General features: G+C 42.1%; 2 protein-coding genes across 2 annotated transcripts; one reads left to right on the top strand and one right to left on the bottom strand.

Moving 5' to 3' along the window:
* Window positions 1–664: 664 nt before the first annotated feature.
* Window positions 665–44,346, bottom strand: RRP15 (ribosomal RNA processing 15 homolog). Its single transcript, XM_050950268.1, has 5 exons — window positions 44,257–44,346; window positions 31,882–32,156; window positions 29,624–29,721; window positions 28,488–28,689; window positions 665–1,350 (listed from the first exon to the last, which is right to left on the bottom strand). Exons 1-5 carry the CDS (start codon window positions 44,318–44,320, stop codon window positions 1,201–1,203), a joined length of 789 nt encoding a protein of 262 aa, XP_050806225.1. The 5' UTR covers window positions 44,321–44,346; the 3' UTR covers window positions 665–1,200.
* On the top strand, window positions 7,547–10,617 carry LOC127050384 (signal peptidase complex subunit 1-like). The gene is given in 3 exon segments (XM_050952262.1): window positions 7,547–7,863; window positions 7,866–8,000; window positions 10,556–10,617. Coding segments are annotated over 3 exon segments (408 nt in total). The 5' UTR covers window positions 7,547–7,652.
* Window positions 44,347–121,896: the final 77,550 nt, after the last annotated feature.

Below are 121,896 nucleotides of genomic sequence, written 5' to 3'. Positions count from 1 at the left end.
ATATCAATGAATTATGCTTAAAACCCTATTATAAGTATTATCATCTTCATTTTACAATTGGGGAACTGAGGTACTGACCTACACAAGATCTCACAGCAAGCCTATGGATGGGCGGAGAGAGTATTCAGTCCCCTGGTTCTTACTTTTCTTCCTTATCCACAAAACTATCCCTTCTTTGCATGTATATGTACTGTACCCATTGTACCTTCAGGACTGGATTACCAATGGGGTAAACTGGTTAGGTCCTATGATGAACTCCAGCTGAGAATCTGCCCCTCATACTAAAAGCAATTCAGAGCAGTGACTATTCCTTGACACAATTCAACACCATGCAGACCGCACTTTATAAAACCATTAATTAATCAAGCTGTACAGCTGTCACATCAATTATGCCATGGACCTCGCAGGTGAGGTTCCTTTCTGAATGTGGAACATTCAAATCTCAACATTGCCCCCCCCCAAGTTTTATTTATTGTAAAAAAATAAAATAAAAAGTGAGAGCTCCTTTCCTCTCCCACCAGTCTCGTACTGAGATTAACTTAAGACTTGCAAAAAAATAAAGGGAAAATATAAAGAGATGACATCAGTCATAAGGCTCGGTTTCTTTTTTTAAATTAAGTTTCTATGACTGTTTCCCATGAAATCAATGCTCAGAGACCAGTACTATGACACTAGTGGTTAGCTTTCTTTATTATCTACAAAATCTTTCTTGGCCAAAGGACTGCAGACTCTACAAGAGACCAGTAACTTAACAAGGAGATGGAATTTTTATGTTTATTGTAAGTCATTTCTTTTACAAATTGCTGACACCTTTTCAAGGTGCAACCTAGCTTTGGAAATTCAGGCACAACAATACGTCAATAGCCATGACCAATGTATTCACTTTTAATGACCTTGGCAAAACATATATCTTTCATTGGGCAGGTGCCACTATTTTGACTGTACAAGATGTTTTGGAAATATGTTGAAAATTATACATGTTTTGGAAAATATTTCAGGATTTCAGTATAGAGAGTGAAGTTTTGGTAAATAAAAGTTCGAAGTGAATGAGGAAAGAAGCCACACCCAAACCTAAGGATGTCTTTGCTTTCCTTAAAATAGGCATCACTACAATCCCCAAAAGCTGTGCATTCACAGAATGTAGAGCTTTTTATTCAAGTAAACTAACATTTTATCTTGAATGTTCTTTTATTTCCTCCATCAGTCACTTTCACTATCCTGCCTTAGTCCATCTTGTCCAGTGAAGCTTTCCCTGTCACTCTCTTTATCCCAGTCTTTCATAGATGCTCCCATCATGAAATCGTCACGGAGTATGTTCCATGCTGGCTCTTCATCAGGTTTCACTTCACCCTGATTACGATAAAACAAAAACCAAAAAGGTGAATGAGGAAATCAGACAGTCTGAAGGATTCCGATCCTCCACAATACCTGCTCCCACTCCCCAAACCCACGTTTACAATGTATGCAAAGACACAGACAAACTGAGGGCTGACTTCATTTGCTTTCAATGCAAACAAGCATGCAAGTAAAAAACTTGACAGCAATAAAAGAAATATGGAAACAAAACAATTATTTTTCATGGACTAAACAGAGTCAACCCTGGGCATGGCTTCCTTTAGTAAAATCATCTTTGGCAATCAAAATGGGCTTATGATATCATTTATTAACCCCCAGGTGCTGTTTCATTAGAACATTTTTGGCACATTTCTGCAATACAAATATGGATTTAATAAAAGCTTTGTAAAAAACAAATTTAACATTTAACATATTTTGTGATTTGTGAACCAAATCCCCTTTATGTGGGTTATTACTGCCTCACTACCTGGGCCTGCATATGGTACAAAGATGCTTCCAAAAGAAATGGAAATTTGATCTATGGTCAGCAAGCCAACAGCACCTTGATTCCAAATTTGCTTCTGCATGAAAATGGTTTAACTGAGGCAATATTTAAAGGCTCAGGGGTTAATAAAAAGAAGGGTGACAAGGAGTTTTGGTTAGCTTATTTAATGTATTGGGAGGCAGCAGATCTCCAAAGATTATGTGGTAAAACACAGATGGTACAACAGCACCACCCTGTGGAAATAATTTAAGCAACACAGTTTATACAAATTTGTACCTATATCCTATTATTGAAGATAATCTCTCAAAACTGTTCCATGTACTAGAGTGGGAGTTTAGTGATCTAAGCCTCTGGTGTGAAATATTTCAAGGAACATGATGGCTCAATATCTGCTTGGAGTGACATGCAGTTTACCACTGAAGGGTTACTGAGATGAGATTGTACAGACAAACATAAAAAGTAGGGGTTTTCCCTGCTGTCCCTGGCTAAAAATATCTTCTCCCCTTGCACTGCTATCACTGACTAGTAAACAGTCACCCCCTCAGCGCTTGCACGTCCATGGTGCTGTAGGGTGTGTACAGAGCGTACACATAACATTGTGGTAACGTGCTTTGGGATACGGCAATATTAATACTATCTTCTTAAACGAATCTTGTCACAAGGAATTAACTGAAATGAGAATACTATGAGATATTGATGGTTGTTGCTCAGCCTACTGCACATAGTCAGTCTCTTCAAATTTATGCACGCTTTTCCCTTGTTTCAGTGCATTTCTAGATGAACACAATATGCATATGCCTACTTTCATGTGATCTCAGGGAGAGAGCAAATGGAGATTATAAGGATTTAGTGCCCTGGGAAAAAGAGACTGGAGAACTCAGGTCAGTTAGTAAAGAGCAAACGTATAAAAAGACTAGCAAGAAAGCATTTCTGCATAATGAATACAAGTTATGGGAACACAAATCTGTCCCAGAAAGAGCGAGATCTTTAAGCTAATGGATGTCAAAAACCAGAAGCATTCGTCTAGAATTACAACTTGTCCTGCACTTGGATTAAAGAGATATCTCATAAGACTGGTTATTTTATTATTTCACACCCATCTCAAAACAGTTTCCGAAAGCCCAATCCAGAAAAAAAGTCCCCTCTGCAGCTGCTGCTTGGATGCCTTATGGCCTTTACTACTTCTTCCACAATTTCCTATTCCAAGGAGTAGTTCTCCCATCTCTAGCCACCATAGAATCAGCAACATCCTCTTCTCTGATTCCACCTACTCTTATGGCAACTGGCCTCCAGAGAAGTTGATTAACGCCACAGAGGGCTTGGCTACACACAGAAGTTGCACTACAGTAACTACATTGCAGTATGGAATTGGTAACACCTGCTTCCCCCACAGCATGGACTCAGTTATCAGTATAAATTATTCCCATATGGGAAGGGGAATAGGCCCCTTTATCCCAGCATAACTTGGGATTGTACTAGGTATAACTAGATCAGTAAAAGAAACACCCCTCCTGAACAGTTATACTAGTACAAAAAGTGTGTGCAGATCAGACCTGACCGCCACCTACTGCAGTGTTTGTCTATATTAGACTTTTTCACCTTGTCTTAATGATTTCCAATTAACTCAAAGCAGTTAACACATTGGTAAAGGCTAATTTGGATATTTCACAAATGTCTGTTGCAGGATACAAACATCAATGAACTCTGGGTAATAAAAGTCTCAAGTAGCCATACCAAGAGTTTCTTTTGTCTGCATGCAGGGTGGGCTCCTCTACGGCTGCTTGCAGAAGAGCTCTGCCCAGAAGACAGAGTGGTGTTCGCTTTGGCCGATAGCCAGAATGCACAAGAACAGTTTAAAAAGAAAATTGTTGCAGAGATAATTTGGGGCTTGACTGGGCCCCAGCTGTTTTATATCTCATCATCTACCCTGTCAGGGAAGAGAGGCTAAAATGATAAAAGAAACCACTCACAAAACCTTCTTTGCTAAACCCTTTTAATAACCACCACAGTCTGGATATAGCACTGAAGTAAAACTCTAAATACTCAACCGAAAAAAATCCAGCTTGTTTTTCCAATAAGCTGCTTTTGCTAAAGAAAAATGCAACAGAAAACGATTACTACATTTTAATCCACATGGTGCATTTAAAAACATAAAGGACAAGAGGCAGCAGCAGTGAGTTCTAGGGGATTAGAGTAAACGGCTAGGCAGGAGAAAAGCCTGCATTCAAATCCAGTATCATCTGACCTTCAGCAAGCCAGTGGGCCTCCTTTTGGCTCAGCCAACTGAACGGCAACACCTGGGTGAAAACAGGACTTCAACAAAAACCAGATGCTGAACTTCAGTATAGCTACCATCTCTTGTGTAAATGAATTACTTTTAAAGTTTGATTAGAGACTTGCGCAAGCATTAACTAAAGAGTTAGAAAGCGGCAGCAGGTCTCAATCTGGAAGATGAACATTTACTTTCAGGTGGTTTATCAATTTTAAATATATTACCACTCGGAGAAAACCCATGTTCATCCCACTTAATGGTGGGGCACTTCTATCGCAGGAAGGAAAAAGCGAAGGGGTTAATGAAGACTGAAGAAAATACAAGACTGACCTATTTGCTGTTGTAATATCAAACAAACAAAATTAAGTCCTAGGAAAATGTGCAGTAAATCTGCATATAATTAGCAGTTAGTTCAAGTTTAATTTCATCACATGCTTTATCTACACAAGAACGTTCATGTCTTAGGGTTTTTAATACCATAATCTAGTTTCATCGAAGTAAAAACAAACTGATTCTTGGCACTTGCCAAGTAAACCAGCTTTCATTCCACATGATTGCTTTGAGCTTTCTCTCAGCTGTTCGTCCACATCTTCCAGATTTTACTACGGTATTGAAGTTCCTTCTGAACATCCCCAAATGAAAACAAAACACTGTGTGTAAACATTAACGTGTAGTGCTACACAAAAGGACTGTTTTGGACAGGCAAGGGCTTCACATCTGTAGAGCAAACTGTTCTTCGAACAGGTTATGACATTCAAGAGACTAGAACAATGTGTATATATACAGTAATACATTTGAAGAATCGCTGTTTCCTAGTGATGTTCAAGTTATTTTGTTTTACTCCACAGTTCCAACAGGGGCCCATTTTTCACTTTAAAAGATGGAAGAGGCTGGAGAACATGTCATATATGGCTTCTTATATTTGCACCAATAATATTCAGAAGTATTGCATGAATTAATTGATAAAGGCAATCTAATCCACAGCATCTCTTGGACACTTGCTTGCTTGCACAACACGAGAACATTATAAAAGATATCAGACATGTAAACAAGATAAATGTTCACACTGGCTTGAAGCGTTGAGAATACATCTGGGCAGCCAACACCACACTGGACACAAGCTAAGTCAGCAGTTCTTAGTGCAGTGGGATGACCTCTATCTCACCAGAGCACCCAGACTAACCCTATTCTCTTCCCAAAACCAGATATGTTTCTGTACCAGGACAGCAGCTGCACTTATGGTCAACTGAAAAACACTAAAAGACAGCCAACCCCCTCCACATCTTTCCTAGAGCTTCCTATCCATGAGCACACTACTAGTGTGGATCCAACCAAACTGGTCTGGCATGGGTACACTTTGCGGAGAAGATGCTCCACCTATGCTAGGCTAAGTCCGAGGGAATGCCCACACAAACCTCCACAACAGCAGCTGAGTCACTGTAGCACTTCAGTGTAGACGCTACCTAGGCCAACAGGAAGGGTTATCCCATCAGCGAAGTTAATCCACCGCCCCGAGAGGCAGTAGCTAGGTTGATGGAAGAATTCTTCTGTCGACCCAGCACTGTTAACACATGGGATTAGGGCAGCACGTCTCTCAGGGGTGTGGATTTTTCACACTGGAGGGACACAGCTATGCTGACGTAAGTTCCCAGCATGGACCAGCCGTGAGTGCCGATCACCTGAGCTCAGACTCACCCACAGTGAGCTGAATCTTGCCAGCCAAGTCTTGAAAAATGAGTAAAGTCAGGGTCCAAAAGACTAGGAGGACATAATCATTAATGGATGTCACTCCATACAGCACAACACAGCAATATGGCCTTGGCATCTAATTTTTGGGTGTCGTGGGGCCAGTGCAGTAACAAGCTCCGTGCAGCCTCCATGCTACCACAACAGAGATCTGTATATTTGTGATGAAGTAATTCTGGAATTTAGAACTGAGCATTCCTCTGCTTTTAGCCATTGTTTTTACTGCTTGTACCAATACATGTTATGTAACTCGCTCTTGGCAAACACAATTAGAATAACTAGTGTGCCAGAAACTACGTTTAAGTGAACGAGGAAAGCACAGTCATTCAACTGATACAGTATTTTTAAAGGCAAAAGAAAGGAAATATTCTAAATCTTGTAGGATGAGACAACATCAGCAAAAGTACAGTTCTTGGTGGGAGCGAACTCCCGCAGTGAGAACCCATGACAGAGTAAGAATATTGGTTCTACTCCCTGCTCTTCCACTAACTCATATAGAAACTTTTGGTAAGTCACTTAACTTCTATCTGCCTCAGTGTCCCCATCTACAAATACAATAACCTATCTCACATGGAAGTTGTGAGGCTGTGTGTGTACAGCAGGGGTGGGCAACCAGCAGCCTACGGGGGGTGTGGAGGTTTGGGGCTTCCCCCCACGGTGGGGTGAGCTGGCACTCCTGGCTCCAGCCCCATCGTGTGTGTGTGTGTGTGTGTGTGTGTGTGTGTGTGTGTGTGTGTGTGTGTGTGTGTGAGTGAGAGAGTGAGAGAGAGAGAGAGAGCGCGCAGAGGCTCGGGGCTTCGCGTGTGCGGGGTTGGAGCCACGAGTGCCAGAAGCCCCAAGCTCTCCTCCTCCCCCTACAGCCCGGCAGGTGAGTTGAACATGTGTAGCCCGCCATTTATTTTTTCGGTGGGTCAGTGGCCCCTGACACAAAAAAGGTTCCCCACCTCTGATGTAAAGTACATTGATACCCTTCTCTGGAAGTGTAGAACATTAACAAGCATTTTGCAAGCCTGGGAATTATAAACAACATACTGGTTTTCCCTTGCCTTCACTTTATAATCAAAGATGAACTACCAGACACTGCATTGACATCACTCTCATGTTACCTTTCACCTACAGTAAGTGTTTATTTGTACCTGTCAAGGAAGGAATTTCTAATATAAACATTTTTAAGCAATAGCTTTACATCTAGAGAATTTTCTTTTTTTTTTACATTTTTGTCTTAAAGCGTAATTAATTCAAACTACATCTCCAATTGCACCCATTAAGCTCAAGACAGCAGTCTGAAAGTTTGAAACATAGGCGACACTGACTGCCATGAAAGAACTGTGAAATGTAATTGACAAAAGTCATTTGATACGTTTGACATTTCTGAATCCACTACTGGAATTAGCTGTCTGACCATAGTTTGTGTTGTCTGGGGTCCTGGTAGAATAGGAGTGCTGGAGAGAAGCTTGCAAAATAATTTTTTACCCGGCCAGCTCAGCGCCTATCTTTCAGACTTGGACCCGCTACTCGGCTGCCACTGGTGGAGTGTCAACACGAGCTAGCCAGTCCGGCAGGGAGGCTGCCGCCCACGAGACCTCGCCTCCCTCCTCCTCCAAGGCCGGTGCCACTGAGGCCTCCACCTCCCAGGCCGGGCCTGGCTTTGGCTCTCAGGACACTCCTGAAGTTTCCCTTTTGGAGGCTGGGAGCATCTCTGAGGCCTGCACTTCTCAGGGCGGGGCGGGCAATTCCAAGGAGAGCAGCGAGAGCGGGGAAGCAGCCGACGAGGTGAATTCCATTGCTAGCACCATGCTGGATGTATTCGGTTCCATCCCCACCCAGATGGACTACAAGGGTCAAAAACTAGCAGAACAGATTTTTCGAGGGATCATTCTTGTTTCTGCAGTAATTGGTTTTATCTATGGCTACATCGCTGAACAGTTTGATTGGGCTGTCTATATAGTTATGGCTGGGTTTGCTTTATCATGCCTGCTAACACTCCCTCCATGGCCTATGTACCGCTGCAATGGCTCCCTGTCCAAGAGTCGGGAACAGAAGACAAGAAGCCATCAGAGAGAGGACTGAAAAGCCATACTCAAAAGTTGAAGAATATGAACCCTCATAATGTGAACACTGGAGAATTTAGCTTCATTAAAGGTTTCTATGATGATAAAAAAAACTTAAAAAAAAATAATTAATAACTAGCATTTATTATTTAAATAGTATTTAGTTGTGGCAAAGCTTTCCTGGTTAATTGGTATTTGCATACACACTCCACAGTAACCACCACCACGACTGGCACCCTCTTGGCAGTGTAAGACAGGCAAAATTTTGAATGGCGAAGGAGATTGGAACTTCTCTTTTCCGCCCTAAAAGTAACTGCTCCTGGACAGGAACGAGGGACATCAACAGTTCAGTGTGGGAACGTCTGCACTGACACTACCTGTGTCATGTTGCTTAATACATACAAAGAAAGCCCTATGTTTTAGGAAAATTAAGGATGCAAAGTCAAGCACTCTAAAGTTAGGCAATGCCAGTACTATGGTTGTCTATGCCAGTGCTTCTCAAAGTTGGGCCGCCGATTGTTCAGGGAAAGCCCCTGGCAGTCTTACCTGCCGCATCCGCAGGTCCAGCCGATCACAGCTCCCACTGGCCACGGTTCGCCGCTCCAGGCCAATGGGGGCTGCAGGAAGAGGCGTGGGCTGAGGGATGCTCTGGCCGCCCTTCCTGCAGCCCCCATTGGCCTGGAGCAGCGACCAGTGGGAGCCACGATCGGCCAAACCTGAGGACGCGGCAGGTAAACAAACTGGCCCGGACTGCCAGGGGCTTTCCCTGAACAAGCAGCGGATCAGCTTTGAGAAGCACTGGTCTATGCAATCTTAACCTGTACCAACGCACCACAGTCTTATGCAACATCACATAGAAAGTATGTGGTAGAATCAGAAATCATGTTGCCTTTACCACTGAAGAACACTGTTCTTTTCTTACAACCCTCTGCCTCATTCACTGTCCAGATTGTACACTGAATGAAGCAGGTATCCCACTGGAACAAGTAATGATCATGTAATTCAAGACTATCGTAATGCATATGCACAAACTGGTCAAAGTGAGGTTTCAGAGGCAACTTTTAATTCTGGTGTTTCCTAATTTCTGAGTGTTTGACTCTGCAGCTACAACATTCCTTTAAACACAGATTTGTTTTTGGTTATTTTAAGGTTTTAACCCCCCCCTACACAAAACAAACAAACAAAACAAACAGAAAACTGAGGAAATTCCCTTATATGGAACCCCTTTCTGGGTCAATCATTAGCAGAGTTGAAGCCCAGGACCTTTAAATTACAGTAAAAAAAATCCTTCCACTTCAGCTAAAGGAGTGCCTGAAGCAGCAGTAGAGCATTAACCTCTGTATTGATCAGTCACTTGAGGGGAACACGACATATTTTGCTAGATAGCAGGAGAACGTTGGAAATTATAAATACTGGGATCCACTCCTGGCTCTAGTGAATGGGTCTAGCAGTTAACAACAGCCCACCTAAGCATATAAATCCAGGCCAGCTGTTTTGAAAAGCCATGTGTGGACGAGTAGATAAGCCTTGGGTAGCTATAGTGGAGATCATATTCTATTATACACTCTGTTCAAAGTGACCTTGTGTGGCATCTCAGTTACCCCATCTGTAAAATGCGAGGAATTAGAACTACCTGACTTTCAAGATAGCGATCTGAGACTTTGCTCAACACGAAGAGATGTAAGTACATGGAATTATGAACACCAAAAAGTAGAAGATCTGAGAGTACGGCCTGGTCTACACTAGAAAATTAGGGCAGCGTAACAACATTGCTTGGGGTGTGAAAAATCCACACCCCTGAATGGCGTAGCTAAGTCAGCTTACATCCCTGTATAGACAGCACTAGGTGGAGGGTAGAATTCTTCCATCCACCTAGCTACCGCCTCTCCGAGAGGTGGATTACCTCTGCTGACAAAAGAATCCCTCTCGTAGGCATAAGTAGTGTCTATAACAAAGTGCTGCTGCTGTAGCATTTTAAGTATAGACAAGCCCTAGAATTTGTCTCTTCTTGACTCCTGGCACAGCACTCCTTCCCTTAAGCAAAAAGGGCTGGCTGATGCTGCCGTTTCTGTGTAGAAGTCAAACTCTGAGGTAGGCGAGTATGTCCCATGTGGATAGAATGTTCAGTGATTTTAGCAGCCAACTCGAATAAGCTCTACTGAACAAGGGCAAATGGTGATTTTCAGGTGCTTGTAACTTGGGATAAATCGGGGGGATTTCTAAGAAAATAAAAGGCACTTCTGACTCTGACAACAATTTCCCTGCTAAATTTCAAGTTCCTGCTCCCAACGTCAAAAGTGCAAAAGCTCTTCAAAGACACAGTTGGAAACATTTTTTTTAACATTGCCAGAACTATCTACTCTTTCTAACTTTATTCTCTGGAATATCTAAGATTTTTCACTGAAGCTTTAAAAAAATTCTCCTGAGGCAGAGAACATGTAAGGAAAATTGCAGCCCAAACAATTAAAAATTGGTAATATAAGAAGCGATTGAAAACAGAGGCTTATAATGGAAAAATATTAGTGTTGATACCAACTTCATCTATAATAGAGCATCATAAATATGCATGATCTGGAACAGACACAGAAGTAAGATCCTTGTTCTGAAGACTTTATAAACTATGTTTTATGTTATTCTGTCCGTTAGCATCTTGGACTCTCAATCTGGCAACTTTCACAAACACTCCCTTCATACAAAAATTGTCGTAACAGGGTAAATTACATTCTCTGAACAACACACTCCATATTAATTTGGTTTAGGAAAGTATTTTAAAGTGAAAGCTTGTAGAACATGCCAATTGTACAACAGGTGCCTGTTCTGCTCCAGGGTAATTTCACAAACACTTACTCCTAATGATAAGCATGTCATTCAACACACATTCACATTTACCCTGGACTTCAAGTTAGAGTGACTAAATTGAAATACAACTGAATATTTGAGATAGATCTATGCTGTTGACTTTAGGAGCAATACACAATCTCATTTATTTACAGCTCTACCCAGGCTGTGTAGGCTAAAATCTACAAGGCCATTTCCAGTTAACAACCATTACAATCAATTGTTTACAGCATATGGATTCCAGATGTTAATATTCAAACTTTTACATGGGTAAAACATTGGAGTTACTGCAGAGGGGAAACTTGGGCTCAACAAACATTGATTTGCATTTTGGGCACAACTGGAAGAGCATTCCACAGTTCAGCAACCTGAGTGAGTAATTCCCCTATCCCTACAACCTTTTCTTGGGTTTATTGTGAAGGTGGATGCGTAAATGAGAAGGAATGCTTGGGTTGGCATGCACAGAGCTTTGCATACATGCTAACCTAATAAAGCCCAGAACTGAATTATATAAATTCTGAAAATAAACATTCACCTGGGCTTTAGTGAAAAAAAGAAATCAACAGCAACCTCATTCTCTAAAATCATTACTTAACACTTGACTGTAAAGAGATGTAACAGAAGTCATTTATATTTTAAGCTATTTACGTGGAAAAAAAAAAGAGAGCTTTGTTTAGTCCTAGTAAAAGAAACACAATGAGTTTCAAGAGCATTTGTACCACAAGATGTAAAAGACATTAAAAGAAAAAAATAGAGTTAGGAGGGGCCTGTTTTTTGGCTTGAAATTTTGGTGCTTTGCAGAGTTTGGGGCATTCCATTTCTGATAGCAGCCATCTGGGAATTCTTTCCATTGCAAGAAGAATTTTACCACATGCTGCTACAAGACAACATACAGACATGTTGGCAAAGAGATTCACATATACCTGTTGAAAGTAGTGGGAAAGATATGGGAGTATTATAACTAGGAGCTGCCCAGGAAAAAACATAAATTTGGGTTCTGGATTATACTATGCACAATATACAAGTGTTTTGGAAAGCATATGACTTTTAAAAGGAACATAATCAACATGAAATCTAATCAGTTATAAAAAGAAAGCATTCAAAGCAGTTTCAGGTAATAAACCTTTGAAAATTCATGATTTTACAGTCACTTTTCCTATTTTAAACATGGTTTTCTCCCCTGTATTACCGTTTAAAACCCCCACACAAACTTGCTGTAATGAGGAAGGGAAGTACTAAGAAAAGAGAGAGGGGGAGCAGATATTGTGAAACTGACTATATACAAAGTTAGTAAAATATATGATAAACAAATTTGACAGGTGCTGTTCTTTCAATCTCTTTCAGTTATAGTCATTTTAGGTGCTACATGGAACAATACTGGACAAAAAGAATTAAGAAGTGTTCTTGAAGCTGATACACCTTTAAATTATAATTTTAGGTTGAATATTCTTGTCATTCTCATTTCTTCCATGACAAACCACTTTACTTACAAACACAATAGCCCACAGGATATTTGAAAGTTGCCTAGCAAAATGTAATCAGGCTCTTTTTATATTAATCTCATGTACCCAATGCAGAAACACCTGAAAACAAGCCTGATTTAGTGAAATGCAATGTGATATTTTATAGGTATATAAGAAGCATTACAGGTATAAGAGGTATCACAGATCCTATTTTCTGTTAATATTTTAAATTAATGCTCTGTGAGATAGAGTAACATACTCATGAAATTACTGTGTACTCAAGTGTCATGGGATCAAATGATACCGGATTATAGTGACAGTTAAAATCAGGCCAGAATTAGAGTTCAAGGATGAGCACTGAACCCAAACTTTATACAGCATCCCCCATGTGACCTCCCAATGCACAGATTGCTGCATAAAAATAGATCTAGGGGTGGGGAAATGCAGAGTAAAAAGGGGTCCTGGTCCATGACTGGAGCTTCCAGATGCTACCATATACAAATAATACGTATTATTGCTTTTAAAATTAAATCTTATCTACATAAACATTCTAGAGTCAGATTAGAATTTTGTCATATGTTTTGTCAAACGTGCAATTCAAGCAGCATCGGATTGGTTTGGGTGCCAACAAATTTCTGGAAACTACATGGTACGGGCTTTGTATGAAAAAGGAAGTCAGCCAGGAACACAGTCAAAAAGAGCATTATCCAGATCCAACTGAGAGTAAACACACAAGCTGCAGAGTTTCAGACAATTTGAGGGTGATGAATTTAACCAGTGGAAATTAAAATAATCTAAAATTTAAAAAAAAACAAAAACAAACCTAAGTTAAAGTTAATGGGTAGAGACTATTAGAGCATATCATGCAGGGTTTCTCAAACTGGGGTCACAGCTTGTGTAGGGAAAGCCCCTGGCGGGCCAGGCCGGTTTGTCTACCTGCCCCATCGGCAGGTCCAGCCAATCACGGCTCCCATTGGCCGCGGATCGCTGCCCCCATTGGCCCGGAGCAGCAATCTGCAGCCAGTGGGAGCCGTGATCAGCCAGACCTGCAGACAGGGCACGTAAACAAACCGTCTCAGCCCACCAGGGGCTTTCCCTACACAAGCAGCGACCCCAACTTGAGAAACCCTGATATAGTAGTTTCCATTCCCTATGGAGATGACAAATTAATAACTTTAATCATCAAAACATTACATCTAAGATATTCACCGCTTGAAATGGTGGCTGTTGGAAATCGAGGATCTACTCCCAAAGTGAGAATACTGCACAGATTGAAGGCCTCGTCCAACTACCAGTGAAGTCCACATGAGTTTTTCCACTGATTTCAACAGGAGCGAGATCAGGAGCTGACCAAGCATATCTGTTCTGCAGTGAAAACTCTGAACGGTCAGACAGATATTTGTAAAAACAGACAAAAAATACCTTTCATATCCAATGGAGCTCAAACTGTAAGGCAAGCAATCTGTCTCGCAGAGGAACTGAAAATTTGATTGAAATTCATAACTCTGATAACACAAGTTAGTTGTTAAATTTGAATAGCTACAGCTTTAATGATCATAGCTCAGTTAGGTTAGAAATAGTCCAATCATCATTTAGAAATTAGATCTCTTTTAAAAATGCAGTTCTCATAGTACATTTTTTCCTCAAAAGTGAATTAATGTTAAGTCTGAAGAGTTTTACTATAAATACGAATGTTTAATGCTGGGGAGGGGGGGGAACCCCAAAGAAACACTAAAACCTCTCTGCAAATGATAATCAAATACCAACTGCCATTCTTACCAAGGCTGATCAATAAACACAAAAGAGTCAATCCCAGACACACTTGCTAAATAGATGAAGACTAAAGCAATGATAGTTCCTTTGGCATTTCAGGTAACGAAGTGATCTGACACTGCAATCAAATGGGTCCAGGCCTGGAAAAGGTCCTCCTTTCCGATCACCGGTCCAGGGCAAATGCTTAAGTTTATGGATCCTGAAATGAGAATACTGGTCTACCAAAGTTATAAAATATTGGAATTCCAAGAGTGAAGATCACCCAATTTTTGTTAGTGAATAACTTGGAAACTTCTTGATAGCTGTGCAAATCTTTACCACCCAAAACCCCATCTGGACCCTCCTCCTACACATAGCTTTGGCAGGATGTGTTGAAGGTCTACAAATTGAGGCCTTTTTGGACTATCACTGTAGTTCCTTCTCCCAACAAAGCTTGTCCATCTATTTCCGTCCTATGCTGCCACTATCATCATAAAAGCAGTCTGTGCCTCCACCTTCAGGAGTTACAAATGCTAAGTTAAGTGGAAAATATGGGACTTTTTCAGATGATGCACAGTACTCATTTTAGCTCTTACAATTCTCAAGATGGCAACCACTAAAATCAGTTTGGAATGGAAATGTAGAAAAAATGAGAGATTATCAATATCATGAATTTTTCAAGGTTCACAATTCAAAAACAAACCAGATTTCTAAATAATTAAGTATGTCTAACCCTGGTCTTTTGTGAGATAATGGGCCTTAAAACTGGCATTAAGCAGAGGTGCAATTTTTGCAATGGTCCAGCATCTAACACAGCAAGCCTTAGACCAATGTAATTTTTAATCCTAGGCACATAGCTAATAAAGACAAGTGTCTGGCTAGTGCAGGACTTTGATTTGTTTAAAAGGAATGCAGTTAATTTGAAATTTAGTCAGTTTTTAGAAACAAGTTACGAAGTTTCAGGCATTACCCTTTGTTCCCGAATCCCCCACTTATCTATCAGAGAATATACCCCCTACTTATTCTACCCATAAACACAGTATGGGAGTGCCGCACATATCTTCAGTATATTTATCCTCAGAACACACGTGTGAAGTAGGAATTATCCATTATTATCCCCGTTTTACGAAGAGGGAACAGAGGCACAGTGAGACTATGTGACTTACTCAAGGTCACACAGGAAGTCTAGAGCAGAACAAGGAATTTAACCCTGTACTTCTGAGTTCCAGGCTATCACCCCAGGCAGTGGACCATCTTCCCTCTCTTTTGTTGCCACCAATTGTTCCACTCTTCCAACCCATTCTCATGGGTTTATACTTTTTTTTTGGGGGGGGGGGGTGGATTCTTTCTTGTGTGGGTCTTTTACCCCACAAAGAGGGGAAAGCCAACTGGCTATTAAGGGGGAAATAAAATTGACTATACACAGAAAAGTGTCACATGCTCAGACAAACTGGAAAAGGGTTAATTGCTCTCTAATCTTTCAGTTAAAAACATCTTTGGTGTTTTCTGCAACCACAGCTTTCATGCATCTGACGAAGTGGGTATTCATCCATGAAAGCTCATGCTCCAAAACATCTGTTAGTCTATAAGGTGCCACAGGATTCTTTGCTGCTTTTACAGATCCAGACTAACACGGCTACCCCTCTGATATCTGTAACCACAGCTGTTTTTAAAAAGATCTCAATTATGTGATTTCTTTTTTAAATCGCCAGAGTCCTTTCAGAAACCATCATTAAAAATTCGTCAAATTCTTTGATGAAAGAAAAAGTTTAGCTCAGTCTTCTAACTGTTCTTCCAGTTCATACGGCAGAGCTCTTCCATTTACCCACATAAATAAACAAAAAGTAGGTGCACAGAGAAGTCATACTTACAAAAGAGCATATATGTATTATGGTAAATAGAAATCAGAACACATCACACCGAAAAAAACTAAGTAATATAGAGCTGATGAAATTGCTCCCCAAGATAATCTGTGAAAGACAGCACTCAGATGGGGTAAACCAAACTAGTTCAGATAAAAGACCTACACCAAATCTTCAGTTATTTCCAGAACAAAATCTTTCTATAAAAGGTTCTGAAGTGTTTATATATATTCCTCTATACAAACATTGTCCTGCCAATAACTGCTATGAACAAAGACAGAAACTTCTCAAGGAAAGTCTGCTTTTGGGAAACTTTCAGATCAATATTGCATAAGTGAATCCTTCGTGCAAGCAGCCCAGCTTTTGTTTTTTAATGGAAACAAAATCCACACTCCAAACTTTTCGAGATTTGCTTTTCGCTAGAGTTTTGGGCAATATGTTGAACTTCCTTGGCTTTAAACTGATTCAGTAATAAAAGCATATAAGCAGTGATCAGAAAAACTTAATTACCAATTAGAGTTTAGCCAATGGTCAGAAGATCATTCAATGCAATCAAAGAGAAGGCACTATTTGACAGTTTAGAAAGTCTGCAAACAAACATAACTGAAAGAATTGGAATTTAGAGACAGTCAAACGTCCTAAAAAGGACCTGGAGAACTAACGGTGAACTCAGTGATTTATTCACAAAGGAACAAATTTCTGCTACCCCATATAGCAAATAAGGAACATTGGGGGAAAAAAAAAAAAGGGTCCAAATTAAAAGGACAAGCTTCAACTAAGCCAATCATGACACCATGAGCTATTAAAGCCACAGCCAAAACAACCAGACATCCAATTTGAGTTCTTCAAGACATATTTCCCATTAAAATAGCTTTGGAGATCATAGTTTGAGAGTTCAGTAAAGCAGTCTTAATAGGATTAGACATTTTGGATGTCTATGGATTGTGCATTTACAGAAGATCAAAAGAAGATGTATACCGCAAATTGTTCAATGTACCCCCTCCCTGTGACTGTTTTAGACACAATTTCATTGAAAACCAGCTTGGCAGCAACATCTGGGAAAATAAAGTAACACTGGAGCCCCCCTTTGCATTACTAATGAACGTAATTCTCAAATACTTTATTTTTATATTATGGGGGGGAGCTGATAGCACTTCCTGTAGTTAAAGTTGCCCAACATTACTTATTATAAGACTATGTTTTCAGTTGCTTATAACTTTGTCAAACAAACCCTTTGGGCTGAAATGTTCTATGCTAGGTGTCTCCCCAAAAAATCCAATTTGAAGCAAAGTTTCAGTTAAAACAGTTCTGCTATTATCAAGGGTGAGATTAGAGAAAAATGTTGTTTTGCCCATGATGAAAAAAATTCTTACAACCACCTTGCTAAGAAGCTCAGACTCCCTCCTGCTTTGGAGCAGGGACTTGTAATTTGCCAGGGGGTCACCCTGATGCCAGAGATTTGCCTTTTGATGTTCTCATGAAGATTCATTCTAATTTAGCCAAGTTATAAACCTCTGGGGAAAAAAATCTCAGTTTGCACATGCTATGTAGAGTTAAACTTGTTAAAGTTTGGCAGATAAAAATTCCAAATAGTCGGTCTTCACAGACCATGCTCTGATCCCTCACAGCTCTCACATGAGATCAGACTGCACAGGTACCACCCCCACAAGGCAACTAATTAAGCATGCTCAATCCCATGCAGGACCTTCCCTCCAATTCCTTCTCCCAGAAGCCTGGGTCAATCTGGTGTTAGGAATCAGAACTGAGAGCAAGGACACTCTCATACTCTCAGTGCTCCCCCTGTTGGTGCCCAGGCAGCACAGAGAGGAAGAAATAGCTTGAATGTAATGCAGAGGGGAGGGAGGAGCAGGAGCCAGGAAGGGGAAAAAGACAGCAGAAAGGGGGTGGGGACAGTGGCAGAACTGTTTGTAACCAGCAGAACACATTCTCCTCCAGAATCTGGAACTGAACTCAGGATGCTGAGTCTCAACATTCCTTTGTTGTCTAGCAAATAGTCATAAAACTAAGTTTGTCTCTCCCCCGTCTAGTGGCTGGTTCACACAGAAGAATACAGCCTTCTACTGCTGCCAATTACTCCATTTGCTCAAGCACCAGACAACCGTACTATCGATGTAAATAGCCTAATCTTGCCAATAACCCAAGGTGGAGATCATGGTCTGACATGACAGAATTTCGTTTTTTTCCAGTTTGCTTAAAGTTTTTTTATGAAACTGCACACAAAGAAAACCTACCTTAAAAGATCAAGCATTCAGAAGTTCAGAAATGCCAGAATTAAGGTTGCACAGGCACACAACCTGAATTCAGCCCCATTGTGTCTACGCATTATAATACAGTATTTAATTCTATGATCACATTCCATTGTAACAAAAACCTAGACTAAAAATATAAGTGAACTTCAAACATGATCCAGCAGGTGGGCTAGCAATAATAAAAGATATGTACAACTAGAGAAATTGATACAAATAAAAGGATTTATACAATAACCTAAACTAAAATTCATATGGAAAAATTCTCACATACTGACACTGGGACCATCACTATGGACTAGGATGCTGAGAGAGATTTTCACTTTACTGCAGGAGTTTGCCAAACCACATTACTCCAGGTTTGCTGCAGCTGTTAGCATGGTCAATTGGGCTAAAGGGGACTGTTCACTGCCTCGACAAGTTGCATACTCTGTAACTTTACTTGAATATTAAACACTCTAAAATATAGGTGCATTCCTCCAAAAAAGCAATGGTTTACTACGTTACAGTATTGGACTTCACTGTGGTATTTCCTACCTGAAGTATAAGAAATAGTGTCAATACCACACTAAAGCCAAACACTCAATGTGTTAACTCCTGCTATTTTTTCAGTGGCATCCACTGTACACTGTTATCTCCTCTCAAAATACTAGTCTTTTGCAATAAATTCTTGCTGCTGTCATTCCTGACATTACGTTGCAGAAAATCCAGCCAAATTATTTGTTCCCAACTAATTCCTATCACTTTGGATTTATATTTAAAGTGTTTTCTGTAACAGCAGCGTACGACATGTTGACAGTTACGGTATGCTCACGACGCATACTGCCAGAAAACTGCCAGTGGCTGCAGCACTGAAAACAAATGCCAGTACGAACATCCGCAGCAGTGATCTAGCACCGTACTCTACTCTGCAATATTTTTGCCTTCTTGTTGCAACAAGCAACTGCTTTTTAAAGGTCAAAACAGGTTGCAAGCGACCCCAGTTTGTTAGCAGAGTTCTAGGCCTTCATCAACACGCATAAGAATGGCTATACTAGGTCAAACCAAAGGTCCATTTAGCCCAGTATCCTGTCTTCTGACAGTGGCCAATGCCATGTGCCCCGAGGTAATGAACACAACAGGTAATCCAACAAGTGATCCATCCCATTGCCCATTCCCAGCTTCTGGCAAACAGGCTAGGGACACCATACCTGCCCATCCTGGATGATAGCCATTGATAGACCTATCCTCCATGAATTTATCTCATTCTTTTTTGAACCCTGTTATGATCCTCCTGATCCTACTTGACCCACAAAGCCCTAGAGATTCTTGCGACTTCAACAAGTTGTCTGGATGTGGAGCTTATTTTCATATCAGCAAAGAATCCTGTGGCACCTTATAGACTATTAGTCTATATAGACTATAAGTCACTATAGACTTATAGACTGTTAGTCTATAAGGTGCCACAGGATTCTTTGCTGCTTTTACAGATCCAGACTAACATGGCTACCCCTCTGATATTTTCATATCTGTACCCTCAGGACCCTGAACAAGGCAATGTGACTTGACAAAGCCCATAAAAGGTATGTAACAAAACAAAAACAACCAAAAAATATCCCCAAACCAAAATAAAGAACCGAAACAAAATTTTTTGCACCTATTTAAAAAATATTTGACTTTTCACCTGAAAAATGTTTTTCTATTGTGTCACATGGTTTTGTTGTCCTCAAACCTGATTAGAAAAACAAACAACCCAAAATATTGCATCTATTTGTGACCCTGCATCTGATGTAGTCATGGTAACAGAGTTAAACTAACATTCTCAGAAGCAAAAGAAAATACTAATGGCAAGCTATTGCTCAGAACTGCCACATTTATGGATTAAAACTTTTCAAAAACCGGGACTCGGCAAAACAAACAAAAACAAAGCTTGTGCTTTTTAGACTCCCCAGCCAATCTGCTCCTGCAATCATCTGCACTTGTGATTTGCTTACTAAATACCAGGAGCATTCATAAAACGAACCTCAGTTTCAAAAAAGTAAGAGAGAAGAAGAAACCTTGGTAGCAAAGCTCTTCCATCTCTTGGAGCTCACGATACAACTCCAGACCAAGGTCTCAGAATTACACTTAGGGCCAAAAGGTGGCTGAAAATAGCACCTTCGTTTTTCAATTTTTTGTATACCATTGCAAATTTACTCTGTTTAGAGGCCAAAGGGGTTTTTCTAGTTGTCACCTGGGAAAGTCAATTTGGTCTAAGAATCAAATTATGCTTTTTACTTTAAGTGCAGGGGACTGGACTAGAAGACCTCTTGAAGTCCTTTCCTGTCCTACAGTTCTATGATTCGATGTTAAGGAAAACTTTCTAATTATAAGGATAGTTAAGCTCTGGAATAGGCTTCCAAGGGACATTGTCGTAGAATCCCCATCATTGGAGACTTTAATAAAAGGTTGGACAAACCTTTGGTCTAAGGTTAACTTGGTCCTACCTCAGCACAGGGACTGGACTTGATGGCCTCTCATTTCTGTGATTCTTTGCATTTGTACTATTCACAGTAAGATTGTCTTAAGTGGTAAGAGGTATCTCAGTGGTATGTAATTAACATGGGAGTTGTTTAGAAATATACTTTGTAAAAAGCTTAGTCTGTATTTGTCAGCCTTATTTTGAGTTAATCAGTGGTCTCCTGAGTGTGATCTTGGAAGTCTCAGCTGCTTGCTTTAACCAACAAAACTATACTTTGACTGTAGTTTTTATTGCAGAGCTGTTGCAATAGTGAAGTGTAAGCAGGACTCTCTTCTGCCCTGTTTATAGTGAACTAATCTATGTTCAATGAAGCTTCTAGAATAACAATTCGTGACTATACAAATCAGGCAGGACTGAAGTATTATCTCCATCCCTGACAGGACGCGGGCGTATTTAGAAGGCCCCGCGAGCACCACTGCATTGTGGTCCCCTGGAATAGATACTCCTGATAGAGACTGCAAACATAAGAGCGGCTCACTGTGTCAGACCAATAGTCCATCTAGCTCAGTGGCCAATGCCAGGTGCTTCAGAGGGAATGAACAGAACAGGTAATCATCAAGTGATCCATCCCCTGTCACCCATTCCCAGCCTCCGGCAAACAGAGGTTAGAGACACCATCCCTGCCCATCCTGCCAGTGACACTAGCAGATGAGGGCTCCTGATGCAGATGTGAGTGACGGAGGGTGCACAACGGATCCGGGGGGCGGAGGAGGGGAGGGGGGGCAGAGGTAGGGAAATGGATAACAAAACACACCTCCTGGGTTCACCCCTCAGGAAGTGAAGGTGACAGGCACTGTGGTGGCAGTAAAGGAGGAGGGGAGGGAGTGGGAGCAGCACCATCAAAGGCAACGCTGCCAGTGGGTCGCCCCACCTCATCAGGCATGGGGCTGATAGGGGGCCATTCCCTGGGCCTGGGCACCTGTGAAGGGCTATATAAACCCCACACTGGCATAGAAGGAGTTAAACTGCAGCTTTAGTCTGGACTGGCTCAGCCCCTCCACACCTGCAAACCATGCCAGAACTGGAGCAGGAGTTAACAGGAGAGACCTACTCTACTCAGAGAGGGGCCACCCCGGGAAGGGAACAGTCTGTGGAGCATCTCCAGCCCCAAAGCGAGGGCTGGCAGCATTTGGGGCTCTGGCTTTCACTGAAGGAGGGTGGGGATCCTCGGAACTCAAAGGGGGAGCAGGCTGAAACTTGCGCTGGAGACCCAGTAAACTCTGAAGGGCACTGAGAGTCTCCCAGGACCCCCAGAAGTAAAGAGGGGCCCATATCCTCCCCACACACACATCTCAGTTAGAACAAATGGATATTGGCCATCAGTAAGTTTTGGCCTGAAATCAGGCGAAGGTTTCCAACCATCAGAGTGAAGTTTTGGAACAGCTTCCCAAGGGAAGCAATGGGGGCAAAAAACCAAACTGGCTTCAAGACTGAGCTCGACACCTTTATGGAGGGATTGGTATGATGGGGCTGCCTACAATGGCATGTACTCGACCTGCAACTGCTACCAGCAAATATCTCCAAAGGCTGGTGATGGGACACTAGATGGAGAGGGCTCTGAGTTACTACAGAGAATTATTTCTCAGGTGTCTGACTGCTTGGTCTTGCCCACATGCTCAGGGTCTAATTGATTGCCATATTTGGGAATGGGAAGGAATTTTACCCAGACTCAGATTGGCAGAGACCTTGCAGGGTTTTTTGCCTTCCTCTGCAGCATGAGGCACGGCCTGGGTCATTTGCAGGTTTAAACTAGTGTAAATGGTGGATTTTTTTTGTAATCTGAAGTCTTCAAATAATGATCAACTTCATTAACTCAGCCAGAGCTTAGGGATCTATTACAGGAGTGGGTGAGTGAGGTTCTGTGGCCTGCGATGTGCAGGTCAGACTAGATGATCATGATGGTCCCTTCTGGCCTTAAAGTCTGTGAGTCTGTGAAGTGTTTGTCTAACCCTGCTCTTAAAACTCTCCAGTGATGGAGATAGCACAACCTCTCTAGGCAATTTATTCCAGTGCTTAACTACCCAGACGTTTAGGAAATCTTTCCTAATGCCCAACCTAAAATGCCTTGCTGCAATTTAAGCCCATTACTTTTTGTCCTATCCTCAGAGGTTAAGGAGAACAATTTTTCACCCTCCTCTTTGAAACAACCTTTTATGTACTTGAAAATTATGTCCCGTCCCCTCCTCCTCTCCACCCTCCCCCCACACACACTCCGGTCTTCTCTTCTCCAGAAAGAACAACTCCAGGTTTTTTCAATCTTTCCTCATAGGTCACGTTTTCTAGACCTGTAATCATTTGTGTTGCTCTTCCCTGGACTTTTGTCCAAATCTTTCCTGAAACGTGGTGCCCAGAACTGGACACAATACTCCAGCTGAGGCCTAATCAGTGCATAGCAGAGCAGAAAAATTATTTCTTGTGTCTTGCTTACAATACTACTGTTAATATATCCCAGAAGGATGTCTGCTTTTTTGTAGCGTTACATTGTTGACTCATATTTAGCTTGTGGTCCACTATGACCCCCAAGATCCCTTCCTGCAGTACTCCTTCCTAGGCAGTCATTTCTCATTTTGTATGTGTGCAATTGATTGTTCCTTCCTAAGTGGAATACTTTGCATTTGTTCTTACTGAATTTCATCCTATTTACGTCAGACCATTTCTCCAGTTTGTCCAGATCATTTTGAATTTTAATCCTATCCTTCAAAGCACCTGCAACCCCTCAGGGCTTGGCATCGTCCGCAATTTTTGTAAGCAAACTCTCTATGCCATTATCTAAATAATGGATGAAGATTTTGAACAACACTGGCCCCAGAACTGATCCCTGCGGGACCCCACTCATTATGCCCTTCCAGTATGACTGTGAACCACTGCTAACTACTCTCTGGGAACTGTTTTCCAACCAGTTATATCTTATTGTAGCTCTAGCTAGGTTGTATTTCCCTAGTTTGTGCATAAAGTCATGTGAGACAGTATGAAAAACCTTACTAAAGTCAATATATACCACATCTATCACTTCCCTCTATCCACAAGGCTTGTTACCCTATCAAAGAAAGCTACTAGGTTGGTTTGACATGATTTGTTCTTGACAAATCCATGCCAACTGTAACTTATCACTTTATTATCTTCTAGGTGTTTGCAAATTGATTAAATTATTTTCTCCATTATTTTCCAGGTACTGAAGTTAAACTGACTGGTCTGTAATTCCCCAGGTTGTCCTTATTTCCCTTTTTATAGATTGGCTCTATATTTGCCCTTTTCCAGTCCTCTGGACTTTATTCAGTTTTCCATGACTTTTTGAAGATAATCACGAATGGCTCAGATATTTCCTCAATCAGCTCCTTGAGTATTCTAGAATGTATTTCATCAGGCCCTGGTGATTTGAAGACAACTAACTTGTGTAAGTAATTTTTAACTTGTTCTTTCCCTATTTTAGCCTCTGATCCTATCTCATTTTCACCAGCATTCATTAAGTTAGATGTCCAATTGCTATTAAATCTTTTGGTGAAAACTAAAACAAAAGTTATTTATCACTTCTGCCATATACACATTTTCCGTTATTGTTTTCCCCCCTCATTGAGTAACAGCCTACCCAGTCCTTGATCTTCCTCTTGCTTTTAATGTATTTATAGAATGTTTACTTGTTAACCTTTATGTTTCAACTAACCTAAATTTCCCTTGCCGCAGACTAAGCCCATTACTTCTTGTCCTACCTTCAGTGGACATACAATTGACCACCTGGAGTACAATTGATCACCATTCTCTTTAGAACACCCCTAACCATATTTTAAGACATATCAGCTCTCCACACAGTCTTCTTTTCTCAAGACTAAACATACTACGGTTTTTTTAAAAGCTTTCCTCATAGGTCAGGTTTTCTAAGGGTATGTCTACACTGGCAAGTTTCTGCACCACAAGTTATACCACTTTTATTAAAATGCTTGAATTAAACCGCTGTGCTCCTTGTGACACTGGATAGCATCCACATTAGCAGCTCTTGCACCACAAAGACAGCAGTGCATTGTGGCAGCTATCTCACCGTGCTACTGGCCACAGGGTGCTTTGGGAAGGGTTTGCAATGCCTCATGGGGCAGGCACAGCGTCACATGATGACCACATCCTGAAATGTATCCTCAAAACGTAAGCACTAAAAAGTCTTTGGCAGACCAAGCACGTTTCTTACATTTTAGCTAAAGGTCCTTGGAAAGCAAGACAAAGTTTCCTAAGAAAGAACTATGCTGATTCAGTATCCCATGACCATCACCTCCCGATCACTACATCTAATCTGGGCCAGACTTCTAATAATCAAAGTTATCACATTTGTGGTCTGAGTGCCTCTGGACATGGATCTGCAGCTCAGAGGACCTGTGGGTTGTTTTATGACAGACACTTGTTCATTATCTAAATCGACTCCCTTGAGGTCAATCTCAGAGGTCAAGGACTCAATAGACATGTAAGACAAGTTACTTTTCCCACCCTAGAGGCTGTCCTTCCAATTTATGGTCGAGGCATATCTGGAGAGCAGTGCATGCTTCCTTGCACTGCCACTATACATGCTGTATCCCTTCTGTGGATTCATGGAGGATTTCTGTTCCCAGAGCTGGCAATATGGCACTTTTCACAGGCCCTATTTATTTTTATTTTTTTTAAAAAGATTGTAGATACGGTAGAGTATGTTATTGTTTTGGTGGGGTCAGGAGGGAAGGAAGGGGGGCGGAAGAGAAAGAGAAGCAATGCACTGCACAGAAAGCTGTTCTAGTAGGACTTAAAAGCAAAACACATCTCACTGTAAAACAAATGCTCAAAAAACTGGAGTACTTTTAAACGACTACACTCTACTCCCACATAGAAAGGCTTTCAGATAAGGTGGTGGATCTTGCCCAGAAACAAGCATTGTGCATAGTACCTTGGGAAAAATAAGGAAAAATATTCCACAAACTAGCTGGCTCAGCCAGGATTAAGAAATACCTTGATAAACAGTTAATGATATGAAAGGCAAAGGCCTTGGCTTCAATTCAGAAACATAATTACTCCCATCTGGGCACACACAACCTGCAAAAGGGCTACAGTTTTAAATTATATGAGCAAATATTTAACAGAAGCCCATGTATTCTCCTTTTGTAGCTATATAGGGGGAAAAAAGAAACACTGAAAAGATTTTAGGCTCATGGATATAAAGCAGGTATACAAGACCATATACAACAAATACAGTTCTAGGAAAGGGTACAAGTAATGCCTCCTTTAAGTAAGATACCTAGTTGTAAGGGTAAAGAAGGAACACCACAAACCCTATTAGAAGGATGCCTATGCTACTGAAATAAATCCCAATTCCACAGGTGGACTTCTATGTGTCTCAAAAATGTCAGCATATGCACATCCGTACACAGATGCGTTAATAAGCAAATCACAGCAAAAATCAAATATTAACAATCTCTGAAAGTTCCCATCATTGCCTCTCCAAAGAGCAGCAACCAGGATATTGGAGGGGAGGAGAAAAATTAGCATCCCCTCAAGACGTGGCAGTTTGTGAGCGCATGGTTCGCTGCATTTGCAACTTACAGCAGATACACTCCTGAGCATAGCCTGCCTATCTGCATAGCAAAAGTATTAGTTTAAGAAAGGTTCACTTTCACGGGGAGATTTTGTTCTGCTATATTCTTCTTGCTGACTGGTTGTTTTACGTGGGTGGTGTGGTCATGGTGGTTAATTGTTATGAACTGTATTCTACTTGATGCAGAATGCCCATAGCGTGGGATTGGCATCTTTCAGATTGTTTGTTGAAATAAACACATTCACATTTCTTAAAAAGTAAAGACCATACGCTCCAATGCTGAAACATACAGCAGCTTGCTACCAAAACCTGCCTACAGACCTTTCACACAAGCTAAAAATCTCCTGCTCTTTCCAATATACAACTCAAAATCCCTCAAAAGATCCACAAACTCCAAACAGCAAGGTATGATGTGAGAAAAGATATAAGTCCTGTTCAGTGGCAGAAATGTTTGTGTCATACTAAGGAGAAAACCTAGGTTTAGATACCTGTCTCAGTCTCTCTCACCAAGGTTCGAGCTGGGAGTGTCCATAACTAGTGAGCTATGAGAGAGCTAAGTTGGCAAGAGAAAACAAGCCTTGATTAAGAGCAGCTTGAAAAAAGTTCCAGACTTCGTTCAGTCCTGGCTGTAGGACCGTGGTGACAAAAGGAAATGATGGGAAGAGAAGAACTGGGATATCTACAGAGACGATATTGCTGTTATAAAAAGGCAAATTTGGTCCCAAATTCAAGCTGCACAACCCCCAGATTTCATGCCCCACCTCAGGAAGTCCTGGACTTGGTAAATTTGTTCAGATGGGGAAAATGGCGACATAAGATCTAAAGCTAGAAAAAAGACAAACCACCATTCAGCATCCAAAGAATTATATCTGATTTTCCAAAGCACCAGAAAACGAACACACCCATGGTGACTCCTCCAGAATCAGTCATTCTAGTATATATAAGGACACAAAGAGGTACTTGAAACCTACATTTTGTGACTCCGTCACTAGAAGAAAACTGCCGCTCCACAATTTGATAAGACATTAAAAAAAAAAAATAGTTCCCCATCTATTGGCCCAATCTCAGCCTGCCCTATTTTTGCAGGTAATGTACAATCTCCTTCGACCACAGAGTTATAAATATTGTCAGACCCTTAGCCACAGCAGCACTAGTGGGCATTGCTGTTATACCAGCTTTTTTTTTTTTTTTTTTGCTACTTGAAATCAAGCAAGCTACACAGATTAAGAAAATTAAAGTGTCAGCATCAAATTAACTTGCTCTAATTACCCAAAGAGTTTTAAAAATACTTTCTTACTACACTTGAGTGAAATTTTTAAGTGCTTTTCATGCCATGGAGTGTTTCAACATGCTGCCTAAATGCACACAAACAAAAAACATATGACAAACTGTTGTCTCTCAACTGATTAAAGTATTTCTTCCTGGCACACAAAAGCACTTAGTTAGTTTGTGCGGATCTGAGCCAAGAGAAGTATTCCACCCACTACCAAGCATAAAGTTCAAACACAAGCACAAATATGCTTAAAAATGGGGCAGCTTCTGAAATTTCAGAGAGCAAGAGAAAAGTCTGAGCAACTTGTTATTAAACCCTAGATACTTGAAGGGTTCACAGGATTAGTCCAAGGGTTGGCAGATCCAAAAAATCTGTGTCACTCCAGTATCTGTTTGTAATGACCATGTGATTTTGTTTGATAACTCTTGGAAAGAGAAATGCATAATGTCCTAACCAACTCTGCAACCTGGATAGCGTGCACACAATTAAGTGAACAAAACCCCCCACATCTGATCTTTATTAAAGTCTCTAAATACCCTTATTATTGCCTGCCAATATAGTAATATATCACCCTCACACCTGTGTCAAAACGTTTCAATTTCAGGTTCGATAATTACTTCAGAGCAAGAGAGCACAAAGAGACTACCTGTGTGAATGCATAAGTTGAACAGGTCAGTGCCACATGTTATCACAGGAAAGTCCCTGCCATTTACTACTGTATTTGAGACTTCAAATCAAGTTACAAGCTATTCCAGTCCTATAGTTTCTATTACGATCTCTGATTATATACCAAGTATGAGTTCAATTTTTACATATCACTAAAGCAAAATGTACTCACTGTGATCAATGGATTACCAAAAAGTCTACCTTGAGCTTCACAGAATGGACTAAAGATTAGGATGGAGGGGAGATGGGTCTAGCGAGGCTCATTTTCTGCCTAACTAGTCCACACACAAAAATCAGACTCTGAGAACCACTGTGCTAAAGGGCAGAAGTATTTACACACCATCAAATAAAACCAGAACAAACAATTACACTAAGAGAACCCCTCGTGTAAATTCAGCAAGACCATGCCTACCTGTTTGCTTTTCAGGGTCTTCCCAGAAGTACTTTGTTCTCTTTTAGCTCCTTCACTCTCTCTGAGCATATTGATGAAGTCTTTCTTCGTAACAGATGACATCAGTTTAGCACGCTTCCTATTGGAATTCCCTGCTTCTTTCACTTTCTCATCAATGTTCTTTTGGTGTTTCCGGACAGCGTTAAATAATTGCACAACACCCCTAGGGTTAAAGAGAAAGAAAATATTGCATTTTGCATCAGGTTGTCATTACAGAAACACACACCAAAAAACATTGTGCTGGTGCAAATGCTAAAAAGACCATTAGCTACTGTTCTCAAAAACAGTGACTTAACGCTCTCGCACAGCTAAAGAGTAAGTAATCATAATGCACCTCAGACTTCCAGCATTCAACTCTTTCTTCACACCTGCTGCTATGAACCAGATAGACATCTACCGCTATAGGACCCAATTCAGCAAGGTACTTAAGCACATAAACAGTCCCAGAGAAATCAATGGGGCTACGCACATGCATAACTGAACTAGAGCAAGAGTTCTTAACAGGTTATTCAGCAGCCACATCAAGTTGCTGAAGGATGGTACAAAGTGCTGGAGTCAACCACAGGACAATGCTCCTTCCCCCCCAAAATCTGTCGCATGCCACTCGCACATATCAAGATGGAAAGGGGAAGGAGCATCAGAGTGACCCCAGCAAAATAAAAGTAAATATAGAGAGAACACCAGCAATGCGTTATGCCAAAGACACGTGGTACCGCACTAGGGTAACACGAAATAGTAATCTGATCACAAGAACAATGAATTTGGTGAACTCTTCATAGAGAGAAAAAAAAAAAAAAAGGAAGTGGTAGATGTGATTGATCTATATATTTTTAAGTACAGAATTAACAAAACGAAGAGCTCAGGCACAGCACTCATGCTGGGCAAACACTTATGTTATATTCTGTCTAAATTCTTATGTTCTTATAAGACTTCTGAAATCTTTTGTTGAACTAAATACTGTACAAGGCAAACCTGGGTATAAATCACTTGGCTCCCACTAGTCACTTCTTAAGAGTTCAATTTGATTGGAAACAGATTACCCACACATGCTTTTATATCTATTTAAAAAAATGAAACGGACAAAAACACTTTCTTACCTCGTGGCAATTCTCTGAAAATTTCTTTCCGTTTCTCTGTCTTTGGCAACATCTGGCTTCACTCTGCACATCATTTCCCACTCCCGCTTTTTATCAAGCTGGGGTATAAATATTGTTATGTGAAAAAACATTAGGCATTTTAAAATGTAACACACTTTGATAGGATATTCTGTAAGACGACAAAAATGATAAACCATTTGGACTCAGTTTGGATGAGGGTAAGGGGAACTTCTAAATATTACTTTTATGGGGCTGGACAACAGGTCCTGGGGTAAGTTTGCCACAGTCACACAAGGATGCCAAGATTCTCAAAACAGCCTCTTGTCCACACAGGAGGTAAAAAAGCCCTTGAGACTCCCTCTGCAGAAAATCTTCTGGGTGACCCGGAAGGATTAACGGAGCCTGGGAGGAAACTCAGCCCACCCCTTTTCAGCAAGAGAGTGGCCAACTAGGAGAAAATGATTCAAAAAGGAATCCTTCTCCCTCTCCCTTACCCCCAAAAATCATATTCTTCATCACACAGTGTAGGACCAGCACAGCAGTCAGAAACTTTAAGTTAAATATTCAGGGCCTGCCAATAAAGGTGTGTCACATTTTGGGCCTACACTACTTGATGTTCTCCACTGAACAGACTATCATACAATTCACTATATTTTGTAATGAGCAATGACACAGCAAAAAAAAAGCTATAAAGGAAAGAATTTGGACCAAAGAGGGAGAACATTGTTTCCACTGAAAAAGAGCTGAGATATAAAACAAAGCTCACTGTTTTAAAATCCAACCCAACCATATTTTCTGCCATCATCATCAGCCACAGTAAATAGTGCTTTTATTTCCACTATGATAGTGGAAAGTTGTATTCCCCACCTCTGTTTCAGGGACAAGTTAGCAGCATTTTTTTTAAAGCAATTTAACAGTGTTCTAGTCATAGGGATCTTACATTAAGTCTGCATCATACAAAAACTCTTTCATGAAATTACAGAGTCCTTATCTTTATCATTCCAGGCAGACTACTATGAATTCATGAGTTTATGACCATGCTCTGGCCTTTGATCAAAGGAATTACGCTATTCTAGCTTCCATCAGCATGGAATTAATAAAAGGCAAACTGTTTTCAAGTTTATCCAGGGGTGAACAAATCAGTTTACAGCCTCACAGCCCACCACTAATTTGTGGTACCCAACATAAAACCAGGTATTCAGCAAGAACAGTAACTGATTAGATTCCTTACTGTAATGCTCTGTATTCAAAAAGTGGGCTGCAGCCACCACAGTATGTCCCAGCTAACCAAACCGCTGACTGGGTCATCCCATTAAAACAGTACTGTTAGGCCAAGGCATCTAAAGTGTTTCTATTCTGTACTTTTAATACCAAGGTACATCAATTTTCTGTTTTTATCACAATTCTTCATAGGAAAAGCAGCTAATCTACTTAATTAGCTACACAATTTTGTTTTATTCACCTGACAATTTCAAAACTGCATACAACCTGGGACGTTTAAAATGACCATAGGCAGAACATGAGAAAAAAATAGTCATTGGGAAAGAAACTGAACTGGCAGCATGATCCACTAGACCAGATAATCAAGCTCCACTCCAATTTACACCCAGAAGTTAAGTCACAGCACAATGTAGCCCAAGGCAACTTTTTTGTGTCTAGCTTCTATAATACTAAGACATTGGAACTTTACAAACGGAAATAAACGTAACACTCCAAAACACACCTATACCATACATTGAAAATAGTCTTAAGAAAAGTGAACCAGTAGATGCTTTTCACCCCCACAACAACACATACTTAATCCAAAATGAGAGCAAACTCCAATCACAATACTCCCATTGCCAAACACCAGACCTTATTGTGACCCAAAAGCCTGTATGGATAAAGAGACAGGCCTTCAGCATGTCCTGAAGGCCAGCAGATTCAGGCTATTTCAGATCAAAGAGTGAATGCATCCCAAAGGTGAGGCAGGGCCATAACCAGGGCAGGGTAAGTCGGACAGTCACCAGAGCACATAGCTACCAGGGTGGAAAAATGGGGCGAAGAAATGAAGGGGGGAAAAACAGTAGGGGATGCAAATATGCTTGCTCACCCTGGGTGCAAAAATGCCCATGTTATGGCTCTGAATTGAGGAGTCCGCATGGAGAACACTCTACCAGCAGCTTCCATCTCTACCAGGGTGCTCCAGCTCAGGAACACCCACTAAGTGTTGGTGTGGCAGTATTGCACAGGGATATCACAGACTGTCTCTTTCTCACCTGCCTCTTTTTCTCTAGCTTCTCTTGTTTTTCTTTCTCTCTTTCCTTCTCCAGCTCTTTACTTTTAACCAATATGGCGGATTTACTTTTGGGAATCTTTTTGTTAAGCACTTTGGCCATGGCCTCCGCCCAACCCGCACTTGGACCAGCCTGGGATTCTGCTTCATTTTCATCCATGTTGCCGCGGGCCATCACCTCACCCTCATCGTCACCGTCTATCACTTCACCCGCTGAAGAGAAACTGTCTTCTGGGAGCTCTGAACTCCACTCAGAACCTGAAGAAAGAGGGAAGATGTCAGATTCCCTGCTTCTGAATACCCGACCATTAAGAGAATTCCTCTCAAGCTGAAATGTTACAAGAGTTCAGGACCATGCACCATTTCCTGTTACAACTAATTCCTCAAGATGTCCAATGGGGCATACATCATTATAATGAATTTATTACAAAGTACATTGTGTAAGCATTTGCTCCTCTGAGTGATGATTTAAGAAGTTAGGTGGGAGGGAAGAGAAGAGAGCCACAATAATTTATTATGGGATTAATGAACATTTTGATGATTAAAAGCGGCAAATTTCTGAGAAAAAGCTTTTCTGGTAAAATATTAAAACCGCAACACTGACATCTAGTGTTTAAATAAATATAACCAGGCAGATTAGTTTAATGGTTGTGTGACATTTACCCACAAATACACAAAGCTAATTCAGATTAGTGTGCAAGTCAAATTAAAGTAAAAGATCCCCAAAGCACAATTTCCTAGGCAGATAGAAAGTATCCAAAACTGGGATCCAAAACACTTGCTCAAAAACTTTCCTAGAACACTGAGCTCCTATGTCACAAAGAGATGCTCAGGACTCCCGTGAGACTTACGGGGAAACACCTACACTCTACCCCGATATAACGCGACATGCTATAATGTGGGTTCGCACACAACGCACTGCTCCGAACAGCGTGTTAAGGGTGCTGGGCCAGGCCGGGACCGAGGGGTTCGATAAGGGGCAGAAGGTTTCGGGGGCAGTCAGGGGCTCCTCCGCCAGGGTCTAGGGGGGCAAGAGCTGTGGGAGGGCACTTTTGGGGACCCCACAGTCCCAGAGTGGCCCAGGGGATTCGCCGGGGGCCAGGAGCATCCCCGCTCTGCTTCCCTCGCCCTGGCCCCAGCCATGTCGCTCAGGGGAGGGGGCTTGGGGAAAGGGATCTCCCCCGCACTCACCAGCAGCGGCAGAAGCAGAGCAGCCCAGCCTCAGCCCGCTCCACTCCACCAGCTCCTAGCTGCAGTGCTTCGCTTCCCGCCACAGGTGAGTACAGGGGGCGTCCCTTCCCCAACCTACCCGCACTCACTGGTGGCAGAAAGCAGAGCGCCGCGGCTGGGAGGTGGCAGGGTGGAGCAGCCTGGGGCCGCAGCGCTCCGCTTCCTGCCATCGGTGAGTGCAGAGGATGTCCTTTCCCTAACCTTCCCACACTCACCGGTGGCGGGAAGCGGAGCAGCCCAGCCTCAGCCAGCTCCGCTCCGCCAGCCATGGTGCTCTGCTTCCCGCTGCAGGTGAGTGCAGGACCTTTCCCCAGCCGCCCCCCAGCGACACAGCTGGGGCCAGGACAAGGAAAGCGGAGCGGGATGGGGCCACGTCACTCCGCTTCCCGCCGCAGGTGAGTGCGGGGGGGAGGGCATCCTTTCCCCAACCTCTCCACACTCACCGACAGCAGGAAGTGAAGTGCCATGGCTGGGAGCTGGCAGGGTGGAGCAGACTGGGATTGGGCTGCTCTGCTTCCCGCCGCTGCCCGTGAGTGCCTGTCAGGGGGTGGGGAGATAGATAGGGGTCAGAGCAGACAAGGGACAGGGGGTTTGGGTAGAGGGTGGGATCCTGGGGGTGATTAGGGATGGGGGTCTCTGGAGGGGGCGGTCAGGGAACAAGGAATGGGGCGGGATGGGGGGGAAAGCAAGATTGATATAACGCAGTCTTGCCTATAACGCGGTGAGATTTTTTGTCTCCCAAGGACCGCGTTATATCGAGGTAGAGGTGTACTTCTTTTTTTTTCTTTTTTTTACCAAAGTAACACTGGATTTTGAAAACAAACAGCAGGAGTATGTGAGAAAAGGGGAAAGAAAGAAAGAGCCAGCAGCCCCCACATACATCCCTCAACCATCCAAGCAAACTGATGAAGCCTGCTTTGAGGGCATCATGTGGGGCAGCAGCTCTAATGCTACCTCTTGGGCTGCCCTTAATGGGTTTCAGTTCTCCCCAGATGCAATCAGATTTGAAGCTTGACCTGGGAACAAGGAGAGATCTTTCATTGCATAGCTAACCCACCCCTTCACCTTTTGCACTGACTCTGGTAACAGCTGCTTCAAGTGCTCTAATTCTCATATCATGCTTGACCCCTCAGAAAAAGGACTGCTTTGTGGTTAATGAACTGGTCAGGAAGTCTTGAACTAATTCCTCTCTGACAAACGTTCTGTGTGACCATGGGCAAGCCACTTAGGACCAGATACTTGTTACCCTTACTCATGTTGGACAGCAACTCAATAAAGTTAATGGGACTATTTGAGAAATAAAGCACAAACTAGTAGGAGTAAAGGTCTCTCTCCGTGCCTCAGTTCTCCATCTGTACAACTAATACAATACTTCACTATTGTACAGGGGCATTGTTTCATAGATTTATAGAGTTTAAGGCCAGAAGGAACAATTAGATCATTTAGTCTGACCTCCTGTATATCACAGGCAATTGAATTTCATCCATTTAACTCTGTACTGAGCCCGATAACTTGTGTTTGGTTAAAGCATAACTTGCAGAGAATCATCCAGTCTTGATTAAAAGATATCAAGCTATTGAGAATAAGCCACTTCCCTGGGTAGCTTGTTCCAGTAGTTAATCATCCTAAAGGTTAAAAATTGTGCCTTCTTTCCAGTTTGAATTTGCCTGGCTTCAGCGGCCAGTGCTCGGTTCTTGTTATGCCTTTCCCTGCTAGATTAAAGAACTCTTTACCTTCATGTGGAAATACTGGGCCCTACTTACACAAATTAAGCCACTTCTCAAAATTCCTTCTGAAAAACTGAACAGACTGTGCTCTTTAAATCTCTCACTATAAGGTGTTTTCTCCAGCCCTAGAGTCATTTTTGTGGCTCTTTTCTGCAGCCTATCCAATTTTACAACATCCTCTATAAATGCAGACACCAGAACTGGACACACTATCCCAGCACTGGTCTCACCAATTTCCCCACTCCTCCTCACTACTCACATCTATGCACCTAAGGATCACATTGACCCTTCTTCCCCCACAGTATCGCACTAGGAGCTCATGTTCAGTGGCTTGCCCACTATTACTCCTAAATCCCCTTCTGAGTCACTGTTTTATAGCTTACCGTCCCTCATTCTGTACATATGGCCTGGAAACTCTGTTGCTGTATCTACGACCTTCAACTGGCTGGATTACTTCAATGGGACCAGCTTACAAGTGATCCAGAACATTCTGTATGACTGCCCTCTCCTGATCACTATCTACCAATCTTTGTGTCATCCACAAATTTTATATTTACTTCCAGATCATTGATGAAATTCTTGAATGGCATCAAGCCTAGAACCAGCCCCTGCAGAACCCCACTAGAAACACCTGGGACTTTAACAGCACGCCAATATTAGCTGGCACACTGTTGTGGCACATAATAAATAACATGACCTTTTCAGTATATCACTGGAAAACCAGTAACTCACTGATCATTAATATTCTTGCAAGATGTATGTACAGTAAAACCCAGAAAGGACTTTATAGAGATGTGCTGCAAATATGTTCTTAAAATGTACTTGGTAAGCGGTGCCTAAGCCACGCCTGTTCCACACCAAGGAACGTGTGTCTCACGTAAATTAAGCAAGCTGTGACCAAAGACCCAAAATAAAAAAAAAAAAAAATAAAGGCACATTTATGCAACGTAAACAGAGGCATCAGGAGAGCAAGTAGGGAGAGATGACTAATAAACGATCTTGCAGGGAATGGAGACTGTGCTCCGATGAAGCATTTGTGCCTCTTGAAGCAAGGTCAGTGAACTCTGGAAAGATCCAAGAAGGGGAAAAATCCTTTTGGCATTCATCTCTTGAGGGACTAAAGAGGCCAGAGCTCCTGAAATCACAGAATGTTGTGTCCTTCAACCAATGGGTTGAAGACTCTGGGATCTCAGGATAAGTGAGACACCTGCTTAGGCAAAAATTATTTGCTGAAATTAAGCTTTAGAAACAAACAAAAATACACTTCTAAAACTAATCTTCTCTCTCCTTACTCCTTATACCTGTTATCATTTAAACCCATGACTTTTACAATAAACCAATTTGCTGATTTGATTAAAATAGAGTATTTGTTAACCCCAGTTAACATAAGCCGCTGGGTAGTGTCTCTTTAAGGAAACAGAAAACCTAATAACGTCTTTAAATGGGCAGGAATAGGGCTGGACACTAAACAGCATACAGTTTGGGGGAAATCTGGGATTGGGAGAGTGTTGGGGTCACTGAAAAAAAAAGGAGCCTGGCAGTAAAAGCCAGCGTGGATATGGCTATACAGCAAAGAGAAACCCGGGGCTGACCCATGCCAGCTGACTTGAGCTCGTGAGGCTTGGGTTGTGAGGCTGTTTCATTGCTGTGTAGACTTCCGGGCTTGGGCTTGAGCCCAAGCTCTGGACCCCTCCTACCCTGCAGGGTCCTAGAGCCTGGCACGGGCCAGCTGCAGGTTTTCTTTGCTGCATAGACATACACTTTGTATGCTGGCTCTTGGTGTCAGGGCTGTGAGCCACAGCAGGACAGCATTTAAGGTACCCAGAGTTGCAGGGCAGGCAGCGACATAACCCCTTACCAGTCTGAGTTGAACCCCAAAGCATCACAACACCCCAATTCAAGAAGATGCCCTATCACCGACTTCTTTGAGATCTGAGTTAGCAAGATCTCAATGCATTTAACATGTGCATTATTGATACTGCACAGCGTTGGGTTTTTTTTAACCAGAATACGATGCAGTATTAAATCAAACACCTTACAAAATCTGAGTATATTACATCTACACAATTACCTTTATCAGCCAAACTTGTCATCTCCTCAAAGAATGAAATCAGGTGTGTTTCACAAGATCTATTTTCCATAAAATCATGTTGCCTGGCATTAATTATATTCCCATACTATAATTCTTATCCCCCGAGTCTCAAATCAGCGATTCCATTATTTTGCCTGGAACTGATGCCAGGCTAACTGGCCTATAATTACCAAGGTCTTCCTTCTTGCCCTTTTTGAATACAGGCACAAATTAGCACTCTTCTGTCTTCTGGAATTTCCCTGGTATTCCAAGATTTACTAAATATTAATGCCAACGGGCCAGACATCCCCCCAGCCAGCTCTTTTAGGACTCTTGGGTACAAGTTCTCCAGGCTTGCTGATTTTAAAAAAAAGTTTAACGTCATCCCTGGTTAGAGGTTACTAATGAAATGGAAAGTCCTTAGGATAGGAGTACGTCATCTTGCTTCTATCCAAATAAAAAACCGAAATGTTTACTAAACACTTCTGTCTTCTCTTCATTATTAATAATTTTATCATCTCCATCTATTAATGGGCCTTTACTATTACTATGATTTCTTTTGTTCCTAGTATATTTTAAAACCCGCATTGTCCTTAGCCCTGACAGCCATGGATCTTCCCCTGCTGTCTTTAGCTTCCCTGACAAGTTTTGTCATTTCATAACTTCTCATTAATATTGACTGCTATCAATATTTCCTTTTTTTTCCATTTGTAATTAAACAGCTTTTTTTATTTTTGATTGCAGCACAAGATGAGCTTTTAGCCAAAGCTGTCCCCTTTCTTGATACATAAAAATGCTTCTTAAAGAACATCCAATTTTCATTCACATTTTTCTGTCTAAATTTTTCCTCCCAGTCAATTTCACTCATAATTTTCCTCACCTTTGGAAAGCTACCCTTTTTGAAGCAACAAATATATTTTTTGTTCATTCAGATGGTCTTCTGCTTCCCTTTATTGGATATAATCAGGACATGATAATTGGGATCTAAGTAACCACCAACTTTCAGTCCAGTGATTTATTCCCTACAGTGAGATCCAAAGTAGAGTCACTTCATGTTGGGTGCACTACCTTTTGTCTATAATTTTAAGAAACTCTAATGATATTTTACTGCTGGCTTCATGAGACCTCCAGCAGATGTCTTCCAGATGGAAGACACCTCCCGCCCACCACCACCACAATTTTTCTTCCACACATTACAGACAGATGCTACGGCAAGGAGAACCAAAGAAAAGCCTATTCATAAAACTGTGCCCAACATGCATTTTCCCTTCACCTTCGTCCTCCCTTCCCTAATCTCATCTCCTCTTTCACCCTCCATTTCCCCAACCTACAATCCCCACCACCACACCATGTCCCCAACTATACGATTCTCAAAATATTTCATTTGGACAGCAATAAAAGGGGTCATGCCTGAGGGAGAAAACACAGTCAGAACCAAGGCTCACAAAGCTTGCAAATGGAATTTTTGTACATGCACTTTTCAAGAAAGCAAATCCTTAACACATATTTAGTTAACTGTACAGAATACCCAGCTTAAGGAGGGAGGGGGAAAGATTTTGAAGAACTGAACTATTTCATCCCAGAGTCAGAATCAGCCCATCCCACTCCCAAAGGGTAATTTCTTATTTGCACAGGGCCAAGTGGTTACTGAATTTTATAAGCCCAGCAAATTGGTAAGTTAAGTTCTTTGTCCAAGATCACTCGGCAAAGCAAGATGGAGCCATGAACAGAACCTAAAAGACTTGAGCCCCGGGCTCTTAATTTAAGCAAAACCAAGTAACCCAGACGAAACTGCAGTACCATTGCACATACTGGATAAACTCCTCTTGGAGTAAGGTCACTGTGCAAGGTACTATGCAACACAAGTAAGGATATCATGATCTGGCCCTGTTATGCTTATATGAACACTGTTGTGAACAGTCAGCATTTGGATCGAATAAAACTGCAATGTTCTCAGAAGTATATTTATTTAAGCCACAAAATTCCATTAGTGTTCTGTGTCCATGTCGTGATGCTGTATGCCCCATATGACCCATCATGAGAGTAGGAAGGAGAACTTCATGAGTGCTGATCCTGGAGTCAGCGCAATGATAAAATGGAAGACATATTCTGCATCATCCCATCTTATTTAATAATTTCTAAAAGCTGCACTATCCTTATACTACCAAGACATCTTCACGCACCCTGCTTCCGTGAGTCACCCGCAGGCTTCTGGACATGTGAGAATGGGTAATCACACAGCTGTTGTCTATTGCCTACTAACACAATGAATTTGCCAATTATTCAGCAATCCACTCTAGACCTCATCTATACCACAAAGCTGGACCAGTTTAATGTATGAGTTATTTAAACCAATGTGGTCCAATCAGTGCAAATCCCAGTGTTGAGATTTATTTTGGTTTAAGAGTGCTCACACAGCCTTTTGAACTGGCTCAACAAAATCAGTTTTAAAATCACACCTTTAATTAAACCAGTGCAACTTTCTCACATAAAGAAGATCTTCAAGCAATAGGACAGCTCTGAATTTGCCCTTCTAAAGGACCTTTAGTCTGAGGATCTCTTTATTAGCATTAGCTAAACTAGGTTCGTATTATTCCTAGCTTACAGATAGGGAAATTGAGACAGATGTAAACCTATTTAACACAGGTCAGAGTGAGTCAGCACTGTCATGAGCAAAACTCAGGAGTCCTACACACCACCTTCATGTTGCTAACTCTTGAAACGTCATCACAAATCTGGTGAGATCTGATGTAAAGTTCTAGCTCCTGGATTCATGTGATTATGTGAGAATTTCAGCTTTGATTATAAAAAATCTTCTGGCCTTCCTGGTATTGAAGAAAAGCTTCAAGACATAATAGAAGTGTACCTTAAAGGCTCAGAATCCAGAAGACAAACAAAATGAACCCAAAATGAATTACTTTTAAAACTCAAGATTTTTTGTCTGTGGGGCTGGCAACAGTGCTTTATAGACTTTAAAAAGCACTAGTTTCAGAAGAGCCAAATCAAAGCAGAGCCTAACTGATTGTGAAGTCAGGAAAAAATAAAAACAACAATGGATCTACCCTTGCAGCTTCCAATTTGTAATTTAATTTACAGCTATCTAGAGTCAACTCCAAACACTACACATTGCTTAGATTAGTTTGAGAACAAAGTTTTATCTTCAGACAAATACCAGTTCCACCGCAAGAGACACATATAAAGCACCACTGAACTAGGGTCTGACTCAGCATTTGGAATGGTAAAGAGCTATGACTTAGTGCAGGGTTTCCCAAACTGTGGTCCATGTAGATGAGCTTGATGTTCTATCATTCACTTCAAAACAATTTTTGAAGGTGGTTGTACACGAACCAATAAAGTTTGGAAACTGCTGATGTAGTGACATTTTCCTTTGCTTCCAATCATAAAGTTACAGTCTTGGGGCTGGTCTACACTATGGGGGACAGGAGAGCGCCAGGATCGATCTAAGTTACGCAACTTCAGCTACACGAATAACATAGCTGAAGTCGATGTACTTAGATCTACTTACCGCGGCATCTTCACCGTGGTGTGTCGACAACAGACGCTTTCCTGTCAGTTCCCCTTGCGCTTTTTGTGAGGTGGAGTACTGGAGGCAACGCTAGAGCAATCAGCAGTCAATTTATCACATCTATATTAGGCATGATAAATCGACCCCTGCTGGATCGATCGCTGCCCAAAAAGCCCTTAGTCTATACTTAAAAGTTTTACAGGCAGAGCTGTATCATTCAGAGATGTGGAAAAAAACCCACCACCCCGACCAACATAGCTATGCCAACAAAACCCCCAGCGTAGAAGCAGCAATGCCAGCGGATGAGTGCTTCTGTCAACATAGCTAATGAATTTCAGGGAGGTGGTGTTCCTACACTGACAGAAATCTACACAAGCAGGCTATGCCAACACAGGCTCCATAGCACAGGCATAACCAAAGACTTTACTACAGAAATTGTAAACTGCCAAAGGGAACGGTAGAGCTAAAAATCACATGTGGTACCATAAAAGTTCAAGTGACCTTTCTTCTTTAGATAATTTAGAGACATTCCCATTGCCCACAGTAGTAACTAGAGAGGCTAGTCCTACTTACCAGTTTTGCATACTAAACAAATTTTTTCAACCAAGCATATTAATTGTGTGCATCTTGAAACATCTCTTAAAAATGCAGGATAAAGCATAGGTAGCTCAGACTAAATTGAAGTGGAGTGCTTAGTTTTAGCAATTTAATTCTGTTGAGAGAGGTTTTTAGGGCTCTATCTTGAACTACAAGAACTCTAACCTGGCATAATTTCAAAACCATGGTAGTAATACTGTAACCACATATGCACAGACTTTAAATAAGAATCAAACTCTCTCAGGATCTAGTTTTGCCTCTCTTAAAATACCTCTCTCTGTCTGAAACAAACAAGACCACCCTGGAGCAGGGTTCTGACGTGGCTACCTTGACATCTACAGGACACATTATCTTGCGACATATTGATTGAACAGAAGACTATTTTTCATTGGAAGAAAACTTTTTTTCCTTGCCCTTATTTTTAATAGAAAAATTAATCAGGTAAATTAGTATTTGAATGCTGCCAACAACATGTTAGGGGATGAAGATAATCACTAGAGGATTAAATGTACATCACTAAGGCATATTAGCAAACTGGTGTTGAGTTAATCTATATTGGCTGCTTCTATGCACATTTGTATTCTGTGCTGCCTCAAGTGGACTTCTGTAGATCCTGCAGCAGGTGGAGATATTTCATGTATATTTATTGAAAATAAATAAAAATAAAACTTTTCCTTCCGGAAAGAAACAGCAGTACACAGTTTATATACACTATCAAGTACTGCAGAGAACAACAGTGTTCTCTCAAAGGGGTTTTACACATCCAGGAATCAGCAAAGACTAGACCTACTGTAGTGCCAGGCAAATTAGGTGGGGGGAAGATGAGGGAGGGACCACACAAAAGCCCGTACAAGAAAGCAGGAGGCCACCACAAAGCCTAAATGGAGGATCTCAGGCTACATGTACACTAGAAGCGCTACATACGGCGCAACTGCAGCGTTTCTGGTGAAGATGCTCTAAGCCTACCAGAGAGAGCTCTCCCATCGGCTTTATTACTCTGCCTCCCAATGCCGTGTGGAAGCTGTATCAACGCGAGAAGCTCTCTTGCCCACATAGCACCATCCACTCCAGCACTTAGGTTGGTATAACTCATGTTGCTCTGGCTGTGACACAAGTTATACTGAAGTAAGTTCTAGCACAGACAGGATCTCAAATGTTATTTGCACCCTAGCTAGGCCTGATCTACACTAGACAATTAAGTCGGCCTAACTATATCACTGAGAGATTGGAAAATTCACATCCCTAAGCAATGTAGTTAAGCCAACTTAATTTTCTAGTGTAGACAGCACTAAATCGACGGAAGAATTCTTCCTAGCTACCATCTCAGGGTAATGGAGAACTGCTCCTGTCAGCATCGAGAGTGTCTACACTGAAGCACTACACTTAGTGTGGACTCCACCAAAAAAAAAAAAATGTTACACTCCTCATCCCACATCATGCTCAAAAACCATATAAAAAACCAAGGTTCCAGCAACTCCAGAAGGAATATTTCTCACATGAAAAGAAGTCACTACACCTGCAGATTTAAAGTGCTGGGAGTTAAACCAGCCTTCAGAGACCATAGCAGGGAAAAGGTTGCCCAGTGTTTACACTCTCAGCTGGAAGCGCACTGGCATGGCTACATTAGCAGCTCTTGCAAAGCCACAAAGAGCAGTGCATTGTGGTAGCTATCCCAGCATTCAAGTGTCTGCAACCTGCTTTTCAAATGTGGGAGGTGGGGTGGAGTGTGACAGGGGCTGTTTGGTATGTATGTGGGGGGAGACAGAGTGGGTTTTTGGGGCACTGAGAATGTGTCATCATGCTGCCTTGCAACTTCAGACCCCCCTCCCACACACACACACAGCAAGCAACATTCCACACTAATGGCTTCCTTTGCCCCGGAGCAGATAAGCTTGTGGGACCTCAGAAATGGAGCTTTGAAAGGGGATATCTGTATTCCAAAACAATGACAAGAGGGGCCACTTGACTTAAGGGGATTATGGGATGCTTATGGAGGCCGAACAAAGTGCAGTAATGCAATACCTCATTCACACTGACGCTGGGGTGTTTCAGCCAAAGTGCAACAAGCCTTAGGGTATGTCCACACTATCTACCGGATCGACAGGTAGTGATCTATCAGGGATCAATTTATCGTGTGTAGTATAGACGCGATAAATCAATCCCCGATCGCTCTCCCGTCGACTGCTGAACTCCATTATTGCGAGAGGTAGAAGCAAAGTCTATGGCGGAGCCGCGGTCATAGATCCAGTGCTGCGAGGACGTGAAGTAAGTCATTTTAACTCAATCTAAAATATGTTGACTTCAACTATGTTATTCTCATAATTAAAGTTGCATATCTTAGATCGATCCCTCCCCCCCCAGTGTAGACCTGTGGATGGGCCAGGAGTTAGGGTGCCCGGAGCTGCTTTAATGCGCTCTAACTCGCAAATGTAGCCAAGTCTTAAGCTCCCACATGTGGCTTTTCCTGAGCCTTGGGTACATACAGGCTACAACAGGCCTTCTCCACCACAGGCTAAGCCTATTCACACCACTTGAGGGGCCACGTAAGGAAGATAAGTAACTGTTATTCCACAAGGAGATGCACAACACCCACCCTTACCCCCACCCCAGTAGATCAGTTACGGCCTGCTTCCCCTTGCATCCTACTGTTGTCTTTTCGTGCTGCTCTCCTGGGCAGCAGGGAGCCGAAAACAGGGATATCTTTAGGGGAAGCAGCGGGGATTGGGCACAGGGCGAAGCGGGGAGGAAAACGGGAACATAACAGGCTGGAGCGGAGGCTCTGGGAGGATCAGAGCACGGGAAGGTTGAGGAGCAGAAAGAGAAGAGGGTCGGGGGTGGGGAAGGACAAAGAGAGGTTATGAAAAACCAACCTATGGCGGGTGTGGGGGGAGCCTGGAAGATAGAAACAGGGACATTAGCAGCCTGCAGCAGCGAGGAACGAAAGAGGGGAAGCGATATGGACACCGAAAGGTGGCTTGTGGAGAAGACACCGGGGGGGGGGGGGGGCGGTACAGATGCTCACGCAGAGCCCCTGGGCTGCGGATGTCCCGCACCGCACAGAGCCCCTGGCCAGGCTGGGGGGTGCCCGCGCTCTCACTAGGCCGCAACGAAACCGCAGTTAGTTTTACTACTTCCCCCCGCCCCAAGGCCAGGACTCTACCCGGTGCCCCCAGCCCCTCCCGAGGTCAGGAGCCATCAGCCCTTTACCGCTCTCCTCTGCCGAGTCGGCGGCGGCACCGACCCCACGTGGGACCTCCATGGCGGCCGCCATCTTGACCGCAGCGTGTCCCGCTAATCCCGCCCGGGCGGCGCCGCTAGAGCTGTGAGCACGGGTTCCGCGGCCCCACTTCCTGAAGCTGCCTTCGCGGGGAGAAGCCGGGCCTCAGACGCACGGGGCGAGAGCCGCCGCCTTACCCTGGGGGACTGTAAACAGGGGGACTCCCGCTTCCCGCACAGCGGGGTTGGGCCCTTGCTCGGGTGGGGCGCAGTGTGGGCGTTTCAAAGGGGGCGGACTGGGGCAAAGCAGGAGCATGGGTGGGGAGCAGCAGCACTGGGGGGAGGTAGGGGCTGGGGGGGCAGGAACACGGGTGGGGAGCAGCAGCACTGGGGGGAGGTAGGGGCTGGGGGGGGCAGGAACGCGGGTGGGCAGCAGCCGCACTGGGAGGAGGTAGGGGCTGGGGGGGCAGGAACACGGGTGGGGAGCAGCAGCACTGGGGGGAGGTAGGGGCTGGGGGGGCAGGAACACGGGTGGGGAGCAGCAGCACTGGGGGGAGGTAGGGGCTGGGGGGCAGGAACACGGGTGGGGAGCAGCAGCACTGGGGGGAGGTAGGGGCTGGGGGGGCAGGAACACGGGTGGGGAGCAGCAGCACTGGGGGGAGGTAGGGGCTGGGGGGGCAGGAACACGGGTGGGGAGCAGCAGCACTGGGGGGAGGTAGGGGCTGGGGGGCAGGAACACGGGTGGGGAGCAGCAGCACTGGGAGGAGGTAGGGGCTGGGGGGGCAGGAACACGGGTGGGGAGCAGCAGCACTGGGGGGAGGTAGGGGCTGGGGGGCAGGAACACGGGTGGGGAGCAGCAGCACTGGGGGGAGGTAGGGGCTGGGGGGGCAGGAACACGGGTGGGGAGCAGCAGCACTGGGGGGAGGTAGGGGCTGGGGGGGCAGGAACACGGGTGGGGAGCAGCAGCACTGGGGGGAGGTAGGGGCTGGGGGGCAGGAACACGGGTGGGGAGCAGCAGCACTGGGGGGAGGTAGGGGCTGGGGGGCAGGAACACGGGTGGGGAGCAGCAGCACTGGGGGGAGGTAGGGGCTGGGGGGGAGGAACACGGGTGGGGAGCAGCAGCACTGGGAGGAGGTAGGGGCTGGGGGGGCAGGAACACGGGTGGGGAGCAGCAGCGCTGGGGGGAGGTAGGGGCTGGGGGGCAGGAACACGAGTGGGGAGCAGCAGCACTGGGGGGAGGTAGGGGCTGGGGGGCAGGAACACGGGTTGGGGGCAGCAGCACTGGGGGGCAGGAACACGGGTTGGGGGCAGCAGCGCTGGGGGAGGTATGGACTGGGGGGTAGCAGCGCTGGGGGGAGGTAGGGGCAGGAACACGGGTGGGGGTAGCAGCAATGGGGGAGGTACTGGCTGGGGGGGCAGGAACACGAGTGGGGGGCAGCAGCACTGTGGGGGGGTAGGGACTGGGGGGATTTCATGGGACTAATCCAGGTTCGTATGGAGCTAGAGTTTGATTCCTTAATAAAATTATTTTGAAATACATTCCAGGTGGCAACTTTCCTTTTCCTCCTAAAAACCTGCAGACCTTGCTCGCAGGCTACTCTGCCATAAACTGTGTGATATTGGTAATCATATTATTTCAGTCCTGACTGTGTTCTTTGTATTAAAAGTAGCACCTAATTTTCATGGCTGCCCTGAAAGAAGAAACATTCTAGTAAACAAGAGAGGGCTAGATAATAGATTGCATGTTGTGGTTGATATTGAACAATGGGAATGTTGGCAACACTAATACATTTTATTTGATTGGAACAAATTATACTTAGACTCCCAGGCTCAAAGCCTATATTAGTGAGATAGCTACTGTCCTGCATCAAGGAGATATATTCCACCTTGCATAAAACCTTTCCATCAAGAATCCTCACCTTACCATGAGAGTTGCAACCTCTCACAGAAAATTCATCAAGGTTGACAAGATTTGCCAAGATGTTTTGAAGGAACAGGCAAGAGAGAGGTAAAGAGTGGGGAGTTATTTGTCATAGCAGAAGACTTTTTTATGGTACTGAGAACTACTCTTCAAGCCCATGCAATTGCACCCATTGCGGCAGCTACGCTGTGGGTCCCCAGGCCTCTTTTTCCACATTTATGACATTTAAGATCTGGGACCTCTGGGGTCAGTGTATTTGTGTCTTGAGGGTGTTTATACTGAAGTTGACCAGCTGCAACAATCTGGTAGCTAAAACAGCCAGGAGTTTCTCTGCCACTGAGGCAAAAATGACCTTTGAAACCCTGCAAAGGGACCACTTCGGTATCCAAAAGGTCAGGAGGCCATGATACTTTGGCTTTGCTGTGATGATGATGTTAGGATCTTGCATTGTTTTAAAACTTCTGTAGTCCTGCAGACCTGACCCTCTTCGTCTAGGCTCTTTTCCTAGTCAGTGTCTCCTGCACAGGAAGTGTATGCTTCCACTTAGTACTCTGATCCCCATAGACCTTGTGAATTTTTTCAGGAATCAGTCCTGAGCTACAAAAACAGACACATTTAAGTATTGTGTTCAGTGGCTCACAAAAAAAATCAATACTTTAGGCTCCTGAGAAATACTAAGCAAACACTGTGATAGTGATCAGCTTAGAATTGCTGATCTTGTTTGCACACTAGACAATATTTTTTTATTCTTTGTTTTGGAGTACCTCCATCCAAAGGTAGGTGTTCCAGCCCTATCCAGTTCTCATCTAGCTCGTGGGAAAAGATTCAGACCTTGCAGGTTCAGACTGCTTGGTCCAGGCTGAAATAATCTGTTCCATTTTTGAAATACATGGCAGCTGGGGATCCATGTTTAAATGTCACTGTCACAGAAACCTTAGGTTTCCCTGTACACTGCAAGGACTTAGACAATCAACATTTACTGTGCCACAGTATTTGACTTTACCATGGTATTTGCTGTTTGCCATTTACTAGAAAGGTTAAAGCCAAAAATATGGCCATTGTTGATATAATATTGCTTTCTTAATTCAACCAATTTATCTTCCCTTCCCCATCTTTATACAAGTCTCATGTCAATTTGATCCAGGAAGCTGAACTGTGCTCTATTCCTGATTAACCAGCAGGGGTTGATGCTAAGAACACCAGACTCACCATCTTTCAAATGCCACCTTACTAGCAGCTTAGCATTTCCATCTAGAAATACAGGGCCCAGTCATTCTCCCATTATTTCCAGTGTGGAGGGGAGGAAGGAGAAGGTCCACCCCACTCTCAGTAGGGGGAGCCATGGCTGAAGAGAGAACACAGCAGCACCAGTGGGATGTACACTGGCCTCAGACAACAAGGGAAAGTTTTTTTTCAGAAATGACATGACACTCTGCATTATTAAATCCCTCTTGAGGAGTATCCCAAAGGCAGCAGCTAAGGGAAGCTTAAGCAAAGCTATCATAGTCAAAGGGCTCTGTGTGAGTTTTCCCTGGCCTCCTCCTGGTTCTGGGGGTTCTGCAAGTTCTCTGTATGGAACAATGGTGTAAGGACTATATTTTAATTCCAGCTAGAAAAGCTTTAAGAATGGGAGGGGTTCTGCATGCAGGCTGGTGGGATCTTTAGTAAAGTGTGCGATCTGGACCTACCAGCAGTCAGACATCCTTCCTAGAGTAAGATGGGTTGAACTGTGGCGCTGTTTTAGGGAGCAGCCTGCTTTGTCTCTCTCTGTTTTGGGGTTCTTGTGTGTGATTCTGAATTCTAAGAGAATATAGTGTTACATTCCAACCTTTCAACAAGAGTATTTATGTTTTTAATTAAAGAATACACAAAAGAATAAATGGACACAAATCTGACATCAGGAATCATAATATTCAAAAACCAGTAGAACACTTCAAGCTCTCTGGTCACTCAGTAACAGACTTAAAGGTGGCAATCTTGCAACAGAACAGCTTCAAAAACAGACTTCAACAAGAAACTGCTGAACTTGAATTATTATGCAAACTAGATACCATCAATTTAGGCTTGAATAGAGACTGGGAATGGCTGAGCCATTACACACATTGAATCTATTTCCCCATGTTAAGTAGCCTCACACCTTCTTGTCATTATCACTACAAAAACTTTTTTTCTCCAGCTGATAATTGCTCATCTTAATTAATTAGCCTCTTAGAGTGGTAGGGCAACTCCCACCTTTTCATGTTCTCTGTATGTATATATATCCCGTTACTATATGTTCCATTCTATGCATCCGATGAAGTGGGCTGTAGTCCACGAAAGCTTATGCTCAAATAAATTTGTTAGTCTCTAAAGTGCCACAAGTACTCCTGTTCTTTCTGCGGATAAAGACTAACACAGCTGCTACTCTGAAACCTATGTTTTTAATCTGATTTCTGTGTGTATACTGTGAACATATCAGAAACCCACTGCATCAGGGTTCTATGGCACAGTAGTAAAAAGACTTAATCCCCAAGTACATTACCATCTCCCCTGGTGCTACCACTGCTGAAACTGCCCTGGTAGTGAATTTTGGGTCCCAGTTTTCCTAATGTAGACAGGGCCACTGAGACAAGGAACATGTCTTAATCTAAGCAATATAGGTGCATCTACACTGCAAAAATTCAAAACCATTATTCACCACCTATGCAACCCCCATCAGTGCTAACTATGATGGAAGTTATATTGGTAAAAATGCCTGCCCCCGTCTATACTATGGCCTCCACTGTTGCACTGACTAGTGTAGCTGCACACATGGAGGATCCTGGGTCCAAATTTTTCCATTGTAGATGCACCCTAGAAGGCTTAAACATAGTTTCATACATTCTTTCAAGCCCCAGTAACAAGACAGAAGTTAGCTGAGATACTTCAAAGCATATTCGTAGTTCTAGTTATTCAAACCATACAGAATGCAAAGGGTGATTCAGGTTTCTGAGTCAGATCCTCAGCTGATGTATATTGGTATAAAGCTTTTGATACAGTCTCCCACAGTATTCTTGCCAGCAAGTTAAAGAAGTATGGGCTGGACGATTGGACTATAAGGTGGATAGAAAGCTGGCTAGATCGTCAGGCTCAACGGGTAGTAATCAACGGCTCCATGTCTAGCTGGCAGCCGGTTTCAAGTGGAGTGCCCCAAGGGTCGGTCCTGGGGCCGGTTTTGTTCAATATCTTCATTAATGATCTGGAGGATGGCATGGACCTCACTCTCAGCAAGTTTGCAGATGACACTAAACTTGGAGGAGTGGTAGATACGCTGGAGGGTAGGGATAGGATACAGAGGGACCTAGACAAATTAGAGGACTGGGCCAAAAGAAACCTGATGAGGTTCAACAAGGACAAGTGCAGAGTCCTGGACTTAGGAGGAGAGAGTCCCATTCACTGTTACAGACTAGGGACCGAATGGCTAGGAAGCAGTTCTACAGAAAAGGACCTAGGGGTTACAGTGGACGAGAAGCTGGATATGAGTCAACAGTGTGCCCTTGTTGCCAAGACGGCTAATGGCATTTTGGGCTGTATAAGTAGGGGCATTGCCAGCAGATCAAGGGATGTGATCATTGCCCTCTATTCGACATTGGTGAGGCCTCATCTGGAGTACTGTGTCCAGTTATGGGCCCCACACTACAAGAAGGATGTGGAAAAATTGGAAAGAGTCCAGTGGAGGGCAACAAAAATGATTAGGTGGCTGGAGCACATGACTTATGAGGGGAGGCTGAGGGAACTGGGATTGTTTAGTCTGCAGAAGAGAAGAATGAGGGGGGATTTGATAGCTGCTTTCAATACCTGAAAGGGGGTTCCAAAGAGGATGGATCTAGAGTGTTCTCAGTAGTACCTGGTGACAGAACAAGGAGTAATGGTCTCAAGTTGCTGTGGGGGGAGGTTTAGGTTGGATATTAAGAAAAACTTTTTCACTCAGAGAGTCGTGAAACACTGGAATAGGTTACCTAGGAAGGTGGTGGAATCACCTTCCTTAGAGTTTTTTAAGGTCAGGCTTGACAAAGCCCTGGCTGGGATGATTTAGTTGGAAATTGGTCCTGCTTTGAGCAGGAGGTTGGACTAGATGAACTCCTGAGGTCCCTTCCAACCCTGATATTCTATGATTCTATGGTGCAGCTCTACTGACATCAATAAAGCTATGGTAATTTACACTGGCTGAGGATCTGGCCCTCTAATCTGATTTGCAGTTTTGCATCAGACTATTTTTGTCATGACCTCTGAATTTTATACCTTCCAGATACCTACTAAAATAGTACGGTATTTTTTAATTAATTTTATATTTCTTAATTGCAAAACAAGCCAGTTTAGCAGGAAACCATTTATCTTATACAGGAAATTATTGGGAAATGTGACTTCAGGGTCACACCGTACTTACATTTTCAAGAGGCTGCTATGCCACAAATGCAATAAATATAATACTAACATGCCATAGTGTGCTGCATGCTAATTTCCATATTCACTATGCAAAAACATCATGAGCCAAAGTCCTCTTTGGTGAAAAGCCATAATAGTCTGTGGAGTTACACTAGAGATGAATTTAGCCCTTCAGTTTAAAAGACATCCATTGCATGGGAAAGAGTGAGAAATTGAAATTATTATTCTGTTTGCTGTTCACTCAGAGAATCAGCTATAAAAAGATGAATAAAACATTTATTGCATCCTCTTCAAAATATAAAGATGTACCATTTTAGTCATGATGTGTCCATGTGCTATTTTGAATAGGGTTTTTTTTCCTACTTACATCAGAAATATCCTGTAAAAAGAAAATAGGCCTCAGTGTTATAAAAAGGTAAATCAGAAAAGGAATAGATATGTGGATATTGGATAGATCCCTAGCCCCACTCCAGTTCCTTTGTCCCACTTCAGCAGCGCAAAGTGACTAAAAAGCTGGCCTAAACAGCCAGTGGAGGATTCCCTTTATAAAGGGGTAGCATAGAACCAGTGTAGCCAAGTCTTTCCCTCTTGCTCCTGCCTGCTCCCCACATCGCAGAGGCCAGGGAGGAAGCATGGCCAGAACACACTGCACTCTGGCTATCCTGGGCTGGCAGAATAGCCGCTTGGGGAGTTTGTTACTGACACAAACTAGAGCAGTCCTGAGGCTATTTCAGCTTGGGCTGGGGACTGAAACAGGATTGAGGAGGCGGTATGAAGAGTGGCAGAAAGCCATATATGCCTCCCCCCCACACACACACTCAGTGCAGGAAGCACAGCTCTGGTGCACTTGAGGATCTAGCCCTAAATATTTAAATTGTATATATGTCATGATAGCCGTGGAATAAATGGCTTTTATTTCTATGTCCATTAAATAAACTGCAGAACCAAGGAATAAACTGCATATATTCAGCAACTTTGACCTTCTCACCTGCACTTTCACCCTCCTCCCAGGTTATTATGATTTTCCAAATATCTTAAAGGCTTTCAAACAGCTGCCCTTTTTAATAAAAGAAACCCGTCACAAAAATTTCTTCCCAAATGAGAAATATCTTCCTCACATTCCCAAATTACACTGGTCACAGATTTAGGTTGGATAAATTTTAGTCCTGGACCAGTAACAGTTTTAATATACAATATCTGGCAGACTAGAAATGAGGCCTTTGTTTGGCACAAGGACTGGGATCCCTTCCTTTTAATAGTAATAGGCATTTGCTTTTCATTCTGGTGGTTCATGACTGAGCTGGCATAAAACACTATTCCTATATCATTTTTAGAGGGTCACATTAGTTAATTAGTACTTTCAGTCACTCCAAGGCCATCATAGCAATTCATAGAGTTAAGGCCAGTGGGGACTGTTATGATCATGTACTCTAGGCTGACCTCCTGCATAGTGCAGCCCATAGAATACAGGAACTATGGCGACTTGTCTTTGCAAGAGGAGGGATATAAAGAGTACCAGTTAAAACATGTCGAATTAAAAAAGGTTCTCAAGTAACTTTCTCCTGAAATGTGCTTTAAACAAAACACATGAAGGCTTGTTATTATTAATAATTGTTACTATTATAGTGGTAGCCAGAGGCCCCTGTAGGTACTGGAGTCCCATATGTCCTATGCAAACATTTGTCAAGACATGGTCTCTGCTTGTAAAGCTTACAAGCTATGGTCCTAATGCTACAGCTTGAACATGGGGTGAACCCCTTTCCCAGTGTGGCTCCTCACTGACTTAAATGGGACTCAGTGTGGGTTATGGATCCACCAGAGCAGATTTTCAGCAGGACCTAGTTTCAGACAAGATGCAACATGTGGGTGTTACTGATCTGAGACTGGAAGATTGATTTTAAGATGGTAAAGTTCAAATATCATAGAATCATAGAAGTATTGGACTGGAAGGGACCTCAATAGGTCATCTAGTCCAGCCCCTTGCACTCAAAGCAGGAAAAAAACAGCTAAACCATCCTGTCAAGTGTTTGTCTAATCTGTTCTTAAAAATCCATCATGCTGTTGGTTGCCTTAGAAATAGCAGTAGATAGGTCTACCAATATTACATTTTGAACAATGTTAATAGTTGGAGTTTTTAACTAATTATTACACTATGTATGTTATAAATGAGACTTTTTAGTTTCTGCTAATTTTCTACTTCTTTTATTTTATGCTTTGCTCTGCACAGACAATGTTCTATCATTCCTTTCCCTCCCCCACCCCGCCCAATCATGTCGGTTGCACTGGAGATAGAAAATTCAGTTTGGGCACCTCAATATCAGAAAAAAATTGACAAAGTGGAGGGAGCTTCAGCTTCGGCCGGGCTTCGGCCCCAGGCCCCAGCAAGTATAATGCCAGCCCTGGCGACCCCATTAAAATGGGGTCATGACCCACTGTGGGGTCCTGATCCACACTTTGAGAACCACTGCCATAGAGTTTACCACCTGCTATTGTGTTGAGGGAAGGAGACCTGGAAAAGAGAGGTAAGATTCAGAAGAGACGACAGAAGATAAAGTGAGGAGGCCACACAAGGCTAGAGAAGACTGGGATAAGAAAACAAAGTAAAGAGAAGTAGGAGAGGAGACAGAGATAAGACAGCAGAATATTTAAAGAGGAAAAGAGGCTATTCCTTTTGGTTTTTTGATTTTGTTTTTCTTTACTTTCTGGCAATACAAGCACAGATGTGTAATCCTGCTACAGCACAGGGGGATGGACAAGATGACCTCTTTAGGTTCCTTCTAGCCTTACATGTTAATGATTGTTTTTCTAGATAATACAGAGGATAAGATTCCTTGTGTGTTCAGAGACCATATTTCTTGTAACTACATAGATTAATCCACAATTTATGTCAAGAACAAAATATATATATGAAAACGAAATCCACAATCCAAAACTAACTTTTCATTGTCTTTGGTGGTTTTGGGCTAGGTGTCTTATGCCCACAACATAAGAAGTGTTTGTGTGTATTAATTTCCCCTAATTATTCTAGCTTAAGAAAGGCTCTAACACAGCAACAGCTTTTTTCACAAAAATCCTGTTGTGAAAGTGTCCAGTTGGCTCAGGAGCTCCACTTTCATGAAGGTCCTTTTCTTTGTGGAAGCAGCCACTGTTTTATCAAAGTTTTCCCTCTACAACACAACTTTAATGCTGCTGGGCTTGAAAAACCCACTTCTCCTCTGCTGGGATAGGCCCCAGATTTGGATGGAGGACATTTTACTGAGGCCATATTGTACTGCTCCCCTAAAGTAATCAACATTTTGCTAAACCAACACTTTTTGCCTTCCTTGGTGAAAATGAAACGTTTTCATGTTCTTCATTAGCTCATCATTGTATCTGAGGAATGCAGAATTACACATAATGTTTACATAGGGACCTCGGACACAGCAGTGATTCCTTTCACAAAGGACAAGAGCTACTTCTCTACCAGCTAGCTGTGTTTACAAAAATCCTAGTATTTATCAAAGTAGCAGTTGCCTTGTCATAGACCCTATTAGTTCACTCTGCTCCTAAACTGGCTTAACAGTTTGATGAAGACCAGGATCTTTGACACTGGTAGTCATTTTCTTCACTACGAGCAGGAGTTCCTGAGCTGCTATGCAGTTTCATGAAGAACAGGATCATTGACACAGTCGCTTTTGTTCTGTTTCGATGATTTCCTAATGTTTTGCTTTGGTGTTGTTCTCTGTGAAACTGTTTAGCTAGTTGTCATAACGATAAAGGGAAGGGTAACAACCCTCCTGTATACAGTACTATAAAAGCCCTCCTGGCCAGAGGCACCAAAATCCTTTTACCTGTAAAGGGTTAAGAAGCTCAGGTAACCTGGCTGACACCTGACCCAAAGGACCAATAAGGGGACAAGATACTTTCAAATCTTGGGGGTGGGTGGAAGGCTTTTGTTTGTGCTCTTTGTTTTGGTGGTGTTCGCTCTTGGGACTAAGAGGGACCGGACATCAATCCATGTTCTCCAAATCTTTCTGAACAAGACTCTCATATCTCAAACTTGTAAGTAACAGCCAGGCAAGGCATATTAGTTTATCTTTGTCTTCTCAACTTGTGAATTTTACCTTTGCTAGAGGGAGGTATCCCTGTTTTGTTGTAACTTTGAAACTAAGGCTAGAGGGGGTTCCTCTGGGCTCTTTGAATCTGATTACCCTGTAAAGTTATTTTCCATCCTGATTTTACAGAGATGATTTTTACGTTTTCTTTTTAATAAAATACTTCTTTTAAGAACCTGACTGATTTTTCCATTGTCCAAAGACCCAGAGGTTTGGGTCTTTGATCATTTTGTAACCAGCTGTTTAGGATATTATTCTCAAGCCTCCCCAGGAAAGGGGGTGTAAGGGCTTGGGGGATATTTTGCGGGAAGAGGAACTCCAAGTGGTCCTTTCCCTGTTTCTTGTTAAATCACTTGGTGGTGGCAGCATACCAGGTTTTAACCTAAGTTTAGGGGGCTTTCATGCGGGTCTCCACATCTGTAACCTAGAGTTCAGAAAATGGGGAAGGAACCCTGATACTAGTGCAAGAGCTTTCCTGAAGTTTCATGGAGCTCCTAGACTTTGCTGAACCAGCAGCCATTGCTTCAGAGAACCCTAGTCATCATAAGCCTTGTTCTCTGCTGGCTAGCTGCAGTGCATAATGATTCATTTATGGCCAATAATAGTAATTGTTTTAAATTCTTTTTGTTAAATAACAAAATTACATAGCCCCAGCAAGCCCATCAAATGCCCACTATGTACCTTTAAAAAAATCTTTCTTCAGTTTGTAGTTTACATTGGAGGCCCCTGCAAAAATCATGAGACTCAGAATGTGAACTTTAGAACTCACATGGATGATCCTATTTTCTTTAAGCTCCCAAGAAAAATCCATGCTATACTCAGATATTATGTACTGAAAAATTGGGTCAGATCTACCCTTTATTTCCCCTGTCAAAAAACAGGATGGACTTCCTCTTTAAGTGCAAAACAGAACACAGGTTTAATGATGGTTTCCCAATGGGGTGTAACATGGTCACAGCTATGAAGTCCTATATTTTTGTATCAGATCCAAAGCCCATTGAAATCAGCTCCTTTAAGGGCTTTGGATCAGACCCTTTATCCCAAATTTTCATAAGATGAGAGATTTAACACAATTTAAAAATAATTAAGAAAACATATATAAGGATATATAGTCCCTTGTTCTATTAGAAGAATTCTTACTGATATCCATCAGAAACGAGCATGAAGACATTCCCCATAGGCTTCCATGGTATTATAATACACTTACAGTATGTAGAAGACTTGAATGTTATCCAAAATAAATAGCGGTGGTTTGGTTTGGGGCTTTGTTTCTTTCTTTCTCGCCTCACTTTCCCCTGTTGCTTCTACCACTCGCCTCTCCTTCATTTTGTGAACAAATTGCCTTGAATCACACATATCCCCAAAACAATTGCCCTTTCAGTTCCAGTGAAGGCTGAATCCCAGGCCAATATGAGAAAGTTCAAAATGTTTGCTACCTTCATAAGTCATATTCACGGCCTGATTCCCATACTACAAAAGATCAGTAACAGCAGATAGAAGATGAGCTTGCTAAAGCTCTCCATTGGCTCTAGACTTCAACATGTTTGTTTCCATTTTCATTTCTGTAAGTTAGTTGGTCCCAAGTTATCCCTAAGCATTTCAGATCATTTACCAATGAAGAAAGAAGAACCAGCAGTGAGCAAGTCAGTTAACTATATTGCGCCTACATCCAATAGCCAATGTTCTAGCAATACTTGCCCAGTCTTTTATTAATAAATAACAATAAAATCCTATATATTCCTTTACAAACATTTTAGCTAGTGAAAGGGAGGTGGCAGGGGGTGGATGGGAGCAGAGGGGAACAGAGACAGGCTGGGAGTAGAAGTGTTTATAAACACTAGAGCACTCTCCCCCTCACCCCAAACCTGGAATGGAGGGAGGAAAGAAGTCCTGAGTCTCTACATTCCTCTGAGGTCTGCATATATCTGTGAAACCTACTGGCAAAGTATGTGTCTCATCACCTGCTAGCAGGGCCGGCTTTAGGGCGATTCCCCCAATTCCCAGGAATTGGGCCCCACAGCGTCTGGAAGAGGGGCCTTGCACCCTCCACCGAAGTGCCGCCAGAAACAGCAGCAACTGATTGAGCTGCCGCCTAATTGCCGCCGCTATCTTTGGCAGCAGCTCAATTGCTGCCGCTGTCTTCGGCAGCATTTCGGTGGCAGCTCTTTCAAATCAGGACCCGCACCTCCTAAAGCCGGCCCTGCCTGCTAGTGGCTGGTCCATATAGATAACAACAGCCTTCTAGTGTTATTGGAAACTTCATCAGCTCAAGTGATAGAGTTCTGTGTTGTGGATCCCAAACCTGCTGGTGACCCAAATGGGGGGTGGTCAGTGTGGGTCCACATACTTAAATTTCTGTTTTCAGAGTTTTTTTAAAAATTGAGAAACCATATCCCAAAGTACTACATTAAAAGAACATTATTAAGGTTGCAAAGTCAAGCATTCAAAAATTAGGAAATGCCAGAATTCAGATTGCCTGTGCATTACAGATGAACATAATCCGTAATTGGATGCATAATGATAAAGTTGTTAATTACATGAACATATATTATTTTTTCTGTGGGGTGGGTCTCTATCTCTCCTGTTGAAGCTGTTCCACTTTGTATAACTACTTAGAGTCATCAGGCCAGAACAAGAGAATGACTATCTAGCCTAGTCATTTAGGCACCCCCCACGGGAGACAAAGGGTCCAGTGCTCCCACTCCGGTGACTAATAATTTATCCAAAATGGAACAGCTTCAACAGGAAAGACTGAGAGAAATCCATATCAGACTATCTCATAGCCCACTAGTTAATGCACTCATCTGAGAGGTGGAAGATCCCTTTTTAAATCCCCTCCCACCACAAGGCAGAGGGGAGAACTGAACCTGGGATTCCCATATCCCTAAGTGAGTGCTCCATCAACCAGGTAGAAGTTATGAGAAAGGTGGCAGCACTTTCTCCTCTGGCCATTTAGCATGGACTGAGGCAGGCATGTAATTCTTTCTCACAAGACGTGGTTTAGGCACCTCATTCCAAGAGCAGGGATACAGGATGTAAGACAGTCCCAGCCCCAGTGAGCAATGTCCAGACACCACCTGTTCTCCCGTATGGGAGAATGCTCACTTTTGCAGAGGGGGCATTTTGCACTCCTATGCCAAAAAGTGGTGACTAGAGCTGGGTGAAATTTTTCTGAAGAATAGTTTATTTGACAACAAATGCAGTTTTGGGTCAACTAAAACTATTTGCAAATTTGTGTCATATTCAGCGAATAGTTTTGGTGAAAATAAATATTCAAAAAGTTGCAATGTTTCATTTCCACATTTTCAAATTAAATGTTTTGACTTTCCATTTCAAAACAATGTTTCATTTTGAAATGTAGCGACTTTTAAATTTAAAAAACAATAACAAAATTTAAAAAAACCACAAACAAAATAAAAAACAGCAAAAATTGTTTTGCGTTGAACAAATTGTTTAGCTCAACACAAAACAATTCTTTTTTTTCCCATTTCAGTGAGAAAAAGAGAAAAAATTCAATTTTGGGTCAAATAAACAGACACTTTTCCTGATTTTTCAGTTCAACGACCGAACCAAAAAACCATATCATCATATCAGCCAATTCCTTGCTCAGGTCTAAAGATTTAATCACTCCCGTGATCCTAAGTCACTTGTCAGCAGGGATGAAAGTAAGGCAGTACGGGCTGGTACAGCACACTGGTAAAATGGCCGCTGGTACCGGCCCCTACCATCTTACTTTAAAGCACCGCCACAGCAGTGCTTTAAGTACCCTGCTTAACGCGCTGCCTAACGTCGCTGCCGCAGCAGGGCTTTAACGTCACTGCTGCTTTTGCACCCCCCGTCGGCGGCCCTGTCGGGCCCTGCAGGGCCTCTGATGGGAAAGTGCAAAAGGGGCAGCAATGTTAAAGTGCTGCTGCTGCGGCAGCGCTTTTAGCAGGGTCTTTAAGCACTGCCATGGCAAAGACACTGCTTAGAGCGCTGCTGCAGCACTGCATTATCGTCCCTGCCCCTTTTGCCTCCCCTGGCTGCCAACCGGGGTGCGGGGGGAAGGAGCAGCTGCCCCAGGGCCGGTGATTTAAAAGGGCGATAGAGGCAGCCTGGAAGGGCTGGCTGGGGATGCTGACCCCCAGCAACACCCCTTCCACCCGAGGCCCCACCTCTTCCAAGGGGGCCAGAGTCGGACCCCATATCGGTAAGTTTTTCAATTTTACTTTCACCCCTACTTGTCGGGTATCCATGTAACTCCATTTGTGCAATACTCATTCTTATTGTGCAATGTGTATGCAGTTGTGAGAAAGATACCAGAACACACTGTAAACGCATGGCCCACTGTAAAAAAAGCCACATCCTAGCCTGACTCTGAAACTCCTGCTGCTTCTGCTGACAATCCAGTTTCTGACTTGCTTTAGAAGACAGCAGGTCAGATTCTGCTCTCACTTCCACTGACATAATTATAGTCAGTGGAATTACTGGAATTACTTCTGATTGACACCAGTATACCTGAAACCAGCCAAACATTCTTAGGACAATTTTCGGAAAAAAGTAAAGACCTAATTTGACATCACAAAATGTGAATTAATAGCGCTGTATAGAAGTTTGCCACAGGTCAAATTCTGTTCTCATTTACCCTGATGTAAAACTAGAATAACAACATGGAGTTTACTAATGTCAGTGGAGTATGTCAGATTTGCATCAGTGTTACCAAGAGAAGGCTGTGGCTATGGCTACATTAGAGAGCTTACAGAGGTACAGCTGCACTGCAGCACTGTAGCTAAGCCAATGGGAGAGAGCTTTGCCATCACCTTAAATCCCTCCCACCCCACAAAATGAGCAGTGGTAGCTATGTCAGCAGGAGAAGCTGTCCCATCAACATGGTGCTGTTCACACCAGCTCTTAGGTAGGTATAATTTACGTCGCTTGGGGGTGGGGGCTTATTCACACCTCTGAGTGACATAAATTATATCAACCTAAGCTGTAGTGTAAGAGTCAGCTTCATGTACTTCTGGTTGCAAATAAGACCTCATGGAAAGATTTTGAGGCTTAGATAGATTTAGAAAGTCCTGTCATGCTCTCCGGAAATTGGAAAGAGACTATATGACTCATACAGGTCAAATACCTCCTTAGCACCCGCCAGCTGAATACTTAATGCCCATATCAGAATGAAGTGTACAATCAAGGAAATGAGAGTCACAGGATAGTGGTGTGGTTTGTATGCAAAGAAGATGCTGCAAGGACAATTCCTGTAAATTCTACACAGATTTGTGTCATTCTGACAATGCACACATCTCAGGGGTTATGCAGCAACCTTAACAAACTCCAGGAAAAAGATCATCACCAGAAAGTGATTTGATGAAGGATGTGTTATTCAGTGTTTCAGAACAGCTGCAGGGGAATTAAAGTCCCAGGTTTAACAGGATTCATATACATTTGTATTAACATGTTTATTTGTTATGGGAACCCTTGCTAGATATGCCCAATTATTATCTTAAATTATAAAATCTTTCTGAATCAACATTGTTAGCAATTACTGCCATCCTCATAAAACCTGGTAAAGCCTCACTGCAGTTACTTTGCACAGACCATTAACATCATTATTAAATACAGATGCAGAAGGTTTAGCCAAAATGCTACCATAGCTACAGGGCAAGAATTGGTATTGGAAGGTGAAAAAAATATCCCTTTGCGGTAGTAGATAAAGCAAAATATAAAGTTCCCAGCAACCTCTTAAGCTGGGAATAACCATTAAAATAACTTCAGTGTTTTTTAAAAATAACACATTCTGCTCAACTAAGAGATATGATAGCCCTGATTTATAACTGAACCTGAACTTTGCTTCCAGAGACAAAAGTGAATTATACTAGTGTCATAAACAGATAGTTAAGGGTTCATGTCTCTTTTACCTGTAAAGGGTTAACCAACAGGGAACCAAACACATGACCAGGGGACCAATCAGGAGACAAGATACTTTCAAATCTCAGTGGAGGGAAGCCTTTGTTTGTGTTTTTTGGGTTTTTCTTTGTTCTCTCTGGGCTCTGAGAGTGACCACACGTACCTACAGGCTCTCTAATCTTCTATTCCAATTTAGTAAGTACAAAAGGTAGAAAGGTGGTTTAGTCTTTTTAATTGTTTTTGCTTTATTTGCAAATGTGTATCTGGCTGGTAGGGGTTTAATGTGTATTTGGCTAAAAGTATTTTAAATTTTATTTTGCTGGGGGCAGGCTTCTTTCTAGTTTCTATAAGCTGACAGACCCTGTAATATTCCATCTTGAATTTACAGTCATTTTCTTTATTCTTTTTTTCTTTTATTAAAAGTTTTGCTTTTAATTTTTCCCCTTGTTGAGGCTCAAGGGAATTGAGTCTGTACTTAACGGGGAAGGAGAAGGGAGGGGGAGAGAAAAGTGGGGGGAACCCGCCTGATTTCTCTGTGTTGTGATTCAAGAAGATTGAATCACGGTGATCTCCTAGTGTATCCAGGGCGGGAAAGATCTGGGAGGAAGAAAGGAGAAGGGGGAATCCCTTCATTTAGATTCATGGAGCTTGAATCTGTATATCTCTCCAGGAGCCCAGGGAGGGAACACCTGGAGGGGAGGAGGGGGAAGGGAAATGATTTATTCCCCTTTGTTGTGAGACTCACGGAATTTGGGTCTTGGGGGTCCCCAGGGAAGGTTTGGGGGAGACCAGTGTTTATCAGGCACTCTACTCTAAATCCTGATTGGTGGCAGCACTACAGGATCTAAGCTGGTAATTAAGCTTAGGGGAATTCATGCTAGTACCCATATTTTGGACGCTAAGGTTCAGAATTGGGAATTATACTATGACAACTAGCAATTGCACTTATGTATTATCATAACCTTAGTCCCAGATTTGGACCTTAGCGTCCAAAATATGGGGGTTAGCATGAAAACCTCCAAGCTTAGTTACCAGCTTGGACCTGGTACTTGCTGCCACCACCCAAAAAATTAGAGTGTTTTGGGGCACTCTGGTCCCCCTGAAAAACCTTCCCTGGGGACCCCAAGACCCAAATCCCTTGAGTCTCACAACAAAGAGAAATAATCCTTTTTCCCTTCCCCCCTCCAGGTGCTCCTGGAGAGATACACAGACACAAGCTCTGTGAATCCAAACAGAGTGACTCCCCCTCTCCGTTCCCAGTCCTGGAAACAAAAAGCACTTTCCTCTTCACCCAGAGGGAATGCAAAATCAGGCTAACAAATCCAACACACACAGATCTCCCCCTGATTTCTTCCTCCCACCAATTCCCTGGTGAGTACAGACTCAATTTCCCTGAAGTAAAGAAAAACTCCAACAGGTCTTAAAAGAAAGCTATATATAAAAAGAAAGAAAAATACATACAAATGGTCTCTCTGTATTAAGGTGACGAAATACAGGGTCAATTGCTTAAAAGAATATTGAATAAACAGCCTTATTCAAAAAGAATACAAATCAAAGCACTCCAGCACTTATATTTATGCAAATACCAAAGAAAAGAAACCGTATAACTTACTATCTGATCTCTTTGTCCTTACACTTAGAAACAGAAGATTAGAAAGCAGAACTACTTCTCCAAAGCTCAGAGAAAGCAGGCAGACAGACAAAGACTTAGACACAAACTTCCCTCCACCCAGAGTTGAAAAAATCCAGTTTCCTGATTGGTCCTCTGGTCAGGTGCTTCAGGTGAAAGAGACATTAACCCTTAGCTATCTGTTTATGACACGACCCCCAAATTGCAGACAGTGGGGAAGCTCACTGGCGGCGATTTCCTTCTAGAACTTGAAAATAAACAGATTAATACAACACATGCACCTTTACATATACCACTAAGTATATAACTAACAGACTTCTACAGTTTAAGAACACTTTTTAACTACTGAATTCTGGGAAACTCTCACGGGAGAGAGCATCAGCAACTTTGTTAGAAACTCCTGAGATGTGCTGAATTTCAAAATCAAAATCTTGGAGAGCTAAACTCCAACGAAGAAGTTTCTTGTTGTTCCCCTTGGCAGTCTGAAGCCACTTTAGCTCAGCATGGTCAGTTTGTAGCTGGAACCGCCGTCCCCAAACATATGGTCGTAGCTTTTCCAGGGCGTACACAATGGCATAGCATTCCTTTTCACTGACTGACCAGTGACTTTCCCTCTCAGACAGTTTCTTGCTGAGAAACACGACAGGATGGAAGTTGTGATCTGTTGCTTCCTGCATGAGCACTGCTCCTATACCACGCTCAGATGCATTTGTGGTTACTAGGAATGGCTTGTCAAAGTCCGAGGCCCTGAGCACAGGGTCAGACATGAGCATCGCCTTAAGCTGGGTAAAGGCCTTTTGACACTCATCAGTCCACTTAACTGCATTTGGCTGGGTCTTTTTGGTCAGGTCGGTCAGTGGGGCAGTGATTTGGCTGTAGTGTGGTACAAATCGCCTGTAGTATCCGGCCAAGCCTAAGAAGGATTGGACCTGCTTTTTGGACCGTGGGACAGGCCACTTTTGGATAGCATCCACCTTGGCCTGTAGGGGGTTTATGGTTCCTCGACCCACCTGGTGCCCCAGGTAAGTCACTCTGTTTTGGCCTATTTGACACTTTTTGGCCTTAACAGTTAGTCCGGCCTCCCTGATGCGCTCAAAGACCTTTTCCAGGTGTAGTAGGTGTTCGGGCCAGGAGTCTGAAAAAATGGCCACATCATCGAGGTAGGCAACTGCAAATTCTCCCAGTCCAGCTAGTAGACCATCTACCAGCCTCTGGAAGGTGGCGGGTGCATTTCGAAGGCCGAAAGGAAGGACATTGAATTCATACACCCCCGCATGGGTGACGAATGCTGACCTCTCCTTGGCAGGTTCATCTAGCGGTACTTGCCAGTACCCCTTGGTTAAGTCTATTGTAGAGATGAACTGGGCACGTCCCAACTTCTCCAATAGCTCATCGGTACGTGGCATTGGATAGTTGTCCGGACGAGTTACAGCATTTAGCTTACGGTAGTCCACGCAAAAGCGTATTTCCCCATCTGGTTTGGGTACCAGAACCACTGGAGATGCCCATGCACTGGTAGATGAGCGGATTATACCCATCTGTAGCATGTTCTGGATCTCCCGTTCTATAGCAGCTTGGGCATGAGGAGACACCCAGTAGGGTGGGGTTCTAATGGGGTGAGCATTACCTGTATCAATGGAGTGGTATGCCCGTTCAGTCCGTCCTGGGGTGGCTGAGAACAATGGGGCGAAGCTAGTGCACAGCTCCTTGATTTGTTGCCGCTGCAGACGTTCCAGGGTGGTTGAGAGGTTCACCTCTTCCACGCCACCGTCTTTTTTCCCGTCGTAGTAGACACCGTCAGGACACTCAGCCTCATCTCCCTGGACTGTAAACTGACAAACCTGTAAGTCTCTGGAATAAAAAGGCTTGAGAGAATTAACATGGTAAACTCTAGGTTTTAGTGAGGAATTGGGAAATGCTATGAGGTAATTCACAGTTCCCAGGCGCTCTTGGACCGTGAATGGCCCTTCCCATGATGCTTCCATCTTATGGGCCTGTTGCGCCTTCAAGACCATAACCTGGTCTCCTACCTTGAAGGAACGTTCTCTGGAATGTCTGTCATACCAGGCCTTTTGCTCTTCTTGAGCATCCTTTAGGTTCTCTCTAGCAAGGGCTAAAGAGTGTTGGAGGGTGCTTTGTAGGTTGCTTACAAAGTCCAGAATGTTAGTTCCTGGAGAAGGCGTAAACCCCTCCCATTGCTGCTTCACCAACTGTAATGGCCCCTTAACCTCGTGACCATACACAAGTTCAAATGGTGAAAACCCTAAACTGGGATGTGGTACAGCCCTGTAGGCAAACAGCAACTGCTGCAACACTAGGTCCCAATTATTGGAGAATTCGTTGATGAATTTTCGTATCATGGCCCCCAAAGTTCCATTGAACCTTTCCACCAGGCCATTGGTTTGATGATGGTACGGGGTGGCAACCAAGTGATTCACCCCATGAGTTTCCCACAGTTTTTCCATGGTCCCTGCCAGGAAATTAGACCCTGAATCTGTAAGGATGTCGGAGGGCCAACCTACCCTGGCAAAGATGTCTGTTAAGGCCAGGCACACAGTGTTAGCCCTGGTGTTGCCTAGAGCTACTGCTTCTGGCCATCGGGTAGCAAAGTCCACTAAAGTCAGTACGTACTGCTTTCCTCTGGGTGTCTTTTTTGGGAAAGGACCCAGAATATCCACAGCTACTCGCTGAAATGGGACCTCAATTATGGGGAGTGGCTGGAGAGGGGCCTTGACCTGGTCTTGAGGCTTTCCCACTCTTTGGCACACCTCACAAGACCGGACATACTTGGCAACTTCCTTGCCCATCCTCTCCCAGTGGAAGGACTTCCCCAACCGGTCCTTGGTTCTGTTCACCCCAGCATGGCCACTGGGATGATCATGGGCTAAGCTTAAGAGCTTCCCCCGGTACTTAGTTGGAACCACCAACTGTTTTTGCGGCTGCCATTCTTCCCGGTGTCCACCAGAAAGAATTTCCTTGTATAAAAGTCCTTGGTCTATAACAAACCGGGATCGATTAGAAGAGCTGAGAGGCGGTGGGGTGCTCCGTGCCGCCGCCCAAGCTTTCTGAAGGCTGTCATCTGCTTCCTGCTCAGTCTGGAACTGTTCCCTTGAGGCTGGTGTCACCAGTTCTTCCTCAGACTGTGGACTTGGGCTTGGTCCCTCTGGAAGTGATGTAGGTGATGGGGTTGTTTCCGTTGCTGGTGTACCGCTCTCCGCTGGTGCACCTGAGGGTATTTCAGGCTCTGGCTGAGCCTTTTGGGTATGGCTGTCTGTTGTTTCTGCCAGTTCTGGCTCGCTGGCGCCCACTGGCGTTGAGTTTGAAGATGGGGTTGCAATTGCTGGTGCTGGTTGCTGTTCCAGTTCCGGGCCTGGGACTGGAGGTGTTGTGGCTGTTGCAGTGGTTGGCATGGAATCCGGGTCCACTACCTCTGTCGGGGTCTCTGGTAACACAGACGGGGCCTCTGTGGACGGCTCAGGAACAGGAATGGGTCTGGAAGCTTGCCTGGTTTGGCTACGTGTAACCATTCCCACTCTCTTGGCCCGCCTCACCTGGTTGGCCAAGTCTTCCCCCAGTAGCATGGGGATAGGATAATTGTCATAGACTGCAAACGTCCACATTCCTGACCAGCCTTTGTACTGAACAGGCAGTTGAGCTGTAGGCAAGTCTACAGCTTGTGACATGAAGGGGTAAATTGTAACTTTGGCCTTTGGGTTGATGAATTTGGGGTCAACGAAGGATTGGTGGATAGCTGACACTTGTGCCCCCGTGTCTGTCCACGCAGTAACCTTCTTTCCGCCCACTCTCAAATTTTCCCTTCGCTCCAAGGGTATTTGAGAGGCATCCGGGCCTGGGGATCTTTGGTGTGATGGTGGTGTAATGAATTGCACTCGCATGGTGTTCTTGGGACAGTTGGCCTTGATATGTCCCAGTTCATTACACTTAAAGCATCTTCCATCGGATGAGTCACTGGGCCGAGGTGAGTTACTGGAGACTGGTGAGGTGGAAGGGTAGGGTGTCTGTGGCTTTACTTGGGTGGTATGTGGGGTCTTTGGCTGTCCTCGGTTGTAGGGTTTATGGTCGGTGTGCCCCCTGGGGTATTCGTTCCCCTTGACAGTAGCTTTCTTGCTTTCTGCCACTTCCATCCATTTGGCTCCAATCTCCCCCGCCTCAGTGAGATCTTTGGGTTTTCCATCTTGTATGTACCGTGTGATGTCTTCAGGAACACCATCCAAGAACTACTCCATTTGTATGAGGAGGTGCAGTTCTTCCAAGGTTTTAACATTGTGTCCTGATATCCAGGCCTCATAATTTTTTGCAACGTAGTAGGCGTGTTTGGGAAATGGCACATCTGGTTTCCACTTTTGGGTTCTGAAGCGCCGACGGGCATGATCTGGGGTTATCCCCATTCTGTATCTGGCCTTGGTTTGAAAAAGTTTATAGTCATTCATTTTCTGCTTAGGCATTTCAGCTGCCACCTCTGCTAAAGGTCCACTGAGCTGTGACCTTAATTCTACCATGTACTGGTCTTCGGGGATGCTGTACCCAAGACAGGCTCTTTCAAAATTTTCCAAGAAGGCCTCGGTGTCATCCCCTGCCTTGTAGGTGGGAAATTTCCTGTGCTGTGGAGCAATAATTGGCGCTGGGTTGTTAGGGTTGGCTGGCACATGCAGCCCAGCTTTTGCCAAGTCCAGTTCATGTTTTCTCTGTTTTTCCTTCTCTTCATTCTCTTTTTGTTGTTTTTCCATTTCTTTTTGGTGTTTTTCCATGTCTCGGCGGTGGGCCGCCTCTTCTTCTGCTTGTTTCCTTCCGTAGGCCACCTCTTCTTCTTCTAGTTTTCTTTTCTGTGCTGCCTCTTTGATTTGTTCTTCTCTTTCTTTCATCTCCATTTGTCGCCTGTGTTCAGCTTCTTTGAATTGCTCTTCGGCCTCAATTTTTGCCTTAGAAGTCATGATTCCTGTTTTCTTGTGTTGGGGTGCCCTCCGGTGTTTATCTTCTGAACTGCAGGTTCTCTGTTGCCTCCTGAAGTCTGCCTAGCAACAGTGCCTTTAGCTAATCTTCAATTTTAAGTAAACCTGAAAAACCACTTTATTTGCATGTATATAGTGCTGGTAATGACTCCTAATGGGAGTGCTATTGCATGACAAAAGACCTGTAACAGCTCCTTAATGGCTTCTTGCTTAACATGCAAGCCACAAACTGCCAGAGAGAGCAGAAAAAAAAATTCTCTCTGGTTCCCTTTTAAAACCAAACTGTTTCTCTCTGCTAAAAAGCCCTTAGCAGAGAAGAGAGAAATATAATATTCCTACTGGCTTCTGGATTCTGTCTATATCCCAACCGCTGCTACTCATATCATAACCTTAGTCCCAGATTTGGACCTTAGCGTCCAAAATATGGGGGTTAGCATGAAAACCTCCAAGCTTAGTTACCAGCTTGGACCTGGTACTTGCTGCCACCACCCAAAAAATTAGAGTGTTTTGGGGCACTCTGGTCCCCCTGAAAAACCTTCCCTGGGGACCCCAAGACCCAAATCCCTTGAGTCTCACAACAAAGAGAAATAATCCTTTTTCCCTTCCCCCCTCCAGGTGCTCCTGGAGAGATACACAGACACAAGCTCTGTGAATCCAAACAGAGTGACTCCCCCTCTCCGTTCCCAGTCCTGGAAACAAAAAGCACTTTCCTCTTCACCCAGAGGGAATGCAAAATCAGGCTAACAAATCCAACACACACAGATCTCCCCCTGATTTCTTCCTCCCACCAATTCCCTGGTGAGTACAGACTCAATTTCCCTGAAGTAAAGAAAAACTCCAACAGGTCTTAAAAGAAAGCTTTATATAAAAAGAAAGAAAAATACATACAAATGGTCTCTCTGTATTAAGGTGACGAAATACAGGGTCAATTGCTTAAAAGAATATTGAATAAACAGCCGTATTCAAAAAGAATACAAATCAAAGCACTCCAGCACTTATATTTATGCAAATACCAAAGAAAAGAAACCATATAACTTACTATCTGATCTCTTTGTCCTTACACTTAGAAACAGAAGATTAGAAAGCAGAACTACTTCTCCAAAGCTCAGAGAAAGCAGGCAGACAGACAAAGACTTAGACACAAACTTCCCTCCACCCAGAGTTGAAAAAATCCGGTTTCCTGATTGGTCCTCTGGTCAGGTGCTTCAGGTGAAAGAGACATTAACCCTTAGCTATCTGTTTATGACATGTATACAACCCACTTAAGGCCAGATTCTGACATTCTTACTTTGAGTAGCATCTGACTGCATGAGTGGTCTTTTTGGGCTCAGTGTCAGACTGGTTCATAGTCAGGCTTCTGAAGCCTGATACATCAAGGTAGAGTAAGTGTTTATTAACTTTAAGGCATGAGTAGTTCTACTCAGGGGCAGCTCCAGGCCCCAGCACGTCAAGCGCGTGCTTGGGGCAGCAAGCCGTGGGGGGCACTCTGCCGGTGCCCCGAGGGCGGCAGGCAGGCTGCCCTCAGCGGCTTACCTGCGGAGGGTCTGCTGGTCCCGCGGCTTGGCGGACCTCCCGCAGGCATGCCGTGGAAAGTAGCCTGCCTACTGTGCTTGGGGCGGTAAAATTCCTACAGCCGCTCCTGGTTCTACTGAGACTATGGGACTACCTGTGTGATTAAAGTTAAGCACAGGTTCAAATATCTTGCTGAATTGGGGCCTGAATAGGTGAATAATAAGTTATGTCTGGAATTTTGCACCTGCATTTAATTACTGATACCTACCGTATTGTAAGATGTTTTGTAGAAAAAAGTAGATCTAAAGTTTTTCTTCCGATGATTAAAGCATGATGGGAACTGGTTACTATTGGCCTCTTACTATCAGTCTTCCAAATTGTGTCACTTTTTTTAGGAAGATGGAGTTTGCCAGCAGTACCGTCAGCAGTGCCACTTACAATTTAACATATGAAGTTTAATTCTGTACTTAGCAATACTGGAGCAATTTCCTTTATTTCTGAAAATCAAATGATATTATTGCTGCCTCTTTCATCATCATATAACATTGAATATGTGTAAATAGAATGGAATCCAGTTCACTCTCCCTTAGCTGAATGGGATCTGTGGGACTAATAGTGGTAAAAACATGTTTAAGCACAAGGACATGACTCAAGAGCCACGTTCTATCATTGGACATATGTGAATGGAAAATGACATTTATGCATCATAGGGTCACTTAGAGTAGATATAGGTATGATCCATCAAATCATCAAGTCTATCTCCCTGCAAAGGTGTTTTCATTTTATTATGTTACTAAATCTACGCAGCGGCATGCAGTGCACTAGGTATTTGAATTGTATCTCACATTAATACTTACCTGTACAGCAAAGAGAAGTAAAGGTGTATCAGTGGTGATTAAGTCTTCTTTGCCCTGCACTCATGAAACTTGCATCCTCAAAGGAAGCCATATGGCTATTTTTCATATAGTTTGAGGGGACTCTTTTTTTAAGTCAAAGACCAACAGCAATGGGCGCAATCCTGGCTCCATTGAAGTCAATAACAAAACTCCCACTGACTTCAATGGAGCCAGGATTTCACCCAAAGCCTTTATTGCTTACCCAAGAACTATCAGTAGTAAGAGTCTTCATTTTCAATTCCTTGCTTAGAAACTTTGAGCTCTAAAGGTATGCATTTATCATGATGATGGAATGATTAATGGACAAACCAATTCTGATAAAATTACCAGTTCAAACCTTCATTTAAATGCAAAACTTAACCAAACCCAAATCACAAATCTTCAGGCAAATTCTTCCCCTCTTCCTCTTCAGCTCCCTGCAGAAATGATCATCACCCACATGAACTTTCAGAATAATTCACGGAGAAACCAAGGTGCAGTTTAAAATGCATTGAGTTACTGACTGGAACCATGGCTTAGTCATACCTACATGGCCATCACCATTATTTTCTACAACCCATTTTTCATTTGACTGACCATTTCATCAAGAATTGTACCACCCAGAGAGGAGTACTGGACAGACTGCAATTATGATTGGAGACTGATCATCTTAATTTCCCATAACTCTCTTGAGTGTGGTTTGTGTCAGAAAGGTGGCTATGTAAAACCTCCCATGATGCTTACAGTCTCCCCTCTTGCAATGCATCATGGAAGATTTAGTTCAGCAGGGCAACCTGGTCCAAGAGGAGAATGGGGCATGAGACACCTGTACTACAATTCCCTAGAGGCACCATGGCAGCATTTCTGAATCAATTTTTTTCCAATTTTTGGCAAAAAAAAATCTATCCTTTTTTGGTGTTTGGATTTTCAACTAAAAGTCAAAATTTTCTGTGAATAGCAGACACTTTTCACAATAAAATGTATTTAGTTGAACCCCAATTTTCCATCAAAAACAGTTTCTATGGTAATTTCAACCAGCCCTAATAATTTCTGCAAAATAGAATTTTTCAGTATATATCATTCTCTGTATAGTAAAAATTCACAGAGAGACCAGGAAACCATAGAGGTTCAATTCCTGGAGCTCTGTCCATTTATCTAAGTTCTTATTTGAGTCCCTGGCTATAGTATCAGTGTGCCTACAAGGTATTTAAAAACAAATACCAACAGCAGTATCTCTTTTCACCCCAGCCTGTAGAAAAATAGTTACTAGTTTATATTTTTGTTTGTTTGTTTGCCTGTTTATGATTTGAGTGACTGGATGTTTTGACTAGAGTGGGAAGAATTTACCCTAATTTCTTTGATTTAGCTTTCACTCAGTATGTCTACACTTAAATTGCTACAGGGGCACAGTAGATACTTATTACAGTGATGGGAGGGGTTCTCCTGTCTCCTCTCTAGCCAGCTTAACAGAAGAACTCTTCTATCGACCTAGTGCTGTCTATACAGGGACTTAAGTCATCTTAACTAGGTAACTCGGGGTCAGAGCCGGCTCCAAGCACGTGCTTGGGGCGGCACGCCACGGGGGGCGCTCTGCCGGTTGCCAGGAGGGGGGCAGGCAGCTCCAGTGGACCTCCCGCAGGCATCCATGTGGAGGGTATGCTGGTCCTACGGCTCCGGTGGAGCATCCGCAGGCACGCCTGTGGGAGGTCCACCGGAGCCGCGGGACCAGCAAGCCCCAGAGCGCCCCCCGCAGCGTGCTGCCGTGCTTGGGGCGGCGAAATTGCTAGAGCCGGCCCTGCTCGGGGTATGGATTTTTCACACCACTGAGCAGCATAGCTGGGTCATTTAATTTTCTCGTGGAGACCAACCCTTAGTTTTGCATTCTGAAGGTGGTTTGTTCCATGGTTCCTCTTAATTTTTTTTGTAGGAGGGAGGCTACGTCTATACTACAGATTGTATGCTGGCATAGCTATCTCAGCATACGCCAACAGAAGGAGTTCTACTGCCAGTTTAGGAATAGCCACCTTCCCCAATGCACTCTCTTGTCAGCATAGCTACAGCTACACTGGTGGTTTGGTTAGCATAGCTGTGCTGGTGGTGGAGGTGGGGGGTTGTTTTTTCAGACCCCTGACCAACATAGCTATCCAGGTGTAAGTTTTAAGAGTAGACCAGGTACAACTCCATACTCGAGATCAGGCTCCTAAGAATGTCCTGTCTTGTGCTCTCATGAGTCTTCCCATAATGGTCGACAGTTTAATTGCCCTGTGGGAATGCACTTGTCATGGGAGATCATGGCAGGGGAGGGAGAGACAATGTCATAAGAAGCTAAAGCTAATTGCATGGGGAGCTTGGAATATCAGGAGAGAGACATCAAAATGGTCTCTGTATTCAGTGAAGAGCTAGAGCGGAGAGAGCACAATGCTCATAGTTACGTTTGTTACTAAACAGATGGACTGCTGCATTTTGAATCAGCTAGAGCTTTTTAGGGTTGTATGACTTCATTCCTAGATATAAATCTTTCCTTTCTTCTTTATACACCATAACAAAGAAAAAAGGGCACAAGTTTTTAAAATAATCTCCTGAAGAGCATCTTTAATCTCACAGTTGATTTTTCAGAGGTGCTGAGTGTTCACAAGTCTAGATGAAGTTAATGGGAAATGCAGGTGCTCAGCACCTCTAAAAATCAGTCCCTATGCTTTCAGCACAGTTCGGGGGGTAAGGGAAATGTGCCCAAGAATATCTGTGAGAATGGTGACATGCATAAAACCCTAATGGAAGCTCTACAGAGGCCCAGTTAGCCTATAGAATAGAAAGTTTCTCTATACCCTTAACAGTATCCACTGCATGTAGCTATGTAATGGAATTTCTCAATTTTTTTATTTGCATGTGTTAGTCTTTTTATTGCAAATAGGGCTCTAAATCATACTTTAGAAATGAATATTGCACTATATGTGAGTGCATGTGCAAAGGAAGCTATCAATAATGTTAGTTATGAAAACCTGATCATAAGTGTTTTTAGTCCATTAGCCATTTGGTTTTATTTATGTCCTCTTTCAGGCAGGATTTGAAGCCAGAATTCAAAAGATGAAGTTTGGAAAAAGAGCAAGACATGAGGTTATAAAACACTGTCACATTCTTTATGCAACAGAATCCTTTTTTAAAAAAAACTCCAAGTCTGGCAATAACTTTCAGGAGAAAAAGTATGTACTTACCAGTTATTGTTTTGCCATCATTAAACTAAAATGTCTTTAAGAAACACAACTCAGACAAGCCAAACCAAAGTAATCTGCTAATCACATATGCTGTGAATACATATAGTACATTATGCTTCCACCAGCTACTAATATATATATATTATGCAGTCGCAGACCTTAATACTGCAAGCACACAGGTGATGTAACTTTACTCTTGAGTATTTCCATTAACTGCAATGGGACAAATAATGTGCACTTCTGTGCATAAGCATTTGCAGGATAGAGTACTTACTTTTTCATAAAATGATTAAATATTAGCAATAACAAAACCCTGCTATCTACTCAGAGTTCATGGGTTATGATAAAATTGGATTCAGATCCAAAGCATAGTTAGAACTGCTTTTGCAAAATAAGACTGATCAGCAAAGTTTTGCAAAACCAAAACTATATAGCGAGTTTTGAGAATGTAGAAAATGGATTCTAGAAAGTCCAGTTCCAGTCTTACAGAAGTGAAAATCAACTAAGAATGTTTGCAAAAACCAAAACCACTCTATGCTTTCCCCATCTCTAGAATGCAACAGGAATGCAGTTCATGATTTATGAGTATGAAACTGTTTGCTTGCAGTTCCTGTTTTATCTGATAAATAAAATAAACTTTATGCTGTTAAGTGTAAAAGAAGAAAATGTTTCTTATGACTTTCCTGGAGTATAGCTACTATCTGCTCCTGAGATTTCTGGTACAAGTTTACTGTGTTAATGCATGCCTGAAGCTATGACTTGATCCTGTTGCATTTAGAAGTTGTGAGGCTGGGATTTGAAATGTCAGCACAGGGGTTGCTCTCGATTAATCACTTCTGCCAAAGGTAGCAGTGGCTGTGGCAGCTTCTTCCAGAAGCTGTTGTTGCTCATAGTTCACAAACCCTAAAAAAAAAAGCAGTGAGGAAAACAGAGCACCTAAAAAAAAAGTTGTGGCTATTTTTTTTTTTTACCATATTAAGATACACAAGTTGCTAGCTCTGCTGGATATAATACAAATTACTTTGAAATAAGGAGATGGTCTTTTTTTCTGTAATTTATATCAAAATAAAAATGTCATCCTGAGATAATTTTGCAGCCAATGTTTGGGTACAATTCAAAGGCTCCGGTGTTTTTTACATGAAGAATAGGTCTCTAACTTGAGAATTAATTTCTGTTGGAGACAACATGGATACAAAGTTTTTAAAGCTTAATTTAGATTCAAAGTAATGTCAAGGCAAGTTCTTTGAGTCACCTAGTCCTTCTCTGTGGAATCATTTCTAATTGAATGTTAAGATCAAAGTTTAAGTTTATAAGAAAGAAAAACAAGCGCAGATAAATAGTTATTATCTGACATCCTTATGAAAATTCATGACCTGCAGCTTTATCAGGGACCTTTTAAGAATTCTAATTGTGAAGTATGCATAACTATTAAATAGCTAGAACGCTTCAGTCTCTTGATAAGAAGCGAGTTAAATAATTGTCCTGTTTAACTTGTGCTTGTTAACCTTTAAGGTCAACTAGTTTGAACATACGTTTAATGAAATCCTGCAGCCAGAATTTATGATACTGCTGCTGAATGTTAAATTGGACAATTTACATAAGCAGGACATTAACCTTCTGAGCACTAAATAGCATTTTAGCACTTAGCCGCTGGGGACAATAAGGGACATGTTCTATATATTTGTGATTAGCTTGCCTGGAAATTCTCATGATGACCAATTGGCCTACCAAGTTTAGCAGCATAATTAAATGAATGGACTCAGCCTAAGTAAATTATCAGTGCTGTGTACAGTATATCATTATAGTCCTAAGGAAAAAAAATATGAATAATTTAATATTACATTACTAATTTATCAATGCTAAGTGACTGCAAGGAGGCTCTTTGTAATTCGTTGTTTTAAATTTGATATTTGATTTACTGCTGGTGTGATTAAACTTGAACCTACTTCATTTCTTTATCAGAAATTTATGGTAGCAGTCGACTTTTCTTCCCTGGGGTAATGGATGTATTTTTCGTTTTCTTCTGCTTTGATGATAATAGCAAATACAAAGTATTATGCATTGCCAAACTTGTAATTAAGCAATTTGTCACAAGGCATGTGTGTCATCTTTTGGCAGGCAGATCTTGTAAAAGGTAAGTGCAGCAGCCTTAGAATTGTCAGCTTTCCAAGCTGGTACAACAGGACAATAATGGCTTAGGGTAATTTTCCTCTTGGATCTGAAAGATGGAACTTAACATCCTGCTCTCCCTACTTGAATATTCTCACAGTGTAAGGGAATGCAAAACATTGGAGGAGAGTGCTGTAGACCTACAAGGAGAATGTTGGTTTTAACTATTCTAATTGTTATTATTTATATTGGGGTAGTGCGCAATCAGGGTTGGAACCCCATTTTGCCAGGTGCCGAACAAACACATACAGAGTCCAGTCCTTGCTGAAAACTTCTTATAGTATTAAAAATAAATAAAGCAGACAACAAGTGGGGTAAAAGGATACAGCACACAATCAAAGTGATCAAGGTAACAGCAGGCACACGCTAGCCCCACTGTGCCCATGTTGTTCGAGGGGGTGGCTTTTTTACAGTTATTTTTATTTATTTTGCAAACATAATTTTAGGTTTGTTTTTTGAGGGGCACTCAGGGTTGAAGTCGGGAAGATGGAATAAGTGTTGAGTAAAAGAGAGGCCTGGGTAAAGGAAGAGGGAAATGGAGGGGGAGGGAAGTACAAAGGGAAAGGAAAAGGGGCAGGGAAGGGAAGGCACATAATAGGTAGGCAGAGTGAAGCTGGGAGCAGATGGGTTGCTGTGGTAATAGAAGAGGGCGGGATGAAGGGCGGCCAGCCAACTCAGAACACACTACATGGCACCACTGCACTCACTTTTCCCAGCAGCATCCCAATGTGCTCCTCAGTTCAGGTCAAAAGCCATCGATGGCAAGACAGAAAAAGAGAAGAAAAACCAGTCTAGAGTTCAACCTTCAGAATCAAGTGATGATGATGTCAGGAGGCTGTGAAGGCTTCCTGGCTGCTGCTGTTTTTTCCCCATGTGGGAACCCTCAGTGCCTTGAGGGTTCCCCTCTAACTCTAGTGAGGTGGTAGGGGGCTGGAAGTCCTTGATTTAACCCCTGCTTACTGAGCTGTAGCTGGTGCTGGCTGTACTGGGGGAGGTGCACTCAAGGTTAGAGGTTTCGATAGCCCTCCCCTAAATGCTGCTGGTGTTCCTCATGTGTAGACAAGAATGGAAGCTGCAGGGCTTGAATTAAGTCACAGCTGTCACTGCCCCCAGGGCAAGAGTAGAAACCTTGTCTGCTGATTAATGTGCTGCTGGATTGAATGTGATGGAGTTACAGCCAGTCCAACTCAGAACACACTACATGGAACCACTGCACTCACTTTTCCCAGCAGCATCCCAATGTGCTCCTCAGTTCAGGTCAAAAGGCCACGAGTGGTATAATCCACTGTTGTGTGGCTCTGCTTGGATGCCTTGTCAAGGAACAGAAGTGACCAGTATACGATTAGTGCTCTCTCTGTCTCACCAATAAATAAATAAATAAGCAATCAACACGTTAATTGGAAATCTTCCTCATTTTTATATCTTTTTGGCAATACATAGAATAACTATATGAAAGAGCCCTTTCCTTTGAATGATCAGATCTGAATAGTCTGTGTGCTTTTTAATTCAAAAGTAAAATCAGTTTACTTGTGGGGCATTTTAGAGCTCCCTTAGGAATTATTGAAGATTGGTCCCCAGAGCCAGCACTAGGCATAAGCAGACTAAGCAATTTAGACCAAGCAGCTCAAGAGGCCCCCCTATTTGCTTTTTATTAGATGTTGTGTGGGGATGCCCCCCAGAATATTCCAGCTGAGGCCCCCACCAGGCGAGCATCACCTCTGTTGGTCCCATTTCAGATTACCACAGCAATTCATGAGGCGCCGCAGCAGTGAGTCTCACTTCGCTACACTGTCATATTTTATAATGGATCGAAGCCAAGACTAGATAACTCATCTGAAGTCACAGCAGTATACAAAAAGTTATACCAACTAGTAAAAAATATGGCAGATGGTACAGTGGCCAACCACGTAGATTTGTAAATTCAATTAAATCTGGATCCAGAACAATGTATGGCTTTATGAATGTATTAATACATATATAGCATAAAAACACAGAATGCAATCCTCCCCTTTAAACATTCATATTGAATGTGGGGGTATTTTCTAATTCATATTAGAATAATTACTACATTTTGGATAGGTGATGATTGTTCAGGCAATTACAAAACTTTTTAAAAATTAGCATGAAAGTGTGTTTTCAGAACACTATACACATTATTTTGAATGACTTTGGCATTTTTATTTTATTGTTTTAGTCCTTTCCTGGCCATCTGAGCCCTGTGAATACCATCAGTCTGTTTTATTGGTGACAGGTAGTTAGAAAACTACTAAGAAAATAACTGAACAGGAAAATGTGGCAGGTAAATCCAGCAACAAACTTATTAATATGGTCAGCCCTGTATTTTGAAGGTCAATGAATGTCTCATCTTGCAGCTGTAGATATTGATAGACGTGAAAGCTGAATAATGTTCAAAACTGTGCCTTGACTAAAACATATTAGGCCCCTTGATTACCAACTGGCCTCAGTACTGGCAAGAGAATGCAGGCTGCTCCAGTGGTTCAGGCACCCCCTAAGACTGGGGTGACCTGGATTCAAGACCCTGCTCCAGCTGGGGAACTTTGGGTAAATCATTTAGCCTCTCTGAGCCTCATTTCCACCATATGTACAATGGGGATAATAGTGGTCCCTGACCTCCCAGGAAGATCATGAGGATAAATTCATGAAAGACTGAGATGCTCAGATGCTAGTAAATAAAAATAAAACATGATCAGGTAATTTGCTTCTTTTTATAACTAAAGAGTTCTCTGTTCGGTGCAAAATAAATAGGTTTGCATCTAAGCTAAAGAAAAAAATGGAAGGAGATAGGCTGGTGCATGACTTCCTTTCTTAGCCCAAGAGACACAAGCTGTTCAAAAAGATACATTATCAGCAGTGCATGGATCTATTTTTCTACTGTGGTGTTGTGGCAGCAGTGCATCAGTGCTTTCAATCAGCCATCACTGGGATTACAAGGTGCAGGGGTCTTCAAAACAATTTGGAATGAGCTGTTCTATATATTACAGCTTCCTTTCCCCTTCCCTTCTCCTCACTCCAGATTATTCCTCATCTGAGACACTTCTCAATACATTTGGAAAACAGTTTTACCAATGCATGGAATTTCAATATGGTAAAATGCTTGGCTTCCAGCCACTCCACCCCCAGAATACACCTAACACACCCACTTAAAAAAGAGTCTCAAAAGTAACCTCAGGTGAGAGACTAGTTAAGTGGATAAGAGTGATTTTGTTAATGTCACTTATGCTGCCAGAAGTTCAGCTCCTTTTCATATGATGGAAGTTGAGCCTTCACAGGCTCAACTTCCATCATATGGAAAGGAGCACTCAGCACTTCTCCGGACATCCTTGGAGCACTCAGCACTTCTTTGGAGCACTCAGCACTTCTCCGGACATCCTTAGTAATTGTTATATTGGGATCCAAAGGGCTCCAAGCCTCCTGTTCAAATGGATGGGACTAGTCCTATATGTGTGGGGATTGAGAAGAAAGAACAGTGAGCAGGAAGACATGGAGATTGTACGTAACATTTTTTCTTTGACTCGCCAAACAACAGATGTACAGTTGCATTAATAGCCCCCCTCTGTTTCAACACGCCCATCATTCATCAGTCTAAAATAATGACAGAACTGGGGAGGACCATTTTTTTCTAGTACAATTTACGTTTGTAGTTTTGCTAGTACAACCTATGTTTATAAGAGTTAGTTAAGGGTCACTCTCCCCCTCTAACAGCATGAAGTAGCAGCACAAACCCAAACCACTAATGATGAACCTTTTCAAAGAATCAGTGTCTCTCAGATCTCACCAGCTTTACTCCTGCTGAGTTCGTCTCACTACCGTAGGGTTTTTCCTCTATCCACATTGTCCCTCTGCAGCATGCAGTCTAGGAGATAACTGCATACATGTTTTCAGGGCCGGTCCTAATTATTCTAGCAAAATGAGTCCATCCCATCTCCCTCGGTTAGCCCCGAAATCTTTTTTTTTTCTCCCTAAATTTTTCTCATTCCATCCATCCACTTCCACTGCAGCTGAAGGCTTGTCTTCGGCTGGTTAGCCTCCTCTTCCTGCAGTGCATTTTCTGAGTATGAGAGCAGTATTGTTGACAGACTGTTTCTTCCATCAGTGGAACCCTGCCCTCCACCCCAATCACAGTGCCACCTGAAGTGTGGTACCATAGGTATACGCCTTAAACTATGCACACATATTGAACAGTTTCTAATTAGAGCATTTTTAAGTCATAGAAGATCCTATAGTTGAATGCAATCTTTAGTTGACTGCATTATGCAGAGAGACCTTTCATCACACCTTCAGAATTACCTACATTAACTTGCAGGTTAAGTTGCACCTGCATGAAGTTGCAGGTTCAAAGCTATCATTACATCTTTGCCCCTGAATTCATGAGGGTGTTTTCAATTTTCTGGTGATCTTTACCAGCTGACGTGCCCATATATAATTATACCAATAGTGCCTTAAGTACCTAACAGCCTCCAATTAAATGTGCTAAATCAGATAGATAACAGAAACCAAGAAATATAAATGGAAAGAAAGTAAATTGCTTGGACATCTTATCAGAAGGCACAAATTTTGTCTCTCTCTCTTGTTCCCCGCTCCCCACCTGTTCCATTTAGACAAATGTATTCCATTTAGTAAAAGGTTACATTATTGCTTGTCAACATCTCTACTGAAATATACACAGGCATACATTATCTAGTCTTGTAATGCAATCCTAAAGAATTTTTAAAATGAAAGAGTCAATGCAGCAGTCTGTTGGAAGTTATTTAAGAATTCTTTCAACTGTACTGTAGCTATAAGAGATCCTCTCACAAAACAAGCTTTCTCTTGTAAGAAAAAGAGAGAGAAATTTCTCTGACATGTTTTCCGCACAGGCATTCTTAAATATAATCCCTTCTGTTGCTTCGGTAAGTCAGTCATGCTAACAGGTACCACTTATTCCACGACTGCCTCGGGCTGAGTAGAGCAGGTGACAAAAACACTTTCTGGTTGTCATGTGTTAATGTATAATGCCCCCAGACTCCACCGCTTATTCATCTTCATCAAGTTGAGTAATGCTTTCCCCATGTTGTTACATGTTGGTAAATTAAAGAAATCTTCCAGACACTTCTGTCAACAGTTTCCTGAAATGTACCTCATTAGTGAGGTTGAACTGTCACATGAGTGTAATTTAATCCTATTGAATTATCACTCAAAAATGTTTGAATCTCAGGCCTTTCTATACTGGAAAACAAGATTTGCTAGTCATACTGTCACATCCTCAATTGATTGGAAGTGAAAAACATGCACACACTGAAAAATGTACTTGTAGTCAGACTTGTAACAACCCTTGAATTGTGTCTTATATTTCATTGAATAACCTAAGGCTGTGTGCCTCTCTAGTGAACATTTGCTTTTCAAATCCAATCAGAAATGGGAAGCTGAATATTACAGTTAAGATTTAATATTTTCCCTTGCCTGAACAATAGATTACAAATTTATATTTTTAAAAAGTTAAGGAAAAAAGAGGGAAATATAGCAAGAAATTTAAAACATAGTAACTGAATGTATACTATTAAGTTTGGGAAGCCTCAAAAGGTATTGATCTCTATTGAGGAGGTAGAAGCAGCACTGAATAAGATCAAGAATAGTAAAACAGCTGGTGAAGATGAGAAATTGTTGATATAACCAAGGCAGTTGGAAATACTGGAGTAAAGTGGCTTCATAGATTACTATGTATTTGCTGGGATCAAGCGAGGATACCAGATGACTGAGAGGGGGAATGATTTTGCCTGTTTGGAAGGGTAAGCGTGATGCAAATGATCCAAACGCCTATCAGAGTATCACCCTCTTAAGCTAGCCTCTCATAGTCCTTGAGAGAGTTTTGGAGGCAAGGTTGAAGTGCAAGGTGGAGGAAAATATAGAAGAGGTGCAACGTGGCTTTAGGAAGGAAAGGAATGCTATGGACACAATATTTGCAATGACATGAAGGTTTGAAAGAATGATAAATTGGAGGGCATGATGGCTATTTAGCATTTCATGATCTTGAGAAAGCATATGACTTGGTTCATGGGAGTTGGTGTTTAGAGTATTGAAATGAATGGGAGGGGGACATCAAAAAGTGGAGATGATAGAGAAGCAGTATTGAAGGCAAGAGCTAAGGCAGTAACAATACATGGAATGTTTAGAGTTTTGAGTTGATGATGGCACTGACACACGGCAGTGTGCTGAGTCGACTTCCCTTCATCGTAGTTATGAAGCTAATTAACTCTAGAAGAACCAAGCCTATGAGAGAAAACTAATGTATGCTGATAATCTGGCCCTTTTAGCTGACAGCAAAGGGGAACTGATAAATATGGTATCAAAGTAGGCAACTGTGTTTGAAGACCATAGTTGGAAGGTAAACACAAATCTGAAATTATGCATGTAGGAATGGTGGAAGAAGAGTTGTTGATTTAAGTTTCACAAGAGATGCTGAATCAGAAGAAAGAATTTTTGTACTTGGGAAGTACACTTAGTGCTATTGGAGAGGCTTGGAGCACTGAAATAGAAGAACCCAGTGTGCATGTGCAGCAGTGAAAAAGGTGGCAGGAGTACTTTGAGACTAGCAATTAGGTAACAAACTGAAAACAAAAATGTGTTCTGCATGTGTTTGTCCCAGCCTGCTCGATAGTTTGGAAACAGTGGCCTTACAGAGATGGAAGAAAAAGACGATAGTAGAAAATATTACAGTGAGAATGGCAAGCAAGCAGAAGGTAGACAAGAGTGTGTATGGAAGAAATTAGGGGTTAGATGGACTTCAGGCTGTCCATGATAGACAGGCTGGACAGCACACATTTGAGGTGGATCAGAGAAGTGATGAGAATGGGAGAAGAATGACCAGCAAAAAAAAAAAACATGAGAGTAAGAGGATATCAAGAAAGCACATGGAAGACTGAGATACAATGGATTGACTCTATCGATAAAGAGAAAAGGACCAGAATTCCAAGACCTACAAACCTGTGCTATGGACTAGAAGGAGTGGCCAAAAATAGTGAGCACATCCAACCCAGGTATATGGGAAAAGCTGTCGAGAAAGAGAGAAAAGAGAAGAGCGTATACTATTAAATGATATGCATTTTGTGTCTGGTCCTGCTCCATGTAAAGAGCTTTGGACCCTTAAATAGTAAAGACTCTGTTCTACATTATCTGACCTTCACATGTCTTAATCCTGTAAAGTGCTGAGCATCCCCTGTGAAATGCCAAGCGCTCAACTGCCACTGAAGCCACAGGACTAGGCCATTTGATACACAATATAGGGGGTGGGGGGTGGGGAGGCCCTAAAAATGCATGACAACCCAATGCAGAGAAATAGTGTATTGAAGTGCTGAGTTCAAATATCTGTCCATTTAACAAAGGCTTTGAGGTGGGAAGAGGAGGATGGAACAGTGTCCCAAACACTCTCCAGAACATTGAAAAAGAGGCCCTCCTGCAACAGGAGAGTAAAAATGCACCTTCTTTGATCCCTAGTTCCATTGAGGGTCGTCTCAAGAGCTCAGGGCCAGCCCTGCCTAGTTCTCTCTGCTGGTAGCACTGTTTGCTTTACATATTGAATGAGATTTTATGATTTTAGGCACTGTAAACTATAGTTGCTTCCATAGACCTCTTAGACTTTCCTCCACCTTCAATATACCTGTCAAGTTTCACAGGATGTGCTCTAAATTCCAGGAGGGAGAATGCTGATTTAGCACAGCGGGAATGAAAGAGCCACAAAGCATTACATTGTCATACAGATTACATGACAGGCCTGGAGACTGTAGTGGAGATAGGGGAGCAGCAACTGTGGAAAGAAACTAGGATTGTATAGTTTGTTTGGAGTGTGTTTTGTGTACATCTCATGGAGAAAGGAATGTGATATTTTCTGTATTTTACAACGTAGACTATGTAAGGCAAGAGTTGTTCAACTGAAAATGTATTTTATATATATCTCATGAAACTCTTGAAAATGTCATTTAATGCCATACATAATAATTTCTGCATATTCAACTCCAACTGATGTCAGTGGAAGCTTTGCATACAAATCAGTTGCAGGATACAGATGAGGATTTTTGGGGAAGAGGGTATTTTTTTTTATTCTGAACTTTTACATCTGTGATTTGTTCTTCAGTGAGCAGAACAAGGTTCCTTTTCATCAGACATTTAACGTGTTTTCGTGTAACAGTGGCTGCTACAGGAAAAGCATTATCAATTATGAAAATGTGTTGCTAATCTTATGTGTGTTACAGAATGCCATGTATGGTAGTAGTGAGAATATCTAACCTATGCTGAAGGGCTTCCTTTTCAGAATTACAGTGTTGAAGGTGAAAGGGATATTTAGGCACAGGTATTGGGGTTATCAACAAATACCCTGCTTTGATAGAAAACTAATCACTTCCCTGCCATAGCTAAGCTGTTACTGCCACAAATGCATCTTCTCACTGAGATGCAAGATCATACGGAAAGATCATATGCTCTGTTGCTTTGTCCCAGTTTTCTATTTTTTAGTACAGTTTTCACCATAGATAGCAATAATGAAAAACTGATACTTTGCAAAAGCTTTCCTGAGAGCTCCTGCCACGCAAGGAGACCCTGGGAGATCCCTCTTATGTTCTGTGCTGGAGATCTGCACCCAGGGCTTGATTACCCAATAGGCAGACTAAGCATGTGCTTAGGGCACCAGCAAAGCAGGAGGCACCCCAAAAAAGGAGAATTTTTAAAATTTGATATTTGATATTTCAAAAAAAGCATCGAAGTAGTCATCATGGGAAAAATCAGAACTTTGTTAGACTTCCTTTCACTCCACTACACACTCTTCCCCCGTTTTTCTGTTCTCTTTTTATTATTTATCCCCACCTAAACCAGGGGGGCATCCTACTAACATAGATTGAAATAATGCAAGGAAATCAGAGACTGTAACTGATCATCCTACTCCAGGTGGTAAAACAGACATTGTTCTAGAAGGTGTGGATGTGTTAGAGACTGAACCAGCTCATGCTGTAAATAATAGGAGAAAAGATCCTGGTATGTGGGTTGATTTCAGTACTGATGATGTAGCTTACTGGATAGATCATGGACCAAATGACTGTCAACACCACACTGGGCCATTTGTAAAATCACGTCGGACTTTTACCAATGGCAAACAAACAAGATACTGTTCACAAAAAATATTTTTTGGTATAAAAGCAAATGGTGAGAAATACACTCAAGAATCATAGGTTATTAGGATTGGAAGGGACCTCAGGAGATCATCTAGCCCAACCCTCTGCTCAAAGCAGGACCAATCCTCAAATGACCCCTTCAAGGATTGAACTCACAACACTGGGTTAAGCAAGCCAATGCTCAAACCACTGAGCTATCCCTCCCTCCACTGAATGGCTACTCTGCTCACCATCAAACATTAGCTGAACATGGTCTGCCTTTCTGGGGATCAAATGACACATTTGGATCATTGCAGAATGGAAATTTCTTGGGATTGTTGGAGTTTGTAGCTCAGTTTGACCATTTTTAGCAGGCCATATCTTAAAACATGGGAATGCTGGCGAAGGTAACCCATCATACTTATCCAAGACAATATGTGATGAACTCATTGGTCTAATGAGTGACAAAGTTTGTTCAGCTATTGTGGATGAAATAAGTACTGCTGGGTCCTTCAGTTTATCTGTTGACTTCACACCTGATCTTTCACATATTGATCAACTGAGTATTGTACTAAGATATGTGTCTCCCACAGATAGAAAACCAGTTGAACAATTTATAACATTCCTCAATTTGAAAAGCCACACTGGTGAAGAAATCACAGATCAAGTACTGCATTATCTGTGCCAAGTTTGCAAAATAGATTTCTCAAAGTGCAGAGGTCAATCTTATGACAACACTGCCAACATGTCAGGGCATTATCCAGGAATGCAGAAGAAGCTTTTGGAACAGAATAAATATGCCATATTCATACCATGTGCTGCACACTCTCTCAATCTTGTTGGCCACAGTGCTGTTGATTGTTATCCAGTGGCAGTAAGGTTTTTCTCAACAGTCCAGTTACTTTATACATTTTTCTCTGCCTCAACACACCGATGGGCAGTTCTTGAAACATATTTGGGCAATGATCGTGTGTTGAAATCTCTTTCTAATACTCGCTGGGAGGCACATGCAGTGGCAACAAGTGCAATTCTGGAGTCCTACTCAAAGATTGTGGATGCATTAGAAAGTATAGCTGAACACCAATCACAAAAGGGAGAAACTATACGAGAGGCAGAAAACATTGCAAACAAGATGCAAGAACTAGAGTTTGTATTCATGTGGACCATGTGGAATGAAATTTTACAACACTTTTACCATACAAGTCAAGCTCTCCAAGAAAAAGAATCAGATTTGAAAACATGTGCAGACCTCTGTCAATGACTAGCAGACCACCTACACAGTTTGAGGACTGATTTAGAAAGATTTGAAAACATATCAAAAGATATCTTGCATGATACTAACTACGAAGAAGCCCAGTCCCACAAGCGAATCAGGAAAAAACAAGCAAATGATAGCAGTGCAACAGAAACAGCATTGAATCCCTAGAGACAAATTTTGTGTATCTACTTACTACACTATAATTGATACACTTGAAGGTCATATGAAGAGGAGAAGTGAAGTGTACAAAGAAGTATCAAGTACATTTTCTTTTCTAAACGATATGGACTTATCTGATGAACAATATTCACAAGGTTCCCAAAAGCTAGTTGACTCATACCCTGTTGACTTGAACACGAATCTCTGTGGAGAAGTACGGCAGTTCCACTGTTATATGCACGCAAAGTTTAATGAAACAGGAAAAATTAAATCTAGTCACATTGATCTTCATGACATGATATTGAAAGACGGAATACAATGTGTATTTCCAAATGTAGAGATCACACTACATATTTTCTAACACTGATTACTAACTGCTTCACAGAATGCTCTTTTTCTCAGCTGAAAAGAATAAAAAAAGAACCCTCAGAGAACAACAATGTGTCAGAACAGACTTGATTCACTTTCCCTATTGTGTGTGGAAGAGGACATGCTTCATTGAGTCAGCTTCGATGAATTTATCCAGAATTTTGCAATCAGAAAATCTAGAAAGAAGCTATTTTAATTTCAGCATACATGTAAATTTTGTGTCATTTCAAAAATAAAATTGTATTTCATGGTATAGTATTGTCTTTATTTTGAATTTCATATGGGTGGGGAGGGAGTACCATAATCTTTTCAGTGTTTAGGGCCTCTAAGGGTCTTAATCTCGCCCTGTCTGCACCAGGAAATTTCCTGGCAGTCTCTTCAGACCAGATCATATAGGAGCAGGAATCACTAAATGAAGATCTGTGTGCTGAAAGCTGGGCCTCGAGTCCCAGAAAATCCACTGAGAAGAAAGTTGAACATCCAAACAAATCGTGTAGATTCTGACCTCCAAAGTCTCTGGGAAATTGATACTTCTAGGTACCCAATTCATCATCAAACTTGACAATTTGGCATTAGTTCTTATCCCTGAGTTCTGGATGGAAGATATATTCCATATCCAAATTAATATTGGCAATATGATGATAGTTGGCATTGGAAAATGATATGAAATATATATTGAAGGAGGGGTAGTAGTCCCCATCCACTGACAATTACCATGAATATTATTAATTATTATTACTATTATACACATCTTTGATCATGTTGGATACACTGTGGTAAGGAATCGCTTTGACAATAAAGAAATAGTCTTTAAAGGAGAAAAATAATGGTCACCACCTTGACCCAGAAGTGAAAGCTGAATGGCACTCAAACACTGTTGCTTGAGTCTATACAGCAGCCAAGTTCAAAGCTAATTCAATGTTGATCACAAAAGTCATCACTTTGGTCGTCTTTCTGGAGATTAGCTGGACCATTTTCTTGGAAAAATTTTAATAGGCAGGTGCAGTGAATGTAACTGATTCATGCCATATGGGAAAACTACTTCCAACAGGCAGCATACAAAACCATATGGACCAAAGGTCCATTTAGTCCAGTATCCTGTCTTCCAACAGTGGCCAATGCCAGGTGCTCCAGAAGAAATGAACAGAACAGGTAATCATCAAGCAATCTTTCCCTGTCACCCATTCCCAGCTTCTGGCAAACAGAGTTCTAAGGAAACCATCCCTGCCCATTCCAGCTAATAGACACTGATGGGCCTATCCTCCATGAATTTATTTAATTCTCTTCTGAGTCCTTTGATAGTCTTGGCCTTCGCAACATCCTCTGACAAAGAGTTCCACAGGTTGACTGTGTGTTGTGTGAAGAAATACTTCATTTTGTTTGTTTTAAACTTGCTGCCCATTAATTTCATTTGGTGACCCCTAGTTCTCGTGTTATGTACTTATTTACTCTCTCCACACCAGTCATGATTTTATAGACCTATCATAACCTCTTAGTCATCTTTTTTACAAGCTGAAAAGTCCCAATCTAATTAATCTCTCCTCATATGGAAGTTGTTTCATACCCCTAATCATTTTTGTCGCTCTTTTCTGAACCTTTTCCAGTTCCAAATATATCTTTTTTGAGATGGGGCAACCACATCTCCATGCAATATTCAAGATTTGGGAATAATATGGATTGATATAGAGACAATTTTTTTTTATCTTATCTAACCCTTTCTTAATGATTCCCAACATTGTTTGCTTTTTTGACTGCTGCTGCACATTGAGTGGATGTTTTCAGAGAACTATACACAATGACTCCAAGATCTTTCTTGACTGGTAACAGCTAATTCAGACCCCACCGTTTCATTTATATATATAGTTGGGATTATGTTTTCCAACATGCATTACTTTGCATTTATCAACATAGAATTTCATCTGCCATTTTGTTGCCCAGTTTTGTGAGATCCCTTTGTCATGCTTTACAGTCTGCTTTGGACTTAACTATCTTGAGTAGTTCTGTATCATCTGCAAATTTTGCCACCTCACTATTTACCCCTTTTTCCAGACCATTTATGAATATGCTGAACAGCACTTGTCCCACTACAGATCCATGGGGGTCACCACTATTTACCTCTCTCCATTCTGAAAATTGACCATATATTACTACCCTTTGTTTTCTTTCTTTTAACCAGTTACTGATCCATGAGACAACCTTCCCTCTTAACCCATGAGAGCCTGTTTGACAAATTCCCCACATGGCAATGTTTGTGGGTTATTGCTATCCTGAAACATCTTTTATTGTTTGGAAATCCATTGTTGATGTTGCACTTTTATTTTAGCATGGTTGACAAACTGTCACTAGTAAATGAGACAAGTGAAAAATGTTTAAAAAAACAGCTGGCTTCTTAGCCCATCCGCCCCTTGTCAGGCACCTCCAGTTATTGGTCAGTAGGAATCCAGAAAAACAACAAGCGCAGACATATTAGGAGAAAGCCACCACTTCCTAAGTGATTCGTGTTTACAGACACCAGCCTAAGAGTGGGATCTCAAAGGAAAACAGTGTTCCAACATCTGATGAGCTTTAGCTTCCAAATTTTAAAAATGCATCCCTCAGAACTCCCACTAAATTGAACTCAAAAAACAAATCAGAACAGTGAGAAACAATCATGGCTTCAATAACTCTATAATAATCTGATTTAAAAATCTCTGAAAAACACTTGATTCAGACTAAAGGTGAAATCCTGGCCCCATTGTAGTCAATAGCAAAACTCCCATTAACTTTTACAGGGCCAGAATTTCACCCTAGCACATTATTTACACTTTATATTACTCTTGGGAGAAAGTCCCAGAATTAATTCTGTCAGATACTTGTGCACAGCTCCCATGGAAGCCATTAAGGCTAGCATATACAGGTCTCATGGCAGTTTTGGGGTCAAGGCAGGTTTTGTAGGTTACATAGAAGGGTGGGATAAATGCTTCTCTCTGCTTACAGTTCTGGAGAAAAACGAAAGAGAAGCAGGTGGGTTAGAGGTGTCCCAGACAGAGGCAGGAGTTGCCATTGCGCTGACTCTGCAGGAGGTCCTCCACAAGAATCAGGGATGTCACTGTCAGGCACAACTGAAAGGATGTCCATTCTTTATGGCATCTTCCCCCACTCAATTCCATGCAGATTCCCAGACAAAATTAGTTCTGACTCAATCAGCATTAATACATGCAAACTCTCCATCACAGTGTGCAACCTTTCCCTCCACTGAGGGTGGGCATCAGAGTGAGGAGCACCAGGGAACACCACTGCAGCATGGCTTTTGCAAGAGCCATGCTGCCATATGGACCAGGATGCTGTGCAAAGTCACAGGGCACCTCTGTGGACATGCCTGGTATCTAGCAGATCTCCAGAGAGCAGTGGATTTCAGGAACTGAGTCGCATCCCCTTCTGCAGGAGGAAACCACCCCTGTGACCCCTCCCCTCCTTCACCCCCACCACACAGTCGTCCAGCACCAAAGTACCTTTCTTCCCCCTAGACTGGAAGGGACGGGGGGATGACTGGTGCTCTATCTGTTCCTCTCTCTCTCTCTCTCTCCCGCACCATGAAACAGGCTTTGGGGAGGCAAGAAGGAATTAAGCCTCCTTCATTCTCTGCTCCTTCTGGCTCCCCCTGCTATTATTTCATTTCTTTCTTTCTGGGAGACAAGTCATTCAGGGGGTCAGCATTTTAAATATCATTGGGACAGGGGCAGAGCTGAGATGAAGGTGTTATGCTGGGAGGTGTTAATGACTGCCATGAACCAGTTTTTTGATCTGCAGATAACTACAGAGCTTGTTAAGGCAACTAAGCAGATGCAAAGAGCTCTGTGTGCCCATTATTTCCTCCTCCTGGTTTTCTGAGCTACCACCCAAATTAATAGGGTTCTGCTCATTGATGCCCAGCTCATTCCCTGAAATTTTGAAATTCATCAGATGTGGCATTCAAAAGTTATCTTATTATACAGACAAACAGTGACATGCCATCAAGTTGAGTGTAGGGCCTCACTTCACTCAAACAACTGGGGGGCTGGTGACAGGGTGTACAGGTCCCTTGATGTGCCAGCAGTCATTAGCCAAGTTTTGAAGTTCATCTGCAGCAGAGGATCTGCATTAGGTTTTCAGAGTCCCACATGCCTCACTGAGCTGGGGTGGCTGGTGGAAGCCCTAACTATATGCATACTCATGAGGCAAGCACAGATAACTGAACCTATAAGGCTCAGATTCATACAAAGGGGGTAGTCTTTTTTCAGGTAGCCCCGGATACCGCCAAGGGCTGTCCTACTGCAGTTTAAAGATGCTAAGCTGCATGCTAGGAAAATGACCGAGACTTTGCTTGTTTGTTTTTATTTTGCTGTTCTAGAAACAATATTTCACCTTAAATAAATGTGCAAACTCCAAGAGGGTTTTCTCTTCTTATCACTGGACACTTGTTAAATTTCTTTCTAACTGCATGGGCCCTACTCTTCGACCAAGAATGGGCAAACTACAGCCCGGAGGCCACATCTGGCCCTATGTTTTAATCTGTTCCTCGAGCACCAGCCAGGGAGTGGGGTCATGGTCTTGTCCTGTGACTCTGTGCAGCTCCCGGAAGCAGTGTCATGTCCCCCCTCCGGCTCCTACATGTAAGGGGAGCCAGGGGGCTTCACATGCTGTCCCTGCCCAAACGCTGCCTCCTCAGCTCCCATTGGCCAGAAACCATGGCCAATGGGAGCTGCAAGGGCAGCGCCTACGGATGGGGCAGCGTGCAGAGCCGCCTGGCCATGCCTCTGTGTAGGAGTCAGAGGGGGGACATGCTGCTGCTTCCAAGAGCTCCTTGAGGTAAGCACTATCCAGAGCCTGGACCCCTGACCCCCTCCCAACCCCCAGCCCTGATCCCCTCCCACCCTCTGAACCCCTCAGACCCAGCTTAGAGCACCCTCCTTCACCCCAACCCCTCATCTCCAGCCCAGAGCCCCCTCCCACACCCCAAACTCCTCATTTCTGGCCCCACCCCAGACCCCGCACCCCCAGCTGGAGCCCTCACCCCCTCCCACACCCCAACCCCCAATTTCATGAGCATTCATGGCCCGCCATACAATTTCCACACCCAGATGTGGCCCTCGGGCTAAAAAGTTTTCCCATCCACTAAATGAAAATCACCATAAATACAATATCAATGCGTAAAACAATTTGCCAAAACATCCCAAAGAGTAATGCTGATTCTTCTAGTGGTGTGAAAGGTGAGAGGTTAGAAGTCACCACAACTGCTGGCACTGGGCTGCATCAGCTCCCGAGCAGATAACAAAGTCAGTGCATTGCTTTTTCTAATTTATTTTCTGACTCTCCTTCTACAGTAAATCAAGTCACTGGGAATTGTTATTGAACTGACAGAAGTTATCAGAGATTTTGGATCTTGAAATAAATTAGCATTTAGTCTTACAATAATAAGTTCCCAGTAGCAATATCTTTACACTTATTAGCTTCATCAAACCTTGAATACCTCTGCTCTGTAAGACAATCATCCTTCACTGTATGTCTTGGGTTACAATTCTGTGTGTTTCACTGAACTGTATTTTTTAAAACGTAATAAAAAGAATTATTTTAAAAATTAGACTTGGATCTACATTTCCATGGGGCTTTGTGTAATTAAAACAAAAGCTTCTTGCACTTAGTTTGCCCATTCATAAAATGGGTATATTAATGCCTGCCCATCTCATGCAAGCACTGCTCCAAGCACACTCAAATCAATGGGTGTTTCCATTGACTTCAGTGGGCTCTGAATCAGGACTATAAGCACTTATCTTACAATCATATCTGCATGTATCCACCTGCATGGATTGGACTGCAGGACGAGGGCTAATGTGAGTCTTAAATGATTGCTGTTTCTAAAGTGCTTTATGATCCTTGAATGAAAGGTGGTATATACAGTAAGTGCAAGGTATTATACAAGTTATGGGGGAGATGGGGAGTATCTTACTATTAACACAAAATTCAGTGGGAAAACAGAGATTTTATTGTGTAAAAGATGCCATAAAAATACAAGTATTTTAAAGGAAAATATGTTTTAAATGGTGTGTTTCCATGAGGCAAGTGGAATAGGTTGCCTGGGACATTCCATTTGCTGCCTCCTGGTGTTAACGAGGTTACTCCTCAAAAGATGAAAGATCAAAAGTAAACGAACTAATTAATAGTTCTTTATGCCTGTATTATTTCCTTTGCGTGTTTCCATTCAATTCACTAACCACTGAAATCTGAGCAGTGCCTTAACTCCCAGGAGCATTTCCAAGTGGATAAAAAAGTATCATGGGCAAAATGCTGCCCCCGTTGTAGTCAATGGGAATTGAGCAAAGTTCAACTCCGATTGATGGACCCTGCTGACTCCGGGCCAGTTTCTTCTGTCAGTTATAAAAATCAGCAGGAATCTGAAGCACTCTGCTGACTCCAGTGACATTACTCCAAATTTAAGGCCTGATCCACAGCTTTCAATAAAGCAACAAACGTGAAGTGAGGCTAGGAAATTATTCTTTCCTCTACCAGTAGTTACAACTTTCACATCCCAACACTGTGATGAGGGCACAGCATCTTTACCAAACCTTTGATTTCTAATGTAGATGCACTGGGGGTTTTTTTTGAGCAACTCCAAAATATCTTTGGGCTTCTGCTTCCTGGATATATTATTTCCCAGAAAGTTTGTTCCCCTCTGCCCGTGTAGCTGCAGAGTTAAAATATGTGGTAACATATCATGACGCAGGATAACTAAGGGTTTCACTGTTTAATATGCCTTTAACCTATGCTGAGCTATCTCACTTGTTTTGTAAGTAAAAACTGCCATTTGTATTTATATTGGGAATGGAATAAAGAGCCTTTCACATATAGGTTGCCATTTACAATCTGGCTCAGATCAGTAGCAGTTGAAAGATTTTAATATCTGAGGTGAAATCCTGGACCCGTTGTAGTTAATGGGATTTTTGCCATTGATTTCAGTGAAGTTAGGATTTCACCCCTGATGTCTGGCCCATGGTTATGTAGAATGATTTAGTCCAGTGTTCCTAGTGGACAAGAGTCCATTCCACAAAACCACTACCACTGGTGGTATTATTTGGCATCCTAGCCTAGTGGTTTTCAATCTTTTTTCATTTGCAGACTCCTAAAAATTTTTGAATGGAGGTACAGCCCTCTTTGGAACTCTTAGACATAGTCTGCAGACCTCCAGGGTTCACAGACCACAGATTGAAAACCAGTGTCCTAACGGATAATGCCAGGGTGGCCAAGGAATAGACAAATAAGGAAACAGAATTCCCTTTTCAGCCACTGAGACATCTTCTCCAGGTCAGAGAAGAGGGGAAGTTTACACAGCTGCTGCCTGTGTTGTATCTGTTCAGTAGATACAATATGGCCTCTTTTACCCACGCTAACCTCATCTCTCTCTTTTAAACTGAACTCCAAATAATTTATATTTCTTGTATCTTTCCTGCCTTGAATTGACTGCTAAGGCAATAGGATTTTAAATTAATACTGAAAAGGTGACACGGGCTTTGTGGGCCCTGTTATAAGAAGCAGACCTTCCTTGAGGATAAAATACGGCACTATTATTTTGTAAATGGAGCATTGCATTTTGGCTGTGGGGGAGGGAGTGCAGAGCTGTGACAGCGGAGCTGAGTTGGTGTCAGGCATTTTGTTAGCCTGGGGCAGATGCAGAGAGAATGCTTTAAGAAGTATAGAGGGAGCATGCTCACTTTCTGCTGCAATTAGTTTATGCTGCTGAACGCTAGAAGTAGGCACAAAATGGTGAAGGGCTCGGCCGGCTGCTGCATTTGGATTATGGAGCACCAGACATGCTAGTCAGCCCCTTCCCTAGAATTCAGCGAGTGCAAATAGCAGCAAGCTGCCTGGGTCCTCTCCTCTCCTTAGCTCACCTTCCCCATAAAATCATCCCATACATTTTCAAAGCATCCTTAGATATTTTTGTCCAGATTTTCATGCCATTTAATATTTCAACAGTCTATGTTTTAGGGCATTTCTTTTGTAAACACTGTTTCATTGATATAAAGCAGCGGTTCTCAAACTGGGGACTGCAGACTCCTGGGGGTCCACAAGCGTATTCCAGGGGGTCCATATGTCATATCTGTGGCCACCAACCCTGTTGATCACTCCTCCCCCTCCTTCCCAGCGCCTCTTACATGCCGCGGAACAGCTGTTCAGCAGTGTGCAGGAGGCGCTGGGATGGGGGGAAGAGCGGGAACAGGGCATGCTTAGGGAAGCTGGTGGAAAGAGGTGGGGAAGAGGAGCAGCAAGGGTGGAGCGGGGGGGAGAGGTGGGGCTTTGGGGAAGAGGTGGGGGGGACCTGGGGCTGAGCAGGGATTGAGCACCCCCAGGGAAAATTAGAAGCCCACCTGAGGGTCTGTGAAAAATTTTAAATCAAAACGGGGGGCCTCCGGTTGCTAAAGTTTGAAAACTGCTGGTGTAAAGTATAAATCAGAATCCAGAACCAAACTAAAAATAACAGGGTTGCATGCCAGGGACCACATGTTAAATTTGCCTAAAATGAGTGAGCAAATAGGTTTAACTGGACACTGCAAAAGCAGCCTTAATGCATGTGGGTCTTTAGAAATAGGTTTAGTGTTAGCACGACAGTAGTGCAGTGAGGCCTCCTATGATACCAGGGCCTTGCTGTGCTAAGCACCACACAGTCCCTTCCCTGCAATAGCTTACCAGCTAAACAGACAACGCAGACAAAGGGTAGGAGGGAAAAACAGAGGCACAGAGTGGTGAAGCGATTAGATACTGGTTGGTGATGCTTCCTGCACAGTCACCTACACAGATTATTCTTACAAAACCAAGAATCATTTATATGTAGGGCTGTGCACAAAGTCTGCTATCAGGGCAGTGTGCATAGGTGTGTAAGCATGCATACCATGCACCCTGACCCCATGCCCCACAGTCACCTCTGCAGAGCACTCTTTATGGTTCCTACTGCTGCCTTGCCCATGATTTTGAGAGGAAAGTAGATAATTTCTGCCCATGCTTCCCATGCTGCCCATTTATGAACAGCACCTGCCAAAAACTGGGCCTCAGAAATATGATTCAGCATCCCCAGAAAAGAATATGCAGTCCCCTGCTGACATGCCTAGCACTAAAACCAAACCACATGGAGGGCAATTCCTGACTTGCAGAGAACAGGTTTCTCTGAATAGTTGGACATAAAAGTGTAACATAACAAAAGTTATAGTCACCACTCACAAAGGAAAACAAGTATCTAAAAGCTGTCTATGCCTAAGCATTTCTGCAGATGGTAGGCACGCTCACACATCACAGATGTAGAGAGTTTGCACTGGGATTTCATGAGAGATTTGCGGCTCACTTTATTGTTACATTAAGAGCAGAAAAACAGTTTGCAGAATTGTACAGCCTGGAAGGAAGAGTTCCGCGTTCCCAGGAATGAGAAAGGCTGAGCAGGTGATAAGGCATGTTTTAAAGATGGAGTCCATTGTATTGTGAGGAAAGTCACATTGATGGGATACCAAGGAAGCTGTAACTATTTGGAATAATAAATTATTGGTAGCTCTCATGTCTGTGAAATTCCCTGATACACTCTCTCTCTCTCATTCCCTGACGCTCAATCAATCTTCTCTCTCTCTGGTATGTATGTTTTTTAAAATGTTGAGTTCATGTGTGACTTCAGTGCTTGTCAATGGACAGCCCCGAGGAATGAAGTTTGTTTTTCCGCCCATTACGAAAAGTATTGGGGAGACTCTACAATGCAGGCTTCCCTACCTATGTGCCACAGCTCTCGCTGCAAGGAATCGTCACTAGGTGTGAGAGGACATCCCAGTCTCCACATCTTTGCAGTTCTAGGGGCCTGATTTTCACTTGCCTGGAAGGCTGCAGCCACTTACACCAATGCAAAGTCAGTGTAAAATGCTACCAAATCGGAATACACCCATTTTACACCCACTTTACACTCCCTTTGTGCTGGCATAGGTAACTGCACAAGGTGCAGTGCAATGAAGCATGGCTTTTGGTCTCTTGCTTAGGAATGTCACACAGATTGCCACTTGAGTTAATTGTGACTGTGCTCTGTTGTGATGTTGACACTTCTCTGCTAGGAACAGAACCAAACTCATTTCATGTAGCCTGCTAAAGATCCATCAGGTGATCAACACCTTTGGGCACTACTGCCCTGGACTAGATTTAAGTTAGCCATTTAGAAATGAAAGCTTTTTGTCCCATCCCCCTCTTCCCTGACTTTTTAACATGTGGTTTCTAGTTCCAAACATGAAATTTACAATCTGAAATGCAGCAAGATAAAGCCGGGGTGGTTGTCTGTGATGGAAAGAACCCTGTGCATAGCATCATTATGTGTCTCTTGCTAGCATCTATAAAAAGCCAGATTTGCAAAGGTGCTGAGCATTTGATTGCAGTGGAGTTTGTGTGTGCGCCCACTGATTGTAGTGGGATTTGTGGATGCTCAGTGCTTCTGAAAATCAGGTCAAAACGGTTGAAAGGTAACACGAGCTGTCAATCTGTGAAGTCCTCCCTTGTTTTATGCAGAAAGTTTTGGTGGAGATGATGGTTTTCTTTTTAAAAAAACACCCATAAAGATCCCCGGGCCAGATTCCCATCTCCAGTTCTGTCTCCTTCTCAGTGGCTGAGCTGTGCAAAGGAGACACAATCTGCATCACAGATTTCAAGTTGATAATTGCTCTGATGGAGAGGAATTATTATCTGCTTTAAAACTGATGGAACTGCCTCCCATGCCCAATGTCTCCTCTTCACCCTACCTTGGCACAGTGGGCATAACAAAGATGAGGAGGGGTATTTCTCAGCTGGGACCATAACTGGGGGGTAATTGGGAACAGCTTCTAGGCTACTCTAATTTACCTTAGGGCTGGACCAATGCATCTTGAGAATTAGGGGGCCATAACCAACTTCTTGATGGCCTCCCCTTTCTCCTGCACCAAATGGATCTTGGCATAGGAAGAAAATCTGGCCCAGATGTCTTTAGTGAGAAGTGTGATTTAGAAGGTTATAGCTTATTAATTTGCTGTCATTGGGGTTGACTGCATATAGACAAAAGTCCTTCCTCCTTAGCGTGGTTCATGTTGATTAAGGTTTATTCAAATAATTGGTGAGGGGAATCAATACATTTTAGGGGGGTAGTTCAATTAATTGATCTATTTATTTCCCCTTTTCAACTGATGTACTCACGAAAGATTCTAGCTTGACAAGCTTGGAAAATGAAGTCCTCTCTTCCCAAGTGATCAGCTAATGGCCTTCTTCCCAAGGGAGGGGGTGAGGATGTAAGTTAGTCCCTATACTTGGCCTTTCTGCTAAGTTTGCCTGCAAGGAGACCCATTAGTGCCAGTTGTAGAGATAGTGGATTGTTTTTGTTGTTGTTGCTGCTTATTTTCATTTATCTGTTTGTTTTTTGTGACACAGGTTTTTGTCTACCAGCAGCTGAGCTTTTCATAATCACTATAATATTTAGAGAATATGTAGGTAATCGTTTGGCTTAAACATCCAGAGAAATTCTATGATATTTTTCCAGAAGTGCTTGGCACTCACATCAGTGTGAACTGGCAGTGAATTTGTTAGCATGACCCATACAATTATTGCCATTTTGTCTTTACAGCTGTTTTGCAGCCATTACACAGTTATTATAATGCAGGATGGGAAAAATATTGTCTTTTTTGTGTCAGTTTTCATTAAAGTGCTAATATTTTTATACCAAATAAAGAGCCAAGATTGTCAGCCACTTCACACGTTTCATCATTGCTAGACGAATGGGATTGTTACGGGTATTGGACTGTGAAAAATGACTTTTTAAAAGGGTAAACAATTAGTGTATAACACATAGTACATTAATCCTACAGCGTTTTCATGTTATTAGCCATGAATTTGATCATTTTTGAAAATCCTGAAATCAATAGGTTCTCAGTTACTTTTCAATGACATTTAACAGTTAGACTTAAAAATACAGATGAAAGCATTATAAGTTTTATCCAAAATGATTATGGCCGTCATTTGAATAAAATACAGATTTTGCAAGCTGTAAAGCATATCATTATACTACATACTGGTCTAACTAAGGTTTGGTTCACAAACTACAGTGCTCTAACCAAGTCATTAAATCTATCTAAAAGGGCCTCATTTGAGAAGCAATAAAATTTTTAATCATTTTATTATTAAAAGAGTGTTTAATATGTAGCTAATTAAATGCCAAAGGCAGGTTATCTGAGTTTAACCTTCAAAAAGAAAATGATGTATCAAAGTCTGCCTCTGGCATCATGGGATAGAAATGTCATCCTCATAATCATTGCGTGACAACTAGCTGGTGGCCTTTTCTAGCGCTATAGTTAAATTACCTGATTAAATTAATAGCCATTTAGATGTTTTAGGAACTGCACAGACCTACGCTAAATGAAAATTAGGTCCATTACATTTTCTGAGTGGGCTAGATAGACCCTAAAATAAAACACGTATGCCATTGTCCACATTACTTAGATTAAGCAATTAAAAGCCCTTTCTAAAAAGCTACTAATTTTCTATAATGTGCAAAGGACTTGGTTTACATGAATGATCTGAGATAAGATTTTCCTGCTCTTTACCCCTTTTCTTGTTTACTTTACTATTCAAAAACAAAGGGCTTGTGTGTGTGCTCTAAGCATGGCTAGCATGCACTGTGTGCATGCTGCTGCGTATTTATCAATCTTAGGCTGTGATCTTCTGTGAGATCCATGCGGATAGACACTTATGCCCACACAGAGTCCCACTGTGTATGTCTACACAGCATTTCAGAGTGAGCCTCCCAGCCTGGGTTGACAGACTTGGCTTAGCGGGGCTCCAAACCAAGCTCTGAAACCATCCTCATCCCCAGGCTTCAGAGCCTGAGCTCCAGCCCGAGCTGCAACTTCAAAGTACTGTCTATATAGCTATTTTCAGAGCACTAGCATGAGCCCCACAAGCCAAAGTTGACCCAGGCTGTGAGGTTCACTCCAAAATACTGTGTGGAGGTACCCACTGAAGTCAAATGAGGCCTTTCCCAGTTCAAGTCGAAAAGTCTCCATGTAGGACACAATGGTCTGTCTGTGCATGGATCCCACTGCAGGATCAGGGCCTGGTATTGGATAAGTGAATATAGTGACTGCATGTTAGTAAAGGGAAAACTGATATTGAAAAGCCTGGTGCCTGTGGTTCCCAGGCCTGAGACAGTGTTAGAAAATATAAGAAAGTCATTTTTAGACTTCCAAAATGGAAATTTTATTTGTTGCAATGTTATTCCAAAGAGAGATGCAGTAAGTGTATTCAGTATAACTGAGCTCAGACTATAGAACACAGAAGTGTTGCATCTAAAATCACATCAGATAAACTGTGAGTTGTTTCTTTTTAAAAAAATAAACCTAATTCTAATTAGCCAAAAACTAAAGCAGCATTACTGGGCATCATTTTTAAACCATGTTTAGTGAGAAACATTATGCTTTTCTGTTGACTGGCACACACATTTGATTTGGGAGGGCAGGTGACAGAGACTCAGAACTCCATGGTACTGTTCCCAGTTCTGTTGCTGACTGACTGTGACTTTTGATAGATCGCTACAGCTCCAATCCTGAAACCTGCTGAGTATACCCTGGAAAGTGCTGAGCAACCTAAACTCCCACAAGACCTGGCCCACAACAAGTCTGTGCTTATGTGTACCCATCTGTATAATGGCCATAAAAATATTTACCTAACTCAGAGGAGTGTTGTGAAACTTAATTCATTAATATCTGTAAACTACTTTGGGCCAAATTATACCTTTGCTCAGTGGCTTGTGTAGCTGCACCACACCATGATAAGCTCAAAGAGTCACCACTCGTTCCCTGCTCCCCGGAGAAGTAATCTGCTACAGTCTTTTGCCAGGCTCAGATGACTTTCCTCATGCCAGCTCAGCTGGCCAGAATATTGGTGGGGTGCCGAGGATGCCAATGGATTTTCACCAATCATCTCTCCATTCAGCAAATCATGTCAACAGATAAAAGTGTCCAATGATCGACTTCTTGTTTGCACTTTAGATAGAAATTACTGCTTTATAAATCAGGTTTGAAGTCATAGAATTGTATCTAGATTTGTCAGTCCTATTCTGAACTTCCAATTTAAAAATCCTGATCACATTTTAATATTTGGTCCTGCCCTAATTTACAGATTTAGTAATCAACTCCTTAAAAAGTTAAGCATTGAGCATGATACATTCTGATTGGAGGGCACCCTTAACATATCATCCCATATAAGAATCAAAGCTTTTATAAAGCATTTTTGGCATTTATAATTTCAGCAATAACTGGAAAAATTCACCTGGGAAAATTATAACTGGTAATGCAAAGTTTATAATTACTATTGTCCTTTTAAATGACCACGCTATTTTTGTATTCAGAAGTTTTGTTATTGAGCTATAGTATAGTTAATCATGGTTTGTATATTTACTTTTCATTGCTGGTTTTACCAGTGATGTGCTGACAATATTCAAGCAAGTGGCTCCCACAAGAACATTCTCATTTAGCTTGTGATATACCACATGTACCCAGGTGTGTGGTGCTCACAGGGTGAAATTCGTCCCTGTGCAGAAGTCAGCACCAGGTCTTTCTGTCACTTACCTCCCAATAAAGCCTAGGACCTTAATTGGTACACAGGCCTGATGCTAACCCTGTGCATGGAGTGAATTTCACCCACATAGAGAAGAGAGGGCCTGGAAATCTATTAAATCCTGATCCTGCAAAGTGATCTGCTCTCTTGAACCCTTACCACCATGCAGAATCCCACCAGGACCTCACGCAGGGGTAAGCATCCATTCTGATGAATCTCTCTTTAAAGGCTTAGAGCCTTATTGTTCCGATGTAAAGAAAAAAAGTTTTCTTTTAACTATGCCCAAGAACGGAGACAACACCCTTTGGCAAACAAATTTATATTAAGTGCACTTTCCTGAAAAATATACTGTTTATTGATACTGTAATTCAGTGGGTGATATTTATCACTTCAGGGAGTGGGCCCAGGTGAGGAGGACTGGTAGTGAGATTATATGTGTGGAGGGGAAATCCTCTCCCTCTGAAATATTTTTTAAAATTGCTGCCACTAGGTATTATCTGATTTGCTCCACAGATTAAAATTAAAAAGCCGCTTCAGAATATTTTTATGAGCCCTTGGGATAAAAGTCATCTCTGACAGGGATGATTTAGCAGTATCCAGAGTTGGGCTGAGCTCTGTCAAAGAGGGCAAACCTATCCAAATTCCCTTGCGACTCCCTCCATCACATCCCTGGTTATCCTGGTTCAAAAAGGAATCATCCCAATTTAAAACTTGCCCCATCTGTGTGTACTCACTATGTTTCTGCTGCCTTTCACAGACATATAAAAAAAACCAACCCACTGAAAGGCATTTAAATAATCTCTGACATTTACATCGTGCTTTTCATACCGAAGGATCCAATACGCTTTGCAGCATTTGAGAGTTAAATAGGCGGAGGAATCCTTTCACCACCACTGGGGGTGAAATGCGGCATCTGTTTAACAGTACAGAGCTCCAGTACACAGCTGTTTGGGACAAGATGTGAAGAACAAAAGTGTGTCTACCTGAAACTGCTGGGATAGCTGATATTTAATTTTAAGTAGGCAGCATGGTAGGCAGCCGGACTTTGCAAAGATACCAGCCAAAGCTGACCTGCAGGGAGGTTCATTTCTGTCTGGTTGGCTTAAGACAGGCATAACTGCTAATTAGGAATAAAGTTGCGGACGGAAGCCTCTCTTTTGAGCTTCATTACAGAATCACTGTAATCAGAATCACTGATTTTACAACACAAAGGTGTAAATTAAAGATTCATCCCACATTGTGCAGGGGATTTACACAAGTAATCCACATTGGCACCTGTAGGAACTGCTTGTATAAATTCCCCGTTCAGCGTGTGGAGGCTAGCACCCTTGAAGTAAAAACCCGCTGCTGCCATGGGATACACATCCTAAACTTCCAGCAGAAGAAAGTACTAATATGAAGAAAACCTGAGGGTACCTTATGAACCCACATGACAGAAATCCACTGAATGAAGCTAATTGCATCTGCCATAGCATGACAGTATATAGAACCTTTCCTCTGAGGATCTCACTATGCTTTAGGAATATCAATTAACTAAGATTCATAGCACACCTGTGAGGAAGGTATATATTATCCCTATTTTAGAGATGAGTAAACTGACATATAGAGATAAGTGATTTGCCTGTAAGTGTTCTTATCTAGACTTTACTGGGTGTTTTGCCTGAGTAAGACTGCATCAAGCCACAAAGCCTTTTAGGCAAAAGGAAATACAAAATAATTTACTCTGAAGGAAAAATTCAGCAAATGCAAAAACCCCTGTGCACTCTCCTCCATCCCCAAATCACCTAAGTAACCTTTTTCCAGGAAGCTAATATTTCTACACAAGTCATTAACTCAGGAACAGAAAGAAAATGGAGCTTAAATAACCATTGAAACTTTGACTCATCCATAACCAAAAATCATCATACCAGTAGTCATGGTATAATTCCCCACTCTGAACCTTAGCGTCCAAAAGATGGGGTACCAGCATGAATTCCTCTAAGCTCAATTACCAGCTGAGTACTTGTAGCGCTGCCACCAACCAGGAATTCCAGTGCCTGGTACACTCTGGTCCCCCCAAAACCTTGCCCAGGGACCCCCAAGACCCAGACTCTCTGGATCTTAACACAAGGAAAGTAAACACTTTCCCTCACCGTTGCCTCTCCCAGGCTTCCCCTCCCTGGGTTACCCTGGAAGATCACTGTGATTCAAACTCCTTGAATCTTAAAACAGAGGAAAATTCACCTTCCCCGATCCTTCTCAATCCCCCTCCCAGACTCTCCCTGAGAGAGAAAGTAATCCTAACACAGAGAGAAATTAACCTTTCTCTCCCCCTTCCCTCCTTTTTCCCCACCAATTCACTGGTGAATCCAGACCCCGTCCCCTGGGGTCTCACACCAGAAAAAAAAACTATCAGGTTCTTAAACAAGAAAAGCTTTTAATTAAAGAAAGAAAAAACAGTAAAAATTATCTTTGTAAATTTAAGATGGAATATGTTACAGGGTCTTTCAGCTATAGACACTGGGAATACCCTCCCAGCCTAAGTATACAAGTACAAATTAAAATCCTTTCAGCAAAATACAAATTTGAACTCCTTCCAGCCAAATGCACATTTGAACTCCTTCCAACCAAATACACATTTGAACTCTTCCCAGCCAAATACACATTTGCAAATAAAGAAAACAACCATAAGCCTAACTCACTTTATCTACCTAGTACTCACTATTCTGAACTTATAAGAGCCTGTATCGGAGAGATTAGAGAGAAACCTGGTTGCACGTCTGGTCCCTCTGAGCCCCCGGAATGAACAACAACCAAAACCTAACAGCACACACAAAAACTTCCCTCCCTCAAGATCTGAAAGTATCCTGTCCCCTAATTGGTCCTCTGGTCAGGTGACAGCCAGGCTCACTGACCTTGTTAACCCTTTCCAGGCAAAAGAGATATGAAGTACTTCTGTTTATTAACTCTTACTTATCTGTTTATGACACCAGTGAATACAGACCAAAACAACATAGGACACTGATCCAACAGGTGCTGACAACAGCCTAGCCAAAGGCTCTTCAACACCAGCTGATAACAGCCTTGTTTTTCAGAAAAGAAATGCATTTCTGAAAGAGATACCAGACTGAAAAAAATGAACATTCTAAAACAGCCAAGGAAAAAATAGTGATGCCTTTTTCCTAGTCAGAGCTCCTAGAGGAAAAAGGTAGGCTAGTCCAAACATCCTTGAAGGGAATATCAGAGAAAACCTATAAATTGAAGAACACATTTTTTTAAAAGTCTGAACAATTGCTGTACGTTTTATTTTATATCTATCTATATTTCAAAGCTATTTTTCTTTTAACAAAAGTTACGCTAAAACATTCCTTTACAATCTCTCGCAAGCTTTTCTTAACCTTTACAATCCTGCCTCATGAATTCCTGGCCAAAAAGCTATGGGCCTGTTCCAAATAATAAGAATCCCATTGACTTCAATAGGCTTTGGATCAGCCTCCCTCTCACTTGCCTCATTCTGCCATTGGATGTGCTCTCCAAACACCTGTTGAAGTTAATGGGCAGTCTTCTACGGTCTCAAGAGTTATACTGGTGAAACGCTGTTGAAGAACTTGGACCTCTTTGGTCAGTCACACACTGAGGAGCTTTAGACATCTTTGAATGAGGTAAAAAAGAATCCCAGGCACAAGTCATTCCCAGTAAGCAGCTTTACCTTGTTCCATTACTGGACTAAATTTCCACTGCAGGACCAGCTTCTGGCCTGTGCTGCACTTCTGCCAGCACTGCTTCAGTTCCTCCCTTGACCATTTTGGGGGCAACGTATCTGTATTCACTCCTCACACAGGGGGTGCATAAAGTTTTAATCTAACCCTTTGTATGAATTGGATATATGAAAATAATTGCTAGCAATGGGCCAGATCCCTACATCCTTAGTCAGAGAGAACTCCTGCTGCCTTCACTGGCAGCCTAAGGAACGCAGGATTAATTAATTTTACATTTTTCAAAAGTTGTGCTTTTAATTGAGAACCAAATCTTGCTATCGTTACTCACTGAGTAGTACCTTATTATGCAAATAATCCCATTAGCTTCATGGGTTCATAGGCTTTAGGGTGAAGGAACTGAGCAGCAGATCATAATTCTGACTAGAAAATTGTGCTTTAAGCTGTAAAACATTAGCTGTAAACATGAATCACTGCATTCTTACTGCTAAATCATCATCTTAATAATAAATATTAGATTTGTTAAGCAATGTAACTCCACTTCAACTGAATGAATTAATGCTAAAAAAAAAAAAAAGTCAGAAAGGAAACAGTGTCCTATCTGCTGGAAAAGGACTTTCTGAAGAAAAAGATAAAGCAGCAAATGAAACATAGCAGTCAGTTGCCATCCGTCACATCCCACACTGCTCTTGGATATATACAAATATACATATTTGCATCTAGTAAGATAACAGTTACCTGAAAATGATAAAACAAGAACTAAAATGGGTTTTAACTTAAAGTACTATTAATGTTATTTTACTAGAAGTAGAAATTTCAAAATCAACTAATTTTTTTCTTTTTTTTGAAGTTTTTGTCATCAGAGCCTCTGGAAATGAAGTATGATATTCAAAATCAAATTGTTCTTTTCAGTGGTATATCAGTGGACCTATATATACCTGAACCTAAATGTTTATCCTAGATTAGGGATGGGTAAAGCTCAAGAGACCCAGACGTTCGCTCTGAATAAACATCTAAAATCTGGGTATGCAAACACCTGGAATCTGCAAAATTGGCTGGGAAATCACATGAAGACAGTCAGAGCCTGTGAATCTTTGCTGGCGGGAAGCAGAAAGTGCAAAAGTACATGACGATGGTCCTGAGCCACAAAGTTCCCAGCTGCAGATCCACTCTGTATTTTTCCATTGTTTGCGACTTTTTGGATGACTTTGTTTGGACTCCCAGATGAAAATGGATTCCAAAGTAAACTCATCACAAATTGGTGGGAGTTCAGATCCTGGATTTGGCTTCAGATTTGTTCCAATGAAACTGAGAATTTTATTTTTCTGAAAGCTAACCATACCTTCTTCAAACTTCAACAAAAGGATCATTTCGAGATTTCAATGAAGGTTCAGGTTTTTCTTGGGGGGGAGGGGGAAAAGAGGAGAGAGAGAAAAATCAGTGTCTGAATCAATGGTCCATCTCTCATCAAAATCTCAGCATTGCTTTATAAAATGTACTTTTATTTATTTTTTTCCTTGATGGCACAGAGCACTGCTAAAATGTATTTTTCAATATGTGTTTTGCTGACTGCAGACACTGTTCCTTTAAAGTGTTAGCTCGGAGATACAAACATGAATTACCTATCAGAGGTTTTGAATGGTGTGTTCATCATTTTTATTATTTATGTTTCTGGCTTGCAGTGTTGATGCAAATGCATTAAATATTGTTAAGACCTGTGTGCTTTAGCATCTGTAGAATATCATCACACCTCCAAGGCTAAGCCTGAAGTTAAAGTGTTTAAGAATTTATATGGCCATTCTTTTTCTCTCTCTATGGCATTAAAAAGGGGGGAAAAAAGCAATAATGAAATACATAACCTATATTCTAAGAAAATATAACCGGCCTATTTGTGATTATGATTCACTGTTTGGTCACCAGAAATATATTGTTCTACAGGTTTATGCCTTTAACAGTTATTTGTTAGTGGCAACTCCTACACAGATTATCCTGCTGCAAGTGGTTTGACTTGGAAGAGAAAGTGTGTCCTTCAAACAAGTTTATTTCTTTCAGGGATCTTTCTGTGTATTGACTACTCATAGTATTTTCTGTTACCATCTTGTCAGGATTCAATTCATTACTCTATTCATTATTCAATTTGTTGGGCTATACACATCTGAATAATTGAAAACTGCAGAAGTATTGTAAATTATAGTGTCTCCATGAAATCCCAGTTTTGGGGATCTTCAGAAAAATCACTCTCTGAAACTTAGCATATGAGGTCTCAGATTCGAAATAGAGTTTGACGGTTTTTTAAAAACAATTTCTGTACACACACATACCCTCCTTCAAATGTACTAAATCTCAGATTTGCTTTGTACAGTTTATCTGATTTTTAATTACCATCTCAGTAATGTGGACCAAAGACAAATAAGGGAGTTAATATGGCTCTGCTATCATAAAATCAAAATATGCTACTGTAGTTTTATGTAGCAGTAATACATGAGTCAATAATGCTACTGTACAGCTATATAAGCTGACTGTACCTGTTGTTTTAGGTAATATACAGTATCACTGAGCTAATATGACTCTTATTCTCATTCCTGTCATCTGATATGTTGGAGTATTTTATTTCCACCCTCCTGATGTATCATACAGAATCACACCATGTGTACCTTAATACAGGTATGGCAACGTGTAAACATATATATATATATATATATATATATATATATATATATATTACACTGTAGACCAAATTATGCTCTTGATTACATGGCTGAAATCCCATTCAAGTCAATAAGGTTGTGCCAATGTACCCTGTATTTCTTGACTCTGTATTTTTAAGCATCTTCTTTTGTTAGGCTCTGTGACAGATTCAGGTGAGTGTGAAGAAAGCAGAGTACATCCTCCCCAGATGGGCCTATATACATGTTACAAAACCAGCTTTAGTTCCTGTCTGTGCTGTAGGTGTTAGCAGCCTCAAGCATTTGCTCATTCCCTCATGCCAATCTATTCCTAGAGCAGGAATAATCTGCATGGGGTGGGGGGCTACTGTCTCATTTTGCCTGTGGGGCTGCATGCAGAACACACACCATTATACCCATTCCTGTTGTAGAGGAAAGGCATTTCTCTGAGAACCTAAGGGGGCCAGAATCAAGGCTGCCAGCATCACTCTCACTCTCCAACTCCTGGCCATGGGTTTGCTGGCATGCATGTACACTAACTGTCTGCCACTGGCTGGACCCCTTTCATCTGGCTCTTCTCTTACCACTGCAATCCATCAGCTGTCCATCTTCATGGTCCCTATCCACTGTGTTTCTCACCCTCCTCTCTCCATCCTCCTGTCCCTTTCTACCTCCTTCCTTCACTATTTCCTCCTCCCCAGCCCATTCCTTGTCTTAGTCCAACAGTCCTTTCCTCTGCTGTACTACAGCCTCAAGTGCCTCCCCCCCACTAAAATGAACAAAAAGGTCCCCTAAAACTAAGAGTTTGTTATAGAAAGACAACAAATATATAAACGTATATGCTTAAAAAGCTGCCATGATGTTAATATGCCGTGTGCCCGCCACCATAGTGAGCACTGTGCTTGTATGATATATCCACTTAACCCACCCTTCATCAGTTTTTGGTAAGCCTTTTACGTTGGGATTCTGTTTCCGTTTGTGCACCCAGCACAACTGAAACCCAGTCCTGACTGGGGCCTTTGGGCACTACTCCAATATGAACAATTAATAATAATTAGAGCTGGTTGCAAAATTCCTACAAGAATGGAATTTTCCTACAGAAAAACAGGCAATTTCACAATCCCCCCTCCCCCCCATTTTCTGACCAAGTCTAACAGTCATAATACAGTAATAGTAAAATAACATAATATTAAATGAAGGAGCAGTAAAAACAGACCATGTTTGCTTCAAAATCATACGTCAGGCCAAGAGGTAGTGAAATTTATCACAATACAGATAGGTCTACACGAGGCTTTATGTGTCCTTCAAGCTCCACTTCAAACATAAATGATGTAGAAGGTCTTGTGTGGATCTCTGCACTGGGGGGAATTTCACCCATTGAATAAAGTGTCATAATAGGCAGTGCAATTGCGTTACACCTTTCACTTGTTGTTTGGGACAGAAAGCAGTTTCTGTATAGTCTTACTTCCTTACAGCAGGGCATGTAAACACTGGGAAACTTTTCCACCTTTGTGAATTAAATCCTGCACGTATTTCCTGAGGTGAATCAAATCATGAGTACATTTCTTGCCAAATACTGTAGACTTTCTGGTAGAGTATCTGCATCTTAGACCTACAGAGACTAGTGAATTGACTTCTGTGGAGCTACTGCAATGTACACCACTTGAGGATCTGGCCCTCAGATTTTAAATATACAGTCATGCAATTTAGCAATCTCAGATGTAAGCATCTGGAGTACAGTTCTGGCCCTATTGAAGTCAGCTGAACTTTGTGATTTTGTAAATGTTTAACCAGTCTGTGATATCATCTGCAAGCTTCATATATCTGAAAACAATCATCTATTCCATTTAACTTGCAGCAAGGGATTTGAAAATGATTGGGGAAACTGAGTGAAGAATGTTCTAAAAAACACAGTTGGTAACAAAACTTAATGCCAGCTGACAGTGGCTCGGAGTACTACATTAAAGAAGATGGTGTCCAGTTTCATCTGGACAAGTGAGCACATCACTAAAAAGATTAGCATAAGTAACACTACTAATTAGAGCTGTGCAAGCAACAGATTTTTTTGGTTTCCTGGCAAGTCTGAAAAAAATCATCTCAGGTCAAACCGAAAATGAGATTTTTTTGTATTTTTTGGCAAATCAAAAAGTTAAAAAAAATGTTTTGGGTTAAACAAAACATTTTGTTTCAACACAATTCAAGCATTTCATTTTGATTTTGACTATTTTAGAAAGTTTTTGATTTAAAAGAAATTACATTAAAAGAAATTTGCGAAAAAAGTCATTTGAAACCAAAATATTGACGTTTCATTTAGAAAACGTTTTCTGAATTTGTTTTAGTTTTTTTTAATTGAAACAATTTGATGAAGCCAATGCGAATTTGTGAAATGTTTTTGTGTTGCCAAATCTATATTTTTTGTTGAAAAAAGTTTTGGCTGAAAAATTTCACACAGCTCTACTTCTAAGGGGATATTTGTGAGGTAACATCAATGATCTAGGCCTGACTGTGTATGGAGAATACGCAGTCACTCATGGAGGTGGTTTCCTGTAGGCTAGGATTATGGTGTAATGGTGGAGCAATGAGTGAAGCTTGCATGGCCACTGCCCATGTTATACTTGTGCTATAGATAAACAGCAGACGTCAACACAAAATAAAAAGCTTTGATCAGTACTAACTCCACCCTCCCACTTTTTACCGGCCATACATGTGAGTGATGGAGGAGGTGGGCAGAGAGGAGCGAACGAAAGGCTGTGCCTTGGGGGGAAGAGGGCAAAGGGGGAATGGGTGGAATGAAGGTGGAGCCTCAAGGGAATGGGTGGTGCGAGGGCAGGAACTCAGGGAGAAGGGACAGTGTGGCCTCAGGCAGGGGGGCCTCAAGCGAGAGGGAGGCAGCACAGTGTAGGGAGTGCACGTCCACGGTTTGGGTGTGCATGGCCCCCCATCTTTAGGGTGATTCCACCACTTCTGGGACACAGAGTCTCACAGGCATAAGGGATGGGATGGAAGAGTAGCCACAAGGAGATTGTGGGGGAGGATGGAGGGCCCGCAAGGAGCCCCTGGTGCAGGGGTGCTGGAACAGAGGAGGTGGGGGGCCATGGCCATACTCACTGGCCACAAGTGCGAGTGACTGGGGTGGGGAGGCGGTAGAGAGGAGCAAAGCAGGGCAGGGTCTTGGAGGGGAAGAGGCAGTGTGGGAGTGGGACCACGGAGGAAGTGGTGGCATGAGGGCAGGGCCTCAAGGGAAGGGGTGGTGTGGAGGCAGGGGGACAGGGTCATGGTTCAGGTGCCTGTGGGCCTCCCCACACCTTTGGGGCACTTCCACCACTCCTGCCCTGGTGTGTGCAGTGACCTTCGCCTACAGAAGCAGCAAAGTGCTCTCCTGCTTTCTGTAATTTGCATTATTTTCAGTGTCCGAGATTTTTTGAACACTGGTGAACACTTCTATGATCAGGTTGTCATAATTCAGGACCCCTCTTTTCCTATTCAGCACTCAGTTTAAATTTGGTAGAAAAATTCTATCTTGGCCCTAAAGGGAATGTACGAATTTGGATACCCATGCCATTATTTGTGAGTTTCGGAGGGTGGCCAAAACTGGGCTTAGAATGGACACACTGCTATAACCTTATCTGTGGCATTGCTCCACAACAGCGCTCAGAAAACTTCATCTTATTGAATGGAGAGCCGTTTTGTTTACCATTGGGAAAGGATTGCTGTATGAAGACATAAAAGCTACTTAAAATTTTTTTTATAGAACTTTTGCATAAATCTTGTACCTATAACCTGAACTAGTGACATAAATATTAGCAGCTTGTTTCTATTTCACCTGCTGTAGAACCAATGCTGTCCTGCAGCAATAACCAGCAAGGGAATAGAGCTATTTGCTGCTGTCATAAATAAGAAGGGGTGTCATGGCTGTTTTCATTTGACTGAGCAGTAATGGAGTTAATTATACTTCCAGTCTCTTTGTTTTTGATCGGTGTTTCCAAAGTCATCTAAGCTTTCTGACTTCTCGCAATATTTTTAACCCTTTTTTCTACCCAAGCGAATTAGATTTTTTCTCTGGGTTGGCAGTAGTTTTGTAGCTATAATTATGGTCTGTACTTAACCCATGCTTTTCTAACTAGTGAAAACTTGTCATTTACTAACTGTCTAATAAAAATCAGTGGATTTTTTCATAGCCCTGGATAATAGCAGATTAAGAATCTGACAGTACTCGAACACCAGACATACAGAGTTGCCCTTATTAGCAAATCAGTTTGGTGTTTCCCCACCAATGCATCAGCCTGCCTTTAAGACAAAGGATTATATTATTAAAACATAGTTCTGCAATTCATAATCAGTCAAAATGTTCTGAAAAGATGCAGCACATTCTAATGTTGCATCTTTCTAGGAAAGCTACGATGGTAGAGGGCAGCATTCACTGGGGTTATCTGGATAAGGAAGAGGGCAATTTCTTGGTACACTGCTGGCCTGCCAAAGATATGATAGATTGAATGTAGAGCACCTGTATGCAATTTGTTGTGTTACTACTGAGACATACTTGCAATATCCTGCAATATCCTAAACAAACCTTCTGGAATTAAGATCATCTTTAATGAATTAAGTTAAAGCTCGTTTACACCTTTGGGTACGTTGTATTAAAAATGCAATTGTGTATGTGTTATTGTAGCACTGTACTGTATGCACCTTCTCTAGTAGCATGGGTGGAGATACTAATGTATGTCCTCCATTATTAACCTTCTGAACGCGTCCCCCTGGAGAAGTTGGCAAATACTAGTTCAAACTGATTTCTCCAGAGACCAACAGGCAAAGAAAGTGGTTTTGGTTAAATAGCTTTAGTTTCATCTGGCTCATGGCCTTCCTTCTGATTCAGCAAATGGACAGGATGCCTGGTTCACAGAGGGCTTGATCCTTAGTGTAAGGTAGGAAGGATTGGGCCTGCCAGAAAGTTGAGGAGAATTCTGGTAAGCTTATTAGCATGCATGTAGGGTTTTTTATTATTTTTAATATGTTTTCTCTGTAATCCTTTTAACCTTCAGAACAAAGGAGACCTGCACTGGAAGTGCTCTGTGGTACCTTATAACTGTAACAATTACACCTATTAGCCATCTCTGAGGAGAAAGCGAGCAGGTGTCCTTTGGGAAACCTGTCTGTGCTGGGAATAACACAGTGAAGACAGGAACTGTGCAGCCCAGAAATACCTGTCAGAAGGGAGAGGGATACATGTCTCCATCCAAGAGAGGCAATAGCTGGGAACTGGAAGCCTGAGTGTGTGGCCTGCTGGGCCACTGAGGAGAAATACAGGTGCTGTTGCCCTGAGCCATGACAATTATGTTTTGGTTTTTCACTCTTTATTTTGAATTCTTGGAACATAATTCAAGGCAGGCAGCGGGATGTGAATAATATACAAAGGCTGAAATCCATTGAAGTCAATGGCAAAACTCTCGTCAACTTCATTGCAGCCAGGATTTTACCCAGATAATGTAATAAATTAGGTACTTGCATGAACAGTTATACACGTGCTGAAATGTCTGCAGGCTCAGAGTCTTATGGTGACATTTTTAAAGGTGTTGATTTCAATGAAGTTAGACACCGAGGTGCTTTTGAAAATCCCACTTGCCCAAATACAGAGGTGACATACGGGAAGGAGGCATGCGGGGTCACATCCCCCCCTCATTTGCTGTTTGGCTTGTACTGAGCATGCTCAGGTAACACTGATGAAGCCAACTGCCCTCACCCTGCGCCACCCTCCCCCACACACTTTAGCAGGCATGGACCGTCTCTGCCCAAATCTGTCTATCATTTGGCTCATACATTTTACCTTTTACCTGTCTTTCACACTGAAAGTTAGGTAAAAAGGTATTTGCAAAACTGGGGAAAAGATGTGCACTGCACTATGAGCACTGTAAAACATCTCTCCTCAGTAACGGATTTAGCCAAGCTACAGCCTTTGCTAGGGAAGGTCACATTTTTCACTCTAAAGTCTTTCAAGCTCTGAACCCCGTTTGCATATTGAGCTTCCCAGGACTATTTTCTACTACCAAAGGCATTTAAGCATGAAGAACACATTTCTTGATGTCTTTAGCTACAAATTGGCACGCAGATGGGCTGCAGTAGTATGATGAGGAGGGGGCTCAGATCTTAAATCCGCTCTGTTTATTACCCAGGAAGTTTTGATCAAGTTTATGGTGTTAAAGACTCCAACATATCAACTCCACTGAAGAACAGGACAAGCTATTGTAAATATGAACCATCAAAGCATTAGCCATTTCAATGAAATGAAGCAAATCAATTGTTTTTTACAAAGGTGCCTTTCAGATCTCCTTTTTCAGGTTCTGAGAGCCCTTATCAAGTTCAGCATTAATACATGTTGGACTATGGAATGTAAGAATATATATATATTTTTAGGACTTTGAAAGGTCATTTACCCTGCTACTAACACACTTGCTCTTTCATTTATTTTACTTGACCTGAATAGGCAGAGTTACTTTAAACCACTAAATACAAATAATCTGAACTAATACTATTATGTATAATAATCACAATGGTCCCAATCCAGCAAAGTAGTTAAGAACATGCTTAACTTTAAGTGTCTGAGTTGTACAACTAAAGTCACTGGGGCTACTTACATGCTTAAAGTTAAGCGTGTCCTTAAATGCTTTGCTGGATTCAAATCAATGTTTCTGATGCAATGCATCCCTTAGACCAGTGGTTCTCAACCTTTCTAGACTACTGTACCCCTTTCAAGAGCGTGATTTGTCTTGTGTGCCCCAAATTTCACCTCACTTAAAAACTACTTGCTTACAAAGTCAGACATAAAAATACAAGTGTCGTAGAACACTATTACTGAAACATTGCTGACTCTCATTTTTACCATATAATTATAAAATAAATCGATTGGAATATAAATACTGTACTTACATTTCAGTGCTATACTTGAGCCTGTTTTTCACTTACGAGCCTTGTCTGAAGTCAAAGCCCCGCCACCTGGGGCTGAACCATGTAACTTGGCTTTGTGGGGCCTCCTGGGGTGTGGGGCCACAGACAACTGCCCTGCTTGTGACCCTTTAATGCTGGTCCTGCACTTGCTACCCCCCTAAACCCATCCCATGACCCTCCTGGGGGGCTGCAACCCCCAGGTTGAGAAATACTTATCTAGATGAGTTGATGTACCCCCAAAGACCTCTGAGTACCCCTAGGGTACACATACCCCTGGTTGAGAGCCAGTGCCTTAGACTACTTATCTCATCGTGATTCTTACTCTTTTTTCCTAGGGGAGGGCTCATGGAGAATTACCAGCTGAATCAGGGAGGTACAAACTATACTCTTTTAAGGGATGCATATATGGTCTTCTTTGCAGATAGCTAGCTCTACAGGTCAATGGGATCAGAGGAGTGTGAGCGTGACCCAGATTTCCCCTCCCCCTCCCATTCAGATAGCTAGCAGCCACAGGGATGCTGGAAGAATGTCATGCCTGAGCTCCCTAATAGGATTGTGCCCAGCCCCTGCACAGGAATTCAAGGGTTTGAGCATGTTCCATCCACAGTCTCCTCTGCCTCACAAGGTCAGGCACAATCATACTCAAAATAATTTCAGGATCATTTGTATTAGAGATTGATATTTTATGTCACAATAATAATTGTCATCTTAATTATGTAACTGATTTGATATAAATATTATACACAGCTGATTTAGGCATATAGGGATTTTGGCTAATAGCTTTCATGCACTACCAGCTAGCTTCCAAAATATTTAAGAGTATAGTTCACACAAACTCACAAGGGGAATATTTCTTAGCATTTTGTTCCATGAGATAAACTGAAAATCTTATAAATTGCTTTTAGTTTTGATCAAATGTGCAGGCACAATATCGGGCAATTATTTACATTCATTAGGCTAAATTGATTCCTGAAATCAAAGCAGTTGTACCTATGATGAATTTTTCCCACTGTGTTTTTGTTACTTGTTTGCTGGGCATCCTCTCTTATCTCTTTTATTATAAAACATCCTCTCTTATTATAAACAAACAGCCGTCTGATTAAACCTAAGTCCTATTTATCTGTAGTGCCACAATGAAAAAAAATGTGTGTGAAATTGCAGAGTCACGGGATACATTGTGGGATCATGACAGAACCATGTGATAAATTATATTTGTTATTCACTTTTGCACTATGCCCACTAATCCATGTTCCATTCTACTATTACTAATATTCAAAACCTCTGAGCAGCTTCAAACAGCTGCCATGTTTAAAAGGAATGATTTGCTAGAATAATGTTTCCTTCTTCCTACTACAAATGTGGAGTTTTCTCTCTAAAATTACACAGACTTAAGCTCGAGTATTGGCAATATACATTCTGGCACCACTCTGGGACCCTGTCTTTGGAAACGGGAGATTTTTAGCTTTCCAGTGGAACAAACACCCTCTTGCTACTAGTTCTGGAATGTTCAGAGATACTGGGGTTTAAAGTCATGATATATTTAAACAGAAATGCTACCTCAGATCGGCTTTAGAGGTGATTTAAATGACTGAGTTATAATTTTCCTAATTTAAAACCAGCAAAGTTCCGATATTAGCTCTGCTCTCCTGAAAGATATTTATGAGTGCAATAACCATATATAAGATCATTCATATTTCCTCTCCCAAATAATGTAGTAAAATAAAATGTAGTTCAATACAAAGGGCTTGATTCTTCACTCTCTTTCATGGATGTAAATCAGGAATAATGCAATTAACACTGGTGTAAAACTGGTGTGTAAGAGAGGATAATCAGACTCAAACTGTCTTGTGCTCCATTGTGTGCAAGTTTCCTGCTTTTTTCTTCCATGATGGTCCAGTTACGTTCTCCTAACTCTCATAAGCCATCACATTGACTCTAGCGGGGTCAGTCATGAGTAAACTGAAAAAGATATCGTCTCTATCAGGCTAACCCACTGTATTTTTAAGTACAGCCACTTTAGAAAGAGGAAATTCTCTACTACAAAAACTAAAAATTCATATTAAAACTCTGACATTTTTTAAAGAAAATTTGTTGATAACACTGATATGTCATGAATGTAAATCCACTTTTTCTTTCAATGAAAGCTTTAAAATTATGAAAGCATTCTTGCTGAATAGTGATATCCTATTATTCTTCAGCCAGTTTTTTTCTTACTCTTTACAACTCCCTAAATTATAAGGAAATTAAAAGTCCATTAGATAGTTTACATTAGCATATGCTATTATGGGTTTAGCTAGTGAGCGTGGGCAGAAGCTGCTGTGTGATGTGACTTTCCACTACTGTACTTTAAAGACATAATACAAGATTAATTGAATATGTTTTCCTATTTGTAAAAAGAAATAGTACTTAACTAGTAAGCAAACTCATGTAAACTAAAATGATGCCCACCACATCTCAGTATGTTATCTCTGCAGCGGAACAAGTAGGAAGTACAAATTTAAAAAGAAAAGAAAATACATGATCTAAACCATGGAACATAAGAATGTAGGAATTGTCAAATTGGAACAGACCAATACTCCAAGACCAAAATCCTGTCTACAATAGTAGCAAGTGCTATGCTGCAAAGGAACGTCAAAGAACCCTGGAGAAGGTAGTTGTGGGATAGCCTACCCCAAGGGAATGTCCTTTCTAACTCCCAATAGTTATGGGCTGAGTTTATGCTCTGAAACAAGAGTCTTCGTATCCCATCCAAAACTCTTGGTTATTTTTAATACTAAATGAAATGGACTATACTATAGTTTGCTATGATTTAGTGGTTAGAACAGCAGACTGGAAGTCAGGAGATTTGGGTTCTTTTTCTGACTTTGCCACTGACTTGCTGTATTACCTTGGGCAAATCATTTAACCTCTCTGCCCTACCTATACTATGAGGAAATAATATTTTCCTATGTCACAGATTACCATTCTCCCTTCTTATTTTCTCAACCTCCTGTGAGGTTGAGATCACAGAAACCTCCTTTGGACTGTCACCTGATGTGCTAAGACTACCCCTGAGCCCATTTTCTCTGCCAGTTTGGGCCTTCAGAACCCTGTCTTGTTGAGCCAGATATGCTGCTGCAGGGTCTGACCCACCCCCCAAAGCTGCAGACTTAACTGAAAATGGCTTAGCAAGTGCTCCTGTCTCCAGCACCCAGACACCCAGCTCCCAGTGGGATCCAAACCCCAAATAATCTGTTTTACTCCATATAAAGCTTATACAGGGTAAACTCATAAATTGTCCACCCTCTATAACACTGATAGAGAGATATGCAGAGCTGTTTGCTCCCCCAGGTATTAATGACTTACTCATTAAAAAGTGATTTTATTCAGTATAACAAGTGGTTCCAAGTAATAACAGATGGAACAAAGTAAGTTACCAAGTAAATAAAACAAAACATGCAAGTCTAAGCCTAATATATTAAGAAACTGATTACAGATAAGCTTCTTTCACAGACGGGACTCTTTCCTAGTCTGGGTCTAGCAATCACTCAAACCCCCGTAGTTACTGTCCTTTGTTCCAGTTTTTTTCAGGCATCTCTTTGGGGTGGAGAGGCCACCTCTTGAGCCAGCTGAAGACAAAATGGAGGGGTTTCCAGGGCCTTTTATATTCTCTCTCTTGGGGGCAGAAACCCCTTTGTTCTTCTGTGCAAAATCACAGCAACAAGATGGAGTTTGTAGCCACCTGGGCAAGTCACATGTCCATGAATGATTCAGCTCTTTGCAGGCCGACGCCATTGTTTACATGTTAGTTTGAACATTCTCAGGAAAGCTCAGATGTGGATTGGCGTCTCTCAAAGTTCATTGTCAGTTAAGTGTTTCTTGATTGGGCACTTATGGAGAATAGTCCTTTCTCAAGAAGCTGACCAAATGATACACACATACAGACAGCATAATCATAACCAGCAAACTACAACCTTTCCGTAGACACTCCACTTGACTTCCTCTGTACCATAGGACCCTGTGGTTGCAACAATGATCTATACAGTCATACCTCCTTCTACTCCTTCTACTGCCTTCTCCCCATGAGCTTCTACATCCTTTTCAACACCTGGTGGAAGTCTGGGCCCCCTACCAGCAACTGTGTGTGTATAGCCACACCCCAGCTCCCCATCATGTCTGGAAACAATCTATTTCTAGATGGGTTCCTGAGCAGAAAAGCATTTTCCTGTCTGAATTAATCATAAAAGGAAAAGAATATATTTCAATCAATTTCTCTTAATACCTTAACCAGCAAATGCATGGGGGACTGGGAACAATTATTGTTGTCTTGTTTGTGTTTTTTGGATGAAAACAATCTCTTTATTAAAAACATTGCATTGATCCCACTTTCACTGTTCTTCCTGTAACACATACATTAAGGAATCCTAAGTAATAATGAGAAAGAGCAATAATAAAGATAATAATAATGCAAAGTTAGGGAAATAATTATGTAACACATGACAGGTAATCTCTCCTCAGAAACCTTATGAGGTATCAGGTCAAAGGCCACATGCAATCACAAGGGATGTTTACAGAATCACATGCCTGCAAACGTGTTATTATTACACTTTTAAATGTAAATGTTACTGCTGATTTTTATATATCACACTATATGACTAATTTAAAAATGTTTTATTTATTTTTAGATTATTTTCAACAGTGGTGTCTGGTCTAATTCTTTTAAATACATTTTTAAACCACAGGCTAGAGCTTTGAGTCCCAAGGTTTCGTACCAGCATTTTGGCTTCACTCTGAGCCAGTCAACAGGAAATTTGTTAGTTTGTTTACAAGTTGGTTTCTCTTTGATTTTTTGGCTTCAGCCCAAGCAGCATCAGCTAAGAAAGAGGAGCAAAAGCAGAGCATCTCTAGAAGATAAAACACAGTTGTAGGTAAGACGTAGCCAGACATATGGCATACTTCCTGGAACTAGAAGTGAAAGATTTATACCACTGGAAAGCAGTGATTTCTAACTTTCTGGAGGGACAGCCAGCACTTGCTCCTAGCCTTGGAATGTGCTGAGACACTGCAGTTTTAAGTCATGATATATTTAAACAGAAAAGTTATTTTAGGTCATTTTTAGATGTGGTTTAAATGAGATTAGCCATAATTTCCCTCACTTAAAAGAAAAGCCAGCTCAGCTTTGGTATTAGCTCATCTTACCTGGAACATATTTTTGGACACAAGATACCATGCAATCATGTACTTTTTCTTTGCCAAACAATGGAATCAAGTAAAAGTAATTTAATACAAAGGGCTTGATTTTCTTCTCTCTTGCATCAGTGTAAATTAGAAATGACTCTATTGATGTTGACAACAAGAATCAGATTCAGACTGTCTTGGGCTCCACTGATTGCACAAGACCTGCTTTCCCACTTCCCAATGGCCCATTTCTGCTCTCCTAACTCACATGAGACATCCCATTGGTCTCCAATCATGATTAAGGGGAGCATTAGCTCCTCTAACAGGCTAATCATAGAATCACAAGACTGGAAGGTACCTCGAGAGATCATCTAGTCTAGTCCTCTGTACTCATGGCAGGAATAAGTATTATCTAGACCATCCCTGACAGGTGTCTGTCCAACCTGCTCTTAAAAATCTCCAATAACAGATACTCCACAACCTCCCTAGGCAATTTTTTCCAATACTTAAACACCCTGACAGTTATGAAGTTTTTCCTAATGTCCAACCTAAACCTCCCTTGCTGCAATTTAAGGTCATTGCTTCTTGTCCTATCCTCAGAGGTTAAGAAGAATATTTTTTCCTCCTTCCTCCTTGTAACAACTTTTTACATACTTGAAAACTGTTATCATATCTCTGTCTTCTCTCTTCCAGACTAATCAAACCCAATTTTTTCAATCTTCTCTCATAGTTCATGTTTTTTAGCCATTTAATCATTTTTGTTGCTCTTCTCTGGACTTTCTCCAATTTGTCCACATCTTTCCTGAAATGTGGCACCCAGAACTGGACACAATACTCTAGCTGAAGCCTAATCAGCATGGAGTAAAACAGAAGAATTACTTCTCGTGTCTTGCTTACAACACTCCTGCTATTACATCCTAGAAGGATGTTCGCTTTTTTTGCAACAGCGTTACACTGTTGACTCATATTTAGCTTGTGGTCCACTATGACCCCCAGATCCCTTTCTGCAGTACTCTTTTCTAGGTAGTCATTTCCCATTTTGTATATGTGCAACTGATTGTTCCTTCCTAAGTGTAGTACTTTGCATTTGTCCCTATTGAATTTCATCCTATTTACCCTAGACCATTACTCCAGTTTGTCCAGATCATTTTGAATTATAATCTTATCCTTCAAAGCACTTGCAACCCCTCCTAGCTTGGTATCATCCACAAACTTTATAAGTGTACTAGGTACGCCATTATTTAAATCATTGATGAAGATATTGAACAGAACCAGACCCAGAACCAATTGCTGCAGGACCCCACTCGTTATGCCCTTCCATCATGACTGTGACCCACTAATAACTACTCTCTGGGAACAATTTTCCAACCAGTTATAAACTCACCTTATAATTGCTCCATCTAGGTTGTATTTCCTTAGTTTGTTTATGAGAAGGTCATGCGATGAAGATATTGAACAGAACCAGATCCAGAACTGATCCCTGCAGGACCCCACTGATTATACCCTTCCAGCATGACTGTGAACTACTGGTAACTACTCTCTGGGAAAGGTGTTCCAACCACTTACGCATCCACCTTATAATAGTTTCATCTAAGTTGTATTTCCCTAGTTTGTTTATGAGAAGCAGCAAAGAGTCCTGTGGCACCTTATAGACTAACAGACGTATCGGAGCATGAGCTTTCGTGGGTGAATACCCACTTCATTGGATGCATGAGAAGGTCATGCAAGACAGTATCAAAAGCTTTGCTACAGTCAAGATATACCACATCTACCTATCCACAAGGCTTGTTACCCTGTCAAAGAAAGCTATCAGGTTGGTTTGACATGATTTGTTCTTTAATCCACTGTATTCTTTAAGCAAAGAGCCATCTTTGCAAAGAGGAAATTGTCTTCCATTGTAGGTGGAGGAATCCATATTAAAACATTGAAAACAAAATTAAAACAACATCTTTAACTTAAAACTGCTCTGTCATGAATGGGCTGGATCCTGCAAATGGCTCTCTTCAGGCCCATCCCAGCAACTGCATAGAGCTCCATTTCAGGTCAAGGCAGGATCCATTTGTGGGACCTACCCGCTTTTTTTTTTTTTTTAAATGAGGAATACAATCCTGCTGAATACTGATCACATATTATTCTTCTAAACTATTTTCTCTTTCCAGCTCCCTATACATTGGTATATCATGCCCTCTGAACAAACCTATTCTGTTATTATAGTACCCATTTCAAGTCTAGTGGTATCAAGTGTAAAATGAACTAATTCCCTGTCTCCTCTGGTTCCCTAAATAAGTGCCCATGAAGTATTCACTTCGTTTAAGGGTGCAGAAGCAGACAAAAGACAGCTACCATAAAGTTCTGCAGAAGTGCATCCATATATTGTACATTTGGGGTATATGTTTCCTATATTAATATGTTTCTGAATGCACTATTAACTACCCAGTTAAAAATATATATATATAACTAATGTCTAACCAATTTCAATGAATGAATCAACAGACACTGCACTTTGAGTGCTCTTTATCCTGAGATCTCAAAACACTTTTCAAGTGCTGTAAAACTGATAAAACATGTAATCACTGCAGTCAGCCACCTCCAGGGTGTGATATGTCCAAAAAGGTAATGTCTGCTGATCATATGACAACTTCTCATTATCAGGCCTGTGTTGTGACAGTGTAACTTACTCATGTCTAGAATCATAATCTCCAACATAATCTCTTGGAGCTAAGACTGCTGTTGATAGATTTGTGGATGGTAAATAAGACAGAATTACATCTGTCTACAGGGAATGGGCTGGTGCTACTAGAATTCATTCTGCAGAAGCTTTCCAGGCCAGCCTTGAACCCAACTCCCAGAGGAGAAAGTTACCATTAAATTTAGGCACCTAAATGAAGTACCCAAATTTTCAGAAGTGCTCAGCTCCCAGCAGCTTCCATTCTCCTCAATGTGTGCGGAGCAACTTTGTAAATCTGGCCAT

The sequence above is a fragment of the Gopherus flavomarginatus genome, chromosome 4 (genome assembly GCF_025201925.1).
Source record: "Gopherus flavomarginatus isolate rGopFla2 chromosome 4, rGopFla2.mat.asm, whole genome shotgun sequence".
Taxonomy (NCBI): Eukaryota; Metazoa; Chordata; order Testudines; family Testudinidae; genus Gopherus; species Gopherus flavomarginatus.
The sequence above is the reverse complement of the archived record's forward strand: the minus strand, read 5'-3'. Positions and strand labels throughout refer to the sequence as shown.

What these genes read in the sequence shown, in the direction of transcription:
- RRP15 (XM_050950268.1), bottom strand. Translation starts at nt 44,320, where the DNA reads ATGGCGGCCGCCATGGAGGTCCCACGTGGGGTCGGTGCCGCCGCCGAC. An exon ending in CGACTCGGCAGAGGAGAGCG is followed by an intron (nt 32,157 to 44,256) that starts GTAAAGGGCTGA and finishes CTCTTTCTTCAG; the next exon opens with GTTCTGAGTGGAGTTCAGAG. An exon ending in TTTCAGAGAATTGCCACGAG is followed by an intron (nt 28,690 to 29,623) that starts GTAAGAAAGTGT and finishes CTTTAACCCTAG; the next exon opens with GGGTGTTGTGCAATTATTTA.